Below are 144,179 nucleotides of genomic sequence, written 5' to 3' on the forward strand. Positions count from 1 at the left end.
AATTATTTATCCCTATAGTTATCATAGGGAAAGGAAAGGAAGAAGGGGCTTGGTTTAGAGAAATGCAAATGATATTGTGGAATTTTGTGGTGGTAAGGTGTGGAGGTGACCACTGGTTGAATCGTGTTGCTGCAATAACAAAAAAGCCTTCCCAAACAAAATTTAACTCTTCCTCTTAGTCTGTCCACTGTGGGAATAAAGGAGAAGGTGGAAGGTTGAATTTGCATTTTCTTAACCTGGACATAATTTCCTATTCTAGATTTCATCTGCTTGGATAAGTTTTTCTTGACAAAGGACTCTATTTTCATGCATGTGTGTGTGCCCAAAGTGTTGGACAAACCTGCTCCTATAGAAGAATGATTGCTAAGGACAAGGAAAGTTGTAATTACACATGCAGTTTCTTAATGATTTACTGACATGGAAGAATGGGGCTTTGAAGAATGTGGATATTTCCTTACTGAACAGGTTAAAAAAATATTTTATCATCAGAGAACAAATGCTAGGCATTTTCTTAGTAATATTTTGTTTGGTTATGAAACTTTAAATGTAGTTTAAATGCTGCTGTTTGTTTTCCTGTGAGTCTTCATATGCCTTGCTTTTTCAGTCTTAATTTTCAGCGTATTTAACTCAGCCTTTATTTTTATATTACTTACTCTTTCTTGTATTTTCTTTTTGCTTATGAGCATATCTGCTTCCTCCTTTAAGAGACGCTTTCTGCAAAATATGTAGATACCAGAGTTTTTGTGTCCTGGAGCTAGAGATGGATGGAGCTAGTGGATTACTGGAGCTAGTGTAAATCTGCAGTTGACAGTCTATGCTCTGCCCTGCACCCGTGCTAAAGAAGATCGGTGACATGCACAGGGGTCGTTCGGAGGAGAACTCAGTTAACAAGGGAAAATCTTTATGTAGCTGGCCAGCATCGCATAACCTTTGTTCATCTACGAAGGCGAGGGAAACCTCCTCTGGTCAGAAACACCAAACTCGGCGTTCTTTGGCTGCGTGTTGCGAGGCGAGAGATGGGGAGATTGCACCGCTCCGGCCCAGGCTGAGGCTTTAGCTTTTCGCGGGGAGGCCCGGAGGGGTGCGAGGCCTTCCCGCGGGGCGTGTCGCGGCGCAGAGAGCCCGCGGGTGGGCGCTGGCAGCGGGCGGTGCTGGCGGTGCTGTGCTGGGGCCGGTAGGGCGGTGCGAGGGGGGCCCGCCGCGCCCCCATGCGCAGGGCGCGGGGCGCCGGCCCGCTGGGCGGCTGCGGCCGGGAGCTGCTCGTCCTGGGGTGAGTGTGGCGGCGGGGCCGGGGGCTGCTCGTCCTGGGGTGAGTGTGGCGGCGGGGCCGGGGGCTGCTCGTTCCGGGGTGAGCGTGGCGTCGGGGCCGGGGGCTGCGGCCCGCCTGCCGTCCTGCCGGGGCGGCGGGAGCGCTGCCTTGGTGTTGTTGTCCCCGTGTAATGCCCGTCGCTGCGGAGCTTTCGGTGAGCAGCCGGGAGCTGCTCCAGCTTCTGGTGTTCGCCTGCTAGCGCAGGGGAAGTGATGCTACAGATGTGCCGGGAGGGTTTTTTTTCCTATAGTTTTATTTTATTGCAATGATTTACCGTCACATCTAATGGCGTGTCATCCAAGGAGTCAGGAGACTTAGGACAACAACATGCAGTGGAAAAATGTGGGAGAAACACTATTTTGCTTCACCTCACATCAAGACAAGAGGACACAGCCTGAAGTTGTGCCAGGGGAGGTTTAGCTTGGATATTAGTAAGGAGAAGGTAATAATAAGTGGTTTCCTCCTCCAGTAATGTTTCATGGGAATCCGACCTGGGCAGTTTGAGCAGGTAAAGAGCAGTGAAGTGTTAAACCTTGGTGGTGATATTAAGTTGTGGAAAAATACTAAGAACAAGGGTCAGCCATGAAAAAAATTGAAAGACCTTATAAGGCTCCCTGAGCAATAAATAACATGGCAAATGTTAGACAGAGAAGGATGTAGGGGAACCAAAGGAAACAGCATTCCATGTAGATGATAGACTGTGAGCTTACTGTTACTTCCTGGGAGATAGATTTTGGTGTTAGGACAGAATGAGACTCAAGTCATGGGACTGGACTTTATGAATATTCATAGAGCCTCCTGGTGCTTACTGGCCAAAAGCAGGTACCAAGGGAGGAGGTAGGATATGAAGTGCAAACACATGGAAATGCTTTCCACTGCTGTTTTACCAGCCTCAAGAATTTTAAATTTAAGGTCTTCCCTGATGAGAAGTTCAAGCTTATGGTAGGTTTTGCTGTTTTCTTAACCAAGACATAGCAATAGGATGTGTGATGTGGTCTATTTGAGTGGGGAGTTAGATTTTGACATATGTGTCTTTGTAATATGTATAATGGAAAGATAAATATCAGAAAGGATAGAAAGAAGACAGAGCAATCCTAACTGCTGCAGGGCCAATTTACAGTTCTTGTCTAAAGAAATGAAGAAAATTTTTGGAACTGTGAGCTGTTTTCTCATAGTTACTCATTCACAAATGTACTTTGATGCAGTCATGCTGCTGTGAGGGTTTTATGGCATGAAAATAAATGAAGCAATCAGTTGTTGTGAGTGCTTCCAAGGAGCACTTTCATAAATCTGTGTATGATCTGAAGAGGTGGGTTTAGCATATTAATGACCCAACTTCCTGCATCAAATGTAATATGTAATTATGAACAGTTGTGTAATTATAAACAATTTCCATCTAAATGAACAAACAAAAAAAACCCCAACCAAAAGCTCCACCCTCCCAAACAAAGGAAAAAACATTCCTCCATTAAACTGTTGTATGGGCAGTTACTGGTTTGTGTCTCCGCTGTGTTGCAGTAGTGAGGTGCTGATTCATTTGTGTGTGCTTCTTGCAAAGTTTGAAGTGCAAAATCCAAGGAGGATGCCAGTGGAGTAAAGCAAGTCTCAAAGTAAAAGTACATTTTTTAAAATATACTTTTGTAAGTAAGGCAAATAAAAGCCATTTGTTTGTTTCAAGCAAATGTCTTTGAAACAAACAAATTTGTTTGTTTCAAGTAAATGTCTTGATGGATAGGACTGAAAAAATGAAAAATTCAACAGAGTAGTTGTCTTCCTCCTCTTCTCCTTTCCCCTGCCCTCCTCACCCCCTGCTTCCAGTGGAGATGTGAATTAACTTTATTTAAAATTATGGAATGTTATGTTTCTGTGTTTATAGGAAGGGACTGTCCAGAGGTTCCCCAAATCGGTGTCTCTCTGGAAAAAGTGGAGTGTCTCTTCCATCAGTTTTTGCGAGAAATGTTCAAGAAGCCATTGACATTTATACCTGGTATACGTGTACTTCTGAAATAATACTTAATTCACTTACTTTTGACTTAAATATTTCTAGATTTGAGTTAATTTTCACTAATCATTTTCCAGTCATTCTCATGGATAATAACTACTGCACAATAAAAATTGACCTAACCTGCTGTTTAAAGGGTTTGAACTTTATTCCTGGTTTGTGATATGGATTTAAGTATTTTGAGACCATAGTAGAGGGCACTGATTAGGTCTGGAAGAGAAATCAGACTTCATTATTAAATTGAAGTCATGCTCACTGATGTTTCAAGTTAGTTAACTTTCAAGAAATTTTATTCCAGATGACACTGGTTAGGAGTTGCCTGCACATCCAATTATCACTGCTTTCCCTGCGTTCTGGGGTGGGTGGTAGCTGGCAGGGACCAGCTAGAACTTTGGGGACTTGAGTTGCCTTGGCTCAAATTTTAAAGTGCGCCAGTTTTAGCAACATAAAAAGCACTGAGTTACACTACATGTAACTCAGTGCTGTTTGAAACATCTGTAGAGATCTTGTGCTTAGTTTTGCAAAAGTTTTCTTGTGGAAGTTTCTAATATGAAAGAGGTAGAAAGAAAGCTTATGTTATCTTTCATCTGTTTTTCATGTGATCATTGGCTGACGTGGAGAAACCAAAATAATTGTTTGAGCTGGAATAGGTACATGCATATAATTATATTCAAATCCATACACACATTCATATGCATATTTTATGCAGTTGCAATGTTCTATATGCATGCAAAAACTTAATAGTGTAGAAGGAATTGCCTTTGAGGCAGTAAATAGTACTAATAGGAGTATGTATTCACTCTACTTTAAACTATCCGCTTGCAACATTTACTTGATTAGTTGCTTTATTTAAAAGGCGTTTATATAGAAAATACATGTGTTCCTCATTTTAATTTGTCTTTTTTTCAGTGAGACACTTTCATCACTTTCACCTAGTGGTTGCACAACACCCACGGAGCTGAATAATTCTTGGTCTGGAATAAACAGCTATACTACTAGTTTGTCTACTGAAAGAAGTTCGATTTACTCCTGGAGGGATGATGTATGTCACAGAAACTCTTACAGTACCCTTTCTCTAAATATTGTAGAAATACTAGTTTTTTAATGATGTTGGACATGCAGCACTTCATCCATAATAGCCTAATGAATAAGTTTATTAATTGAATATTTAAAAAATAGTTTTGGTTGCATGTTGGTATTGGTGCAGCTAATGTGTAACAAAGGAAAATGGAATAAAATGATAAATTGTGAAGGTTGGGGAAAACAAAGGGTTTTATTGAAGAAAGAAGGCTTAGGTTTGTAAGTCCAAGCGAATTATAAAACATGTCTTTTCAAACACCATATAGTGCAAATATAAATTGAACTGTTCTCAATATTATCAGTTATGAGGTACATTCATTAACATGCATATAAATTTCCTAGTCTTGGTAAATATTTAGCTCTTACATGAACTCAGTTATTTTTTGTAGATGATGCAGAGAGAGGTCCTACTGCTACAAAGGCTGCTCTCTGAGGCATAACTGGTGGTAGGCTGGAAGTTGCAGCATTGCAATGGCTGCAACTTTCATTTCAGAAAGCCTTCTGTGGCTGGTAGTGATAGTTCTGCCATTCTTTTTGCATAATGCCCTAACCTTTAGAGTAGTGACCTGATCTGTCGCTGCCAGCCCTTTAGGAGAAAGCCTGACTCTGGATATTACAGTAACCTGTGTGAGAGTTATTTTCAGTTATTTTCATTCCTTTCCAGTGTGATCCCTTCTGTAGCCCAAAGTGCTTTGAGGTATTCAGCTGGAAGTGAACAAGCATAATTTGGGCCTTGAGTTTTACCAGTTTTTTTAGTGTATCAGAGTATCTAATGTAAGTGGCAAATGTCATTACAAACAGTGCCCAGCTGAGGAACCCTAAGCCAAGTGCTTGTCTTAACATCACTGGATAAAATCAGGCATTTCTCTACTATTTTCCTTTGCCTTTGTGTTAACCTACTATCTAGTTGCACTGAGTTGTAGGTTCAGTGGAGAAGTATGGAATGGCATTTCCCACACTGACAGCAGTTTCCTAAGTCCTAGGCGAGGTCACTCAGGCATAAGGTGCTCCCTCTTTGCCCTCTCAGCTCTTGTACTTACAAAGAAGGAAGAAGAGCACTTCTTGAAAGAGCAGGTTGCCCTAGGTGCTGGAGATGCAGTGTGTGTGCTTCACATTGGCACAGGGAATAAGCTGGGAGTCTAAACAACTTATAACAGTTTGTTTTTTGGTGGGGTGTTTTTTTGGTGGTTTTTTTTTTTTTTTTTTTAAATATGGGTTAATTCTAGGCAGCTGTATGTTATATGTTAATGTCAAAGAAATACAGTCTTGTAGTTCCTTTTTGCTAAATCAACTTGTTCTGGCCAGTTATATGGGATTTTTTGGGTGGTTGTTTTTTGAGGTTTTTTTTTTGCATTGTGGTATATAAATTGTGTCCAGATATAGTCTGAACATGCATTTTGACACACTCAGCCAAGTCGATTCATGTTGTTCTGTTCTTTAAATATCACAGAAATTTTATTATACATGAATATTGGCTAACAGCTATTAACTTTATAATATATAGGAATTTGATAAAGCCAACACACAGAGAGTGCATCAGTTATTTTGGGAGATTGATGAAATGCTGTTTGAAGGAAAAGTTACCTCCCAAACAGAGAACCTGCAGGCAGAATGTGCAGATTGGGTTGAACAATTTCCTCATATAAGGTAAGGAAATTCTTGCTAATAGTAGTTTAAATCAGTTACCATTCTAATTTGAATTTTTGGGGTACCCTCTTATGGTTTGGTTATCAGCAACACTTGGGCATTCTGATCTGTATCTCTGGGACTGAGCTGTGCCATAGCTGTCAGTCAGTCTGGGCAGTGATGCTTTAGCAACTGATGCCCTTCATTTTGATTAATGAAATGTTTGCAAGTAAACTTGTACAGAAATTATTTTATTATATAATTTAGTGTAAATGTGTTAGAGTTGCTTTCACCTTTTTTCTCTTCCTCTCTACATTATGCATGTTGGAGTTCGTGCATTTTCTGAACTTTAACTACAGCCTTAACTTTCCACGTAAACATTTTTGATTAGCACTTTCACTCACATTGGTGGATACTAGAGATGGATAAGTGAAGTCACAGCAGATGTTATTTGTCTTCTGTATCTATTTTAAAATGTATCTTACAGAGTTTTTTCGTAAGAAAGGAAGTGTGTTTACTTTTGTCTGGCTTTAGAACAATCTAACAAGTTTTACTATTTACTCTTAAAATTTATAAACTAGAATCTCATCTTCTGTAAATCAGCTTAACTTTAATGACTTAAATAATAGGCAATATTAAGGTAATACACGAGGCTCTGGCCCCCTCAAAGCAGATTAAGTTGTGCTTTTGCATTGTTTGCAGGTGCTTGTATTCTGGATATTTGCATATGGCTGAGGTTTCCAAGTATGACCCTGCTTGTTCTCTCCTTTTTATTCAGGGTTCTAGGAAAGCAGCTCCTGGTGCCAAAGGATGAAGGCTTTCAGCATTTTCAGAGCAGAAATAATGCCCATGTAGATACTAAGTGTGTGCCTGGCCTCCTTGAATGTACTGGTCATACAAAAGAGTATGTTAAATTTTTAAAGTTTTTATTTTGATCTCCCCTCTGCAGAAACATGTACAAATATTACTTTTGTATTACTGAAACATGTCAGTATAATTAAATATGCACTTTCTACTTTCTTTGAATGTTTAATTCTCATTTTTTCTCATTTTCTTGATATTTTTTTCAGGCTGTGCATCTCAGGCTCTAAACTGATCCCAACAACTTCTCCAATACATACATCACTGCATTCAAGTTCCACTGGGATTTCTGCTTCAGACTCGGCCATGTATTCCTTCCTGGAAGAGGAAATTTACGATGAGGATGGAAAAATAGAGGAATATCTTGCCTTTGACAACAAGGAGCTGTAAATAACAGATATATGTATTTTTGAAGAATGTAATGAAAAATTATCAATGAAATGAGTCAGGGTTCCTAAACTGTATAGTTCTTTCTGTGCCTGTGTTCGGTAGCACAGTGGTCAGAACACTCACTGGGCATGTGGAGGATTAGGGATGTTGTCTTTCTAGTGGTTTAAAGCTCACATCTCCCATTTCAGAGGAATGTCTTAACCACTAGTTGTTTTGAGGTATTTGTTGCATGGAGATTCAATAAAATGAATATTTAATTTTGAGATGGGGTAGAATGAAGGCATCCCTTCTCCCCAAGTGAGTGCCTTGAGCATCAGGTTGTTTAGTGTCATTAAACTGTTTGTGCTGTCATTGTCTGCCCTAATGAGTCGTAAATTCTTTCTGTGCAGAGTACAACAGCTTTGTGAGGAGAGCTGCTGGTTACAGCCTGCCTTTAAGCACTCTTGTAAACGAGGAGTCATTCAGTCATCTTCTTGACAGTACAGCCTAGGTTTCCTGTGAGCCAGTTGAATGTTCCAGCAGTTAGGCTACTGGGTGGATGAAAGATCATCATGTGCTGTTTTCTAAAAGGTCTCTAAAAGGGGAAAGCTTTGGTAGGACTCCTTGAGCACAAAGCACAGCTTTTTGTGCTAAGGCCTTATGCATACTCAGAACAAAGACATGGTTGTTCTGAAAACCTGAGGATCCTTTCAGTCAGAGACCCTTTCAGTACTCTTTATGAAAAACAAGGCTGGGATTGCTGCCTTATTAGGAAGCATTTAGGTTTAAGAATGCTCTTAGGAGTTTTCTCTCTTTGTTTTAATAAGTAAGCAAACAATTTGGGAGGGAGACTTGTCTGAGAGTATGTTTCTCTCTTTCGTCTTCTTCATATGCTTCTTGTTTCCTTCAGTTCTGAAATACCTTGTTCTCCGTAACTAAAACATTAGGTGTTATAAAGCCTGACAGGAGAATAGCTTGGTCATTTTGTGAGTTGGACCAATCAGCCACATCTCACATACAGTTAAGAATTGTGCAGTGTGGCTTGAGGAAGAAGTGAAGAAGTCAAAGAAAAGAGAAAGGGAGGTAGTAGAAACCAGTAGGAATTTAGAAGCATCTTTTTGATCTCAAAAAAAATCCCCAAACCCCCCCAAACCCCCATTCCATAGGAGAAAATACAATGGCTTTAAAAAAAGAAAAAAGTTGAAATGTTCTTCCTGAGAGGGTGTATTAGAAGACCAAGTTAGGAGATGTTGCTAAAACATGTTTCCTTAGAAACAGAGGAAACAAGAAAAAAAAAAAGTGTAACCGTTCTTCCTGTAGTGCATAGGAAGAAGGTATGTGTAAGGCTATGGGCTCTACTATTCTTGTCATACTGCAGAAATCCCTTAAAGTTGTTTCATCTTTGATCAATAGTGGACAGTTGCAGATGTGTGGAGGTACACAGGGCATGCTGAGAAAGAAATTTTGATGTGAGAGTCCTCTTGATAAATACAACAGATGTTGTTGCCTATGTTATTGTAAAAATCACAGGGTTTAGTCTCAAATGACTATGTGCCACATATTAAACTTTTTCCTAGACCTGTAGATCTTTCTGTTGTAATGCCCTAATGGGATTTTTAAATTTTTCAATGGCAAGCAAATGAAAAAGAAATCAGTATATGTATTTGATAGGTTCTCTTCATTTAGGTGAATTTGAGTTTGAATTTTTTGGTTATCTCCACCTGACTGCCTTTTCTTCCATATGTATGTTTCTCTATTGAAGGAGGGGGCGGCGGGGAAGTCAATTCCCATGGGAATTCTTTTGAATTTGTTTCCTTTATTAGTGAGGATGAGATTTGGGAACAAAAGAAAATGCATCTTTCTGAGAAGAGGTGTAAGCGTGGCATTCCCCCTGTTTCTCCCAATGCCTGTATCAAAGATGCTGTGGCTTCTGAAGTGTTTGATCATATCTGGAGCAATGTCATTGGAATATTGGAGGAACTGATTAAAAAAAATTGGGAAACTAGTATCCCAGGTATTTGATATTTTCATTTGAAAATACAGTATTTGTTGAATCTAATTCAGAAAAGTCATCCGTCTCTATCTGCTTAAATGAAGCAAATATTCCAAGCTTTAGGTAAGATAACCAGTGCTGTAGAACTGTAATATATGTAACGCCTTGCCACGAGAATGTGTGCACACACATGCACCTAAAATAAAACTTTCTTCCTAATTTTCAGGGAGTTTTGTATGAGAGGTGTAAAAAAACCACTGACTGAAATAGCTTCATTGCATAAGACCATGTTTAAAAAAATAAAAGTATTAATCACTCGCTTGAAGATGCAAATTGATGATGTTAGTTATCATTAGTCAGGGGGTCACTGACAATGTGATCTGGAGCCTAGGAATCAGTCTCCTAGTCCTCATTGTTTAAGCTTTAGAAATAGAAAGAAATAGAAAGAACCTTTTGGTAGTCAGAATGTTAAAGTGAGGTAGACAGTCTTGCTGATGTGCAGGAGTTCATGACTTGACTATAGGATGAAGAAAAGGTGACACATGTAATTTTCTTGTATGTTTTCTTATTCTAACAGACTGTTGTGAGGAAAAGGAAAAACTAGGAAAAATAAGTAGAAGTGAAAATCTATTTAGTGTGCATGTGTTGTCTCTGGAGGCTGAGGGGAATTTCAGTTCTTTCAATGCATTTTAGAAGGACAGAAGTAACAGAAGCATACCTGTGGGTGGGTCTTGGAAGTTACCTCTAATGTAAGGTACACTCGACCTCAAATATAAGAATACAACAAAGTAAGAAATGGCAAAATTTCTCTGAATGCTTGCAGCATCAGATGAATTGAGATTAATAACATTTCAGGTTTTTATGTAATTCAAAAGTTCTTTTGACACCACAGGTGGATTGTTTAGCTCTCTGTATTTTAGTTTAGGGAGGATCATTTAGCAATATTATGATAGGTTTGCCCTTTTATGTTTATAAAGGTCAAATAGCTAGTATTTAAACTAGGAAGGAAAAGAATTTGGGTTTATAATAGAATAAGATGGTAGCATATACCCAAAATGAAACAGTCTATAGCTGCTGTCAGAGAAGACGAGGCTGGTATCAATAGACTTTTTATTTCATATAGATATAGATACAGATATATATATATGTATATTATACTACTTAGAAAGGAAAAGCTCTGGGGATTTTTAGACAGTATTTCAAAGATCTTAGCTGTATTATCTTAAATAACCGCCTCCAAATCTACCTGTATAGGCCAGCTTGTATGTCAGTGTCAGAGAAAGCATAGACAGATGGAAATGCTTTTCAAAAATGTTAGATTTTTAAATAGGATAGAAACATAAAGCTTTGTGCAAGTCTTTGCTTACTGTGTAATATTGTGTGAACCCCAAGAAATGATGGCTGGTAAACACAGAAAATACTTTTTATTCCCTTTACTTTTTTTGCTGTTGTGCAGCGTGTGACCAACAAATAGAAAAACTGAAAACTGTTACAGCAAAACTGCCGCATTTGCCAGTCATTCATATTACAGCAGATGCTGGGACCATTCCTCTTTCCAGAGTCTCTGAAGCACAAAGTGTATCTTTTGGGGCTCCTTCGGTTCCATCACAGGTAAAACTAAAACGAACCTTTCTGTCAAATGTTCTTTTTTTCTTCAAACCTTGGACAGTCTTGATCAAAACTTGAAAAGGCTCTTTTTCTTTATTTCCTCTTTTTTTTTTTTTTTTTCTTCTTCATACCAATAAGGAATACTTGAAGTCATCTGATTTAAAATGAGGTTTAATTCAATGTTCATTTTTTTGTTTATTGTCACTTGTTTTTCTTTGTTGTTTCTTACAGTTACAATTTATCAGTAAGGTACTGCTGCCATTGATTTGCAAAGTCTTGTTAAATTCTGTTTTGTCCTTAAAGATTAATTACACTTTTATTGTGATCCAGTAGTTTTTTCGTGGTAGAATTAAGAAGATAAACTGGGATGTGAAGTTACAACTTCAAGTGCTTTTCTCACAACACTGCGAGTTTCAGACTCTCCCATTCCTTCTCTTTTCTTTGCCTTTTGTGAAAGGGGGTTCTGCAGTACATCCACTAGCATGCTGGCACTACTCCTTACCTGTCTTTGTAGAAGCTCGTGCTTATATTGATAAAATGTCCTGTTTTGTCCTGCTTGCTGTCTCCTTCCTGTCTCCTGATTAGTGTATTGCACATTTGTTTCCTTTTTCAGCCTGCTTCTGTTTGTGTTTTTGTGCTCCTGTGTCTCACTACTGAGTTCAAGTGACTTAATTTTCTTCCATTGGCTCTTTTTCCATGATTACTAAACAGTGAGATAAGGAACACAGGCAAGATAGAACGGCAGTCTTGGTTCTGTCCATTGGTATGCTTTGTTCTGTAGCAGTCCCAGCAGCCAGGAGAAGTAAAATGCTTTGATAAATCATGCCCCTGTGCTGAGTGAAAATGGAAAGTTTGAAGAATCAATCTTTGGCTTCAACTGAAATTTATATTGCAAATCGAGTTGCAATTCAGTAACTAAACTATTATAAAAATATGTTAAAGATAAGCAAAAGAAAAAAACTTTTGTTTCCCCATTTACTCCTGAGAATCGTACTGAACCATCTAAAAAGGAACTTTGTGAAAATAAGTAAAATACCTCATAATTATGTGCTTTTTGAGATCTGCCTTCTAAAAAAGTAAAGGTTAACACATAGTTGTTGCTTTTAATAGGTTTACCGTTTCTCCAGCAACTTCTGTAGCGATCTGAGTGGTGTGATGACAATTCAAGCAAAACCACTCCAACAGAGGCATGCTGCCATGGCAGAAAAAAAACAGTAGGTGACACTGACATTTTAAAAATATGACATAGTTCACATTATGTAAAAACTTTTTTGCAATTAGAAAAAAAATGATTACAAAGGTAGTGATCTTGTGTGATCTTGTGATTACTGATATGATAGTAATTTGCAGAGGTAGAAATGATGCACTGTTAAACCCTTGTATTTCTTGATCCTAATACCTTATTTCTTTCTCTTTCCCTAGGAATGAGCAAGAAGACAAACAGCGTACCAGTGCTTCCAGCACTCCAAATTCAGCACATGCTAGGTTGGGGAGAATTTCTGATAACAGTGTTCTCTCACCATCTCCAGCTCTGCTGGCATCTTCTAGGAAAGTACCAAGGTTACCTTCTCTCACCTCTGACCAACCCTGCTCAGAAGTTCCTAATATGAACAATGATGAAATCCGTAAAGGGACAAAATTGTGAGTTTTTCATTTTATTCTTTTCTCAGAACTTAACTGAAATTTTACCACTGGATTTTCAAAAATACTTGAGAACTAACCCATGATTTATTATTAATTGTAGAATTCAGAGGGAAGAAGAAAGCAAGCAGAGCTATGATTTTTTTTTTGAGGAAAGGCATTTGTTCTACTTCTATATTGCTGTATTAGGTGCTGTTACTTTCTGTAGCTGAGCTTTATAAAGAAATGTACTACTTAATAATTTCATATTACTTCAATGAAGACGTCTGTAATGTGAATGCTCCTAAAAGAGGAACCCTTTTCTGTAATTCTGGGTTGGCAGCAGTTTATCTTCGGCTCGTGGGCCTGCAACCCGGAACAAGTTACCACCAATAAACTCCGAGGCTGTTGAGCAACGTGTTTCAGTACCTCGAATGCAGCAGAGCCCTGTAAGTTGTGTGCCTTATTTAACCAGTGAAGAACTTCAAGCTATTTAGAAATAAATTGCGCTATGTCACTTGTTGAAGTGAGTAATTTTACAGCTTGTGTTGGTCTGTATTTAATACATTGTTTTAACATGCTAATGTGTGTTACCTTGGGGTGCATTTACAGTGTGAGGGAAGGCAGTTCAAAACCTAAGGTCACAGACAGATCATAATGGAAAGACTTGTCTGACAACAGAAAAATCAGTTAAAAAAAAAAAAAAAGCTAAAAAGAACCAACCAACAAGATGACAAGATAGTAACCTTGCTCTTCTATACATTTGGATTTAAATAGCTCTTTTCAGTGTTTTATTCACTAATGTTAGATTATAAGAATTAGAATACTATGCTGACTGAAGTAGAAAAGGCTAACCAAGTTAAAAAATCAAGATCTTGTAGTGGCCAGTTTTGAACGTTGGGGATGTAATAAATCACCAGAATGAAAGTAAACTAGCATGTTGATATATCAACATGCCAACATAGAAACAGTCTTGCATCTGTTTAAAAAACAGGCAAACACTTAAATTGGTGCTTTTGGTTATTGAAAACATATTTTTATTATCTTCTTGTGAACTTTTGTATGTCAACAGAAAAATATTTTAACTTACTCAATTGCTGCATTCTCTTAATGCTCTTCTTAATTCTCTCAGCATCAAGAACGATATACTCACAGCAGAGTATCAAGTGCATTAGCTGGCAGGGCAGAGCAACAGCCACTCAGAGAAAGAACTGTTACTGTTGATCAATTTTCAAGACCCAACACAACTCATACGTTCAGGGTATGTTACAGTGTAAGCGACGTGGAGACATGGAAAAAGGGAGGAGGTTTTCTTTCAGCCTGCTGTTGGTTTACAGGTCTCATTTCTGGGTCTGAACTGACTTCTGATGTACAGAGATTCCTGCTACCTGTAGAGAGGAGGATGCTAGAAGTTTTGGGGAGGGAGTGGGAAGAATTTTTTTTCCAAGTTTTGAGGGGGTGGGTGTGCTAGAAGTGTGCAGTTTTAGTGCTGTTCTGAGCTTTGCACTTTGGTAGGATCCAGTCTGCTGGACTAGGTCATAAAACCATAATAAATCCCTTCCCGTAGATAAGTGTATCTTGGTAGCTAAGAGTATATCTCTCCTTTTTACAGAGAGAAACACCTCAGAAGAAGTCACTGACTCCCGTGGATTTTGGTAACCACAGAAGGACAGGTCAAGGGTTTTTGATAACAGGTAGGCAAAGGAGAATGACTTGAAAGGTAAAAGGCCAGCAAAACTTATTAATCCATCCTACTGTCAAAAAGTACATGCTTTTATGCTTAGGGAGAGCCATCTCAGCATAAAAGAACAACAGGTTTTTCTTGGCAGGATCTTTTGAGTTTGGTTTTGAAGTTTCTTCTCACTTGTTCTGAGGTATTCCTAACTCTTATGGGTAGGAATCCTGTGAATCTTCTTTTTCGTGGTATGACATAAAAAGGAAAAGGAAGATGAAAAGGATTCAGTTTCATCATCACATCTCATCTTTTTTTTTTTTTTTACATTTTGACATATTTACAACTATAGCAAAAGTATGTGGTGTACAGGCTAGATATTTTTGCAGCTGCTATGGTAGTTACACAGTTGCATGCTTGTGAACTGCTAATGACAAGTTTTGTTTTAGGTCTGAAATTAATAAACTTTTTTTGTGTAGAAAAAGTAGGTTTAAAAATGTGCATTTTAAACAAAAATATAAGGCTCTCATAAGAAACAAATTAATACTAATTTGCATCTCTGTCTTGAATTTACAACCCCAAAAAAGAGAGCAACCCTCTGTAGCTCATTTTGTTTTATTTTTAAAATAAAGCTGACTATCTAGGTTCCTGGTGTATTTGAGTTCTTCTAAGTAATCTTTACTTGTTTGGAAGTTCCTTGAGTTTAAAAAAATATATCATTGACAAAATTATATAACAGTTGATGTAATAATAAGAGCAGGTTAGCAAATATTGATTTGAGCACATTGGTGGAAGTAATTAATATATAATCTTGGAGTGTCTTTCAGAAACTACAACAATTAGCAACATGTTTTATTTTCCAGGTTCACAGAATTACTCCAGATCCTTTCAAAGAAACCCTCCAGCCTCAAAGAAGAGATTTCAGATTGCTTCTTAACCTGTTTCAGGGAGAAACAGAAACTGCACTGATTGAAAGACTGAAGCACTAAATTTGCCACTTAGTATCTTGTATAACAAAGAAGGTGTGCATATGCTGGTGTCTGCTGAGCCTTGCCATCCTCAGGATGCCTGCATTACCTTCTTTTTAAATTATTGGACCAGAGCTTAGATTAAAAATTATAGCAAAAGGAAATAAATGGTTGAGGTGTCTGCTCTGTTTGTAGTATCAAGAGACTGTGGCTGATCTTTCTTCATAGGCATTCCTCCTTTTTATGCCTTTCCTAGCAAATTGTTTTTCTGCCTATCAAATAAGATACATAAGGTGCTCTTCCCACTTTTTTTGTTTCCTTAAAGATGTTCTAGACTATCTAAATATTAGTCATATATAAAATTTATACTTTTAAACAGAAGTTTGCAGTACTTCCTCTTTAACTGCTATTTTAACATTTTTCCATTTTTTGGTGTGTCTGCTTATTATTATATTATTATAATATTTTATCTCTTACAAGTATTATCTGTACCAACCTTTTTTTCTTCCTTTAATTCTTTTGAAATCTCATTTTTTGCTGTTCTGATCATCAGTAACCATGGGAACTGCTGGGATAAACTTGTTTACATAAGTAATGTTTTCCCTGCCACACCGAGCATTTATAGATGCTGAACAATTGAACCACATGCTGACAAATCCGTAAGACCATTCCCACTTTTTGAGATTTCTTGCACAAATGAAGACAAGAGCAGAACAAGAAGCTTCTGTGGCTTAAAAAGAAAGATTTGCTAATTACTAGAGCAGCAATGGGTTGCTCTCAGGTGGCAAGAGAGAGGAAGAGGGATGTTTGCTATCTACCAGAAGTATTTTAACACTTCTCCCTTTTGGTCAGTCTTTGGGCACCTGATAATCACTGGTCATCCTACATCCTGATAATCATTATAGACTCTTTCCAGGTTGGAAGGGACCTCAAGGATCATCTGGTCCAATCTTTGCTGGTAAAAGCACAGTCTGGATAAGATTACCCATCACCCTGTCCAGCTGAATCTTAAATCTCCAATGCTGGGGAGTCCACCACTTGACACATAATGGAGAGATTATTCCAAAGGCTGATTATTCTCATTGTGAAAAGTTTTCTCTTGTGTCCAGTTGGAATCTTCCCAGGCGTAACTTGCACATCTCACTCCTCCCTTTTCCATAAGACTCCTTATGAAAAGGGAATCTCCATCTTCTTAGTAGACACCCTTTAAATACAGGAACATGGTGATAATGTGTGCCTAAGCTTATTTTCTCCCAGCCGAACAAATCCAGTTTTATCAGCCTTCCCTCACATGACAGGCTACCCAATAATTTGGTCATCTTTGTTGCCCTTTACTGTACCTTCTCCACCCTGTCCACATCTTTCTTGTATAGCAAGGACCAAAACTGAACACAATACTCAGATGTGTACAGTACAGAACTGAGTAGAATTGCATAGTTACTTTATCTCTCCTGGCATTGATGCAGCCAAGTCTTATATTGGCTTTCTTTGCTGCAGCAACAAACTGTTCACTCACACTGAGCTGCTTGTCCACCAGGACCCTCAGGTCCTTTTCCATAGAACTGTTCCCTAGCCAGATAGATCCCCAGCCTGTGCTGCTCTCCTGGTTTATATTTTTCTATATGTAGGACCTTATATTTGTCCTTTTTGAACTTCATAAGGCTCTTTTTAGATTAATTTTTCAGCCTGTCCAGGTTGTCCTGCAGGCTGGTTCTCCTTTCCAAAGTGTCCACTGCCTCACTCAGTTTGGTATCACTGACAAACTTAATCTGGGTACACTTGATCCTATAATCCCAACCCCTGATGAAGATACTGAACAGCCTTGGGCCTGGTATCAATCCCTGGGGGACTCCACTTGTGGCAGTTGCCAGAGTGAGAGGGAGCAATTTACCACCACCCTCCAGGTGTGGCTGGGCAGCCAATTCCCCACCCACCACATGGATCACACATCCACACCATCACATACACATTTCTGTAGGAGGAGGCCATGGGAAACCATATCAAAAACCTTGGAGATATCCAGGTAGACAAAATTCACTGCAGGCCCCACATCAGCCAAGCAGTTTCATTTGTTGTAAGAGGCAGTCAGGTTTGTCAAGCAAAATTTGTCCTTGGTCAATCTGTGCTGGCTTTTCCTAATCGTGGGCTCCATTTGGCTTGGAGCAGCACCCAGGAAAATTTGTTCCATAGGTTTTCCAGGGACTGAAGGAAGACAGATGGGCCTAAAGTTTCCTGGGTCCTCTCTGAAGTCATTCTTGTAGACAGGAGTGACATTAGTCTTCTTGGATGTCCCCCAAATTCCAAAACTTGAAAATTATGGAGAGTGGCCTCACAGCCATATTAGCCAGCTTTCCTTGGTTGGATACTGTCAGAGCACATCAATGTGTAGAGGTCAAGCTCCTGTAATAGTTTGCACACCCACCCTTCCTTCACAGATAGTGGGTCTGTGTTGGCACCAGCCAGGATTTTTTCCCAAGGCCTGGTGCTAATGGAAGGGCAAGGGTGAAGAAAGTACCTCTGAGTACCTCTGCCTTTTCAGCCTCGTTGGTGACTAACTCATCTCTCCTGTTAAACATCAGGAAAATACTTTCCTACTGCCTCCTCTTGTTTACATACCTGTCCTGGTTTCATTTGGCACAGAATTTATTTTTATCCTCATACCTGGTGCAATGCTGTGTTTTAAATTGGTATGAGAATAATGTTGATTACACCCTAATGTTTTAGTTCTTGGTAAGTTGTGTTTGCCCAACATCCAAGACTTTTCAGTGTTCCATGCTCTGCCAGTGAGAGGCTCCACAAAAAGCTGTGAGAGAGCATGGCCAGGACAGCTGACCCCAGCTGGTTAAAGGGATGTTCCATACCACAGAAGGCCCTGCTCAGTTCATGATCTGGCGTGGGAGATGGCTGAGAGGGACCTGTTGCTGCTTGTGGTGGACTGAGGTCAGTGGGTGGTAAGCAGTTGTTTTGTGTAATTCCTTGTGTTTCTTAGGTTTTGTTCCTCTCCCTGTTTTCATTTTACTTTATAATATTTCAATCATTAAACTTTTCTTATCTCAACTCATGGGTTTTATTTTTTTTCTGATACTCCTCTCTGTTCCACTGGGGTGGGGTGTATGCGTGGTACTTTGTCATGGTCTAAGCCATGATAGTACTTGAAGAACTCTTGTACTTTTTGACATCTGTGACAAATTTCCATTTGAGGTGGGGTTTTGCTTTCTAACTTCATCTAACTTCATCTCTGCACACCCTTGCAATGGCCTTTTGCTTACTTGGATGTAATCCTGAAACCCAGAAGAAGATTCACAGAGAACTGGACAAGGTGTTTGGTAAGTTTTCCATTCCTCCTTTATCAAGATTGAAGAAATTGAGATAGGAATGCACCATGTGGCCATTCTAGAGGTTGCTGGGATGGGTGCTGGAATATCTGCAGAAGAGAGTACTGATAAAGTTTTCCAGGTAAAGGGTAGTGTTCTTCTCTTTTTATTTTATGGTAAAGCACTTATAGATAGCCACCTATTTGCTGTTTTGATCCTTCTTCCTTTCTCTTTTCTCCTAGGTGAAGGATATCAAGTATTGAATGGTACAAATACTCCTGTTATAACTTGTGCCCTACCAAGATTTTCCCTGACCTGGAGTAGTTTAGTCCTGAGTGATTCTTGCCTGAACATTATAAGGAAAAGCACCTGTATGGTTTCCAAATATTTAATGTTGTTGACAGTTTTCATGCATCCATCAATTTGTAACTGACATTTCTGGTCTCACTAGGAGGTGATGGGAAGGATATTTCACCCCTATTTTCCCTTTCAGTCTTGTGATTGTTTCATGGTAGGCTTTTCAGCTGAGTGGAGACGGCATCATGTCAGTAGCAGGGCTGCTACTGGGGTAGCCTCTCTGAGAAAAGGCTAGAGAGAAGAGCACAGTTCCTGCTGGCTCCACTCTGAATCCACTGCAGGACACAGCTGAGCTAAGCAGCCAAACCAGTGGCACTTCAGTGAAAAAGTATTTAGAAGTGTACAAAAAAATGCTAAACAGACAGAGAAGTGTGGGGAGGGAAAAGAGAGTGAAACAGCAGTGCAAACACCAAGCTCTGAAGGAGGAGGAGGCAGTGCTCCAAGCTCCAGAACTGAGATTCCTCAGTAGCATGTGGAGAAACCATGCTGGAGCAGTTTAAAACAGTGAGGAGGGAGCAGCAGAAAGGAACTTTTGTCTTTGTTTTTAGCTTCCTCATAATCTGTTTTTAATTGCCTATAAATTAAATTGAATTTACAAATTTGGCTCTGTTTTGCCCACAATGGTAACCAATAAGCAGTCTTTCAGTCTATTTTGGCTCTTTTTTGGCTGTTTTTTGTGTCCTGTTGAGGGAGGGGAGTGAATGGGGGGTGTCTGACTGCTGGCCAAGGCTAACCCACCACAGCTTCTAAGAGGATGTACAGCTATGACTGTGTTATGTGCAGGTACATCAAATGTGGACAAAGAACTTCCTAGAACAAATCCCTATAACAGATCTTCCATGCTGCAAGAATGCAGGTAGCAGATTTGCAGTGCTATGCTTATGTGTCCCACAAGTTTTTCCTGGTTTTAAACTGCCCTGTTTATTCATTCTTCATGACTTCTGGCTCCCTTCATGTAGTGTGTTGCATGCTGCTAAATGCTTTCTTTAAACTTGCTGGAGTTTAGCAGGGAGGAGGCCCTGTGATCTAGCCAAATCACAGAGAAGTGGGCGGAATATTCACTTGTGACCTTGGAGGAGTTGTGATCATCCAGCTTGGGAGTGTGAACTTTCCCAGAAAAATTGATGAATAAACACAAGTATGATGCTTTGGTAACTACTTAGTGTTAATTGTCTATTAGTTATGCAAACATAACTGGCACCTTATCAGAATTGCTTTGAAACAGTAGTCTGTGTTCTGGGGCATGAGTGTTGGTCTCTGCTATTGTGAGTCACATTGTTTTCCTGGTAGGGAAGATTATGGTTTCTTAGGAGGCAGGCTTCTGTATTCCATTTGGGATAATTAATTCATGCAAAATGTCTTGTAGGGAAGGAACTAAACAGTTGCTGCTGTACAGTGAAGGCTAGGTTGCAGAAACCAAGCAAGGTGTGCTTGATGGAGGTGGCATCAAACTAATTGGGGTCTCTGAAAAACAGCTGTGGTCTCTGTCCCACAAATACTGTTAATGTCCTTTACCAGTGTGGGAAAGGGTCCACAGAAGGATTTGAAACTGGAGTCTTCCTCAGGATTTTTTCCTGGAAGCCTAGATTTTGGGTATGAAGTTTTAGTAGCCTTGTTTGGGCTACTAAATGAAATTTAGTATCAGGCCCTAAAATTCCTCTCTGAGGACTGGGGAGATCTCTGAACTCTCCACCTGTCCAGCTGATGACATATTTTGGAGAAATGGAGACGCACTGTGTTATTTTTTCTTTGTCTAGGTGATGGCTATGGTGGACTACAAATAGCCTGTTTATTTCAGAGTAGCTTTCTGCGTAAGGGTTAATCATATTGTAATGCTGTGTGTTTAGAAAGAGAGAAGCTCTTGCTAAGAAAGCCTTTCTTAAGAAAAAAACAGTTTTTCAGAATGAGTTGTGTACTTTTCTGTTGAGCTCAGCTATGTTCTGCAGTGGATCCAGAGTGGAGTCAGCAGGAACCCCCCTCTGTTGTATCAGATCTGCTTTAGACTTGCTTTGTTTTTGTTTTGTTTGTTTTGTTTTGTTTTGTTTTGTTTTGTTTCTTTCTTGCTGCTAATGATGATTTTATTAGTTTTTCTTTTTGAAGAATCCAGGCTTCGTTCTAGGGACCAGCAGAAGCCGGTGTTGTCATTGTGTTTCGTGGCTGACACAGCTGCCTAGCAGGTTGCTTGTCTTCTGGCAGTGCGGGTAGATAGGCTTCCACTTAGGCAAGAGGCTGAAGAAGAGCAGGTTTGCACTGTTACACACATTTATAAAAGGAAAAATTCACTAACCAGTGGAGTGCTCACAGAAATCCAACACTGAACAATAGCTCTCAGAGTAAAAAGGAAATGCTGTTCACAATCTGGTAGAAAACTCATTTCTACAGAACATCCTCCAAATTTTGTTATGATTCCAAGTCCTGGTGACATAATTAGACCTCAAAGATGCTAGGCCTCTCATTTCTTGTTTTTTGGGTATATATCATTTATGTCTCATTCCAGTGTTTCTGCTGCCTTTTATTAACTTCATCACCATTGCCAGCTACTGGCAGGGTGCTGCAATGTTTGCTTTGCAGTGTCCCCTACTGCTTTCCCAATGCCTTTCCATCTTCTCCTTGCTGTTTCACAGGGTTTTTTCAGTTTTTTGGTGTTTGGGTTTTTTGTTTTTTTCATGTAGAAGGAGTAATCAGCAGTTAGAAGTACAGATTTCTGACTCAGAAGCACAAATAATCACTTCATCTAATTATGGATGGCACCTTAATGGGTGGCATTAAGGCAACAAGCTGCTAGCCTTTTATAAATATGAGAGTATATATTCAGCTGATCTCCATGTTAAAAATACAAAAGGTGAGTCTCTGTCCTGTGTGCTTGCTTCTTTCCAAGGTTGTCACCTGAACTAAAGAGGGGACTGATGATTGTCTAACTTGCCCATGTTTGCAAGACTGGGTATATATCTGCTGCTCTCTGTCACAAACCATTAAAAATAACAGCAAGAGTAGCAAAGTTCATCTCCAGCTGTTTACTGTGCAGAAAGATATAACAGTCGGCATTTATGATAAAGTCTCTGCTGGGAGATTGCAAGAACAAAGTGCCAAAATTTACTCCCCTCTGATGCCAAGGGTCACAGAAACTTCTGATGTTTTGAGCTTTCTGTTTGTGTTTTTTTATCTTAGTTGTTTTGTTTATGCTATTTTTTAATTTGCTAAAAATGCTTTTGCAGTCATTTTTGGTACAAAGCAAAGAGGATAAATGTGACTATGGGCATAAGCACATACCATTTGTGCTTTGTTTGGGAGGTGAAATTTTGTGAATTGACTGTGAACCATGTTGCCTCTACCAAAATTCTGCTTGCCCAAAAAATTTCTGAGCACCCACTTTAAAAAAACGGATACTCAGTAGCCCTGCAGCAGTGAGAAGAGACCCTGGATCCTCCTGAGTCAGGAGGGGCAGCAGTGTATATGGTGGGTTTGGTACTGTGAGTACCCAGGCACTTTGCAAGCTGGGGCACAGGTGCTGGAGCTGCCAGTTGTTTTACAGGCACCCTTTAGCCTGTGCCTCAGCATTCAACAATGAGATCAGTAAAGGCCATTTGAGCTGAGAAGCATCAGTGTGCTTTGCAGTGCTGCTGTTGATCAGAGGTCTATATGGCCTTTGGTTTTTGTAACCCCTTGAAGCCATCAAACCAGCTGAAAAAGCATATTCTCCATCTGGCCCTTCAGTTATCGTGTTGCACAGCACTGGAGCAATTCTCTATGGCAAAATGGTGTGGAGTGCACCTGAGAACAGATTGAGAAAGAGGATATTGAGAAAACTCATCTATCCCAAATCAGCAAAAAGATGTTTATTTTCTTGATGGTGCTTTGTTTTTTTTTCCTTGTGAGGTATTGCATGGGCCTACAAAGAAGGTTCTCACTCCTCACTTAACTTGAACCAAGTGAGGGCAGTGACTATTCTCTCTGGCTTGCCTGCCACCAGGAAATGATAGAATGCAGCCTCTCCATAAGAGTGTTTTTCAACTCTGTTTATTTTCCTGGCAAGAAGCTACACCAGTGGCCTGTGTGGTGACTCCGCCTCCTGCTTTTCTGGCCAACTTTTATGCAGTGCCGGGTACAGGCAGCACCAGTTTCGCAGCAGGGATCAAGGCTCAGAGCAGGAGGCCGAGAGGTGATGATGGAGGTCGTGGAAGGACTCTCAGGGAGACCCCAGCTGCTGCCATGGGGAGCTGGGATCATTGCTCTGGTTGTGACAATAGTGACTGTGTGGTCCCTGCCCTCCCTGATGGAACACTGGAGGCAATGGTGGATAATGAAGCCGATCCCGGGTGTCAGCCCCTGCTATCCTGTGGTGGGAAATGCCCTGCTCTTCGAGCGGAAAGGAGAAGGTAATGCCAGCTCACACTATAGCCCAGCTGTGAGGTCCCTGCACTGCCTGGGGTTTGCTGGAGGAGCCAGTGCTGGGAGGTGCTTGTGTGGCTGAGCTGTGGAAGAGGAGAGGGGTATCAGAGGATGTGCTGTTGCCTTTAGGTCTTTCTCAGCAATCTGCAGAGGAGAACAGTGTGAGGAGTGGGCAGTGAAAAGGAAAAGGAGAGGAACTGTGTAAATGTGGCATTGTTATTGGTCTCAAAGACTAACTGGAGGTTAAATCTCACAGCAGCTGCTGCTGGGTGGCTCAGACAGTTAAGTTGTTGGTAGGGCAGAGCATGAATGCTGTGGAATGTGTTTTAGTGAAAGGGAGGGGTTCTTTGGGCTCTTGCAGGAAATGCTGCTTCACAAAGTTAAACACTATGTCCTCATGACTTTTTTGCTGTTATCCAAACAACGCTTGAAACAATTACCTTCCCCCAAGCAAGCATGCACAAGGGACTTTAGCATGCCAAGTTGTTTTTACCTGGGCTCACTTCCAGCATCATCTGTGACTCAGATTTATGTATTGACTGTGAAAGAACTTGCTGAGCATTTATAGTGCATCACTCAAAAGCAAGTCCTTTTGTTCTTGAACTGATTCATGTGACCTTCTTTTTGACAGGTGCATGAGAGAGCACTAATGTGCTAGGTGTTCCCTTTCCATTTGGTACTCATATTTTAACAGGAAGATATTTCTTAAGGAGTTTGTGGTATGATAGTGTTGCTGAGTCTGCTGCCAGTGGCCCACACTCCTCTGTGTGTGTTTGTGATGCCTGTGTATGCCAGTTCTGCTCTGTGCACGTGTTGCTGGCTGTGCTGCTGTGGACGCTGTCAGAAGAGAGACTAATGGGTCGTGGGAGCCTGGTGAAGTCAAGTGAGAGTACAGCACTGGAACACAAATTGCCCAGTGCTGACCCATGCTGAGACACGGTGCCTCTGTTCACAAGGCACACTGTCATCTCTTTCTTCTGGATCCAATCCCATATCTAAGGACAAATATGAGACATCTGTGGTGGATGTGAGGGCAGGCAGATTTCCACAAAGTTGACTTTGGGGAAGCACTAGGAGGATGATAGGATGTTTATATGAGCTGGACTGAGAGATTAATAATTTGGGTTTTTTTTCTTTCTTTTTTAAAAATCCAAACCAAACTGGAACATTGCTTCTATCTCCAGAAAGCAATCTGATGTGAACTCTGATGTTTTGTGTAGTCCCTAATCTCATTTGTTAGCAGGAATCACATAGCTCCCATGTTTTAATTAAGGAATCACATAGCCCCCATGTCCAGCCTTCTTTATTCTTGTTTATTTATGTAAAAATGTGTGAAGTTTGTGGTTTATAATATTTTTCATTAAAAATATAACAAAAAAACCCCACTTTTAAAGAGGTTAACGTTCTATAACAGGAATGAAAATAACTTTTCATATGATGAGGACTTTTTTTATTGGTATTGCTAGACAGTTGCTGGAAAATGTGCTATTTTAATCACAGCAATGTTAGGAAAAATATTTTTAAAATAGTGAAATAATCTGACACTGAATCATATTGAATAAGGTGTCATATTGAATGAGGTGTCATTAGAACTTTTTGTAAGTCTTGGGAAAGCTGTATTTGGACATCTAGTAGGAAATCACTTTTTATTTTTCTTTTTTTCTTTGCTTTGGGGACCTTTGAATTTTCAATTCTGCAGAGGTTTGTAAAGGTATCATTTGTTTAAGCCTGTTTCTGAAAGGGCAAGTAAGTATTTAATCCTGAAACATCCTGAGAATGGCCTCCACTCTAATATTGTGGAATGAACCTAATTGCCCTTTGTGATGAGATAGTATCAAAGACCTTTTTGAATTAAATCAAACACCATCTACTCTTCTTGCCCTGCCAACAGATTCAGCTACCTCCCATGCTTTCTGTATAGCTGGATTGACAAGATATGAACTGGATAACTGCAAAATAATGTGGGAGGGGTATTTGCTGGTTTTCTGAGCTCACTGGTGTGAAGTCCAACTGGCAGCTGGACAGCAGTGGTATCCCTCAAGTCGATCTGTGGCATAAATGGTGCTGTGAGTCTGTGCCTGAAGAGATTAGGACCCCTGAATTGTAAAATCCACAGGTTGCTAGGTCCCAGCAGCAGGTTAAAATCACAATTTCAGGGCTCGTGGTGCAAGAGTTCATTATAGAAGCCTTGCTTATTTTGTAAATCCCCCTTGTTGAAGCTCTACTCTGATTTTCTGTTCCAGATTTTTTTAAACAGCTACAGTTTTATACTGAAGAGTTCAGAAGTAAGCCATTGTTCAAATTTTGGATAGGACCAGTGCCTTTCCTGTTTTTGTATCACCCTGACAGTGTGGAGGTGAGTGTGCTGGTCTCCTGTCTATTCTACTGGGATACAGAGCAGTGCCCAACATGTTACTTTCTATTACCTCAATGTAAGTTTTGCTAAAAGGGGCTTGGACTGATTTGCTTTGGGATAGTCCTCGGAGTTAATGGTAAAAAAATGCATAAAGTAAAGGAATATAAAAATTCCCAGTCAGAGGGCTTTGGGGAAAATGCTGAAGATGACCTGTAAATGAAAGCATCAAAGAAGCATCTCCTTTAGCTTGGTTTTCACATGTGTGAAAGCTTCTGCTGCCATGATCAGAACAAACAAGCAGATAGCAGGGAATATGGGACCACTGAAATAAGGATGCAACATTATGAAATTCAGGTTGCAATGCTTGGGTCTCTTTGATAGACTTCTGCATTAAAACTTAGTGGGTCTGTTTTGATGCCATAAAACGTAGTCATAAGTTTTGCTGCCAACAGTGATTGTCCTTCATTTAGTAAGACAGTGTTGTTTCCCTGTTGGAGTGTTTATTGAAGAAATAGTGAAGAAATCTCTCTCCATCTAACAAGTAATATTTTTTCCTCACTGTTCATTTTTCTAACAGGTTATTCTGAACAATTCAAAACATATAGAAAAATCATATGTGTACAAATTCCTGCATCCATGGCTGGGCACTGGACTTCTGACAAGGTATAATGTATAATGAAATGAGGCGCCGTGCTGCCTTTATTAAATTTGCAGAGTATATGATAAGAAGAAGTCTTGGTGGTAGGAATGCTGTATGTATTTCTGAACAAAGAGATTGTGTGCATTGCTTATCTCAGCTGGTCATTTTGGAGACCAGTAGGCCTGAGGTTGGTGATGCTTTGGGGTAGGATCAGAGAGTATCTGTGTGCACCCTTTCCTTCATTTCATTCATGAAGTAGAGAATTATGAGAAATGAGCCTGGGTAGGAGTATGACTCAGGAGCGGAGAAAGGGAAGAGCAGTGGTATAAGAATTTGGTGTCCTCCAGTCTTGGAAGGGCAAAGGAAGGATTAGTGTGGATGATGCAGATATTCAAGAGTCAGAGCAAGGTAAGTGTAGAGTGTCTTTGGTACCTTTGAGCCTCTTCTGGGTTTTTGAAAAAAGGTCAAGGTCCCACTGTTAGTGGTTAACTTCATTGCTTGTTTGGAGCCCTTAGAGGTGGACTCCTCATCCTTTATGATGCGACCATGGTATTGTAAAAGCCAGCTGTGATCATGTAGTGTGGGAAGTATGAGTTCATGTGAGAGGACGAAATGTGTGTTTTATCTTGAGTTTTGTTCGTGACCTTTAAGAAGGCAGTAATTAATCAGTTGCAGTGTGCAAAGGTGAAGTCCATGAGCATCAGGCATGGTGTATCCTCACTGTTCTTCCTTACTGGTTGTTTTGTCTTCCATAGATGTACAAAGGTATTTTGACTTCTTTGTGCTTGTGTACAAAATGTTATGGAGGAGAATGTTCCAGTCTCTGCTGATTAGGGGCAGCAGTGGCAGACAGCAAGCCGATATGCTGGCCTGTGGAATGCCCTAATAGCAAGTTAACAGGGACAGTGGTGTGATAGTTTTACCCTGTAAGCAGAAGTGCCAGCTGGGGAATGTTATTTAGAAAAAGTGAACAAGGACCCCCAGGAAGCTGGTGACACTGTGGCTCCATGCTTGTCGCTGGCATGTGGGAAGTGATTGCCTGTCTCCAAGGAAGTAGATTGTAGCCATGCTTTGAGGCAGTAATTTTCATGATGTCTCTAGGCCCTTGTTCTCTGCAGACCTCATCTCATGATCAGTGGACGGGGGCAAGCACAACCACTGATTCAGAGAGGTGATGGGCTGGTTGAGGCCTTGATGCTGAATAGTTGTTTTGGCCTCCGGCTGGCTTCTGCTTGGTCCCTCTGGGCCGGTGTACTGACTAACAGGGATGTACTGTCTGGAGGCTTTTTGGCATCTCCATTAGTTGAGATCATGTGGAAAAATGGTGGCTTCTGCTTCCAAGAGACCTGAAGCAAGAAATATTTCCATTTGCTCCTTCTGTGGGGTGCTATGAACAACTTGAAGAGACATCTACAGTGTGTCCATCTCTTCCAGGCTGCAGTATTCACTGGGTACTTCCTGTGATGGTGAGGATATTGACTTTGGCTTGGACTTTTTTATCCTTCCTTCTCCCCATTAATTTTATAGCACTGGAGACAAGTGGCGGTCACGGAGGAAGATGATAACTCCCACATTCCACTTTTCAATCTTGAGTGACTTTCTAGAGGTCATGAATGAACAAGGAAATATTTTGGTGAAGAAACTTGAGAAGCATGTTGACAAGGAGCCATTTGATGTCTTTATGGACATCACTCTGTGTGCCCTTGATATTATTTGTGGTAAGTCTTGTTCAGTTATTGTGGTAGAATTGTGAATGATGCAGAAGATCATGAGTTTAGTTGTGCCAGTTTGTGTAAGATAATTGAAGAGCAATGTCCCTGCATATTTTCCAAGTACATTTCCATCATTTTCAGCCTTTTTCCCAGGGTTTACTACTTGCATCTGAGCAGCTGAGTTTTGGGACTGGCAGGACAGAGGTAGCAGTCTGAAGTGAGGTTTTCTTGAGGAGCAGGATTCCTGCGCATGGAAATACAAAGAAAGCTCATTCCCTGCAAAGGGATATGTGCATTCACTTGTCAAAGGGATGGTGATGATAGTCAGAAACTGGGAGTAGTAGTAATTCACTGTGTATGCTGCATTTCACTTTGTACTTGTGAAATGTTGATGTTTTCCTCCTAGAAACAGCAATGGGCAGGAATTTGGGTGCCCAGAATAATAAGGATTCTGACTATGTTTCTGCTGTCTACAGGTAAACACACATTTTTCTCAGTTATTTTTCAGTTGAGCTGGAATTAGTGCTGCTGGTGTCAGGAAGGAAGGCCAGGGAGTCAGAGAGGGAGGGGTGTAAAGCATTGGAACAGACTAACCCTGAGTCACTAAATACCCTGGAGGTATTTGATAAGAAATGTTCCCGTGGCATTTAGGGTCATGGTGTAGCAATGGACTGGGTTAACACTAGGTTAACAGTTGGACTCAATGATTGAAAAGGTCTTTTCCAACCTAAATGAATCTGTGATTCTATGATCTCACTCCTAACTTTTGATGGAGCTTGTTGAGACAGGTGTGATAAAAAACAGAAGTAGATCTGAAGGGTTTGATTATGATCGGTTCCTTGGCCTTTTCCAAATTGTAGCACAGGTGGGCTTGAAGTCGGTAATAATTACTCTGCAGCTAAAGCATGTGCAAGAGCTGAATAGCAATGACAATCAGCCCTTCCAAATGTACTCCACTTGTGTTGGAGCACACTTGAAGTCTCATATTTTTCATTTTAAATACATTTTAAGTCCTTTAATGTGCGGTCTGGGTGTTCAAGTAGGAATGCAATGATCTCAGAAACTGTTTGAGTTCTTGGAACAGGTATTTTGGGAGCCTGTCATGAGTAGTCTTTACAACACTGTCAATGCTTTGCTGAACTGGGATGTAATGGGATTGGATGACTTAATAGGACTGTTTCAAGAGGATTCAAGAATAAATGAGAACATGCTGTCCTTCTCAGAGATCCGTACTTAAAGAAATAAAACATGGTGATGCTGGGATAAATAACAGAAATTTTGAGATGATATAAAATAAAGACACAAATGAGAATGGCCTTCCTTTCAAATAATGGGTTTAAACCTACACAATATGTGAAGTTCTACTTCATTAGGGTACATAGAAGTTGGTGGGGTTTTTTTGTTTGCTTGTTCTTGAAATGGCTATAATTTGGTGTTTTTGTCAAGTAATGTTACATGATATAATTGTTTTGCCCCTAGGATGAGTGATCTAATCCAACGGCGACAGATGGGCCCTTGGCTTTGGCCTGACTTTTTGTATGTATTGTTCAAACAAGGAAGAGAGCACAAGAGGAAGCTCAACATCCTTCACAATTTTACAAATACGGTATAGAGTCTTTTAAAAAATATTATTTATAATGATAATTTTCATTGTTGGATTAAAGTTTTGCACTCAGATCTTCCAAACGGGGATAAGGTTCAGCCTCCTTGATATGCTGTTACTCTGTTGTAATGTTGAGGAATTCCCTGAAAAGAAGACAAGAGCTAACTTCCCTTTTAGGATCTCTGATGAATTTAAATAAGAAAGTAGACTACTCCAAGGGAGTGCCAGAACTTGCAGGTCCTTGACAACTGAAACAAACAACAGAAATTAATTGAACTCTTGTTCTGCCTGAAAAGCTCCACACCTGGATGACATCCAACGGCTCGCTGCCAAGTTTGGAGCAGTAAACATAGGGATCTGCATGATAGTTCCACTGGGTTCAGCCCTCAGAAACTGATGCCTGTATTCATTTTCCCCGATTCAGAACAGAACTGCTGAGAGGAGTAAACACATGCAGGTCCCCACATCAGCAGTAAGGCACTCTTATACAGAAATAATTAGGCATGCATTACTCACTTGGCATAATATAAAATGTCCTCTCACCTTGCTAGACTGTGGAAGTAACAGCCCTTTCTCTCATCAAATAATTCCTATGTTATTCTTGCCAAAGTTTGCCATCCCAATTCTACTATTAGAATGTTTTCAGAGACGCTCCTTTCCCTATGGATGTTCCCACGATGTCATTGTATCAATGTCTTTGACAAAGGAAATAATCTTTGATCTTTGGCTACATATAATGAGCCTCATTGCCTCTGAGTTGTTTTTTCTTTCTTCCTTTTATCGGAAATTTCAGCAGTGAGTCATGGGAGAGGCTCTTAACACTTGCACTCTTCCCATGCTGGGCTGGTGCACTGAAGAATTTGTGCAACCTAAGCATAGATGACAAAGGACCATAAATAATAATTGCACCTGTGTAGGTGCTGACAGCAAGCACTGAGGTGAAGGATGAGTGAATATGTAACACACATGCGTGTTCAGTGAGGAAAACAATGTGTGTGCGTGGAACAGTATTCTTTTTCTTCCATTCAGTGATTCTTCCAAACAGAAATGCATACTCTACACCCTTTTAAACCATTTTGTTGTTTTTAAGAGCAATGCCAGTTTATTGAAGGGTTCTGTTTTGACTTTGCAACAACAATGGCAACAAAAAGAAATTTATGTCTGTTACTTACTTTGACTTAAAAAAGGGAAATTCAGCCATTGCTCTCATACTGGAGAAAATTTGGGAAGCTTTAATATAGTGGGTTCAGCAATACTGTGTGTAGCTTTGACACATGGCTCTGGGATGCCCTGGCTTCTCTTCAGTTTCCTGAGTTTTTTGGAGGTTGGAAGTGAGATCTTTCCTTACTTCTCAGATGGGATAGAGAAGATGCTATTGGTGATTAATATGATCACATTGTGATGATTTTTTTGATATGTTGTTACCATTGTTGGCATTCATTATTGGTATGTTCCAGATACTCTGGATATGTTTACACTTCTTGATGGCCCCCAAGTTGTTTATGAAGTTTGGCTATCAATTTTCTTGATTGCACAAAGGCTGTTCAAGGTTTATTCTATTGCTTGGGGCAAGAAAGGCTGGTCATAATTCACTACTAATAAAAAGTCAGTTAAATTTCATGACCTAATGCTGACAGCTGTGCTAACTAGCTCATGTAGACTGCTACAGATGGATGTTATTTTGGTAAGTTAGGACAAAACTGTATGAGGCAGGCTTGTGCTGAATACATCACATCTGATGTAATGGTTCTAATCCCAGGTAATTGCAGAAAAAGCTGAAGAACTTAAAAACACTCAGCAAAAGAAACATGATAATGATGGTAACTCTGAAGAAAGTGGTTCCAAAAAGCGAAAAGCATTCCTGGACATGCTGCTGAACGCAACAGATGATGAAGGGAAAAAATTGAGCTACAGGGACATTCGTGAGGAAGTAGATACTTTCATGTTTGAGGTAACCAAGGAACTCATTGGTTTATTGTTCTTTTGTTGTTGTTGTTGTTTTGGAAGGTTTCATTTGCTGGGGTTTTTTGTTTGGTTTTTTCCTTCCAAACCCAAGATTCAGAATTAATTTTGTAGATACTGATAGTTCATGCAGCTCCTGAGAATCAGAAGAGAGGGATTTTGCTTGGGTTATTTCATACTTTCCCCTTTTGTCAGAACAATCATGGATCACCTTTTATCTTGATAGTAAGTGAGCTGAATAATTCACTCTTGATTCTTGTTTTTATCATGGTGATGGGACTAATAAGTCTCACTTTTCATACTAACTGCTCACCTAAGTATTTACAAAGCCCACTGGTACATGGCAATAGAGTTGAAATGAATGTCTTTGTAAATCTGGACCTGTAGGGCCATGATACAACAGCAGCTGCTATTAACTGGGTCTTGTACTTGCTCGGACATAATCCAGAAATTCAGAAGAAGGTTCACGGGGAATTGGACGAGGTGTTTGGTAAGTCTCCATTTCCCCTTCATTGGGGTTTTGCTGCATTTGTGAGTGGAAATGTGTTAAAAGCCTAGAAGTAGAAGGGGATTTAAGAGTATGCCTTGTGGCCCTTCTGGAGCTTTCAGGAGTTAGAAGTGCTTGGGATGGGTGTGGGAAGGTCTGTTGGGGTGTACAACCAAACTTATGTCTTTGGGGCAAGATATGCCTGTTTAATATATTTGTAACATTTTCTTGTATGTAGTCTTGGTGCATGATGAAAGTTTCTGGGGGGATCCAGGATGAGCTTGTTTAGCCAAAGATGGGAGTTTTGGTCTTGGTCATCCCTCTATTTGTTTTTGGACAGTCAATACTGAACGTCCTGTTACAACGGAGGATTTGAAGAATCTTCGATACCTTGAATGTGTTGTGAAAGAAGCTCTTCGTCTCTACCCTTCAGTTCCCATATTTGCCCGTACCTTGAGAGAGGATTGCTGCATTAGTAAGTGGTGTTCTGTGTTTGCCACTTTCTCTTGTGTTAGCATTTCTGCAGTGGAGATGTTTCCCAAGAGAAGGGCAGCATTGTTTAATTTTTCCTATTCTGTTGTGTACAGGAAATCACTTGTTTGTTGTTGTTTTGACTCTTCTTCTCCCTTTCTCTTTTCTCTTTAGGGGGATATCAGATACCAAGAGGTGCAAATGTCGTCATTTTAACTTATGCCCTGCATAGAGACCCTGAGGCCTTCCCTGACCCGGAGGAGTTTAGGCCTGAGCGATTCTTCCCTGAAAATTCTAAGGAAAGGCACCCATATTCTTATGTGCCCTTCTCAGCTGGTCCCAGGAACTGCATTGGTATGTATCTGGAGAGGAAGCCCTTGTAAGGCTCTGCTTTTGAATGTGGTATCTGAGACAGCAACGAGTACTGCTTGTATAGTGTTCTTCCTCATTCCCCACATCTGAATGTGGGCATTGTGTGTCCTGCAAGCCACACACTTCCATTAGGTAGACTCGAATTCTCTCAGAAGAGTTTAATTCATAGACTCATATTAATGCTGTTGAGCTGCCCCATTTGTTTTTTCCCAAGGGATTTCCTTTCTTTCTAGGGATGAGTGCCTATGATGTTGATGTTTCTTCCTCACTGCTGTGCAGCCTGGCAACATGTTATTTGGCTCCTGTCTTAGGACATGATTGCTTCCTAATTTCTGATTCTCAGTGTCAGCAACACAGAATGAGAGAAGACACATGTCCTGCACCTGTTCTGCTCTGGAAAGAGTTTATTTTTCTCTCTCAGTTTCTGAGCTGGATGTCCAAAGCATGCAATCTGCAACTGATGTATTCTTTCCCTAGTTCTGACACTGTAATTGGTTTGGTGTTTTCTTTTGTCATCCCAGAACTCGTTAGCACTTTCAGGTGCCACTGAGACTCTTGGCATTTTTCTGTGCTTCAAGTAGAGGCAGTGTTGTTTATATTGTAGAACATGCGAAAAGACTGTTCCCTGCGCTGATTTTAAGGGCAGATGGGCAACATCCAAAAGTTGTCATGTCATTTTGATAATGAGAAATATTACTTCTTTTGTTTTTTTGGTTTTGTTTGTTTGGTTAGGTTTCTGTTTTTGGAGGATGCGATTGGTTTGTTTTGATTTGTCTCATTGGTAGTCGGTGCCCTTTTCCGTGAGAGCAGTAAACTAGTTCTTTCCTTGTTCCAAAGAGAAATCTAATTTATTATAACGTCTAGGTAGTTCCTGAGTGTGCAGGAACATGTGCAGGAGAGGTGGTTCATTAGTATAATTGCAAAAGTGCATTGTGTGTATGTATGTATGGACTTCTCTGCATATAAAATCTGTGTGTATAATACAGAGGGGAGAACATGAAAAGTTCTCAGCCTCGCATTTTGTGTCCCATTTCTATTTTTTAATATTTGTGAATTGCCTTGTGGTTTGGTTTGGTTTCTGTGACGTTTCTCTGTTCTCATGTTTCCGCCTTCACTTATCTCTGAATTGTAATTTGAACTTTGCCCTCTGTGCTGCCAAATCATCAGTGTGTATGAGGCTTTATGATCACTGAGGGAAAGTCTGTCTGTCATTCCATTGCAGTTGCATCTCCTTTGCTCCTCTCCACATATATGGAACCATGAGATTTTTCTCTCACCACAGTCCCTGTGCTGCATCTTCTGCTCTGGTCCGCTACCCATCCCTTCTGCCTAGTCCTTTCAAGAGATGTGACAAGGCTGTGTTTTGTAGTAGTTCCATAGAAAGGATTGACTGTTTCCACGTTGCTGTTTGAGTTCTGTGTACTATGGGAAGGAGGACATACTGTGGATTATGCCAAGAAGGCCAGAGTATTCATGCAGAGAAAATTGCCAGTGTTATTTGTATCCGAAGACCTTGATTTTGGCCTAAAGCTGGTTCTGTTCCTAAGTCCTATGGGCATGCAAGTGCAGCAGGTGTTGATACAACCTGACAATAACTATTTTTTTTCCTGCCCTGTAACTCATAGGTCAGCGCTTTGCACAAATGGAGGAGAAAACTCTTCTAGCCCTCATCCTGCGGCGCTTTTGGGTGGAATCATGTCAAAAGCCAGAAGAGCTTGGTTTATGTGGAAACTTGATTCTTCGTCCAAATAAAGGCATCTGGATTAAACTGAAGAGGAGACCAAATGCTGGATCAAAATGAAAGGAATTTCAAGAGTTTACTTCCCAAAGTTTTCAATCTATTTAGGCTGAGACATATTTTAAAATTAAATATTTTGATGTCAGTCCAGCAATTTGTTAAAACTAGTTGCTATTGTTTTATTTGAAAAGATGTAGTAATAGCCCTAGTTGCTCTACTTTTATAGTGCTTGTGAACTTCACGTTAATCTTTGAAATGCAAGTCTTTAATCCTTAAATTTTAGTGCCTTATTGGCTCAGATTAAACTATTATATTGCCACAGTGCCAAAAAAACTAAGCAATGGTAATAACAACAGCAATGCCTGTGATGAAGTGATCAGCTTACATGCCATAGTATTTTCCAAGTAACTGGAAGTCTCAAGTGTTTGTAAGGTTTTCAGGATTCTTTGTTTCTGAAAAATACAAGTGATAATCCTTCTTCTTGGCACAATTTTTTTTTTGTTTTTTTGTTTTGGTGATGACTACCTCTGTAAAGACCATGCAAATATCTCTGATAATTTCATTCCTTCTTGGTAAGCGTTTAAAGTAGTTTGTAAGGATTAATCTCTGAATTATTTTTTAGCAAACTGTACCAAAAGCATTAATGTGTATAACCATAGCAGGAACTAGACTGTATGCAAATTACACACAGGATTTCATAATGACAAAAGCAATGTATTATTACAAACTTTGAGATAAACTCTTACTATGCCTCAGTGTGGACTGAAATTTTACCTGTTGAAATTGCATGCCTGTGTGCAGGTAAATTGCTGATGAATAATTGTTTCTTAGCATCAGTTCCTGTAGGGTGATCAATCATCTATATTTTACTGTGCTGGTCAAAGCTGAAATAATGAGCCAGTGTGCTCTTGCCTTCTAGTGCCCTGAAGGCAACATACAGAGTTTTTAGCTAATAGGTGTTGAAGAGGAATTACAGAGATGGAATGAAGTGCCTGTCAAAGTTTCTGATTGTACCTTCATGACAGGTCAAAGTCTGCTAGAGGCCATACAGCTGGAGAGCACACTCTCCATGATTTTTGCAAGCTCTGAAGAAAAAGCTGGTGCTAAACCAAGCTGATGTCCTCTAGCTGGTCTGGCTTCAGTTGTGCCCTGTGCTTTGGGGCTTCTTTTGACCGGTGTGTGTTGCTCCAGCACCATGCCTGGTGCCGTACGAGGAGGGGCGCCCACCCATAACCACACTTCTGCCTTTAGTTGTTCTTGCCACTTGGCACCGAGGGCTTTTGGTGTGTGGTTGCCTTTAGGTTGTTCTTGGGCTGTGGGCAGCCTGCAGAGGGGGACTGGATGAGAAGCTGGAGGTCAGAGCTGATAGGACTAATATGGACTGGTCCAGAAATGATAAAAATGTTAAAAAGTAGGAAAGGAGTAATCTGTTCTTACTCAATTTGCTGATATTTACAGATTTTTTTCTCTTGTCTGTTTTTGTGTTTCCTTTTAACACTTAGTCACTTAATACCTGGGATACTGCTGTACTTTGCAGAATATAATAATAATGACAAAATAATTTATATTTGTTCCAAATAAATTAGAGGTTTCCTTGAACCTGCCAAATTCTTTGTATTCTGATAAGCCTAGTTTTTATCATTTTCTGAGGATCTTCTAAAAAGAAAGTGTGTAACAATTAGTTTAAAAAAAATGAAATCACAAATCTTGACAAATAGTCTATAATCACTATCTTTTTTTTACCATTAAGACAAAAGAGCCTTTAGCAATAGTAACACTTGCCTTCTTCAGCCTTCTTTTTCAAATATAGGTCTCATTGCTGTATAATACCAAGAATTTCAGTTACCAGGGCTGAATCTAAACATTGTCTTCTTTATAATGAGAACTTTTGAGACCACCTCCATATGTTAATGTATATAATACACATGACACATGTTTTCCAAAGAGACTCTAAATTCAGGAATTATTTCATGGTTTTACATAATTGGCAGTGTGAATTTTCAAGGTAAATAAGATTAGCATCCAGAATATGTTTTCTCAGGACATTTGGCATGTAGCTGAAACCTGGAGAGGTACTTCATGTCTTAAGCTATGTACTTAAGTTAAGGAATTTCAAGATGAATGAAAACTAATATTACTTCCTTTTCTTCTGTCAGATCTGTTTTGTGGAAAATATTTGTAAGATAGACCAAATTATAACATTTTTTTCCATAAGATGATTCTTATGACTTCTATCTGCACTGACCAATATTTTTTCTTGCACTTTGCTTTTGTACCATGCTCTTCTCACATAATGTGTGTATATCTCCTATAATTTCTTTATACTCTCCAAAAGGGATGAGAAAATAATTGAGACAAAAACTGGAAAAAAACTATAAAAAGAAACTCATTATGAAAAGTGCATGGGCTCAAACACTGGCACGAGGATGCCAATGTGAAAAATCCCTGTTTAGTGATGCAAAAAGTGGCTTTGCCAAGATGAGCACTGATGTAATCCTATAATCTTTGTGTTCTGAGCTGTTATGAAATAGCAGTGATCTCTTATCTTCTGTTGTGAAAACTGGTTCTGAAGCAATCTGATGCTGCTAAGGGAATAAATATTGAGGAAAACAGTACTGACCATACAGCCAACTTCGTATCTAATGGGTAGATGTTAAATACCTTGCATTGTCTAGTGTGTTTTTATTAGGTTAAATCATGTGGTGTGTAGCTCTTGGTAGTGGTCAGCAGCAATGCTCTGGATGTGGGGGTTTGTTTTTTGGTTTCATGTGGGTTTTTTTGTTTGATTTGGAGTTTTATTGTGCGTGTGTGAGGTGGTTTTCCTGTAGGATTGCAGAATGCAGCACAGCATTGCCAGGTTTCCTGATAAAATAATGGGACAATAAAAGATTGTGTAATAAAATCTGCATGGTGCATAGTAGCTGTTTATGATCTTTTTCCAGAGTTCTAGGTATCTGCTGTGGTATTAAGGTAGGAGCTGATCTCTTAACCCAAAGATTACACTGCCTATAAAGATCCCTTTTGTGTGGTGTTAGAGAGGACATGACTTTCTACTGGGACAACAGAAATGGAATGTGTGAGTGTTTCTGGATCGTGGCTTGCAGCTGTTACGAGGAACACTGACAACAGACAAGGTGTGACCTCCCTCTGTTGGGAGGTTCTGCTTGAGAGCACCTGCAGGTGCCCTGAGGCACTAGAATTTCCCAGCCACCTTTACACAAACTGCTTTCCCGCCTCTGAAAGCTGCATGCAGGGGGTGAAATAGTGGTGCATACTAGATATCCACCTGCCTTCCTGAATTTAATCCTCATGCTGTAAAAGAAAAAAGCCTCATGTATAGATGTTAGTACACTGCTACAAAAATATCATTTTACTGTATTTGAGCTCACCTGTCATCTCCTCTTCCAGCAGCTAAAAGAGTCAGAGCCTTTGGAGAATCCTACCCCAGTTTTTTTCCTAAAAGAGTATTTGTGCCATGCCCTGACAAAACTTCCAGTATTAACCTCAGTTAATTTTCAGGTCATATTTAAAAGATGACCTTCATGGTCTGCATGGATTAAAAGATTAAAAACTAAACTAACTCACTTTCTAAACCAAAAAACTGCATACATCCGAGATTCTTCTGAAAATGAAAGTCTCTTAGTTATACTCTGCTGAGTATAACCCTATCTTTAGTTCAACAAATGGACTTTTCTGTTTGATGCCTGGAGTATAACTTGTGGAGATCTTAAGTGTTCATTGAAATTGCAAAATATTTTGATCAAAGAAAGGCAAAAGTTATCAGTTAGCAAAAGACTCAGCATTTGTTGCATGCCCAAATGATCTCATTCCAGGCTAGTAACTTGCCTAAGAACTGCTGTTTGGCAGTTTGCAGGCCTTGATCAAGATACTGGGACCCTTCAGTGTATTTTGAAACATTCTGTCTTCTTTAATATCTAACAATAACCAGTATCAGGTGCTTAGGTGCAAAAAGTAAGGCCTTGGGCAGTAATGTGATTCTCCATTTATTAAAAAAAATGGCAAATCCGATTATGAGAAAAAATCAAAGAGGACCTCTGAAATAACAAACCCAGTAGCTATTTGTTGTTTCATATTTGCAACTCTCTTCTATTTCTTTAATATGATCCTGAATTTGGTTTGCATTGATTTCTCATTTGACATCTGATTTGCTGTGTTTTCTGGGCTCTATTTTGAGGAAAACTATTGTTGACATGTAATTTCAGCATATGGAACTACTAAACCGGTTTTAATTTGATACAATACACAATGCTGCACCATTCACAAATCAGTAAATTTTTCTACCCATCTTTTTGCAGCCATATTAGGTGGTATCAATCAAACAGAAGGTTCTACCCTAGTGAGACAGTAGATTCTTTACTCAGATAGTGACATCCAGACTCAGATGAAAAGGCTCTAGATTGTTGATTGTAAGAAGATTGAGATTTAGATTTAGAGCTTGTTTTAGCAGCATTTGATATTTTATTTCTCTCTCTCTCCTTTGTCATATACATAATGATATTCATGAAGTTCTTCAGAATATTTTTTGGTTGGTTTTTTTTTTTACTGGAGCATCCACGTTCATGAAATTATTATAGTATCCTCATTCAAATGGAAAGGGTGTGCATAAATCAAAATGAGAATGTGGGTTGTTCCTACCATACTGGTGCCTTTCTTCCCTCATTTCCTCTGAGAAACTTCTCTTGCTCCACATCACAATCAGAAGGTGTTGTCTCATCACAGAGAGTAGATCCTGTTCCATGTTGAAGCTGTTTTTTGAATAGGACTGCCATAAGAAATGTGAGATTTGGTTCTGCCAGGCAGAATTAGACCTATATCAGGCTAGAATCCAGTAATTTATTTCCTGAGGTGAAACAGTTCAGTAATTCCTGCTGCATTTGCAAGAATGAGATTTGTGCATGGATCACAGTGGAAATCAGCAGAAAGCAGTATCAAGTGCACTGCCAGGCAGATGTCATCTTAACGAACTGGCTTAGGCTGAAGCACGTTTTGGTTTTTTAACTACCAAGTCAAAATGAAGCAGAGTCATACAGAAGTAAACGCTTAATTGCATTTTAGATTATTCAAATAAATTTGGACCTTTGATCATCAAAAATGTTTCCATTTATAGATATGTTTTGATGAGCTCTTTTATTTCTGCTATCTGAATTACTGAACCCTAAATCCAACATCCTGATTTAGCTAATAATTAGAATATGGACTGCTAAATTGATACAATGAGGAAATTAAGATCAGCAGTAAATTTATATGTTGAGCCCTTATAAGCCTAAGGAGTATTAGATGGTTTTGGCATTCTATGCACTTTAAATTTTTAACTCTTCTCCTAGTTTAAATCATATAATCTCTGGATATCAGAGAGGCTCAGGAAACTTATGCAGGCTGAGAATTTGTCTCAGAGTATTTTATAATTTGTCCTGTAATAAAAATATCCTATAATAGACAAAAACTCACTCATCGTTTAGAGTCCATAATACATTTTTTCTCTGTACAGAAATCTAACTTTGTTGGTTTGAGCAACAGCACAGCAGTGTAAATGGGAGCATGCCATGTGAGTAGCAGGCCCACTGAAAGAAAATGCATTTATTTTCCAAAGTGACCATGTTCATTATTATTCTCTAAGGCATTTCTGCCTTATTTCTGAGCTCCACCATCAAATCCAACTGATGCCCTTACAGATGTAATTAAAATGATTGATTTTAGAAAGACTGATACCTAAATTTGAGAACTTTAAGGAAATTTGAGAACTGCTTTAAGGAAATTTTTTTTCTTCCTTTTTTCTTTTTCCTCACTAGTTTGTTTCTGAAACAAATAGCCATCTGCAGAAGATTCCCCTTTATCAGACAAAATTCTAAAATATAGACAATGGATTATAAAAATGAAATCTTAAATAGAAAATTCTGATAAATGTGGGTATGACTACATTTTGCATGAATGACGTGCATGTTTTTGGTAAAATAAATTTATGGTCAATCAGCTCTGGTTTTCTGCTTTTTTCAATGGTATACCTTATTTTTCCAAAGGTGTATGATTGCAGATTTTTTTTTTTGTTTGTTTGGTTTCCTTGTTTGTTTTTTTTTGTTTGTTTGTTTTCTTGGTTTTTGCTTGTGTTTTTATTTAAACAGTAAGAAACTGGAATAACTGCCCAATATCTGAATAGGAAAGCCCAGACAAGAAGTGAAAAGTGAAGAAACTAAGTTCTTGGACAAAAGTTCTAACCCATTTGTGCCACCAATTGAAATGCACACATACACTCAAGGGCAAAATAATTATTTTAATTAAATACTGATATATTGCGGCTCTTCCCTGCAGCCATGGGAGCAAAGCAGTCCCGGCTAGCAGCTCCCCAAGCTTGGCTGGAGGAAGCCACAAGATTTGCCACCCCCAGGTTCCCTTAGAGGACCCCAGGTGGTGGTGCCGTCTGTGGCGTGGGTGGCACAGGCGAGGAGGAGACCACGAGGAGTCCAAGGCAAAGGAAAAAGAGAGGACACTTGTGTGGCTATCAAGGGGGCTTTATTCCTTAATGGTTCCCGAGGCAAGTGACAAAGGAGACACGCTCGGGGGGGAGGAGCTGATACAGGGAGTGGGCGTGGAAGGGGGGGGAGGCTCAAAGTAACCAATAAGAATAGGGCAGGGGAGGAACGAACAACACATCTGAACCAATAAAGATCATACATGGGAGGGGAAAAAGCCCCAGGGGCAAATCATACAGCACAGTAAGGGTGATTGACATGGAAAAATCTCGAACAAAAAGGGGGGGTGGTTACAGTGAGTGACAAGGGGAGTAGGTGGCACCACTGGGAGGGGAGAGGACTTATAAGGGCAGGGAGGGAGGAGGGAAGGATCACTGGGTTTGATGGGCAGGCAAGTGGCGGGAAAGGAAAGTAACAGACAACCTCGGACAAACCATCATGAGGGGAGAACATGGGGGGAACCAAGGACCAAACCATTTTCTTAACACAAAACAACTAACACAACTAATAATAACAAACCTTTAAAAACACGATGCCGCAATATATGTTGAGCAACACCAAAAAATGGTAAGTTCAGCTTTGTTTGTAAATAGTCAGATACAGGTAGATTTTGTGATTGCATCCAGGAACAATGAAAATTCTCTAATTTGATATAGAGGCGAAAATTTTTCCAGTTTAAACTATTATCATCATTTTATAGAGAAAAGAGAGACCATGTTGCATATGTGTGGTTATACAGGATGAATTACAGTGCAGTGTGGATGATAGATGTTCTGAAAATGTGTCCCAAGGTCAGTAACAATATTGACAAAAACAGTACCCGTTCAAAGTAAACATTAAAGATGAGTTGGCATTGCAGGTACTAATATTTAACACAAAGTGTTGACTTTTCTTTTATTTTTTTTTAGTAGAGTGCAAACCTGATCCATGCATCCAGACTTACTATATGTTCAGGTATGTAATTATTATTGCAATAATGCACTGGTATTCAGTGAAAGGTTTTCATACCAGCAAGACAGTGCAAGTTGGAGTTTTTATGGCTTGTATTTTGTGGTTAACTTATTTCACCGGTTAAGTTGTTGCATGTGAAATAAAGCTTAGAATTCTTATAGCATATGATGCAGTGAGTGTGAGTCATTAGTTTGCTACCTTGATTACTGTATCTACTAAACTATCTGGAGAGTCGGTATTAGTAATGTCATTTCAGTGGAATATTGTTCCCAGTCTAAGCAAGAATGAATATTCTGCTGGTAAAAGGTATGCCAAAACAGCTTGTCACAGCTGCAGTTGTAATTTTCAACGTAATTTTGAATTAATGGTGAAACAGTACAAGTGTGAATCAGTGTTAGGCTTAGCAGTGCTTTATAAAACTAATTACACAGCCTTTATTGAACATCTCCTAAAGAATGATTTTGTGGTTTTTAGGATGAATTGGATTTATCGGACTTTTTATTTCAATTTCTTACTTCCTTCCGTTTACAGTGGTAAGTTAATGTATAATTCCTGAGATTTACAAACAGCATAGAGAAACTCTTGTAGGAGGGGAGAAGATTAGTAACTGCAGTCTGCTCTGGAGAGAACTGTTTATTCTGCTGGGCTGAGTTTAGTTGAATGTGGGGAACTGGCATAACCCTATTGTCTGACGTGGAACTTTCTAGTGGGGCTTTGCTGACTCTGTCCTGCCACCCCCTCTGCTGTCACCTCCCCCAGCACACATGGGACCATGGCATGGGACTGTGACACTGGTGTGATGTCCGTGTTCTGTGCCCCGTAGCTATGTCAGTAGGAAGGAGGCCCTTTGGGGGTGTAGGAGGCAGAGTAATGTGTGTCTTTCATGATGGGTTAATGATTTACTTTGTTCCAGTAGCAAAAGTTAAACTACAAAAAACTGCATTGCGCTTCTCTGAAATTCCCTTTCCTGATAAATTATAACTAAGGACTAACACAGGTGTAAGTTCAGTACTGTATTAGCTGTTTTCTCAGAGAACAATTAGGTAACAGCTTTTTAGCAAAATATAATAGATAAATGAAATATCATTTAAGAAAATGTTTTACCTGGATTTAAGTCTCAGAAAAAAAAAAATATTGGAAAATTTCTGAGGCCTCGAAAACATTTTAATTAAATTAAAGTGTTCAGAACTGTCATAGTTTTACATGGTGCCTAGTTTTACAGCATAAATAATTTTTTTGTTGTTAATTTATGCTAGAAGAAGATAAATAGGACCCAAAATATCTGATACAGTAAATAATTGCAATATTCTTTTCTTTTAGCTTTAGAATTCACTTGATGTATTCTATGAATTGAAAATGTTTTTTTGTTAATGACAAGCTGGATAGAGAAATGCTACTGAGAATAATAAATTCCTTTTTTTTTTAGAGAAAGAGCTTGAAAGTATATATACCAGACAATTTGGATGTTTAAAAAGCTTAATTTTTTACTAAAAAGGACTTAACCTTTGAAAGATATTAACACATCTAGCAAATATGTATAATAATCCTTATTTATTCCTTTAAAAAAATATATCATACCTGTGTGCAGGAAGTACTGAATTGACAAAGCATAGTTTATAATCATATTGACAAATAAAATCCACTTGTAGTCTTTTAAAACTGTCAAATCCAACATGATATTACCTTTTGTTTTCATTTTAGATAGCACTTGATACAGTATGATCACTCTAAAGTAAGATTAAGCCACTAGATAAGATGTTTTCAGTTGGGTTTCCACCCAGTCATTAAAAGTACTTTCTTTTCTCATTATCTTTTATCCAAGAAAAAGTGCTTTGGTAGTTGCAGGTATAAAAATTGTCATGTTATTGGTTTGCTACTCCTTTTGGAGGGCAAATTCAAAAAGAGAGTGGTCTCCTGTGCAAAGGCAGATCTCTTGTGTGTTTTAATACAGAGATCTTAGAGCCCTTGGACAAACTACCCTGCTTTTGTACTACAGTGGATATTCAAGACCCCCAAGAGTCTGGAGACTGACAGGACCAGAGGGACTGGCCTGATGTTGTGTCAGGCGAGGTTGAGGTTGGATATTAGAAAAAGGTTCTTCACCCAAAGGGTGGTTGGGCACTGGAACAGGCTCCCCAGGGAAGTGGTCACAGCACCAAACCTGGCAGAATTGAACACTTTTTTTGAACACTTCAAAAAGTGTTTGAAAAATATCCTTGGGCACCTGGTGTAACTCTTGGGGTTGGTCCTGTGCAGGGCCAGGGGAGGGTCTCAATGATCCTTGTAGATCTCTTCCAACTCAGCATACTCTGTGATTCTGTGATCTTACAAGTGCCTTCATTTTGAAGGATGTGAGGGGGCTGCTGCTTGGGTATCTTTGCTGCAGAGCTCTGCAGCATGAGTGGTTGCCCTTACAGAGTTCAGTATGTCATTCAGAGTTAAGAAGTCCTGCAGATGCAAGATAGTAGTACAGCTCATTTTTATTCTAAAATGTTCCTGGGACATTATTCCTGTGACAGTATTTTCCTCATTTTGAAGAAGGCTTGGAGGTTTCTGGGTGGAGTGTGAGAGAGCTGGAGGTCTGTGAAATCCTGTGAGCCATTGAGGCTGTGCACAGTGGCACCGCCTGTGACTGACTTTAGAGGATCCTTAAAAAACAGGATTGTCTTTACATAAAGCTTTCTAACACCTTTTGGTGTCTGCACTATGAGGTTTTCCTCATAGTGATCTGTGTTGGCTTCTTTCAGGAGAGTCTTCTGCTGTTCCTGAGATTTGCCATGGGAAGGTACCTTCCCTCTCTACTATGCTGATCTGCCTTGTGGCCTATCCAGCTCCCTGAGTTTCTTTCTACCTGGGCTCAAGCTGCCCTGCTCCAGCATTGGTATGAGACAGGGAACAGAGGGAGACACCCTAAACTGTTTCTGCTGGAGGGAAAAGATGAGACTCAGAGGAACTGTGCTACTCACCCACCTTACCCACTTTTCCTGACCAAAGCCTGGTTTAAAAGCAAGGTCAATGATGAAGAGGAGAAGTGGCTTCCACCCTCTCCTGATGAATTGAATGTTCCTGTCTCTAATAATTGACAATTTTGTTGTTCCGTGTCAGAATGTGTGACTCAGCTCTACGAAAATACACTCTTCCAAGGAGGAGACCTCTCTACAGTTTTTACACCAAGTGCCAATTACTGCCAAATAGTGTGTACTTACCATCCTACCTGTCTGCTCTTCACCTACTTGCCAGCGACATGGACTAAAGATCCTGCAAAAAGGTAGAATGTTCATGTTCTTGCTGGTCTCCTGTGATAATTTAGAAACCTGGTAACAATTGACAGAACACAGGCATGCAGGGAAAGGTGCAGGGTTGCCATGGGAAAGCAATGTCAAGTATCTCTAAAACTGGTGATCTAAGAGTAATTGCTTGAATTCAAAAGGTTAAATTTGACAATGCCCAATTTTTCACACTCACACACCGGCCCTTTAAAGGAAAGAGAACTGACTCTGCACTCCCTCCTCTAGGCCCTGTATTTATAGTTGAGGGACAATGTGAATAATTTCACATCTCCAATGTAAAATAATTGAATTCTCCAATGTGAATAATTTCACATTTCCCCTGTACTGTTCTCCATCCTTTCTATTTAGTATATTTTTCTGTCAATTAAGAATTTCAGTAGCCTGAGAGAATGAGGCTGTCTTCTCTCTATGCCCAGTGCATTTCTGTCCTCCTGAACCTGGGCTCTGCTTCTCATTTTGTTGAGACCTCTTGGAGCTCCCACAAACAAAATATTCTTTTTCATCTGCCACAACTGCCAACAAAGCGTGTAAGGCTTGACCCTATTTTTCTTCCGATTACACTTGTCGAATTTTCATGTTGAGAGATATTGGACAGGCAGCCTTTCACCTTAGAAACAGTTATGAAAATCTGTGTTGTACTGCCAAAGCTGTGAATTGCTGCATTTTAAAACACAGGTTCTCCTGCTATTTAAAAGACAGTGATACAGAAATGCTGCCGAAAGTGGATATGGAAGGAGCTATCTCTGGACATTCCTTAAAACAGTGTAACCAAGTTAGTGGTAAGATAAGTTCATTCACATGCATGTATTTTATGCTCTGCATTGCATAGCAGCTGTTAAAAAATCAGCATTTTGGGAAGAGGAATAGAATCAGGGAGGCAGCCAAGCAGTGATTTGTGTGTTCTTTGCCAGACCACTTTCAAACACAGGTGACAAAATCTCCACTGGTTTTACTCTTCAGGCCCACCAATCCACCACCCAGGGTCCCCAGATGAGGTAACAGGGAAATCATGCTCCTGCAGTCACAGTTTCATTTGCTAGAGGCAGATGGCAGCCCATGCTTTAACTGCTGACTCCAGTTCTGAAGATTAATTTACTACTACAATTCCAGTCCAGAAAGTGGCTCATACAGCATGTGTGACCCTGCTTTAAAACTCTGAAGTGCAGATGCTCAGCAAAGCATAAGTGCATTGTCACAAAGTGATGCTAATACTTTTGTGTTTCTGTGTAATAATTTTTTTTATCAGTTGCATCTTTTAGGGTATATGTGCTTTACATGAAGACACAAGTCAGCATGCCATACCTGCAAATTATCACCAGGCATATTAAAAGCCTATTAAATGTGTTATTTTATGAATGTTTTAAATTTGCACTGCCATAGTGATGTCATTAAAAGAATATCAACTGAAGCATAGCATGGTACTTTTGAAAAACAGAATAAGGAGGAATATAGTTATTCACTTCCTGACTTGAGGACAAATGGTGCCTTATGGATGTAAGGCTAGTTCTTTAGTTGTATTGGTAGAGCATCTCAAGATGGCAGGACTTAATGGGTTTTTATGCAAGTTCTCCACTGTAGTTATTATCAATAAGTTGTGCTTTCTTTTGCTTGCCACCTGCCCTTCAGAGCAGTCAGCCCCCTTAAAAGCTCTTTCCTACCAACAACCCTTCATGTTTGTATTTCTGAGTATCTTGGAATAGAAAGAGGTTTCAGTGGGATATTATTCTTTATGCTATTTAGACTAATTAATATCACTGAATTACTCTAGAATCAGACTAAATGAAAATCTATGCATATATGTTTAAAAATGCCTCCAATCATTGGCTGACTCTTGTTCTGTGAAATGACCTTCATTTAAAACCCTACAGCTGTGGTCCTCTCTCTGTGAAGTGTAAATGTAATATTCTGACTCAAGTGGGAAATGTCTGTTGCTTATGAGGACAGAATATGCCATTTACCCTGCTCTATGAACTTGGAACTGGGAAAATATATTTTAATATTGATTCTGAGTTCTTGCTTTGGTGACTGTCATCCTGGTCTTAGTCAGCCACAGTGGTTAGAGCCCCTCTCTCATGCAGGCAAAGGCACTGTGAAAGTCTGCCAGTTTTTCCCCTTGCCACGAGGAACTACACTAGACCTACATTTCTGATTTGGTGCTAGATCTATGTATAAAGTATGATGCAACTGAAGTGAGCGTGGGATGTGGCATCTGGATTATGAGGGCTGCGTCATACAATCTGCTATCTTTTGGGCAATTTGGGGCAAGGGATGGGGAAAAGAATAGAAGTACATTTTCAGAACTTGGTCTCTCTTTCTTCACAGCTTGCAGCCCAGATGTCCATGTAGGACTGGAGATGGAAGGGAATATTTTCAATATTACTATGGCTGACAGCTATCAAGAGTGTCAAAAACGATGTACCAATGACAACCGTTGTCATTTTTTTACATATGCCTCTGAAACTTTTCACAATGCAAGCTTTTGGTAAATACAGATTGGATTAATTCCCCTGGACAGCCCTGTGCCTAAGTAGATTAAATCTCAGAGCATTCTAAGAATGCAAGAATTTACTCAAGAATATTCAATTTATTCTTCCTTGAAATGTTTGTTCACACTTACAGGTAGGAAAATATCAATTGTAAATTGGCTTTCATTTGTCCGTTGGTGAGAAAGACAAACTTCATTATTACAGCCTTGAAAAAATCCTAAAATTCTCTGAAGATACTGAAATGCAAATTATACTGATAGCTGTGCTGCATTTTTGCTCTGTTCACTCTTACTCTGCTTATTGTTCTGAAAATAGCATCATCAGAGTTTCCAGAGAAATAATTTCATTTTAATGAGACCTATTTTTGAGCTCTTAATCTGCTCAATTTTGGAAGTTAAGCATTGTTCAGCTAGCTCTGTTCATCATTTGAACTGTGTTCTGGAGGCTGGAGATTGTTCTGGCCCATGGCCAGACCATGCACAATGGTAGGAATTGTGGGTTCAGGAGGATGTTTTAGTCCAAGGTTTTTCTTACCACTTTCTTTACTCTTTGTCATTCAGTAAAAAATGCTTCTTGAAACATACCAGTGTAGGAACTCCAAGCAACATAAAGGTGCTGGATGAGGTTGTGTCTGGATTCTCTCTAAAGCCGTGCCAGCTTTCTGAATTAGGTAACTATTTAAAATCTCTGATTCTGATTAGTTTTAAGGGTCATGTATCCTGAAATGCAGTCTATCATTCACACGTAGAAATGTTTCATTATGTGGAATAATTCTAAAATAATCTTATTCTTAAAATACAGTTAGCACACTCAGGGACAAAGGAGGCTCATATCTTTTTAATTTTTTCATGTTATCATTTGTCTTGCAGAAAGAGTTCCCTTCTTTAGAGATCTAAAGAATTCTTTCATAATATTAGCTTATGAAATGGTATGTTATCTTTGTATCATGGATACAAAAATGAAAGATAAAAGCCCATCAGATTCAAAGATCAGTGGAAATATGGAGCTTTCTATATTGTGTTTGCATACTGTGTATGCACTTGAAAATTTTTATTGAAGATCTGCAGTTTTTAATATAGCTGGCTAATAGGAAAGGACGTAATGTGCATTTTGTGAGTGATTTGTGATGAAAGCAAAAAGTCTGTGCTTGTTCCTGCAATCATTACTCAGACAAAATTTTCAAGTGTCTAAAATCAAACAGTGTGTATCAAACCTTTTAATTCTCAATTGAAACATCTTTTACTTTTTTTTTTTTTCTTTTTCTTTTTAATTCTCTCTCCACTTTGTCTTACTGTGTGATATTTTCCCTTCTCAATGATGATGATGTTATTTTATTTCATATAGCCTTATTTTATCTCACAGATAATCTAGTTTTCCTGTATAAATCACATTTTATAGAGATGTGTATAAATATACTGCTTTCAAAAACCAGTGCTTGGGTTTACTGCTGGGCAGTACTGGCACAGCATCAGCACTCTCTCCCCAAAATTTCTCCCATCAATAGTCTGGGGGTGGGCAAGACCCTGTGAGTGAATACACCTGGGTCAGCTGACCCAAATTAGCCACGGGGACATTCCATGTCGTATGATGTCAGCTCAGCTATAAAATCAAAGGAAACGAGGAGAAAGGGCAGGCATTTATTATTTGTGGTGTTTGCCTTCTGGAGCAACTACTATGTGTGCTGAAGCCCTGCTTCCCAGGAAGACTTTCCCAGGAAGTGGTTGGATATCACTTGCTGATGGGAAGTAGAAAATAAAAGAATTGGGTTTGTCCTCATTGCTTGTGTGTGCGCAAACTTTTACTTTTGCTTTAGTAAACTGCCTTATTTCAATCTATGTGTAGTTTTCCATCTCATTTTCCCTCACCTGTCCAGTTAGGAAAGGGGAATGATAGAGTAAGCTGCTGGGCACCTGGCATCCAGACAAGGTCAACCCAGCACCTTTTTGGTGCCCAACATGGAGTCTTCCTAAGAAACAGTCTTTACCTGAAACCACAAGTTCTCTGGCTTTTACCCTTCTGATTCTCTCCTTGATCTTTCTGGTGGGGGAGTGAGTGAGTGACTGCCTGCATGGGGCTTGGGTGTTGGCTAGGATAAAAAACCATGACATCATGTGAAAATCAGTCTTGTTCCTGCCTGTCTTTCCCTACTTTCTGTGTCCTGTGAAAGAGGCAAGAGCAGGCAAGAGAGAGAAGAAATAAATTGTGTGATCATAGAAGCCTAGATAGCACTACTGCATCAAGAAGCCATCTAAGGAGGTCACCTGTCCTAATCTCAGACAGATCATCTATACCTGTCCAGACAGAGATTTGTAGAGTGTAGTCGTAAAACCTCAGTAATGTCTTCTGCCTTGTTGTTTTGTCAGCATCTGAAATGGGTTTATTTCAATATTTGTTTGAGGTTTTCTTCTGAATTTATTTAGTTTATTCCTTTCTATATGGCCTTTCATTTTCTGCCTTTGCCTCTCTGACTTTATTCTTATGCACACACACTACTATGCATGCATAGCAATTTGTCTGGTTTCTGCCCTTTGCAAAGTATCTTCCTGGGGATCACTGGATATTGAGCAAATGATCACTGAACATGGTCCATGAGATCATGGGTTAACTTCCCTGAAGTTTCAGATCCACATTTTTGCTTTAAATATAATTTCCTTTGAAGCTATATGTTCTTAAGGCTGTTTCCCTTTAACTTAGGATCTTAACTACTAATTGTGAGAGTTAATTGACTCTAATTTTCTACATTTCTGATTATATTTTTTACTGTTCTTATTGTGTAATTACTGCCCAGTATTATTGTCCTTTCTTGCTTTTGTTTTTTGAAAACCTCATCTAATTAACAGGATTCAGAGTAAGCTCTGCCTCTTCTTAGTTTCCCTTTCTGAAATAAGAGGTTCCCAATATGTTTCTATAACACACTGGGCAGTATTGACTTGGTTGCTGTGCTTTCTCAGCAGCTCAGGTTCTCTGCTGTCCCCAAATCCTGTCTTTTGGATCATTTCACTATTTTTACTCTCTCTACAACTTGATAGGTTCAAGAAACAGCTCCGTGCTGATGCTTCCAGTTTTTCTTTTAAATTCTTGCACTAGAATTCTAACTGGGAATTCAAGTATACCTTTGAAGAAGGATACTCTTTCATCTCTTTTAAAACACGGTAGTATTTCCTGCAACCTCTATATCCATTGTCTGGTTGTGTGAACTATCCTGCCAAGCCTCTGTTGTGTTTTGATATTTTGGCCACATCAGAGAGCAGCACTCGTACTTACTCTGCCTACTTTTCAAATAGTAGAAGAAGTGCTAAGAAGATCATCACCTTATTTTTTTTTTTCTAGTCTTCCCATGAACACAATATGCCCATTGAAAATTAATTTAATTTTTTCCCTATTAGATTAGCAAAACTCTATTATAATATGTAATTTCTCTTTTCCTCTATATGAACTCTATATCCCTGTAGTGCTCTCCATGACTTCACATATTCAAAAATATTCTTAAGAAATAGTTTTTGATTAAAATGTTGTGTTACCTTTCCAGCTAATCAATCACAGAAGGAAAATGGTGATAAGGATAGAAGTGAATAATTTGTAAATCTCAATATTCTGATGACATACTAAAGTTTTTTGAATTTTTATATTTTGTTTTATACAGATTGTCAAATGGACATTTTTGAAGACCAAGTGTTTTCAGGAATTAATGTGACGAGTTTTTTCACTCCTGATATTTCTGTCTGCCAAACTATGTGTACATATTTTCCAAAGTGCTTGTTCTTTACATTTTTTACCAGGAAATGGCAAATAGAATCTCAAAGGTGAATATGACAGTTAAATTATATTATCTATGTGTATTATTTAAACATTATTTTTTAAAAACAAAAAGTCTTTTTTTTAACACTAATTTCTTATACATATGTAATTTTATGTTGAAAGGCTATTTTCAGTAAAGCACAGCTTTTTATGGGTTTTGTTCATAAATTTGTAATTTCCTGTGGGCATTTCAACTCTTTTCCAAGGACTTTTGTATTGCAGTTGTGTATCTGGTCTTAATCTGAAAAGAATTATACATGTCAAAAGTACAGCGAGCCTCCAGATTGCTTTAAAGTCTTAAAGCTGAATTTTATGGCATTATCAAAAGAGCCATCTGGATTCCTGGCAGGGCGAACTTATTTACTTGAAAAGATTTTCCAATTAAGTTAATGGCTTTAAAAATATTTCTATTTGATTTTCTTCTTTCACACTTAGCAGTGAGAATAGTTAAAAATCAACATTCCACACAAATCAGAAGAATAAAGTTTCAAAGGAATTTCAGAGAGAAGCAAAGCTGAGATGGCATGCATCTTCTAAAGTGACCTCCTCTATATATGTATAAATACTGTACTACTTCTAGTAGTATACTTGTATGGCATTTCACAGCACAATTGATTGCCTCAATTTAGTGTGAACTTGTGAAATTAGTGCATTTTCATATGAAATACTTCTATAGATTGAGACTTGGGAGAAAAGAGTGTATTTAGGAAAGAACCTTCTTTTACCAGTACCTAAACAGCTATTTTTAGAATGAGACAACAAGTTTAGTTATTGTGAAAAATATTTCATTGTAGAAATCTTTGCCTTCTGAAGACATCAACAAGTGGAATTCCAGAGGAACTCATATCAGAAGAAAATGCTGTATCAGGCTTTAGCCTTCTAAATTGCAGAAGATCTTTTCCTGGTAAACAATAAATTACAAAAAAACACCACTAATTTTGAATTAATCTAAGTAATATCTTTCTGATGCTTTGAATGCAATCATTCTTACAGCCTGCAATTCTCGCACTTACATGCAGATGGATTTTTTGGGAGATGAGCTTACTGTCACTTATACTAAAGGACACAGAGCCTGTCAGCAGGTTTGCACAGACATGATCCGCTGCCAATTTTTTTCCTACTCTCTCCTCCAAGGTTCATGCAATGAAGAAGGGTGAGATATATTTTTTAAAATGTTCAAAGGTTGCGGAAATAATCATTCCAGACATGTGGTGAGCAAGTTAATGTATGTGTTGTTCAGTGAAAAAAAATACAAACTAAATGTTTTAATGTTTGTATTAACTCATTGGCAGAAAGTGTGAGTGTCACCTAAGAATGTCCTCAAATGGATCTCCAGTGAAAATAGTACACGGACCAGGAAGTATCTCTGGATACTCACTAAGATTATGCAAAGAAAAAGCCAGTACTGGTAAGTAAAACTTCTTTTATGAAAAATAGATGATGCTTCCCTCATTTCAGTGTAGGAGGCCAAACCATATTTTTTTTAAGTGGTTGCACTGGCCCAATGGGTGATCTTGTAAAGTTGGAGTGTGCTGAAAAAATGAAGTCAGTCAGGTCTTCACATAGTAAACACCGGAGCAGCATTGTGAATTTGATTTTAATAGACTTTACGACCTTAAACCATGAAAAATGTATCGTTTACCGCCTTCTTCACGTTAGGTGGTGCCTATTCAGTGATCAGCAGTAGCCTCATCTTCATTTTTAATTGGTGAATGCAAGTTGTAATTAAGCTCACTTTTAAATGACTTCTGTAGTGTGCATGCAGCATTCTGCAAGAACCATTAGGATCGTTGGTGGGACAGACTCCTCCCCTGGTGAATGGCCGTGGCAGGTCAGCCTGCACGCCAGGCTGTCCCGCCAGAGACACCTGTGCGGGGGCTCCATCATCAGCACCCAGTGGATCCTCACGGCCGCTCACTGTGTCGCCAGGTGAGGCCTGAATGCACAGGTACAAATAAGCCTCAAAGGTTAGCCCAGCATGCTAGGTAAATTGAGGCCTTCCTTTCAGGATAATAACAATGAGAACTAGAAACAGATGAACTGCCTTAATGTGGCCAAAAGGTGAATTTTTCAGGTAGACATTCAGTGTCTTAATGTAACTGGAACTCCATGCTTTGTCCCTTTGTGGCATAGTATTGTAGTGCTGATGATAAATTATTTTAATAAATCTAGAAGGTGAAATTCTAAAGCAGACAACAAATACCTACAGAACCCTAGACATTCTCATGAATCTCATTCTCATGAGATATGAGTTTTTTCTTACTGTTATACTGTATTAGGCTATTTAGTCATAGACTGACTGTTTGTCTTTCCCCCTCAGTCTAGAGAATCCCAACATTTGGCGTATTTATGCTGGTATTTTGAGACAATCAGAAATAAATGAGGATACACCCTTCTTCAAAGTGGAAGAGATTATTGTTCACTCTCAGTATAAATATGCGCATATTGGATATGACATTGCTTTAATGAGACTTGCTGAGCCCATGAATTTTACTGGTATGTAGCATATTGCAGAGGAATTGTGAAAATGTGCAGGAAGACACAGGGCTGGCATTGCTATGGAAGTGCATGACACCTGGGCTGGCTTCCTTTAATATGCAGTTACTGGGGTTTGAGGAGAATCGATTCTGTTGGCTTCAAAAAGAAAATGGGTGGCTTTAATTTACGTGCTAGAAGTCATACATAATGTCAGGGACAAAGCATACATGGAAGCTGTCATCAGAGGTCATGTGTGTGCCTGCAAAACCTTACTGTTGCAGTTGTCTCTGCTGGACAAACTAATATTTTCTCTTGTACTTTAGATCTTCAATTACCTATCTGCCTGCCTTCAAAAGAAGACACTAACATATTTTATACTGACTGTTGGGTAATTGGATGGGGTTACAGAAAAGAAAAAGGTACAGAGAAATATTTTTAAGCAGTGAATTTTTGTATTTTTAAAATCAAGGTTTTTGACAAAAAAACCCCTCCCCTTCTCTAAAAAAAAGAAAATTATTCTCTGTTCTTAGCTAACACTATTCCTTCTAGACAGTACTTTAATACAATTCTTTATTAGAAATGATTTCTATTAAGACACCATAAAACATAAATGAAAGTTGTATGAAATTATCATTAAATAGCTCCATGCTCTGACACAATAATTAATTTTATAAATTGGTTCAGGATTTTGAAATACTTGAGAATTCAATCCTCTACATACATCTAAATACATCTTCTAGAAGACTCAAATACCCTTCCTTAGATTCTAGTTTAATCTACTGACAAACCCCAGCACATATCTGGCAATAAATTTACCACTGGACTGTTTTAATTACAGTCTGCATGGTGTAAACTCACCCATGGTGAGTTTTTATGCGATTGTATTCATATGACTTTAGAAATTGGAGACGGAAGTATGTTGCTTTTCTTATTCTGAAGATTGATTCTAGACCATGCCAATGACTTGTGTTTTGATAGCAGATGAGATTTGAACTCCTCTGATTTTATATGGAGGTAGGCCAAAAAGCTCTTCATTAGCAAGCTGTGGTTTTACATCTATTTTTATATGTTTATATAGATGTATATACATCTCTTTAAAGAGAACCTTTTCCTTTGTACACGGGCCTATCTGAAATTATAGTTCAATATGAATTCTAACAAATTTAGGCAGTTACTGTAGAGACAAATTTCTTCTGTTTCTTACTAGAGAAAAAGCTAGTTTTAAATACTCTTGTTTAGACTGTGTGCAAATTTCTCCATCCTAGAAACTACTAGGACAGAGAGCAGCACAGATTTGGCAACTGGGAGATTCCAAACTTATTGCAACACTTTACTGGGAAATAATAGTTACTAACATGAAGCAATGCTAACAGCAATGCTCCAAGGGCCAATGTCCTGAGAACCATTCCAGGATGAGGATTTGCTTCACATTACAAGGGAGTTTTGAAGCTTTTCCTGTCCTGAGAAAGAAGACGGCAACATACAAGTATTTAAATTAGAAGACAATTCACATTGTTTGCTAACACAAAGGAAGGAAAATCAGTGTCATGAACATCTATTGACACTCCAGAAGCAGTGAACTCCCCACTTTGTAATATCAGTGTATGGGGATTTCTGGAGTTGAATTTAAATCTTTATTTTTCTAGAACCAAACATTTCTCATCTCATATTGCCTTCTACGTAGGTCGGGTACAAGATATTCTTCAAAAGGCTCCTGTTCCCTTCATGTCAAAAGAGGAATGCCAGGCAAGGTACCGGAAGCGCAGAATAGGTGACAAAGTGATCTGTGCTGGCTATGATGAAGGGGGAAGGGATGCTTGTAAGGTAATGACAAACAGTAGTGTATGGTTATATAATCCCACCATATGGTCAAATATGTAAATGAATAATACAATTATTTTTAATTGTTATCAGAAAAGTATGATTATCAATAGAGCTCTTGATTAACTTGTCACTTTTGGTTATCAAAAGCACTGAAAACCAAGGTATATGGAAAATATTTTTATATGACATTGAAATCTTTAGGGATAGATTCCATGGATAGGAAACTCTGAGTGTGGATATATAGATATCCATTTAGAGAATAAAACAGTGTTCCTTCAGGCTATCAGAAATCCAGAGAGCATAAGTGCAGTACCTTGAAGCATTTCTCCAACAAGAGCAGATTTCCTATGATGTTTCTTCTTTTTTTTTTTTTCCATTTCTTGGTAGGAAATACAGTACATAAAATCTTTTTTTAAAGCATCCACTGTGTATAAACCAGAAGGGAGGGTGTTAGTAATGCTATTAAAATGCATGAGGAATAGAAGGCTGAAAACAAACTGTGAAAACTGCTCTGTTCATAATCGGGGTTGAAATGTCTCAACAGCATGACTTCCATGAGCCAAAGTCTCTGCCCAAGAGTAAACTCATGCTCTTTCACCAGTTTAAATATTCTGAGTTAATTTCTGCAAGAAGAAAATAATCTGATTATTAATATGATATTCAGTCTGATTGTTAATATGAAATTCTCTACCAAATACAGTTTTCACTGCAAACATTTAACACTTAATAATTGTATGCTGGAATGTTACTATTGCTATGATTCGTTAGGAATAAAAATACTTGGAGCTGGGAAGTAATTTTTTTCTCTATGCCAATTAGGCTTCTTTTTAATCTGATACAGTGTAACAGAACATGGAGATACTGTTTTAAAAAATAACACACTTGCTGCTGTCCTAACAACTTGTAACAGCTTCTCTAAGAATCTTATGTTCAGAAAGGAATAGAAAAGGAAAACACAAAGGCGTTTTATTCTGAGTGGGACAGAGTCACTCAAGCAGGATAAGGCAAGCAGAGAACTGAGATACTAAAAACATGGTTATAAGAAAAAAATATTGCCAATACTGCATACAGTTTTAAATCACTGTATGTAGATAAGGCAATAATGATAATGAAAATAATATAAACCAGTAGTTTTGAACCTTCATGGAAAGAAGAATTTGTTTGCACTGACTATTTAGAAATCAATGTACTAAACAATCAGAACACCTGCTTCAGTCCTCTCTCAATTAGCTGTAAGTGAAAGTGACTGAAATCTAGGCTCTTATGCTGTTGGTAACATTGAATTGTGCTGATTTTATTCAAAGCTTTCTTTGTGATAGAAATACTGATGAGGCCTCTCCCTTGCCTGCTCTCTCTTTTTCTCCTGTGGCACAGGGAGATTCAGGAGGGCCCCTGTCCTGCAGGCACGAGGAGGTGTGGTATCTGGTGGGCATCACCAGCTGGGGCGAAGGCTGCGCTCGCCCCAGGCAGCCAGGAGTCTACACCAAAGTTGCTGACTATTCAGACTGGATTCTAGAAAAAACTACACAGTATGAGCATCACTGACTGACTCAAAGTGCTGCTGTGGGATAACAACCCTCAGAGCCATGGGATGAGCTGTATTAGTTCTTTTTCAATGGTGTTTTTTGTTAGCCTGGAGTGTAAAGTACTTGTTTTAAAATGCAGAAAAGCAGGAATGAATGAATTTTCCTATTACTAAATAAAAAGCAGTAATAACAATAAACTCTGTGATCACTGATTTGGCAGAAGGAAATATGGCTGAGCCACAGACTTCTGTTTTTGCTAGCATGAAAGGGGAGTGGATGAGGATGCAGGACATGTATGGACTTTAGAGCTGGGAACTACCTCTGTCTCAGGAGGTCACCACACAGCAAAAAGAAATTTCCCTCTCTTGTCTGAATGTCGTTAAAAGGGGCAAACCACTTACAAGCTTACTGGGCTGGGGGAAGGGAAGCTGAGGCATGGGAATGCCTACACAGTTGCATTCCCCTAGTTTCCTTGGGGAATTAGCCAAAAAAGTGTCAGTACTAACCGAGGAAACAAACCCAGAAGTCTTGGCAGAGGGACACACGTGGATGCAGACACTACCAAGCCCAGCTCATGCTGGAAAATCCCATCCTCTCAGCAGTCTGCCAAGGGTTTGCACAAGTGTGGTTTGCCATTGTGCTGTGTTCTCCACTGGGCTTTGATCTTCTCAGGACCAAGGCAGGGAGCTCGAGCCTGACCCTTAGGGTGCCTCCAAGTTACCAAACACCCATGTTATCCATACACAGATGTTCTGCAGGCACACAGAACACAAACAGTGGAAGGTATAAAATACTTTTTTTTTCTGCATTGCTACTCTCCAGACCTTTTGCATTCCCAGCTGCAAAGTCACTTACAAGCCCCACCAGTCTTCCACTTTTAACCCATTGCTCCCAATGAGCTGTCATCTACATTATTCTAATTTCTGTGGATAATTTTGTGATGAGAAGGATAATGAGGGTCTACTTCTCTTGATGAAGAATATCCAGAAAATCAATAAAAGGATCCCCTCCCCCAGTATATATTTTATTTTCCAAATACCTAACTCTGTGATTAAAGAAACAACTTTATCCTGTTCCTATATCTCCTTGTTTCCTTTTATAATTTTTTGTTACTTTGTGTCAGGTAGCAAACACATGTCATGGCTGAAATTAATACTAGTGTGAGAAACAGGAATCAAAAATTAATTACTTTCCCATAGTAAGAAGCAGCATTTCACACTGCCTCAGAAAGGAGAGTAGAGTACCAACACTCTCTTTGCCAAACTTTATGAGCTTGTTTCCTAATCATCTACATTACCATAATTGCTGAAAATATGTTCCAGAGTGCTACTCATAATTGCCTTACACCACACTGGGAGGTAAGCCGCAGGAGTGGCTCTGCAAGTAATTGAGGTCATGAAACTTAGGATATAAACATCAAATTTATGGGAGATAAGAATCAAGATGCTGAAAATTGCTTTTGTCTTTAATTTTTTATGCTTTATTTGTAAATAATACTGAGGTGAAAAAGTGTAATTCCATGCCACAAGTTTATAGTCCTATCTGTGTCTGGAGTCAGGGTGTGCAGTGCTAAGCTGACTGCAGTCAATGAACCTGAAATCCCAAAGCTGTATTCAAAGGCTGGGGAGGTGATTCACTTCATTTGTTTATTTTTAAAGTAGAATTCAGAGAAAGGATGAAAACAATCCAAACTTAACAGGAGAGGAGAGGGAGTGCTGCTGTTGCAGGCACATCTGGGGAACGAGGTGCTGCCTTGCCTCTGCCCTGTAGTGGGCTCCTGGTGACAGGGGCTTGAGTCACTGGGTGCACAGTGCCGAAGGTGACATGCCCTGGGGGTCCTGAGTGCAGGACATGGCTGTTCAGAGAGCCAACAGGAGAAGCCTGGTGTGCCCTGGGGGAATTGGATCAAGGGTGAGAGGGAAGGCACATGGCTGTGCTGGGATTTTTGCCAAGGCTGCAGAAGTTGGCAGAAGGGATATGGGTGGGGGCTGATGTCTCTTCATGCTCTGTTTAATCTGCGGCTGGTTTAAAATAACAGCAAGCCTCAGACATGCTGTCAAAAACCTAGAGACTTAAATAAGGGACTGAGAAGGAAAAAATAGAAAACAGGGAAAAAAAAAAAAAAGAAAGATTCTTGGCATTCAAGTGTGATTTTGTCCTCTTGGGGAAGGAATGAAGACAGCTGGAAAAGAATTGCTGATGGAAAAAAGGAATTGCTTCAGTAGGAAAACAGAGGCTGAAACTCTCTAAATAAGAATCATCAGGAGACCATTCAAAATACTTGTCTCAAACTGTGTAGGCTAAAGAGTATATGCAATGTCAATCTGACAACCTTTAATACCTTCTCATAATAATCCTGTCATCAGCTTTTCAAAATGCACAAAAAAATGTGTTATTCTTTTTTTTTATTTTTTCCTTCCCTCAGTTTTGTTTGTTTATTTTTATTTTGCTTGTTGTTTCTGCTGCAATTTTAGGGTTGTAAGTATTGCAGTTACAAAGAGGAATGGCAGTCAGCTGTGCTCTGTAGACCTCTGGAGATCCATGTTTTGTTTCTCAGAGGTACCCCAGGTTACAGCAATATGCCAAAGGAAACTCAGCTGTTCTTGTGGAAAGGACAACTGATCTCAATGACTGCAGACATCCTTCATGAGTAGCTGTTGACCAGACAAAATACCTTATTGCAATTTCACCTACAGCAGATATCCTTCAATGACAATTTGTATTATTTGTCAGTCCATCTGTAATAAATTCCTGATGGCTAAAAGTGAGTACCAGGAATATCTCCCAGATATGTGGAGAATGCAGGAGTTTGTGGTGGCTATATGATGTCCTTATGACTTTGTTTAAGATGAACTACATAAGGGAATGTCTGATCTTTTTGTGGGTTTATACACCAGCATGATATGTAATTCATTGAGACCTTTAGACTCATAGATAGAAGTATATTGGTGTTATTAAGTATTATAGTGCTTGGGCTTTCTGGTATCAATAGGTGACTTGCACTAAATGAGAGGCAGTTTATGAACTTTGTTTATTCTCCCTTCTAATCTACCTCCCTGGGGAAAAGTGATTTTTAAAAAGCTGACAACTAAAAAACCTATCTCAATCTCATTAAAGAAGAGACTGGTCTTATACTTTAAATCTTCCTCCGTTCATGTTGGAACAGAAGACAAACATTGGTGCTTTAGTTGTTATTCTGATTAATAGCAAGTGTCTCTGGTTGTCCTGAAAGCCAATAAATCTCATAAAGTTACTTAGAGATGTAGAAATTGTGGTAGGGACAAGTGCCATTGTTGATGTATTGAATGGCAGCATTAGTCTGGCCTGGTTTTTTAGTACAAACAAGATCCCTAATCCCAGAAATTTTCAAACTTGTTCAGGTACAGATGAAACATTTCATATGTGCTGTGAAAGTCTGGAGAACAATTAGTTAAGCATAAAGTAAAGGCATATTCTTTTGCTGCTCAAGTGGACTCAAATTTTAACTTGTAACAGCTTTCTCTGTAATTATTTAAATAGAATTGCAAAGCAAAAAATCCAGTTTCCCATTAAACTGGCAATGCAGTGTTTCCTGCCACTGCTGGTGCTTTGCCTAATGTCTGACTTCATGAAAGAGACCTGAGCTGTGAACAAGAAGACAAAAAGCCTCTCATTTCTTCTTGCTGGGAGAATTCAAAATCCTTGCAGTGAAGATCTAGAGAGATCACCTAGTAAGTCTGTTTCCTCTGCTTTTCCAGCGGAGGGGAGTGGAACAATTTGGTATAAGCTCCTGGGGTAAGTTTAATTTGTTCTGTGAAAAATTATTATTCTGCTGTAATGAAAAATGAGTTTCTGATGCTGGAAACCAGCAAACTGTATGGAATTAAAATAATTCACAATGGCACTCCTCATAGTAGGAGAACTGTGAATTCTAATTCTCTGCCTAATTTCCTGTATGTATGGAGGATTCTTTGAAAAATTATTGTTAAGTGCTTTTTTAAAAGGGAAATATCTGCATTTAAATACATTCAAATTGCATTTCTACTTCAAATAGGAGGCAACATTATTTTGCCTCTGAGCAATTATAGCACATATGCAATACTACATATTTATAGTGAAGGATTTCCTGGAGTAGTAAATTGGTTGTTTTTCCTGTGGTCTTTGTGTTTTAAATCACATTATAGATATGTATAGGATGTGTTAGAACTACTGTGGATTGTTGGAAGCTACAAGAAATTTTTTCATGTCTTATGCAGTGGAGTTTGGGGTTTCCTTGGTATTGTGATAGGTTTTGTTTTTGTTTTGTTTTTGTTTATTTGGTTGGGGTTTTTGTGTTTGTTTTTGTTCTTATTTAAAAAATAATTCTGCAGTTATTCCTCATGTTTCTAATACTCTTTTCCCATCATAATGTGATGTTAGAAAATACCGAGTCAGTTCCCATATTTTGTGCGCTGGTTTATTTGTGGGGGAACAATGATACCAAAGGAAGAGGACTGCATGCACAGGACATGCAAAAGTTTAAGAGGAGTTGATAGGAACTAAATCAAAGTTAAAGCGAGTTGGAACAAAAACCAAATATGCAACTTGAAGAAAGACCAGGCTAAACAATAGATATGCATCTGGGGGTGTGGAACTGAAAATATGATGGAACACTTAGACATCCTTTCCAGGTCCACCAAACTTTATCCCAGGACCTGAACATTAAATCATGCATGATACAGGAATTCTTTCTAAGATTTATGAAATCATCTGAAGTGCAGCATTGCCCTAGAATGATTGTACTGTGCTCCGACCTGAGCTGTGATTTGCTGCTCTACGTTCAGACACCAGATTCAATTGTCAGGCTCATATCTGTACTTTCACTCAATTTCCACTGGTAGGTTCAGTCTCCCAATAACTTTGCTTTTTTTTGTCCCCAAAGTCATTGCAGGAATTTGGAAAATGGTATAGTTTTAATTATTCCAAGAGATCGAAACAATCATCTGTTATGGGGTGTTATTGGATGATGAAGCCCTCCTGAAGTTTATCATGTTGCCCATCCCTAGTACAGCATCCTTTTTTGAATGATTCCTGTAGGCTGAGTGCTGCAAAGGGAAAGGTTCTTCCTGAGGAAACATCACCCATAACATATCTGAAACTTCTGTGTTTCTGTGCTGTGATTCCATTTTTCTGTTTATGGTTCACTATTGAAGAACTTTAAGCATGAGCATTTTGGTTTCGACTCTGTGCCCAACATGTTAGTAGGGAACAAGTCATACCTGAACTCCACATATACTCAGTGTCACTGGGGAAGGAGGGAGGAGCAGTGTCATCCTGCGGGGCACAAAGTGAAAGTGTACCAGGAGAAGGACAAAGGAGCTGCTCCTCTCTTTTGGGGATCCTGGGATTTGGCTGTTTTGGCAGATGGCTTGATGCCATAATATTGTCTGAATGCAATTAATTTTCTGAACTCTATTTGTTGGAAGAAACAGGATGGACAGTTAATAAAACATTTATACGATTAATGCTGAATGAGACCACACAAACCAAAACTTTGGACTTCAAAGATTCTAAAACTTTGTGATTGGCAGGATGGACTGGTGTGAGCAGTAGACTTACCGTAAACACCAAAAAAAAAAATGGGAAAAGAGCTTTTATATTTATTTCCAGTATATTTATTTTTCTTATTACCAGGAAGTTTTTTACAGCTCTCAGTAAACCTCTGATTTCTTTAACTTTCACTACAATTTCAGGGGAAAAGAGAAGCTTTTTTATGTATTCTAAAATAACTTTCAGTAGCTTGTCACTAGGTGGTGCTTTAGCTTTAATTTGTCTTGTGTTCAATTGCTATGATGAGAAAAAAGCCGTCTAAGAGGATATTTTTATTTCTATAGCTGAGAAAAACTAATAATAAACAATTAAATTTCCATCTTCATTTGTAGAATTTGTAGACTTCAAAGGCAGAAGATATGTTTAGCTCCACATTTCTTCATGGCACAGGAACGTTAAAAGACTCTAGGATATGAAGGCTGACCAAATCAAGTTAAACAAAAGCCTTTTTCCCACAGCTCCCTGCCTATGGAACCCCACTGTATTTCACATGTTAATAAGTAGGCATAAAGCCACTGAAACACACATCCAGGGCCCTGAGCACATCTGCTCTCTCTGGGGGACTTGGCTTGTGGCCAGCTTGGGCACAGAGCAGTTGTCTGGCCCTGAATCAGGGAGCTTGGGAGACAGAATTGGGGTAACAAGCTTGGGGAGCTATGTGTGAGCCTGGCCCTCACTACTGTGCCTTATATGCTTAAAACAAATTTAGCCTGTACTTTAATAATATATGAATGGTTGGTTCCTACAGCCAAAATCATACCCATCTGTTAAAAATTCCTTTGGGAGGTTTTCATATCTGGAAAAACCAGATACGATTAGCAAGATTGTCTGAAATAGATAAATTGCTCAGAATTGGGAAGAGATGGTAATCTGAATTATTAGTGTCCAGCATTACTTCTGAACACAACTGAAAGGAACCATGTGGAACAACGTCCCAGGTACTACAGGTTCCTGAGCAGAAGAATAAGTAGTATCTTTCTCTTCTACTACAGCTCTAACATTTGAAAGTGGCTGTTGATCTTAGTAAATCTTGGACCCCTCAGGCAGGAGGAAAGAGATGTTCTCTCTGTGCATCAGTGAACAAAACAAAGATTTAGAGTTATTATTGTGGATTAAAGAACATGTGACTTCAGGTTGTACCAAGAAGGATGCTGAAAAAAACTGTTTGGGGTAAAGAGAATTATAAGAGCCAAAATGAGGCATGTGGGTCTCCAAAAAGCAGTTTATTGTATCCAAGATATTACAGCATTCCAGGGTGGTGGGTGATAGAGCCTGTGCCTACAGCTGTCAGCTCTAGCTGCAGGCAGGCCTGGAGAGCCTTTGGTTTTGGTTACAATGCATTATATACTTTACTGAGTATCTTAATACAGTAGAACCAATCTATCCCTTAACTGTTCTCTATAGCCTATCATAACTACTCTAATTACCATATTCCTGTTGCTATTCTCCAGTCACTAAAAGTCAGTACATTGCAGTTTAAGCTAGAAGTTGTTATTCAGTTTTCTTGCAGTAGAAAATTCTGAAACCTTTTTTCTACTTGCCACATTGGCAGGCTTGTTTGCCTGTGCTATCTTCTTGCTTGGTAAAAACATCTTCTTGTTTGAGGTGGGTTTATCCTTTGCTCTAACTCATAAAACCCCCTTCTAACTAACATACCCTTTGCCTCCTTGGTTATCCAGTAAGACTGGCTCAGCAATTCTCTTCTTCTAGATCAAAACTTGCTTCCATCTCTATTCCTTCTTCAGATTCTACATTTAAAAATCTTTCTGCTAAGCAGACATATCTGTGAAACTTTCTTGTCAAACTTTCATCCTTCCCAACAGAGAATGAAGTAGTGGGTAGGGGGCAGCTGAGGGTGTTGTGGAAATTCCATCACTGGAAGTATTTAGGGCTAGGTGGTAACTGGCCATGGTATAACAGGCCCTGCCTTGCACTTGTGGTGGACTGGACCTTCCAGCTGCTGCCTGTGATCATGAACAGCAATGCAAAATAATGGGGTTTGGTTTTTTTTTTTCTACAATACATAAGTATTTTTGAATATTTTTCTATTTATTTTGCATGCCTGTTCTTTAACTGGTTCAGCACTTTCATTCCCCTGCCAAAAACCAGATTTTTTTATTATGGGCTTAGTTTTCTTTTGCTTCAAGAGAAGTTGTTTTTGTTTAGAAGACTCAAGGCCTATAAAATAGGTCTAAACATTGCTAATGTAAAGAAGTGAGTTGATTGTACTGTCCTGTTCAATGTGATTTTGCCACTAGCATGAGAAAACACCAGGCTTTCTGCTGACCTGGTTCTGCAAGGAGCCAGCACTTGTGCGTGCCTCAGCCTGAGCTGTGGGGACTTGGTTCAACCCTGTGAGGGGGTCAGGGACTGCTGCCTGACCTGGTTTTGGCTGGGGTGGTGGGAAAATGTGTGTGCTGAAGGCCAAGGAGAGCCATGGTGAAACAAACAGAATGCTGGGGTAACAGGGCTGGGGGAGCATTGCCCAAACTTGGCTGGGAAGCAAGGAGAAACACACCATGATAAAACACATAACAAGATAATTTCAACAGGATCTTTGGGATACCCAGCAACAACATCATACTTCTCTCAGTGAAGGACTGAGGATGTGATAGCTGCTGTATGTAAATATCCCTCCATCTAGCAGAAACCTCACAGGGAAGCCTGGAACCATTGACCTCTGGATGCAAGGGAACATAGGAAGGGCCAGCACACACCAGAGGAAAAGGGTATGTAGTTGGAAGGGCTATTTTCTTTCTAAAGCAATTTTTCCTGTATTATTAATGAAGGTTTTCTGTGTTAATTGGACAATATGGATTATTAAGCTATAAAAACATTAGCTATACTGGCAATAAATTTTGAACCTCCATGTGTGGTGCATTGCCTTTTGCCCAAATGCAGATTTTTTCAGTGGAACATAAAGCAAATGGAGATTTACTTCAGGTTATGGAGGCATTCAAGGGAAGAGTACAAGACCCTTGAAATTTTGAAAATCCCATCGAGCTCTTTCTTCAAATCCACATTGGCAAGTTTCCAGGATCACTTGAATGTTTATTTTTCTGTTTGCATCTGTAATCATAAAACCATAGAATGGTTTGGGTTGGAAGGGGCATTAAAGATCACCTTGTCCAATCCCCAATGTTCAGGGGCACCTTCCCCAGCTCACATTGCTCAAAACCTGATCCAGCCTGGCCTTGAACACTTCCAGGGATGGGGCATCCACAACTTCTCTGGGCAACCTGTGCTTCAGTACTCACTTTGTAAAGAATTTCTTCTTAATATCTAGTATTCATCTCTCCTCTATAAGTTTAAAATGGTTTCTCCTTGTGCTCTCACTATCTGCCCATGTAAAAAGTCACGTTCCCAGAAAGCTCAGGTGTGCATATCAGACACACTCAGGAGGCTTCTGAGCAGTAACAAGAAATCCTGCCTTTTCAATCACAGCATGTCTTATTGAAATGCCAAAAAAATTCTGGAGGCCATACCTTGAAGCAGCTAGCCATTGATGGGATTAGGCTGGCTGGTTATCTCACCCGAGGTACAGATGGTGACACTATGGGCAGCTGACTTGCACAAAAAGGAAAAACCTTCACACCACACTTGGGTGATGCATGTGGAAAGTCAGGTTCTAAGTGCAGCCATCAGGTCTCAATTTTTGATTTGGTGAATAGTATTCTTAAGCCACTGTGGTCTCTGATGGGTTCCCGTCACAATATATTGAATGCAGTTTTAAGAATACAAGCCTAAATACCCACATTATTAAATAGCCTTTCATTTTTGCCTGCTTTTATTTATCAGTACTTTCTCCTGGCACTAGCACCCTCACCTCAAAGACCATTTATTTTGGGTTTTCAAACCTGTTCTTAATATCAGAAGGGCTAAGTTGCTTTCCCCCTAGGGTGTAAGTGCACAAAGAAAGCAAACTTCACAGCAAAAATCTTTGTGTGAGATGATTCATTAAGTATCTACTGGAATAATTGTTTTTTGAAGATAAAATGGGAGGTCAGAAGATTTCTTTGGCATCAAAAAAGGGCTTAGAAGAAACTGGAGTATGTGCTGGTGTTAAGCAGTATAGGTACAAAGGCTGGACCTTCCATGGCAATTTTAAACCACAGAAAAAGACTCAGATTTACAACTCAGGGGAAGATTGATGAAAGACCTTATGCAAAAAAAAAAAAAAAAAAAAAAAAAAGGAGAGGTTACTGATGAGAAAAAATGGGGATGGCATGGGAGAGCTAAACACATTTTGGCAGTTGAAACATGCAAATATATAATAAAACAAGCAAGAGGAGAAAATTAAGTATTCTTAGCTTTTGGACTTTATTCCATAAACACAAAACCCCAAGAGTTTAAAAAATAGATTAAATACAAAGGGCCATTCTGGCCATCAGCACTATAAGGTAATATATAAAAATAAATAATGAAAGACTAGCAGTGAAAATTATAGTTTGCTGATTAACGTTCAAATTCCAAGGAAGCACAGTAAGGGTTACCACCATTTGTGGTTATTCTGGCACTTTTTTGAAAACTGCAGATACCAGCTCGACCTGTCCCAGCTTTATTTCAGCCAGGGTAACATTTACATTCTCCTCATCTACCTTTGACTTGCAGTTTCTTTGAAGAATTATCCTTTCCTTTCCTGTCTCAAAACCAGCCTTGCTATGTTGCAAAAATGAAATGGATGTCAGGGACTCTTGACCCTCAGGGTCAGAGCACTTCAGATGTAGCTGAGATGATCCATACACATTAAGCAAAAAATTCCATCTGGAGTGAACTCAGAGGTAAAGTCCTATGATTATAAAAGTAGCTGATGCTCAGTAGAACAGCTCAGGACTCACACCAAGGAAAGGGAAAGGCTGGCCCTGTTCAAGTTGCAGAGTAGTTCACCTCTCTCTTTTGTGAGGCCAGAGCTTCTCTCCGCAGGATATCTTCTCTAGTCTACCTCCAGGGCCATAAAGTGGTGTTAACAAAATGACTTATGAAAGCTCTGCTGGAGAGGGCTGAGAGCTGTGTTCCTGTAAGTGATCCCTGAGTGATCCCTGATCTGTATGAGCTGGCATGTCCAGGTGGAGCCATGGGCTGCCAAATGTGCTGCACAAGATCCAGTGGGGTCCAGAAGCAATTTAATGTTCTTCCAGAGTAAATAAGCTCTGCTCACAGCAAAGCTAACTAGCCTGGAATCGACATAGTCCTAATGCAAGTGTTCTTGCTCTGATTTGTTTCTGTGCTTGTTTGGCACTGGGGTGCTTATTCATGGTGCTAAATTGCCCTGTTCGGGTGCCTGCAAAGCAGAACATTCCCTACTACCTGCATAAGTAAGCAGGAACTTCTCTTGGTAAGGGTCTCTCGACGTTCCTCAGTGGTGTTATGAGTTGGTTTTGTCAGCACAGGAGCTTTTATCCTCGGTGGTGACTATTGTCTGAAGGTTGTTCTGGTAACTGACACTTAGAGCTTCAGCCCAGTGAAGCAACCAGTTATTTATAAGGCTTAGTCACTGTGTAAAACAGATGTAACTTATTATCCTGGGAAACATTCAGGATTCAAAGACATGCATGTTTCTCACGAAATGTGGAGGTTATGCCAGGTCTTCAGAACGGAGGGAAAAAAGACTTGATTTTTATTTTTGGAAAGTTAATCATGCATTAGGGTGACAACAGTAAAGCTGTATGAATAATTGTTTTTATTCCTTGGCAGATGAACCAAACTTAAAAGATTATTCAGGTCAAACTTCAAAGCAAGTCTATTTGGTGAATTAATATGTTTCATTTTCATGTTGACCATTTTTCACAAAATAAGGGAGCCAAAAAATAAGTTGCTGAGAGAAGCTGCTGACCTTTCACAGAACAGAGAGGAGCAGAGATCTGATCTTCTTGGAAGTGCTCCCATATCATTAGACAATTATCAGAGTATGGCTTTCTCTGTCACCTCAAGCATATGCTACATAAAAAAAGCATATTGCAGGGAAGAGCTGGAAAACTTGATTAAGGCTCTTGCTTGTGGTCTGACCTTCTAAGCATTTTACATTCTTGCCTCTGAGCTTGGATAGATAACAGCACTGCACTCAGATATTTTGTTACATCATTACCCCCCACTGGTTTTTATGCAAGTGTTCCATTATAATGAATCAAGCTTAGAGAGCTGTTGCCAATAACCAGGGGGGGAATGTAGGGTAAGATTTCTTTCATCTTATGATGTATATGGTGTTCCTGCTTGGTTTCAACCTCAGTATTAATAAACTCATTCCTGCTGGCATTTAGACACCTAAATCTCTAGAATTTATAAATTCTGATGAAACTGAGGGAACCTTGTTCTAACAGTCTCAAATAATTATTTTCAGTGTTTTCCTGAGGTGAAGGAAACATGGTGCCATTGTTTGCCAGCTTTATAAATGCATTCACCTTAAACTGTGTCATCTTCTTCAGATCTCTTTTATGATCAGTTTCAATTCCCTGGGAATCATGCACTCAATACAATAGCAAGTTTTGTAATCTGTGAAGTCTTTAGTTAATATTTGAACAGAAAGAAAGCATTTCATTTTTTAAGAAGAATTTTTGTTTTCTCCATGGGGAGAAAACCCCAACATCTTGCGTTAATTTGGAAAATCCTGATTCTGTTCATAGTCTGCTGAAAAGGCTTCAGATTTATTTCATACCTCACAGGCACTGAAGTGTTAAGAGCAGTGGAACTACCATTTTACTCATTTGGACTCAGCCTGTCTCAACTGCTACACTAGGGATGCAAAGTGGCTGCTCCTTGGACTGCCTTGTGTTGGGACTGAGTAAATAACACATTTTCTCAAGCACATGTAGCAGTGTGGATAAAGAACTGCTTTATTTTTGAGAGACACTTATAATACTAGTTTTATAGTAAAGCTTTTTTGGAGAGGAAAGTGAATGCTAAAACATTCATTGTGTCTTTGGTTGGATTTTAGATAGAGAACCAAATTCTGTCTCATTGCATGTTTAATTTTTCTCATGGCATAGCAAAAGAGAGGGAAAAGTGAATCTCACAGCTTTTGCTATAGCAGTCTTGGGATTTTAGGAAAAAGAGTCTGGAAATTTTAGGGAAAGTAAATATTAAGACTCTTAGCCACTCAGCCTAGCAAATCTAAAATTGTCTGGACTACCCTCACGCTTTTCAGCCCAGTTGCCTTCAGGATTGACCAGACAGTTCAGCTTCAAAGTGAATGCAGCTTTGACCTTTGGGAGTGGCAGAGCTCAAAGCACAAGGGTCTCTGACCTTTTCCTTATTGCATCAGATGCTTGTTCTCACCTACTCTCTGAGACTTGGGATTCAGAGGACTTCTGCTCTATTTTATTCCTTGCTACTACACTCTCACCTTTGAAATAGAGAGGAGAGAGCCCTAACCTTTGAGGGCCCTTTGTGCTACTGTGCCCTGTTAGAAAAATTTATGTTAAATAATGCAAAATTGCATATTGAATGCATCTGGATTGCTGTTCACTGACTGGGAATAATGTTACACAACAGGTAATAAAGGAAGTATGTTTGTACACAGTTTGAAGTATTAGGAAGGACTTGAAGACGTGGAACCATTGTTTGCAGGATTTCTTCTGTGACAAAGGAAAGATAATCATGCTGGAGGTGTGATCCTACCTTCTACCAGAGCTGGGATTTTGACTCAGGATTTTACCTGGGGAAAAGGAAGTCTTTTTGTTGGCTTATTCACTGTAACACCAGGTCAAATAGATCTGATTTCCAGCTGAATCGAGAGACGTGTGGATCAAAAGAAATGGAAGGATTTGCATCAAAATCTGATATAAAAAAGCTGGAAGGATTTGCATCAAAAGCTGATATAAAGCCAGGATCAAGAGAAACCTTAGTCTTGATGTTTTGAAATTCTTGTTTTATCTGACTATTTTTAAGCTTTGCACTGTCTAAAACCAGCTTTAGTTTACCTTCTGGAAAAAGAAGCTTCTTGATTTGATCCCTAGGTGGCCAGAGTGCTTCTTGCTGGATATTAGAGAGGAAACCAAAGGTGACATTTTGCTGTGAAGATAAAAGCATTTTCAGTATATGATCCAATGCTGAGAAGAACTGGCAGAATGCATTACTTTCTAGCCAGGACTTTTTCTGTCCCTTCACCAGAGAGAAAAAGAATGGAAAGAGTTATGGTGCTGCCTCTTTTTCCTGCATGAGAATTGACTGAAAACTCCTCCATGAAGAAGCATCATGCAGGTTTTTCAGTTATAGGCACAATGCATGAAGGCACAAAGGATTTGACAATGACACATTTAGCACTTCAGGTCATTTCTGCTATGAATACTCTGAAATTCATAAAGTACTGAGGAAGACTTTCCCTTAGTGCTAATTTGAACCGTCAATAAATGAAATATGCAAAATTTGTGTAACAACTAAGACTGTGCGTGTTGACTTGAATGATTAAAACCCTTAAAGCAACTATAATTAAAGTGTGTATATATATATATATATATATATATATATATATATATTTATAATTAAAGTGTATTGATACATAGTGCTCCATTCAAAACCTGTGTGCTTAAGGTTAAGCAGATGTCTGAATGATTGCTGCATCCAGTCCAAAGGATATGAGCTATTTGCTGCTGATTTTCAACATAAAATCGGCTATTGTTGCATGAAGAAAAAAAAAGGGGGATGATTTTTGCAACACTTTTCACTTCTCCAGCAGCTGGATTTTATTCAGTGCTAGTCACTTTCTAGCAAACTGTTCCCAGGAGAATTTTTGGAATTGTGATGCTCATGCTCTCTATCCTTATCAAAAGGTGGCAAGGCCAACCAAAGTTTAAATCAAAACAGAATCTGATCAGTTTATCCTAAAAGAGTAGAAGAAAAAAAGAAAAGAGAAAAGGCTGGGAAGAAGAAGAGGTAAGTATATAAAGAGAAGAAAATTGGGGGTGGGTTTTGTAGGTGCTTATTGAGGAAATAGAAAATCTTTTGTATTATCAAAAGTCAGTAGGAGATACTGCTTCTTTAAGCCTTTTTTTTTTCTTTTATGAATCTTCAATTTATTGTCTGTGTTTCTATGGATATAATCAGTGATAATTTTTGTTTTAAAGGTGAATAACAGATATTAATGTTGCAGATATTTTTCTTCTTTTCTGGAGAATTAAAAATGAGCACAGCTCTAAGAATTTAGATATTAAATACACATAACTCATGGTTCTGACCACAGAGGGGAAATTTTATTCTGTCTTCAAAGGAATACTTTTTTATCCAGTAAGATACAGATGATGAAAAAAGAAAAAAAATAATAATAGCCTTTGATTCTGGTGAATTAATAAGTGACAATATGTCCTACAAGTCAGAGGATGACAATAAAGTACATCTGCTGTGACTCCTGAGTGGATGGAGACACTTTGGTCCTCGGTAGCACTGTATAGTTCATTTTCTCTTTGTTCTAGTATTAAGTGCTAAAAATTAGCAACTGAATGCTATATAACTTTGGAATGGAAAACAGAAAAAATGGACCAATTTCTTTTGAGAGGAAATACATTTAAGTGCATTGCACTAGCTAAATGCTCAGTAGAACTGAGCTGGAATCACTGAATCAGATCTCTCTTTGAAAGTGCAATGAAGGTCAGCATCATAATGATGGGAAATGCAGCTGATTATTCCCTTGTATTTCACTTCTGGAACTTAGGGCTCTGTATCCTAGAAAGGCTGAAAGAAAAAGTCATTTGTAGAATGACTCATTGAAGAGTCACTTAGATGTTTCAAGTACATGTCACGTTCTGGTCTGTTCACAGGTTTTCAAAATGGAAAGAAACTTTAAGAAACAGGAGGTTGATTGTAAAGCCTCTGATGGTGCAAATGGAGTCAGTCCAATCCTTAAGAGTCTCCCTGCCCTTATTTTGAGTTGTAAATATTCACTACAAAATGAATCTTTCCAACAGCTCAGTTTTCTCAGTGGAATTTTATGGAGAGCAGGCTGTGTGTATGTGTAAGGGCTGCTTCACACACTGCTGTGTGTGAAGCAGTCAGTTTTCTCCCACATGATTAGCACAGATCTTAATTACCCCATTTTGTGTAAATCTGGCAGATGAGGTGGTTTAGTCCATTGTGTATGCATCAGAAAAATGTTGTTAGCTGGTCAATTTTTTGAGTTCTATTTTCGGTGTTATTTTACATATTTTTACAGTGTTTTGCCTTTCAGATGCTGTAGGAAGAGATATTGTACATTGTAGGTATCAATACACTTGTAACTCAAAATTCTGATGATTCCTAATTGAGGGAGTTTAAAGCATGCACCATTTGCCTGCTTACTGTGATTTTTAATAATTATTGAAAAACTGAATTGACTTTCAATAGCCACATTCTTCCTCCTTTCTAAGTACATATATATTCATACAATATATTTTTAGGCATGACTACATCTAGATGTATATAAATAAATACATGTATTAATTTTTTTAAGTGTATATGTTTATTTAATCTTTATGCTATTTTATTCAGGAGTTCAATATATAGTTCTCTGCATTTCTCCTCTTTAACAGATCAAAAGAGGATCCACTAAGGTAAAAGTGGCCACGCAGGACCTACAAGGAGATGAGGTGCATTAATGCTTCCAGGAAATATCATGGAGAATGGAATTAATGTAGAAGAAAAGCATAATTTTTCAATTGTTTCAGTGATGTAACAGGTAAAATATAGCATAGCTTTGGTTTTCTGATTTAGACCTGTATTGTTATAAAAGTATGAATTGTATAAAGGAGATATGTCAGCTGACCTTAGTCTCATCTTAATAAAAAATGCAATATAGATTCATTGAAGAGGTGACAGTTAAATACATGTAAATACACAACTTAATTCCACTCCAGATTTCATTGCCTCAATTATGCTAGAAAGAAGTTAATCTAAAGTAAACATATGAATTTTGAGCAACCTATCACAGCTTTGCCTAAGAGACAGGTATTTACATGTGATGTCTCCATTTGATACACTTTTTGGGGCAAAGAGTAGGATCTGGATTTTAGCTGAAGAAAACAGAAACCTGATAGTGAGAATTTATTCCTATTTAAAATGACTTGGTTTGCTCATGGCCTGAAGAGTGATGTTTTGTATTAGATAACAATAATTGGTTTTAACAGGTCATTTTTAAAAAATTTTTGTGCCAGACAAAACCATCTACCATATCAAAGTCTGACAGTAGATCTTAAAGCAAAGTGTGACCAAAATAACTTTTATGCTTTGAAAATCTATTTTATGGGAGGGATGCAAGGAAATTATTTTTTTCTCTTAGATGTAATTGCTCATACCTCTTGTCATAGAGAAATTGGCCCAAACATTAGGAATCAAAGTCACAGACAGGTTGGGAGTTTCACTGTGGTATCATTCACCCTATGCCATTGATTACAGAATTCAGCTTTTATGTTCAGATGTCTTCAAGAAACAGCCATGTGTTTTGAGAACTTGATGATACTGGATGTATTTTGAACTTGATTTGCTAACAAAAATGCAGAAGAGTGAGAATGGCAGCTGGGTAGGCGGTTGTAACCTCTGAAATAACTTGCAAATTTTGTCAGGGTTTTGATCTGTAGAAAGGGCTTCTCTTTAGAGCAGAAGTAATTTCAAATGTATTAACAACAGAGATTCAAAATGAGCAGTACCGAGATCCTAACCTGTGAATTCAAAGCACAAGTATATTTATTTGCAAGTTCCAGTCCTGGATGAAACAAATAAAAATAAATACAAAAATAATGACATGATATTTTAAACTTACAATACACGATTCATCAATATGTAAATGTAAAATATATAAACCCCAGAGTTTTGGAGAGAGCTTTTGAACCTAAGAAGTGGGGCTGTGTATTTTCTGTCAAGAATCAAGAAACAAACCCCTTCCAATCCTCACTGCCTTTGCTCTAAGAAGATTGAGAGTTTGCCAGAATGCTGAAATAACATTTTTATTTTTAGTTTTCAACATACATACAAGAGATGTATTCATAATTAACAACAGTAATATTTAATATGACACTTACAAATATGTGGCATTGTTTTGACTTCTATTGTTGCTCTTGTTCTTCTTAGACTGCAAATGTTATGTTCAGATCAGTATAGAATATCTTTTATGCTTTGGTGCTCCAGACATGAAACTGAAATTGTAGCTGTTTTCTCCCCTTCCCATCCCATTCTCCATTGCTTCTTCTTCTCCTCATGCCCCTGAAAAGAAAAATGAGGCAGAAACCTGGGTTTGTGATATTTCAGTCAGAATGTTTATATGGTACCATCTTGTCACCAGAATTAGATGTCAAACCTGCAACGAGCTACAGAATTTAACTCTTTTAACTTAGATTTTTTTGGAATAGGCTCTGTGGTTGGTGTTTGTCCATCTCTGTTCATGCCCGAACTCCCACTAATCCTCACCCTCACTGTTTCCTGGTGTAGGAATGCATTTGTACCCCAGTTAATTCTCCAGCCTTAAAAGCTATGGGAAAAGCAAGGGTCATTTACCATGTTACCATTACTACATTCTAGTAATCCTTACCCGGGTGCATTAAAGTTCTTAAGGGCATTTTTCTGTGACAGAAATTAAAACATACCATCTGGTAGGGCTGTGGAGAAATGTTGGCAAGAACTCTTCAGCAGTTTGGCTTTTGAAGACATTATTTTCTTTTAGTCATATGTGGGTTATGAATTTTCACATCACTTACAATTAGAAAATTGTAGTTGACCATAATAATTTCAGCAATGATTCATATGTAGTTCTAGATGTATATTGCAAAATACATTTGAAGGCTCACTTAGACCACAAAAATAGCTTTTTAAATGAAAAACACATTGAAAGTAGTTTTAATTCAGAACTGTAGAAATAAAACAGCGGACTGATGATGTATTTGATACATAAGAAAGAATGATGCAAAGTTGGATTGCAAGTAAATCTAAGGAAAGAGTCAGTCCAAAAGTCAGTTATGATCTTCTGCTGAAAAGTAATTTGATATTTTCTGGGGGAACCTGAAATGAATTCTCTGGTGTTTTTAAGAAAGAAAAAGCAAAATTATTTCTGAGATGCTGTTGGGCTTTTATTAATTTTAAGATACTTGCACACTGTGCAACTCCTGAAGTAATTTTTTTTTTCTAAAGCACAACATGCAAGAAGAAATATCAATTAATTTTGTTTCCCTCCTGCATATTTTTAGCAATGCAAGTCACTCTTGAGTAAAAAACCCTTAACTATAATGGCACATCATCCACAGACTCTGAATGAGCAGAGTATAATGAATGATTAATTGTGAGGGCTTGCTACTGTAGAGGGAAGTTCTGCAAACAAAAATATCAAAAAGTATCCTCTCATACTTGCAGACTTCTAATTAATAAATAAAAGCCATAAATGAAATATTTCTCCAGCACAAAAGGCCCTCTGCCGTTCTCGATAGGCAGGAGAAAAATAGAAGTCATGATTTCAAATTTATTTGAAGCCTGCACACCGGTGGGTAATGGGATAATGTTTGTACCTCCATCTGTCTTGAAGCTGATCTAACTATCTGCAGAAAACCTGGGGTACATGAAAGGCTCTGCCTCTGAGGGTCTTTGAAACCCAAAGAGACTTGGTGGTGAGCGTGTTACTGGCGAAGCAAGGAAACGCGCACAGAAGGAACTCTCGCGTGCACCTGCAGTTTCCAAAGAGAGCACGGCTTTGTGTTCCAAAGAGAACACGTGCTCTCCAAAGAGAACAAGCTGCTTGGGAAAACCATCAGGTGAGATCATTGCAAGGCGAGGCCTAAGAAAATTTTATGGGGAGATTTTACCGAACAGGTCATGTACCTTGTAGCTGAGGATACCTAGAACAGAGATCCAAGAGTCACGACCCTTCCCCTTCAATCTAAATTGCTAGCAATTATTCTACTTTACTCTGAATCAATTTATTTTTCTAAAATTTAATATTTAATGACTTTCAATGCTATTAAGTAATTTTTCTAATTCAAATGCAGAAAGAGATATGTGAGAAAATTTCCACTGTCATCCAAATATATCCTCTTTACTATAGCACCAAGGAAGGGCAAGGAACAAGAGCTTTATTACTTTTTGTTTCATCTGAATTGCTGTTATTATGATTGGATATCTTCTAGCCAGGGCCAGATATTTTTGTGTTTACACTGTGATATTTTTGATTGTTACCGAAGAGCATTTTTGGCATTTTTTACAGTGTGACATCTAGTCTGACACTTCAGACCTTATTTATAAACAGCAAGATTGTCTCTACAGTCCCAGGAATATTTTATACTTGAAAGTACTCAGATATTTTTTCTTTTGGCCATCTGTCTAGATCTGCTTACTCGAGTCAATGTAGCCAAGGTCATCTTACATTTCTTGTCTAAGGCTTGTCAAACTTATTTTCAGCCTTGTCAAGATCAGCCTTTGCTTTTTATCTTTGTGCTAAGGGGACATTTAGTGTAAGTGTGGTTCTGTTGGCATTTCTTTTTCAGTCCCCTTTTTGACATATTGCTTTTTGTGCCATTTATTGCTCTGTGACCATTCCTGGTTTATTTTAAAACACAAACTATTTTCTTTCTCTTCTTCGTTGTGTTTCTTACAACCTCCAATGCAACCTTAAGCCCCTTTCAGCAAAGCAAATAGTTACAGTATTTGGTTTGCTGTTATTGTTTCATATGAACTGAACTTAGAAATCTGATCAGAGTACCTTGAGAACCAAATTACATAGCTCTGGCTCAGAAGGTGGGAGCAGTTCTCAAATATCTCTGTTAAATATGCTTGTTTAATCTCTGATAATTCTTGTATTTTTGAACAACAATAAAAAGTCACTAAGAAAAAAATACTGTACTCTTAAGCATCATGGTTAGGCTATTTAAAAATGCTCTCCAAAGATGAGTTTTTGCATCATGATGTAAACATGTATAATTTGTCTGATTCACAACAGTCATGCTTGTATTATGCTATTTGTGCTCATTGCCTACAGAAAAACTAATCAAAGCTTATCTATAGTGCTGTGGAAGTGACTTACTGCAATTTTTTTCTCTCGATCTCTAGATTCAAAATAAGGTTGAGCCCAGGTGCCGTGTAGAACTACAGTGACTAGCACAGAGACTTGTGCAGTGCTTGGCTGCTCCTTGGGTAATGATTAAGGAAACCTGCTGGTTGCAGTAGTTCAGGCCATGCAACAAGTGACAAAGCAGAGAGGGTTTTTTTTCCTCCTTGCTTTGGGGAGTTTTTCAGGAACATCTTCTAGGATGCTATTTCACCCTGAAACTTTCGATTGGTGTGTTCAACTGAAAAGTACAGCATTTTGTACAGCCTATTAACCCCCTTGTTACAGATTTCAATAAAGAGTTTTGCCCTTGTTGACACAGAGTGAATTGTGCATATTCCTCCATCTTTCGTTTTCACTTTGTTTTCATAATATAATATTCTGGATCTTCGTCACTAACCTTGAATATATGGTTTTTCACTGAAGTGGTGTTTCTTTCTCCTCCAGGGAGCTTTTGTCACTACCTCAACAGACCATTCACGAGGTGAAAATATGGAGCTGTTTCAGCTGCTCTCTCTGTTATTTGCACTGCCAGCAAGGTCAGATATGACTTATTGCTGCTGGTGTTCCTACACAAGACCATGAAATGGGGAAGGGACACCCCGGCAGCAGAGTTTTAGGGATTTGAATGCACAGATTGTGTCCTCACCACACCAAAGGGCTTTGTCCCTGTTTCACCACCCTAGGTAGACCAACCCAACATGTCTGTGCTCCAGGGGACCTGCCATTCCATCCTACCCCACCCCCTCATGGAAATACTTTGATTTCCTACAACATTGGGAGACTGCCGAAGTGAGAGATGAAGAGCAGAGATGTACTGAGAGGGGGGCAAGGCAAGACAGTTACACTGTTCCCAAAGGCAAACAAATTGCAATGGATTGATCATGAGAACAGCTTGCAAATCCCTGAAGAGCAGAAGAGTGAAGGAAGGCATGAAAGGGATGAGTTTGAAACAAGTCTGGATTTTGCTTTCAGAGCCACTTGGGAGCCATCTCCTGGAGGTGGGCAGCCCCATGAGGCAGATATACAGCTGCACCACTTTGCTCAGCTGTGCCTCTCCTATGCCTCTCTTCCCCACCCTCTTATGCTGTCAGGGCAGAGATGGAAAGGCTGTGTGTGCAGCCTGGAGTACTCTCGTGGGGGTCGGCTTTGTGCGCTTAGAAACTGCCACCAAGGTGGGCTGGTGTGTTGGTGCTCTTGGGGACAATAGCCTCGTGCCTAATTCCGTCTTTGCTTGACAGAAGTGATGTCTTGTGTCTCATTTCCCGAAATAGTATTTTGAATGTTCGTGATTAAAGAACCAGGAGGAACAAAGTAGCCCATGTGGCTGACTCATCCAGACTGAAGAAGTCAGGGGACTTCCTGATGGGAAAAGTGACAGAAAATTGCCAGGGACAGGGACTACTGTGTTTTGCAACTGTGAAGAGCTTGAAGGTAATTGATCAGCTGTCCAGGCAGCAGAGCCTCAAGTTTGGGATTGCTTTCTGTCAGTCAAATGCCCTGAAAACTGGAATTCTGGGTCAGATTCACATTTCTCTTCCAAATGGCTTCTTGGTATTCTTTTTGGTGTAAAGAACAACCTCCTTTATTTGAATAATCTGTAAGGATTTGCTTATTTTTCTAAGAGAAGGTTTGATCAGAGATCCTGCCCAAGGCCAGGCGTTCCTTTGTACTTGTTGGTCTTTTTTTACCTTCCAGGGCTGCAGAATCTCCTGGCTGCTGTTCCAGGATGCAAAGACCATCTCAAGTTGACTTTCCAGTCACTAGGTGATAAGGACTTGGCTCTCTGGTTTTCTTTTTTTTTTTTTTTTTTTTTTTTTTTTTTTTTTTTTTTTTTTTTTTTTTTTTTTTTTTTTTTTTTTTTTTTTTTTGTTTTTTTGTTGTTTATTTTTTGTGAACTGGTGGCTGCTATAGGATGTGAGTTTTGCAGTTCTTTTGCTTGTCGTGATTGTCTCCTGAGAGACAGTCTTAGTCCTCTGGGACTTGACCTGTAGGGAAGACTGGATTTTTATATCAAGGCATGTAAGTTTTGTAACTAAGTGTGTGGAGGGACTGTTGCTTAGCCCTGCAGGTAATTAGCACTAGTTTTTCTCTCTGCTTCAAAGCAGGATAGCCGAGTCCAAATTGGGTGTTGGTAAGAACCACCAGATCTGCTTTTCTTTGAACCATGCCCAAGCATTTTCACGGACCAAAATTATTCCAAAGAGTATGTTAACAATTAAATAATGTGGGCAATTGTGGCCAAAAGTCTTGATGCCGTTTAATATACTAGTACAAAATACTGCTATCAATGTGACTTTGTGTTTGAGCTATTTGACTGGTATTTATTGCTCCTGCTTAGGTCCCCTGTAATGAAGAACAGCATGGATTTTGGGAAAGAAACCCAGCAGGACAGCTTCTAGGCAAATTGAAATAAAAATATTTTCAAATCACATGCCTTATTTTTGAGAATAGGCAAATATTACCTTAGAAGAGCTGGAAGCACATCTATTCTTTCAAGAGGTGTTTCTGAAACTGCAAGAGGAGTTTGAAGGCAGGGGCAGTAAAGCAAACAGAATTGAAAACTTGGTGCTCTTTTGTTAATGCAAAAATGGACTTAGTGGTTTTGTGTCTTTTAATTCAGTTACTTTAAAATTAATTAAACTGTGAAAGTTTTAAGATATTTCCACCTAGTTAATCCCATAATTAAGGTGAATTTAAAACTTAATTACTTAAGTTTTATCTGTGTACACTCACTGATCAAAAGCTAATGATCTCTTTCATAAGGTAGAGCATTTTGGGGCTTACTACCTGCGGTTAAACACCTCAATCATTTTAGCAGAATAAGCCTGTAAAAGTCAGAAGGCCATGGAATAGCACATCAACAAAACTAAATGGAAATTTTAGCAATTTGCTCCAAAAATTCAGTGGTGACTGTCAACCTGCATAAAGCTGCTAAAACTCTGTCCTCTTGGTAATTTCCTTTTTTAACTAAAGAATGTGTGCAGGCAATGCTAATTCATTCTGAAATTGCTCTCTGCTGAACTGAAATGGGATCCAAAGCTGGGGAATTGTATCTAAAACACATCCTTGTTTTTGTTGTGAATTCTATGTGTCTGCAGCACAGCTTGAAGATTGCCACCTGGTTAATTTAAAGCAACACAGGATTTATTTAAATTATAAACAAACTAAGGTATTCTTCTTGTTAATGTCACATCCACTGGATATACTGATTATAATAATCATTTTGCTTCACCATTGTAAAGAACTTCCTTTCCTTCTATTTATATATAACATCCAAAAATTGATCTAGAGGGTAAAATTGCATAGTCTAATGCTTGCTTGTTTCTGTGGAGATGTACTGATTTTTCACGTATGCTTTGGAAAGCACTGAGCCCACCTGTGGCATTTAAATTACTTGATGAATGTAGTGTTAATGAGTGAAACATTATTCACTTACGTTTCTGCCAGACAGTGTCTCAAATCTTCAAAATTTGGAGTAATTTCTGTTAGAGCTGATATCTTTGTAGATCTGCTACTTCGGTCATCCTTTAGACGTCTGTATGTTTCTCAGGTATGTGAAAAGCAGTCTCAAAAATAAGAGGTCATAGATCATCTATGAGCAGAATTTGCAGCTGTCTTCAAACTGTGTTCCTGGAGCAGATGGATCAAGAACCAAATTCTAGATGGTGATTTATTTAATGCCTTTGTCAAAGGTAATATTCTGGAGCCTGGGCAAATTTTTTTGAATGCAATCTTGAAATTCATAGATACAAGTGAGATTAGTTTTCAGACATCTTTCAGTATAATTAACAATTGAACACATCATTCAGAGATATCCTGAGTATTTATTGTTCTCCCTGGAATTGCTGTTTTTCCAAAAAGCCATTTCCACCACAATTGCATGCTGGTAGTGTGTTCTTTATTTTCAGCATGTAATGAAATGTGTAAATAACCCAAATCTGCAGTGACAAATAAAAGTCACTTCTCGGAGATGCTTATGATCAAGTCAGACACCTTTCCTCTTTTCAAAAATATTGCTATGGAGACTTTTAATAAATAGGCTTTCATTAGAGGAGTAGGAAATGTGCCCCTTCTGCAAATGAATGAACATCTGGTTGAGAACATTTATAGATTTGATTTTTACATACTGTCATCAAATTCTTTCTCCATTCCCACTTCATTCTGCAGTTCTGAAAGATCTGCCAATAATTCCCAAGTCATTACCTTAAAACTTCTTGTAGTGAGAGCCTGCCAAATTGATGGGCCTTCAGAAGCCTGTCCTCATGTGTTTGCCTTGAGAAGGAAGGTGTTTTCACACTGTTCTCTTATCCCTGATTGCTCCATATTTGCTGAATCTCCCTGGAGACTCAGGCAGTCATTTTGTAGTTTTTCAAAGTTGACAGCTGACCTTTCTTTCTTAACTATGGAAAAGAGATTCATTATTCCACAGGAGATAAGGATGCATGTCCAGATCTGCATGTTCGTGGTGTTATGTCACTCCCATATTTCTACTTGTTCAAGGCTCAGAACTTTCCGATTGTTTTGAGCAGTTTATTTCCGGGAGTTCAAGCCAAAATTGTACAAGACCTGGTTGTTGCTGTTCATGACATGTTTTCATATACCTGGAAAAATGTGTTTAGTGAGGATGCACTAGATGATCAAGATGACAAGATTATGTCGAAAGGGAACTGCAATAATTTCCCTAACCCCTGTGCAACTGACAGAGAGGGGTAGAGATGTTTGACTTGGGAAGAAGGAAGAGGTAGGGGGAAGAGTTGTTAGGATTTGGGTTTGCTTATCATTATTCTACTCTGATTTGATTGGTAATGAAGTCTGTTTTTCCTATGACCATAATCAGTGGGTAATCCCTCCCTGCCCTTATACTGACCCATGAACCTTTTGTTATATTTTCTCTCCTCTGCCCAGATGAGGAGGGGACTGACCAAACAGCTTTGGTGGGCACCTGGCATGCCTCTTTGAAATTTCTTTTAGCAGAGTTTTGTTCAGAGCACTGCAATGGCTCAAAGAGATAATAGTGAAGCTAATAGTTTGCTTTCTTCCCTCCAAAATGTAGATTACAGGGATTAGGAATCCTTCAAGGGATGCCATAAATAATTGGTTAATACATAAACTGCTCCTCACTCAGCACATGCATGAATACTTTGCTCTGTAAAATGATATTTTGGTTTTCTAGTACTGAGAGCAAAACTTACTGAAACACATCTAGTGCCCCAAAATGGCACAGACAATTTATAATGGCAAAGTTGTAGAAATAAATAATTCAATATCAAGGGATTACCAAAACATGTGAACATAAAATATTTGACACTTGAAAAACTGAATATTAGTCTAAGACTAGAATTGTTCCAGGTAAGTTGATAGTTTATATACTAACACAATGCTCAGAGTGTTGATATTATTGACATGTTACAAATGCACGCTGGGCCATTACCTGTTGCCCTGGTAACCATATGTATTATGTTGGTAGCATAGCAACATAAGTGACCATGCATGGCTTTGAAGAATCTAAAGCAAACATTTAAGTGAGTGGAGGGAGTCAAGTCTGAAGGAAACAAAATTTTTTGGTGCATCAACAAGAACTGAGTATTGTACCTTCAGGAACCATTTCAGAAAGAGTTGATTTTTTTTCTCTATGTTAATGTCCTCTATATTGATCTCATAGCTGGAATCACAAATTTGAAATACAATTATTATGTCATTCATATCTTTCCCCTCTTCCTTCTAGGACAGAAATGCATCATCAAAAGGTAAAATTTTCTGTATGCTTTCTAAAGAAACACTGTGGAAAAATAATTGAAACATAATAGTCAAGCCATGTTTGGAGCAGTTTTGTCTATGGTTTCTTGTTTCTAGTAGTCAAACTGCAGTATCAGCACTTTGAAAGAGAACTATATGAGAAGGGGGTGGTCTGTAGAAGGTTAACTTCACAAAGCTTTGAAAAGTTCAGTCAGTTTTAGGTACTGGTGATAAAATAGTAAGAAGAAAATAAATTCCTCCTATGGAATATGAACCTGTATTTTTACAATTCTGTGCACTTGAACTTTGTGGTTTGAGCAGTGCGTGACTTAGGTATGGACAGACTTCTGTGAGCTGTTTGTTACTTTAGAGACTTGGGACTAGAGCTGGGAAATCATCTCTGCTTAGGCCCACATAAATTCAATTTGGCAAATTCAGTATTACTCAAGCATGTGCTTAAAGCTAAGTGCATTCTTAAATGCTGATCAGAATGATTTAGAATAAAAGGATGTCACCTCCTGAACCAAGGACAAAGACATCCAAATCCTCTCTTCTGCAGTGCACTTGTTCTCATTGGCGTATGTCCTGTCCATGTGAGGCTGTCTAAATGAGAAAGATCAGAAGATTGTGAATAGCATGCAAAAGAGTAAGGAATGGTAAAATATCTATACCAGCCCACTGCTTATGCAAATTTTTATTGCTCAGTATTTTAGGGAATTAATTCCTGTACACGTAAATCACAGTGTGTTTCTTTTGTTCCTCATGAGATCACTGCTATGGAGATGTTCTTTATAAAACTTCAGCAAATTTCCATCTGTGTAAAATTACATATTCAAGTAGGTGTGAATTCCAAAGGAAATCACTTACTATTACTTCAGTCCCCTTTTGACACAATGTTCTCATTTAATTCTCTTCACTCTATTTTCATTCTTGATGCTGAGTGGGGTTATATGTGTGGTAGAGACAATATGTGAAACTTGTTATCTGGGTAGGTGTGAAAAGTATTTATGTAGCTCCATCCAATTTTTACTTTACTAGGAGAAGACTGTATGTGACTTAAAAATCCTCACTACATCTAGATTCACCATGTGATGATGTGTACCCATCTGAATAAAACTTTCCATACAAATTTTAATTCAGTGTTAGTACTCTCAATTATTAGTGTTGTTTGTTGAATCTTTGTTTCATACATATAAACATTTTGTCTCTGAGATATCATAGAAAGTTGTCAGCTTCTCTCCCTATAATAAGTTTGAGGTTGGTATGATTTCTTATGACTGGCTATAATTGCCAGAGAAATAAAAGACAAGCAGTTTGTGATACCCAGACACTTTCTCACTGTATGCCCATTGTTTATACGTTAATGCCAACAACCAAATTTCAGTCTTTGCTCATCCCCCTCCCTGACCTCAGTTCATGTGCCATGCGTTCTTGATGAGTACAAATCTCTACAGCTTTGTTGGCTGGGGGAATTTTCACCTTAGTGGAGGCAGAACCAGGAGTCAGGAACATGCCAATACTACCGTATGTTCAAGTACATCCACTCCTGAGAAGAGGGGGAAATGAGTTTCTGACCTTTGCAGAACATTTCAAAAGCTCACATTGTTCAGTGACTTTTGCTTAAAAGTTCTCTTGTTTCAGGAATTGCCATTGCCAGAAATGTAAGCAAAGTGTATTTTGATAAGGAATCTCAGCCCAAATTTTTTGGAAGACCTTGTAGCCCATCCTGGCTTATAAAAGCTAATGATGACTTATCCTGTGTAAGAGGACCCGTTACCTGTGCAGACTTCACACAATGATGTGAAGTCAGCTGCCTCTTAGAGATGTGTTGAAGTTTGAACTACTCAAAAACCTTTGTCTTACACCAAAGAGCATCACTCAGGATGCTGGACTCAATACCTCATTTTTAGAAAAGCAAGTGGTATTATGTTTGTGTAACACCAGGGGCAGCATCCATTACAAGATTACTCTCATGTCTTCCTGTATTGTAGTGATTGACAAGGAACAGAGGTAACAGGCTAGAGCAATGCGAATTTTGAGTGGTGTCCTTCAATATCCTTCAAGCTGTGTCTTCTGTCACCATGATTCTTCCATATACACCAGAGATTTCCAATATAAGCCTTAAGTAAAACTAAGTTTATTTTAGTTATATGAGGAGACAACAGTCCCCATTAAATCATGGAGGTCCAACCAGTCAAAACATTATCAAATGGCTTGGGTTGGAAGGGACCTTAAAGCTCATCTCATTCCAACTCCTCTTCCATGGTCAGGAACACCTTCCACTAGACCAGATTGCTGAGAGCCCCATCCAACCTGGCCTTGAATACTTCTGGGCATGGGGCATCCACAACCCCCCTGGGCAAACTCTTTCAGTGCCCCATCACCCTCACAGTAAATAATTTCTTCCTGATATGTAAGATAAACTTTCTCTCAGTTTGAAGCCATTCTCCCTTGTTCTGTTACTACATGTTTACATTAGTTTTACTACCAGAATGGTATTCAACTAGAGGAAGGAAACAAAGTGGGAAATTTTCAAAAGGTGATAACTAGCCCCTCTGAGCAGCAGGGGTGTCATCAGTGGAAGATGAATAGTGATGTCACAACTGTTAAGTTCATTTAATGATACATGGTTTAATAAGATTTGAAAGAGGTGGGTTCAGTTCATCCTTTCTGTGTGACTTTGGACAAGCTGTTTATGCTGTTGCCTAGTAGAGAAAGCGAGGCTTATCTGCATACCTCTTTCAATATAATTACAGGGAGCTGTTTTCCAAAACAAGTTAGTTAATAAGGGCAGGTAGAGCTTCATGTGGAGAGAATTCTTTCTTTCAGCCAGTCCGGCTGTTTTTAGGCTTATCTCTTGATGTGCATATCCTGCAGTGCTGCATCCTGTAATCCCAATGCTCTGAATGGCTCACCCTCATTTCGTCTGATATCTTTGGAGAAAAAACAGTTGTGTCAGAATTGTACTTAGATTTTCTTTCAGTAAAACAAGGGCATTCCAGAGCTTTCTCTAGACCTATGAAGGCCATCAGCATGGAGCTTCTTTCCCCTGGCCATATGTTCCACGTGGGGTTTCTTTTATACCTTTCCTTACACAGTTTTCTTTCTTGTTGCTCCCCAGCTGATGTTTGAGAGTTGCCCCTAGCCTCTCCCAGCTGTGTTGCCCCAGATGAGTGTTGCTCATTGCACACTGGTTCCCTGGGGCTCTCAGGTCTTTAAAACATATGGTTTCCCATCACTCAGACAAGAACAGCTTGGGCAGTGGCCATTGGCCCTGGTACAGCTGCTCCAAGAAGCCTCAGCCAGCTCAGACTGAGTCCCAGTGTGCTGGGTGCTTTCTTCTTCCAATGCCAAAGATCAAGTTTGCAGTCTACATGGTTCTGATACTGACCTGGGACTGCTCCTGGTCAGAGGTTCAGCTCTGATCAGAAACTGGAAAATGTTCTCAGCTGTTGTAGGTTGCCTGTAGCCTCTCTGCTAACCTTTCCTCTGCTGCATAGCTCTGCTGCAGTGATAACAGCAGGCACATATGAAAACTAAGTGGATGTGTCTTACTTGCAGTAAGTTAAAAGGCAAATGTTCAAAGACTCAAATTTTTTAAATTGCATTTAGCTGATCATTGCTAAAAATTCATAAGTGTCTATCTACCAAAGTCTGCAGTAACTAGCTATAATTTATCTGCTAGATACACTGGATCATTTCTGATATACTGAACATTAAACATCAAGTACTGGACTTCTCTGGCCAGATAGTGCTCTACCAAGGAACTTATGACAATTTAAGATATTTCAGGTCCGATGGATGTCACTATAATAATGTATGTCAACACCCATACACAAATAAATTACCCTGAATTAGTAAAATTGCTAGGGATTGGATTCTGCTATTGTATTATGTGGTGTATGATTTCTATAATTATTTTTTTGCTTTTGTAAGAGTTCTTGTAGATGTCAAGGTATTTAAAATAGCAAAATTTATCTAAAAATTGATTGCAAGATGACTTGCTCTCTTTTTTTAATCTGACACAGTTAACATAAGGGAACAGTTCTTATCATTAATAAATGGACTCTTTTTTTCAAGTTTTATTACATGTCAAATTTTCATTTATTTCTGAAGAGCAGCCAAGAGAAATCTGTTTAATATTGCAGTGTTGTAAAGCAGAACTCCTAGCCTGTGCCCAGACAATCCACTGACTCATGCTCATGATGGCTGAAGCAGGTCAGATCCGAGGCTGCAATAAATTAGAATCAGAATACTGTGATCTGTGTGAGTATCTCATTGAATTGCTGGGATCATAACCTGTGCATTTGTTACTCTTAAACTCAGACATTCCAAATGTCTAGGCACCACTTGAACTAATTTCCATAGATTAATTTCATTTTCACATGAGTCCCAGTATATATGTGGCTCTTAGTCACATCCCAAAGCCCTACACCTGACACACAGCTGTGCTTCTCTCAGAAGGGAAAATGTGTGATTTCATACTTAGATGGTACAAAAGATGTAATCAGCTTCAAGATAAAGAAAACCTTCCAGATATGTTCTATAATAATATTATAAATGGAAAATAAAATTGAATCTAAAATAAACAGCCCTTCAGATACCTCATGCTAATCTACCACTGAAATGCATAGTGTTAATAACATTTCATTATGAGCACAGTATTGGACTTGTCATTCTACTGACAGTGTTAGAAGGAGGTCCTGGAAGGTGCCTAAAGGAAACAGGATCATGTCAATCTCTTTTAACTCCATTTAATAAAACAAAATTATCTAGTGTTTCAGGCACCAAAGATGCATCAATACAGATGCCACTACAGAATGAGCTGTCACTGATTATCACTGCTTTTAATCTATTTTGTTAATGAAATCATTAGTTATTTTCATGTCAGCTAAGACAGAGCTATGGCAACCTTTATTATTTGACATTGATCAAGTGAGTGTTCATGTTCCAGAAATCGATGAGTAATGAGGTGTCTCTTAAAAACCCTGGGTAGCACAAAAAGAAACAAGGTATATCAAATTCTTAATAGGCACTTGTAATGCCTGGGCAAAAAAAAAAGAAAAGGAAGTAAAAAGTACAGAGAAGTTTGGAATAAGTTGTCATTTCCCACTGTACTTTATATTTTTTGCTATAAATATTCATGTATTCAATTATTAAACTAGGAATTCTTAAGCCCAAATGTACCATGACTTGTGAATCCCTCAGTCTGAACAACTATTCACTCCCTATTGGAGAAAGTTAGTAAAAGAGCTCATGCCTGAAGAGTTGGAGCAGCAAACTGGTTACATGTCTTTACTACTAGCTGTTCTTCTGTAAAATAGAATAAAGAATCTCCAAAGCCACATCACTTAAAAATATTATTGTTTCTTAGCACATGTCAACTGTGATGACCTCTACAGATGTACTGCTCTCTCAGTAGGTAGATTTTTTATGTGCCATTGACATATAATCCATTTCATGGCATGCTCTGTATTCCCATTTTCCAGGAAAAAGAAAAGCCTTTTCTTTGCTCTGCTTAACTTGATTTGGAAAAAGCCAGTCAACCAGGCAAAAAAAACCCTCTGGTATCTTCCCTACAAGAGTCAAACTAGTGTCCCAATCCTAGAATTACATGATTAGTTTTGTGGCCTGAGGTAAAAACTAACCCACACAAATATTGAAGTGTATTCATGTTATTTATAGGTTACTCTTTCAAATACCAAGTGAAAAAGCTTTAGTTTTCAAAATATTTCAAATTATGTAAATTGTGTAATTTTTTTTTCATTCTAAACAAGCATCAAAACATAGAAAAATTAGTATGCTTTTTCATTTATTTTCAGATCTAACTGTCAATTTCTTTAATTTTCTCAATTCATTGACTGGTACCTCTGGACAGTAAAATGGCACACAATTATGATTATCTGTTTATGGGACAATATTAACAAAGCTGTTCTCTTTTGTGGGTCTCTAACTATTAGCTCAATTAAGGCAAAGCAGAAAATATCACCTTGTTTGACAGTTTACTCTCTCTTGCCTGTGAATTCATTCGTAGGACCATAGAAACATACCATTATTTGGGTTGGAAAAGGCATTAAGTTCATTGATTCCAGGCAAGTCCACCAGTAATCCAAGGACTTAAGGTTCCACATCCACATGTGCTGGAAAAAGTAGAAGTCTAGCATGTGAATTTTGGAAGAGCAAATATAATTTATATTCTAGATGGGAGTTATGCCTCTTTATTTAATGAAGGCTCTTAACAGAGGATTAGGGAATCTCCTGTTGCAGAGCTAAATGCAACTTCAAACTTTTCTTAGGTTATATACCCAAGGCTTCTGCAGTCTGGAACACAGATGAAATAATTCATGTACTGAGGAACCAGAGAAAGCTGGAAATGTTTCCAGTGTTTTGATTTCCCACTCTGCCATTGACTACTGAAATTTGTATTTCTGCACGTTAGGGGCCCAAACAGACCATTGGCGTTACGTAACCCAAGGGACAAAAGATGGCCCTGAGTTCCACCCAGCAGTCCTTCTCGAGCCTGGTGGTGAGCCTGGCCAATCCCTTGGTTCTCCCTTGCTCAGGGGTTTCTCTGATGCCACCAGCAGTAACCAGTGACTGGATGTGTTGTCCCAGCTGTGCCCTGCCCAGTTCATAAGCAGTGAAGAAGACAAGAGCAGAGGTCATGCCTGTGCCCTGCCTTGCTCCTCGCTCAAGCTGGGAATATTGCGTAGGAATCAAGAGCTCTCTTGGGCCTGTTACTCCTCTGCAAGCAAAGTGCCTGGTCTTGCCTGGAAGCAGGTAGAGTAAAACACTTTAAATGCATGTCACAGACAAGGCTTAGAAAAAGGCTAGAAAAGTCAATGCTGCTATAATTATTTTAGTAACAGTCTCAGCGGTGGAGGCAGACACAGACGTTGAAAGTGCAATTATGGCAGCTACTGTGGTGATAACAAAAGCAGTGCAACAGCAGGCACCCACTTGTCTTTTTCCTTCCTTTTAAACTGAGGCATCAAAAGAAAGAAATGGCAATATTTCTGAGCTGAATAAAAGTATTTTGATTTTAATCACACATCCCCTTGCCTTTCCCCTTTCTTAATATGCAGCACTAGGCACAAAATGGTCAGAAAACTAGAGAGGCTCTGTCATCATAGGTAATGCTGCATATAGAAAATTCCAGAGAAATCAGTAGTGTGAAGAAATACAGAAACCTTTATTTGGCTAACTCAGTTGTACCTTTTTCTTTTAAGGTGTTTCCATGCTCCGTCATTTCAGTGTCTAGATGAGGGTGAGACAAACACATGGAATGCTGCAGTCTTCATCCACTAATATATTGGATTTGCATTTGTGGCTACCTCACTTTGGGATTTTTCTTGAAGGCCTTTCTCTAGCTTTCTCCTTACTGTTTTGGAATTGTGGGATCCAGAATCAGTTATTCCTCGGAGGGCAAACAAACCTAAGGAAGAGGAATGCTTAAAGTCCAAAAGCTCAAAGAAGGAATAGGAAAATATATAAATTTCCTATGTTCATCTTGTGGAATTACTCAGGAGAAGAAGTGATATCAAAATGATGCCATTATGATGTGATATCATTATGATGCCATAATCAGCCTCAGTAGAATACCACAGACCTAATCCTGCTTTAAATGCAACATTAGGAGCAAGAACAAATTTCAGTGTGTACTGTATTTTTTGTAGAAACTCTTTACTCTTACTAAGGGCTTGGTGCTTTGAGGCAGCTACTTTTACACTTTGGAAGGAGGTTAAATTATAATTAGAATTTGATTTTTCCAGGAAATGTGTTTTAGGAGCTGGGAGATTGCTTACTCCCTTTTTTTTTTTTTTTTTTTTTTTTTGCCTTTTAGCTGAAGAACTGCTTTCTATGTACATGAAAGAGGTAAGAGTCTGATTGTCTGATTGATTTTCATTAACTATCGAAGAACTTGCAGCTTCCTTAAGGAGAAAAGAGAGAAGCTGTAGCTATAAATAACAGCTGAAATTCAAGGCCCTGACAAGCTGTGGAGAAGGAAAGGAAATGTAGCAACCCATCTGGGGCAGGACGTGGCCATTGTCACTGCAGCTTTTAGAGAAATCTGAGTGAGATTGATTATTTTGAAGTATTTGACATGCAAGTTTAATGAGTGATGTTTGTGACTGCTTGATGAAATACCTTAGCACCTTGATGGAAAGAGTTCAACATGACTTGTTGGTTTGGAGGATTAAAATTGTAGCTGTGCTAATGATGGGCCTCCAGATATTGATCTCTGTGGGTTTTGCAAAGTCTGTTTGGCAGATTTCTGTGTTTTGTGGCTAAAATATAGGGTCTTAAGAATCCTGCAACCCTGCAGTTTGTCCTTTTTGGGATGTCTGCAAGTCTTCATGGGTACGACCAGCATTTAGAAGTGGATGGTTCTAACAGAAATTTGGTTACAAATGTAGTCTGAATTACTTTTAGAATTTTCTTTTTCCACCAAAGAAAATTTACAGCTACGTTGCAATTCAGAATACTAAAGGATGTGTTTTTCAGAAGTTAAGACTATTAATCATGTGATTATTTTTTTCCATTTAGGAACATAAATCTCTATTAAGATATCCATGCAGATGGATTAATTTCTATGATCCTGTTTTTAACAGGGAACACTTTTATCATAGATTTTAAGGGGAACCTGAGAAATAATGTGCAGTATAGGTAAGAGCAGAATAAGTTGATTTTAATTTCTGATACTTTTTAAACTAGTAAAATAGTTTAAGTCTTGCATTTTTATCCCAGGAATTGTCTGTGTTGCCTGTGGTGGGATTTTTGTTTGTCTGTGTTTGTCTGTTTGGTTGTTTTTATTCATTTGTTTGTTTTTTAATTTATTTGTTTTTACTATTATTATGACAGGGAAATCTAATTTAAAATATCACTTGGCTAGAAGAAGGGGATGAAAATATATAATGCTCATTGTTTTTATAATTATCTGTTTTTAATAGCACAACAGATAAACTGGCAGAAATAGGAGGAAAACAGACAACAAATTTTAAAGAAAACTAATGCAAATAAGGTGAAAAAATTTAAATCTATTGTTAACGGCTCCCCCCATGAAAGTCATATGTGATTGAAACAAAATCCTGTTTCAGCAACAGAGGCTAATCAAGTAAGGATTGTACTTACTGGCATCTTTCAGTGGCTGGGTAGATCACTAAAACTGTGATTAATTCACAAAGGATACTATAAGTAGTAAATATTTAAGTGCTACAATTCCTTGCCATTTATCACATGTTACTTTGAAATTGATAGCAAAAGCAGCAGGTTCAACAAATTGTCATTTTTTTGTATCAAATAGTAACATCTAACCCAAGATTGCAGTACTTCAACTAGTGTCATACCATTTAAATGTATAAACAAGTGCCCATAAAATTTTATTTTAAAATCAGTGATCTTTATTCACCGCACTCATTCTACTGAAGGGACTCTGCTGCATCTCTTCTTGTGAATTTTAGCACTAGCCCTGGCCTACAATAGATCTAAGGTAGATCTAATACTGAGATACCTGGTATTTGGCCTGTTCAGTCTCACCTCTACCACTTCCTGGTATTTTAGAACCTTGATATGCAGTGCCAATATGCAACTTCATTCCTATCTTCATTTATCCTAACATGAAATCTGTAGTATGAAATTCCAGGGATCAACATCTAGATGAAATGTATGAAAGCACATTCTTTTGAAAGTAATAAGTCACATACTTCCCCAAAAAAGGTGCCAGAATTCTAGAAACCCCTGAGTTCAGTGGGCTAGGGTGCCATAAGCTCAGTTACTACTCCAAAATTACCTGTGAAAAGGGCCATGAGGTATGGCATAAGGAGACCAGCAGCGTATGATGCCCAAAGCTGGAGCTTGGCTGTGATGATTTTGGGATTAGGCAGTCATCCCATCACCCCAGAGGAGGTAAGCAGTGGCCTGGGCTTTGGAAGAGCTACCTGGAGAGGTCTGTGTAGGCAGAAACTGGTCTCACAGGAATAATCCAGACAGTCATGCAGAAGGACCAGCTTAGTGTGGAATTAAATGTTTTAAGTTTTTGCTCACATCTTTTGCTTTCTTAAATGAATGAAATTTATAGAGAGGGGCATTCATCTGAGTTCCTGTAGGGAAAGTAGAGGATAAGGTGTCTTCTTAAATTCCTTGTCAGTTAAAAAAACCTTAATCCAGTAACAAACCATATCTTCTTGTTAGGGGATCAGTCAAGATATTCAGGCACAGATTTTATCTAAGGGCCAGGTCTGAAAGTAGGTTTATGTGACTGTACCTGGGCACCAGAGGCAATAATTTCCAAATGAACTTTTTAGCAGGATTTAATTGCTCACTTCTCCTTATTGCAGAGATGCTGCCTTGAAAGCAGATTATGAATGACATAGCAAATGAAGGAGAAGGATAGAAGCCTGTCGATTTTGCTCTGTTCATGGGAGTCTGCCTTGTGTAGCCAGGGCTACTATATACCAAATAAACAGCATGCTTCTAGAAGTGAGAGATAACAGCAGGGAGCTTTATCAGCCAGCTATATCTGAGTCACAGGGCTTTACATGGCTTTCTTAGGGTGACAGAGCAAAGCATAGGACCACAGGGATAAATATAGAACAGAGTTATTAGCCTTGGGCCTTTTCTTGCATGGTGTGTGCTATGCAAGCTTTGGGGCATAGTCTGTAGAGGGATGTCTTTTTGCTTTGATAACTAGCACAGGGAGCTGCTCTAACCCCTCAGATGCTGTTGCAGTAGTGAAATGAGTCTGTTGCCAATCCATGCTGTGCAAATGAAGCAAATTTTCTCTCTCAGAGACTGCCTGCATGCCCACTCAGGCAGAATGCTTAAAGGGTGATTTTGGCTTTTGGATACAAACAAAGTAGGAGCTGATTATATATTTCTTTTCTCCACATCATTTGCCTTTCCCTTTCTTTTCCTGCTCTTCCTCGTAATATTTTCCTTTTCCTTTTCCTTTTCCTTTTCCTTTTCCTTTTCCTTTTCCTTTTCCTTTTCCTTTTCCTTTTCCTTTTCCTTTTCCTTTTCCTTTTCCTTTTCCTTTTTTCCCCAAGGAAATACTTATTTCAAACATTTCTCTGTGCCCTAATGGTCTTTCTGGAGCTCTGCTAAAGAGATGAGTGGATGCTAAAGAAATTGATCAATATTTCTAAATGGCAGAAGGGAGTAAAAAGCAAAGATGTGAGTAAATTATAACTTACACAGAAATCTCTAAATACCATCTTCAGGGAATTAAATTAAAAATTCCATTGAAATAAAATTTTGCTGTACAAAAGTTAGTAGATAGATTTCTGAGCATATAATGTTTGAGCCGTGGATCAAAAGTCTTCTAGTGTTATTGGTTAGACGTAGAAAAAGCCACACTTTTGGAGAAAAATGCATAAAATCCCATTATATTAAAGGCTTTGTGTCTTGAGTGGTACTTGTGCTTATGTTTTGCTGTGGGTAAAGGTTGTATTGTAGATGCTGCTCTGAATATTGAATATTCACTGTCCATGCCCCCAGTAAAAGAGAGGTATTCCTTTTCAGGAAGGCTTATTGCTGACCTCAAATGACATTTGTGACAATCATCTACAGTCTGTCTAAACCAAGAAGTTCCCTGCAGGGAACTTCTTTTAGGTTCTGAAATTATTGCCTGTTTTCAGAATACTATACTTGGCTCCAAAGGAGCAGCTCTTTTGTTTTTTTTTTTTTTCCCTTTTAAATAGAAATCATGTTATTAATTCAATTCATGTACTCCTTTTTTTCTTTTTCCTCACACTCCTATGTCTCCTTTTTGCTGACTGCAGAGCTGCAGAATACTGAATTCTTTCAGTGCCTTCTTGGCACAGTGTCACTGATTTCCAAAGAAAGGAATCTGGTCCAAGCATTACTGAAAAAGGGAGCCTAGATGAGATTATCTAGCATTCTGTCCAGTCATGTCTTGAAAACCTTCAGTGATGGGGACTCCAATAGGTCCCCAGGGAGGTTGTTCCAGTGGTCAATTTTTCTTATTATGGAAAACATTTTTCTCATATCAAGATAAATCTGCTTCTGATGCAGCTTGCACCCTTTGCCCCTTAACCTCTTTGTGTGGCTCTGTTCTTTTTGTAGCCACCCAGTTAGTAATGGAATATTGTGATGAGCCCTTCCTTGAGTTTTCTTTTCTGCAGAAAGACAAGATCTTACTCTTTCAGTCTTTCCTCGCCAGGCAAGTTCTCCAGAACTTGGAGAGGTTTTGGTTATTTTTATGGCCCTTCTCTAGACCCCCTCTATGTCTTTTTTGAATGGTAGGGACCAGAACAGGAAACAGAGCTCCAGGTGCAGCCTGACAAGCTCTGAGGAGAGCGGAATGATCATGGCTTTGTTATTACTGCTTGTAATGCCCCTGTGGCTGCAGTCTGGGATCTGATTTGCCTTCATTGCTGCAGTGCTGCTCAGTTGGCTCCTGTTCCATCAGGATCCCTGGGTCCCTTTCAGCAAGGCTGAGCCTCAGCCCACAGACCTTAGCCTATACTGGGCTCTTTGATTATTTGTGCCAGGTGCAGGACCTTGCACTTTTTGGTGTTAAACTTCATGCTGTTCCTTACATCCCACCCTTCCAGACTGTCCAGGTCTCCATATGAGATGCACATCCTACTTGCACAAATGCACTAACATATCTTTCAGTGTGCTGGAGGTCTGTTCTGGGTTTTTTTGGAATCCAGAAACTTCCTTCACCACTTGAAAATTGACGGTAACAGAGTTTTGGGATTTATAAGTTTTATTCACCAGTGGCAAATGATTAATTATTGTTGTAGAGTTAATTTATGTACCTCTTCTGATCACTAGATGGAGATAGGCAACCACAATGAGGGCAGCTTTCCCTAAGCTTTGTATTATGAAAGGAAAGCGATATATTCTGTGCTGATTTGGACAGCAGGGAGTGTATTTTATCATTAGAAATACTATTCTTGTACAAGGTTGCTTGAGGATAGGATGACATTTGCACTTGCCAATCTGTAGATTTCCATCAAAGCAAACTTTTTCACTGGAATCTATTTTAAATGAAAACTAGTCCGGGTATTATTTAATCTGATACATTTTATTATCAGTGATCCACCTCTGAATTTAGATAAGCATGAACATTGTTTAGATCATGCATAGATGGGTTTCTGTGCAGAAATTACTTTGCTGCATGACCTAAGGAAAAAAGAGAAACACAATAATATAAATTTAATGTCTACTATACCCCAAACTAAATAGCTAATATATTATGTACGTCCTTGTATTAGCAGCTATCAAATGCAAAGCTGTAAGTTTTACATTGTGTTTGTGTATTCCCAGCATACAAGGAATTAAAATATAAACAGCCTTTTCACTAACAGCTTCCAGATCTTGCTCACTTATGGTCACTTACATTTTTGGGATCTTTTCAATAAGATCTCCCTTCATCTTTACAGCTTAAGCTTGTAAGCGTCTTGTTGCTTAGTTTCTAAAAAAAACTATTAATTTATAGGGACATATTGGAAACAGTGAGAGAAGGAAAAAATCTGTTCCTTCAGCTACTGAAGACAGCCACAAACCTGTCTTTTAGCCTCAGAGTGCTCTGTGTAGACGTGCACAGCTGTGACAATGAAGTAAAGCCTGATGTCAGAGCTGATCTAGTGTTACCTGTCAGACATAGGAGAGCTACAGTGTTGCACACTGAACTCCTCTGGAATTACTAGATTTTACTTTTCTAATTTTGAAGATGAAACTAGTCTATATGTCACTCTCCTCCATGTCATGCTGAAATGATGAGTTAATAAACATTCTGACCTTGCAGAAATAGTGGTGAATTAACTCTGGGGGTGCAGGTTTATATGATTACCATCTGTTTTCTACAGAGTTAAGCAGGGCTGTGCATTTGCTGCAAGATTATTTAGAATGGGGTTTGATGAACTGATCATCAGTGCTTTCAAATTCAACGCTGGCATCTTCATGTTGTACCTTTCCCATCACTGGCTCCCCCTTGGGGAAGTGTCCCTCCACAGAGACTCAAACCTGGCTGGTACAGCTAGAGCTGAAGGGAAGTGTGTGTAAGTGGGAGAGGGCAGGAGACAGTGGCATACAAAGGATTGTTGTACTGTGGTTACCAATTGTTGTAGTGCTGTCAGGGTCCCCAGGACTAGGTGAGAGATGAGAATTGACTCCAAGTTCTTAGAAGGCTGATTTATTACATGATGATATTATAATATATTAAAAGAAAATTATATACCAAAACTATACTAAACAAAGAGAAAGGAGACATCAGAAGGCTAAAAAAGAATGAGTAATAAAAACTCATGATTGACCAGAGAGTCCTGACACAGCTGGACTGGGATTGGTCATGAAGTAAAAACAATTCACATGCTGGGTAAACAATTCTCCAAATCACATTCCAGAGGTGCAAAACATGGAGAAGCTGAAGCTTCCCATCTTCTCAGGAGAAAAACCCTGAGGAAGGCATTTTTCAGAAAATATCATGGTGACATTGTACTAGATAAAAACATTGATCAGCCAGGTAGCTTGTCTCTGCTCTGCATGTGCTTGTGTGCCCAACAATGGGTCCTTTGGACAAGATTACAGCAGTTCACCTTGTGATCTGTCCTCTGACCATCTGTGAGAGTCATGATTGTGAGGCTGTACACACAAGTATGTTTTGTTCTTACAGGATTTCTCTTCCCTTGATTTCAGCATTGGGTTTGGGGTGTGTTTTTTTGAGCCTTTAATAAATTCTTTTAACCCTCTCAGCATCCTGTGGCAATGAGGTCCATTTATTGCTGTATGTAGAAATGCAGCTTTCATCTGATTATTTGCAGTTCTCACAGTGTAAGAAATATTAAAGTTTTTCCCCATTCACCTCCTTCATGTTAGAGATGATTGGAATATAGGAAATGAAGAGAGATGGAGAAAGCATCATCAGTGGAGTTCCCTTATAAATTTTGGAAAAGGGATTCAATTGAAATTGCTCTGCTTGGCCACTGGAGATGTGTTTGCCATTGTAGAAGCTTGCATTCTGTATTCTCAAGGACATTAAGTTGCTTTCTGACTTCTCATGGGTATAGAACACTCTGTATTTAGGCAATTTCTGTAGATATTAGTGATGTATTGCTGCTCAAATTATTGAGAAATGTTTTTCTTATCCAAGATAGATGCCTATATTTAGTGGCCTGTGGGGCGCTGCTGCAGAGTAGAACTGTCTGCACAGATTTTTTATGAACTATTATAGAGAAGACTTGCCTGCTCTTTCTCCTGCACATGCTGCTCCTTTCAAAGCCTCATATGGTTTCACAAAGCTACAGATGTTTCTTACCAAATTTTCCACCTTCAGTGCCAGCAACATGAACTCACCTGGCAGTGAATGAGACTTACCACCTCCTTCTGCTCCCTTGTTGCCAGGACATCTGAAGAATTTCTCTCAGAAGCCAGCACTATCTGCTTAAGGTCTTTTTAGGTGTATTGGAGGTTGTAATTTTTTTTTCTCTTTGGGTTTCTTATTTCTTTCTTGTGTGTGTGTGTAGTTTGTTTCTTGTCTGCTCATTTGTTTCTTTGTTTTTGTTTGGTTTGGTTTGGTCTAGACTCTGCATTTATTCTGACACAGAGAAGTGTACACTTTAGACTCAAGTTACAGTTTTTTATTTGGATACGGAGAAATGTGGAATCACAGGTGTCCTGTTTCAAAATAAATAACTTGTACTCAAGGGGCTGTTATAAGGAACTTTCTTCTTTCTTTTCTCCTCCAGCTTTTCTTTGACTTCTCTCTGACTGCTGCCTTTCCATTTTTGTTCTGTCTGCACCCCTGCCTTTGCCTTCTCTCAGGTAGGTGGGGTGGGTTATTTCCATCCACACAGCTGAGCATGTGCTCACAGGGATCATGTGTCTTCAGCCTGGTGTCTTGCAGAAGTTCCTGTTTGTTAAGAGCAACACTGGGCTACAGCAAAGTTGTGTTTATTCTGCTGGGAGGGCTATTGCACTGTAGAAGATGTGAGGGGAGGGACTGAGGACCACACTTGGTGCAAAAGGAATTTGACTTTCAGGTGTTTTATTAATTACAATATATGTACAAGGCTTCATTCACAACATGTAAACAATACAATGTTGGAACAATGCACATTTGTCTAGTTTTTGGGAACTGGAGTCTAACCAGGTATTACTCAAAAACATTGACTTATTTTTTTTTAACTGAAAAAAAGAAGTTTTTCTCACAAGTAAGTGGGAGGACAGGACATTTTCAATAGGACTTTGTTTTCTGTGAAGAAAGTAATACTACAAATTGTCAACAGCTACAATCATGATAACTCCACTGAAATGGAAATGAGCTCATCATTAATCTCTGTGAGCTTTGGATTTAAGTTTTAATGACAAAAATAGCCATTACGAGCGTATAAGTAGAATGCATTCTGTAATTGCTTTAATTAACCCAGTCCCCCTCTGCAGAGCTAACTGTGGCCTGACTGGCACAGAGAAAAGTCCTGCAAAAAGCTGTTAGAACCTGGAAAGTGTATCTAGTGAATTATGTATGCTGGAAGACTCTCTGCCAGAATGTGTTTTTGTTGCTACCTATGGCTTCTAGACTAATGCAAGAAAGGACTTCAAAGAGGAAAGTCTTTGGAGGCTTTACCTGAGGGGCTTAATCATCAGCAGAATTCAGCTAAGTGTGTTGATTCCAGTGGCTTCGTGCAGACTTTGTAGCAAGGCTGGCCTTTCTTGTTCCAAAACAGCATTGGATTAGAGAGGCAGTGTAAATAACGTAGCTGTGTGCTGTTATGACCTCTTTTAAATTCTGCCCTTGTAATCCTCCTATGGTCCATTGGTCTATGCAGACCCTCTTGCCATTTTCAATTTCAGTATTGAAGTGGTAGAGGTGTTTTCCTTAAGTAGGACGGAAGTCATGCAGTGTTGGTGGTACTTCCCTCAGCTGTGAGTGCCTGAGTCTGCTGTTTGCTCCTGTGAGTGTGTGTGCACGTGTGTGAGTCAGGAACGGGCAGGTCACATCGCGCAACACGGGCTGGGACAATGGATCCTTTCCAGCTTTAACTTGTCCTCTTAAATGCCACGCTTTCATTCTGAATTATTAAACGAAGTAAGAACCTGGCTGGGTCAAAGACCCCTCTGACCTGCTTTTCTTAAAAGCACAGCCTGAAGTCCTGCTCTGTGGGCAATATCCAGGGTGATCAGTGCTCAGCACTTTGATGCTGAGGCCAGTGTGTGTGGTGGCCAGGGCTTCATCTTTGAGCTAGTCCCTGCAAGGGGCAGGGGGGAGTAGTTGCCCTCCTGTGCTGAAGCTGCCATTCTCATCATAGTCTGGAAACTATTAACAGCAGCTTGTACAGTCACTTTTCATTTAGGATGCCTTGGTTGTTTTTTTTGTTCAGGACTTCAATATTGGAACCGTCAGAAAACTTTCCTTTTAAATATGCTGTAACAATATTTTGAAACAGAATTGACTTGGTCTGGCTAAAATACTTCAGTCTTTAGCACCTTCTACAACAGTTGTTGGGGTTTGATTTACTGCTGTCATAAATCCTTCCTTATTGTCTTGAAATCTGTGACAAAATATTTGCAAGCCTTCTGCTGTTCCATCATTAAAACCTTTAAAAAAATCTATTGAGTGGAGTCAACCAGGGTAGAACTTAGGACTCCTTTTGAAAAACTTCATCCACTCTGATGATAAATTAGGTTTAACGGTCCTCCAAAATTTTTTGTTGTTCAGCTGTGAATTTAAAAAAAACCTATGATTTTTTCTGTTCATTGTAATTTTAACTTAATTAAGAAACTATAATCTGGAATTATGTAAAAAACCCCATAGCTAATACCAGCATATATCCTGTTCACTCCTTACTACTTACCCAACAGGCTGCTCTGTTTCCCTTAAGATTCAGTTTTTTACCCTAAGTTTTAGGTTCAGACCTGAAAAATTAACACCTAGTTTAATGAACAACTTTCACAAATTGTAATTTGTTGTTAAAAGTGTTGATTTTGCTCTGTTTTATCATGATCTAAGTGTATCTTTAAGAAGTAAGAATATGCCACTTTTTCTTTATTAACCTTTTTGTTGTCAGTAATGTTAATTTTTTTCTCCTTTCCTTTTTTATTTGCCTATCCCATATCTTTTTACCCAAAGGATGTGTCTTGGATGAAGGGAGACCATAGAAAACGTTGAGGAGAGGAAAAAATACTGAAAATTTCAAAAAAACACCCTTGTTTTTTATTGAAACACCATGAGAGGAGAAAAAAAAAAGCTTCCACTGGCAAATGTTTAAAATTAAATTCTATTTAAATTAAATTTTAAATAGTCTTTTTGGCATACTGAGCCATTGCTGCTTTACAGGAGTGTTTCTCTCTTGCCAAGACCCAGAACTTTCCATCCAAATTACCTCAGTTCCAACCTCTTCTCCTGCTGCTTTTCTTTGTATCTCAGTAGTTATTCCTAGTCATCTCTGGCTGGCAGTTTGCCTACATATTAGGATTTCAGTTTCACCTGTGCTTGAAGTATCAAAGGGCTCTTTACCCTGCTCAGACCACTTTGCAACTTTTGTGTATAGCACTGTGTGTATTTTCTATGTCAGAATATTTGAGAATATTTTGTCATGTGGTTTGGTGTTTCTTAAATGTTATAGACATTCTCTTAGACAGGAGGTTAAAACATTTTTGAGGTGATGCATTAAATGCCAGCACCTGCATACTTATATTTTGTTCCTTATTGTCTGATGCTTTTACCAAACAGCCAGAATCAGTCCTCACACAAGCAGCAGTGCTGGAGCATCTTATTTATGTCTGTTTGGATATATTTTAGTTTTGCTTTTTGTATTTTCTGTAAAACTTAACTTACTGTTTATCTTTTGATATTTATGTGTGGGTATTTCTTCTCCTTTAGGGCCCAATTAACATTTTTAGTTGAACTATAGGTTAGCTTATGAATATTGCCTTATCTATTTTTTTAAAAAAATTTCCTTTTTTTTATTAACATATCTGAAAGCATTGGAGACCTGTTTGGTCCCTAAACCAGAAGTCTTATACTCTAAATTCAAAATGCACTTTAATGACAGCACACTGTGTGTACCTAGAGCAGGGTGTCTCTTGTGTCTGCATTAGACCTCAGAGCTCTTGAATTCCAGATTCTTTATTTTCTACTGGAAAAATATATGAGCTAAGGCAGATACTATTTTTTCTCTGCCTCATTTCCTCAATATGCAAAATTTGGGCAAAGGAGCTACTGTTTCCATTTAAATCCAATGTGTCCAGAAAATATTCTAAACAAAATATTCTAAAGTAGTACTATTTTCTTAGCTATAGAAAACCAAATTTTTTAATGTGTTTTTTTTGAGTTCCTGTCTCCCACAATAAACATTTACTCTCTAGAATGCATGGGCTCTGGTGACCATTGCCCTGATTTTTAAGTTCATTTCTTCTTGTTGCAGTTTGGGGTTTTGAAACATCTTGTAAATATTGAGACCTCAAGCATGATCAGCCTTCAAAATCAGAATTTTTTTCTCACTTTAATTCCATTTTTTGCATCTATGCATCTAATCTACCTTCAAAATGCTAACATTCAAAAATATCATTGCATGATTTTTTCAGTTTACATTAGATTTCCTTGTACTGTAAGCTATGTCCAACATGGAAGAAGCATTGGATTAGAAAAAAAAAAACCTGAAAGAAATTAATTTTTGTTCACCAAATTGAAGTTCTTTTTTCTGCAGCTTAATTCAGAATTATAATATATCATGCATTATATATTCTGATAGGATCTAGGAAATTCTGGCATTGTGAGGTGTACATTTTTGTCAATAAAACATGAACCACAGAACATACATCTTGTTGAATATTTAATCACACTTTACTGATAGTTAAGGGGAGAACCATGTTTCAAGGAAAAAATAGATAAAATTAGAAAGACAATGGGATTTAAGATAATAAAATGTAATAAAGAAGGAGAGGTAAACAAAAAGTATGCAACAGATAAGCCAGCAGTGTTTAAAGCCTGTGCATCTGTGACCTACCTCAGATCTGAACCATTTTCATCCTTGGCAGCCAAGTGCCAAACCCTCCACTGCTTCCACTGAGAAATGCCTGATCTCATGTTTATTGACATGCAGAGAGGAGATCTCCACACTCATTTGTAAATGTTGTTTCATCTTCTTATTTATTTATAGAACTTTGAAGTTTGTGCAGTAGGAAAAATACATTTCTACATTGGAAGGAAAATAGGATTTTTATGCAGGATGGTACCTTTATTTGAAAAAACTGAAGCTTCTATACATTAGAGCATAAACAATAAATACATGCACAGAGCATATTATCAGTGCATATTGAGAAGAGTTGGGAGTTCTTGAGAGAGTAATTACTTTGCAATATCCTATGGAGTGCTATCCAATTTACCAGCATTAATAATTCTCCTTATGAGTCATTTTATACTTATCACCTCTCAGCTATTCATACAATACAAAACCACTGCATAAAAAGTCAAAAGATAAATTATTACATTGCTGGTTTAATAAAACAAATGGCAGTCAGAGAACTTTTGTCTCAACACCATAATCAACATTATAACCAATATTAGCTCATTTCTTTATGTGGTCTTTAAAAATATAGTTTCTGAAGGAGTGATAAAACCTCAGAGTGAATAATGTCATTGTCTGTCACATTATTAATAATTTTTCAATGGTAAAAATGTTCCAATTAACTTCAGGTTTTAGTTTTGAGAATGATACTTTATCTTTTCTATTTGAGTCTGTGTGCATGTACACAAGCCTGTGTAGTCATGGAAGTGATGGGAAGCACTTTTTTTTTGCTCCAGGGATTAAGTTTTTCTCCAGAATTTTGCTGTTGTCAGTGTTTGAGAGGAGAGAGAGGACACAACAGAGGAAGTTTCAGACAGAGCTTCTGTCGTCTTCAGGAATTCTTGCACTTTGCAGAACTGGTCATTGAGACTTAGCATCAAACATAAACTTCTGAAGCTTTTTCCTTACTACAAATGATTCACACAGGGACTTAGTGCAATACAAATATAAATTTCCCTTTGAATAAATGATTCAAATCTGTCTTGGAACAATGGTTTTTAACTATATGTTTCAGACACAGAAATTCATACCGTTTATTAGTTTATGAATGAATAAACTGTGTGTGCTTTGTAGTTAGAGTATTTTAAGGCTTTTTCTACAACACATAAATTTGTAAGCATGGATTTAAAATGCCTTTTTAGACAGTTTTATCTGCCAGACTTTTATCAATCCTTTTATGGGCTAGACACACAATAAATCTCTTATTTCGTTCCTTATTAGTCACACTCAAATACCACATACTTTTGATGGAAAATTGAAATATTTAGACTTTCCATTTTTCATGTTTGCTTAGTTTAGCTGTAATTACAATTACCAGTGTCAATGTTTATGATAGCAGTGTCCTGGTTTCAACTGGGCTGGAGTTAATTTGTTTCCTGGTAGCTGGAGTGGTGCTGTGTTTTGGATTCAGTGTGAGAATGATGTTGATAACACACTGATGTTTGGTTGGTGCCAAGCAGTGCTCACCTCGAGTCAAGGACTTTTCAGTGTCCCAGGCTCTGGAACAACTCATCCCAGTGATGAGGTGCATAAGAAGCTGTGAGGGAGCTGTGAGGAGAGCTGACCTGAACTGGCCAAAGGGACATTCCACACCATGGAATGTCATGCTCAGGACATAAACTGGGGGGTATTGGGTGGGTGATGCCAGTGGTGGCTCAGAACTGGCTGGGCATTGGTCAGTGAGTGGGGAGCAATTGTACTGTGCATTACTTGTCTTTTTTGGGTTTCATTCCTCTTTCTCTTTGTTGTATCTCATTTAATTCTATAACAACAACAACAACAACAACAACAACAACAACAATAATAATAATAATAATTAAAATTATTTTTGTTGTTATTGTTATAATTATTATCCTTATTATTATAATTATAATTAATATTTTATTTCAATTATTAAACTATTCTTATCTCAATCCAGAGATAAAATTTTTCCTTTTTTTTTTTTTTCTTCAATTCTTCTCTCCATCCTAACAGAATGAGGGTGGGATCAGTGAGCAGATGTGTGGGACTTAGGTGCCAGCTGGAGTTAAACCATGACAAGCAGTAGAACAACACCAGACTACTTTTTATAGTTCTGGTCACCCACATAAATGGCCTTTATTTAGAACAATGTTTAGCTAGTTTCTAAGACCAGACAGAACATAGCAAGTTCACCTTATGAAAACAGAGCAAAAAAGTCTTCACCTTTTTGTTACACAGACCAAATTAGGAAAGGGCAATAATTATTATACCTGTCTTGCTTGCAGAGGGTATAAACACAGTGCAGGTATTTTTAAAAACTTCACAGCTAAATTTCAATAGAAATACACTGGGAGTGTTTGGCAGTGACCTAATTCCACTGTAGAAAATCAATTTCTTGGTTAACTAATGTTTGCTAGCATGACAAATATAACTCATTAAAGTAAAAAGATTGAATTTTATTATCTTGGCAATAGTGTACTAAGATAAGAAAAATCAACATTTATTTCAATTAAAATAAGCTTGGTTATTTAAAAATATATTTTATTTTCTAATAATGAAAAATATTTAATATTTCCAGCATGTATTTTTCCATTTTTACTAGCGATTCAGCAAAACAAAATTAAATATGAATTACTTTATACTTTAACTGACATCCAATGGAAGCTCTGGTGATGTATCAAGAATAAAAAAATGTTGTTCTCCCACACTGAAATTTGAGCCAAATTTTGCATTCTCCTGTAACTTTTAAAGTAGCTTTATCTTCCTATGTTTCACTAGAAAAACAAACAGGGTGCTTAAGGCTATGCCAGAAATATGGGAGGACCCAGGATCTGAGTGCATGCCTTGGTTACACCCTAATCCTATGCTGGGATGAAGATCAGTGTGACACACCAGTGATCTTCCATGCCCAGTTTTATGTGGGAGGGAAAACTGGGTCAAAGTGTACTCTGAGAAAGGTTTCAGTAAGGATTGAGTTGCTCAGTGTCAGCAGGCTCCAAGGCAATGTCCAGCCATGCAGCTGTGACTGGAGGAATTTCATGGGCAGCTGCCTTTGACCTAGGCTAGATGAAAAGTTAGGGTGAGATTCACTCTGCAGGAAGAGCTCTGAGAAAAAAAAAAAAAAAACACAACCAAAAAAACTAGTCTAGAAAGCTGGGGTGTTGTAGGTTCATATTTGTGTTCAATCAGTGGAAGGACTAGATCATAGACTGATTTATGGGAGGCAGTACAGGCAGACATGCCAGATAATTGGAATCTGAGGGATGATGGTCTATTTTGAGAGGATTGAATTCTGCTTTATCTTCTACTTGGTTTCCCCAGCCAAGCTGAAATTGGTTGGATGACTGATTTCAGATTATAGTCATGTGTTTGGATCTTGATTGTGGCAGTTCAAAAGCAGACACCTTGCTCTTTCTGCTGTCTCTGCTTTGGGAATGGGAACCTTCATAAACAGGCTAGAACCTGAAACTGAAGGCAGCATCAATTTTAGCTGTTCTATCTAAATGTGTTCCCGTGCTTGAGTCAGCACTGGTAGAGAGGTTTCCTGGACAGCCTGATGTTGAAGACATGGAGGAAGCCTTTCCTTGTGAATGTGCAAATTACACCTCTCTCTCCCCAGTCTTTCTTTCTCTTCACAGAGTTTTTAGCTGAAAACTACTGAAATACTGGACAAATAATACTTTAGCCTATTTTAGGGTGGTTTTAAAGTGGTTTTAACTGGACTTCTATATAGTTTTGTCTTTAATCCTTGTCCTACATCCTGATAACTTGATTAATGAATTTCTATAATATACACGTCTAGTCACATATGACAAGAAGAATATCTGAATTTTGGTTTTCTTGGTCTTCTAGTTTAAGATTATCTGCACTGTATGTCTTTCCTCCTGGTGAGCAGACTTAGGCAAATATCATGCTCTAAACTTTTCTGAGTGGCCTTAATATGCTTTCATTGGAAAAACAGTTATGGAATCTCTCTGAAGTGAAATCATAACCTTAAAACTTCCTGGGAATTTTCTGCCTTGTGCAGGGCTGCAGGAGCTTGTGGGCATCCTCCAAAAGTGGTGGATTTCCAAAAAGACAAGACAGGCGAGTATTCTGAAAATTGTAGCATACCTGTTCTCTTTTTTTATAGCTGAGCCACTCAGGACCTGAGGCAATTCAGGCAGAGATCTTCTGGACTCAAGGGGTGATACTAAACTAGATTTTATAGTCTTCCCTCTGAAAAATCTTTTCTGCAGACTTCCTCCAAGTTTCTTTCACATTTTCATGTATTCCTTTGCGACCAAATAATCTTTCTCTTGTTTTCCTTTTTTCCATGACTCCATCTCCTTTCCCTCATCAGACCTTGTCTCATTAGCTAATAAATTCCTGACACAGATCCATACATTTAAATATCATTTTTTGCATGAACAGCTAGGTTCTCCCTGGAACTAATTTGAAGCTTAGCAGACAATATTCTTCTCAGTATGTTCCTGTGTTACATCCTTGTACCTCAGAGTTTCCCAGGTTACTGAGCTCTTGTATCAGCATCAGAGGCTGTGATACTTTCTGTGCCTCTGCTCTTCAGAAAGGTGAATAATTGAACCAAGCAGTTTCTGCATCCCCTGGGCACAGGAGTCAGTGGTAGTTCTTGATAACTGTATGAATGGCGGAAGCGCATTTTGGACTTCATGCATTCCTCATAACAGCTGGGTACAATGTAACTCTTAATTTCATCTACCTGATGTGCTGTAGTTAATTAGAATGTGTGCCCTTGATTTGAGCTATGGCTTTTATATTTTACTGCAAATTCATTCAGTCATAGTCATCAGCATGTCCAGGTGACAAAATGGAAATGTCAGTGTACTCTTAACTTCCTTGTATGGACTTTTTCAACTTCCTTTTTTCCTTCCATTTTAATTTAATTTCCTTTCATTTAATTAATTAAACAAAAATTAATATTTTTTAAAAAATAGTGTGGCACAATTCCATAATGTATTTTCTTATACACATAGCTCTCTTTGTCTTTTCCAGGGATTTTGATCTCTGACTTTGCAACCTCAGAGTTTTTAATATTTATGTATAATGTGACTACAGTTTTTATGTGGTGGTTGTATTAACACAATGCTAGGATTGCACTCAGAAGCAATAAGATCAAGGAAACCAAGACCTGACTTGTTGTATGAACTGTATTTCAATCTGATTATACACATGCATAAAAGTTCAGTCTTTTACTGCGTTGAGTAATACTATTAAGGGGGCAAAATATGAGCAGTGCAGCCTTGTTCAATTTCATAATAAATTATTTCTGATAGGAGTGCAGCAGGTCAAGAATAATATTTTTTTGTTGAAAACAAAATGAAGAATGTGTCTAACTTTTCATTTGTGCTTTAAGTAAAAGTCTTGGTACGGATTAGAAATGGACTAAACCATAAAATAATATCCAGGATCTTATATTGGATTTTGAAATTATCTGTGTGTTGTTGATTTTCTTGTATTCAGCCCATGTATATTTACCATACAAGTTGTGCTACCCACTGCAAGCATAAATTAGTTCTGGTTTCTTTCACATCCTCTATGAAGTATGTCAAATTGTAAAGGCAAGATCTTTTATGCTTTGACCCTTTTATAAAAAAAAAACCAAACCAGTATTTAAATGTTATTTATTTATTTTTTTATTACATTCAAATAGTATTGTGCTTTTTTCTAGTGGAACAATAAATAGGGGAATGATATGAAGACTAGAGAGCTGTCAAAACATGTCATTGGAGATGGAACCTAAATTTCTCATCTTTTATGACAAGGTAACCCACCAGTTGATCAAGGGAAGCCAGTTATTTAATCCTTTTGGATTTCAGTAAAGCTTTCAATACTGTCTCTGGCAGGATTCTTCTGGACAGAATGTGCAGCACACAGCTAAACACATCATGCAGAGTGTGAGGGATGGCTCTCAGGTCAGGCACAAAGGGTTGCAGTGAATGGGGTGACATCAGACAGGGGACCTGTGACTACTGGGGCTCCACAGGGAGCCCAGGTCTCTTCAGCAGCTTCATTAAGACTTGGACACAGGGCTGGAAGGGACACAGAGCAAGTTCACAGATGGTGATACAAGAGTGGGAGGAGCTGTTGACTCCCTCAAAGACAGGGATGCCCTGCAGAGAGATTTTGTAAATTAGAGGATTGGGTAATCACCAGCCAAATGAAGGCTCGCAAGGCAAAGTGCTGGATTCTGCCCCTGGGATGGGGCAATCCTGGATGTACAGACAGACTGGGGAGTGAAATTCTAGAGAGCAGCACTGTGAAAAGGGGCCTGGGGCTCCTGATGAGTGGTACATGGATCATGGATCAGCAGTGCCCTGGCAGCCAGGAGGGCCAGGCTTGTCCTGGGATGCATCAGGCACAGCATGGCCAGCGGGACATGGAGTGGATTGTTCTGCTCTGCTCTGAACTGGGGCAGCCTCACCTCGAGTGCTGGGGGCAGTTTTGGTCACAGCAATATAAAAAAGATATTTAATGACTAGAGAGTGTCCAAAGGTGGGCTATGAGGGTAATGAAAGGCCTTGAGGCAAAGCTGTATGAGGAGCAGCTGAGGTCACTTGGTCTGCTCAGCCGGGAGAAGGGGAGGCAGAGGGGAGACCTCACTGCTGCCTCAACTTCCTCGTGGGGAGAAGTGGAGGCACTGGGGCAGGCACTGGTCTCTGTGGTGACCAGGGACAGGACCTGAGGGAATGGCCTGAAGCTTTATCAGGGGAGGTTTAGCTCAGGTATTAGAAAAATGTTTTTCACCCAGAGGGTGGATGGGCCCTGGAAGAGGTTCCCCAGTGAGGGGGTCACAGCACCAACCCTGGAAGAGCTCAAGAAGCATTTGAACAACACTCTTGGGCATATGGTATGGCTCTTGGGAACAGGGCTGTGCAGGGCCAGGAGTTGGACCCAGTGATTCTTGTGGATCCCTTCCAGCTTAGAATATTCTGCAATTCTGTGTTTCAGTATTTCTCTGAATCTATGTGGACTATTCAAAAAGATGAACACTGTCCCATGGAAGAGACAAACAAAGACCTGAATTAGTATTCATTAAATCCTTCAGTATTCAGCTATGGCCATGCTGTGATGTGCCTGCTTCTAATCAAATTACATTTGATTTTAGATGAAGTATTTTTCTTTCTTAACCTCAGTTGACTAGTGGGATTCAGTCTGGCAAAGTCCCTGGTGTTAATTTTATTATTTCCTTGCAGGCTGACACCTTAATATGGATTTTGTACGAAAACAATGCCATCTTAAAGCAGTTATATTTAACTTTATCAAAGAATTGCAGAATTATTGGATCAACGATTTTATCTTTTTTATAAATCCAAGCTTGTGGATAATTCCTATACAATGGAAAATTAATATTCCTTTCTTAATTAATCCAAAGGGAGTATATTGATAATGTATTGAAATACATTAATGGCATGTTAGATGACTTGATACCTTCTATATATTAATATTGCAAAAAAGGAAATTGTAAATTCAAGGCTGGTCTAAGAAAATAACATCAAATAAATAGATAGAAAGTTTAGCTGATCTACTGGGTCAGACCAGAGATACTTTTTCATTTTCAAAGGGAATATAACCAGGGCAAAGGTGGAATAGTTTTCAAGCAACAGAAAATGTATGTTGTATAAATAGGAGTTAGATTTCATAGAAAGTATTTACACCAGGTCTATAAAATACCTACTTTTTTGTTGTTTTTTTTGAAAAGTATGATGATTATACCATGCTCTTTTTGACCAAAAGTATTGAGAACCATGTTTATATCATTCCTGCTAAATCTTTTAGCCCAGATTTACTTAATGGATAAAAATGTGTGATGCTTGGAGCCTGTCTCTTGGCACAGGCATGCATGTGTAATGTAGGTTAGATGAATACAATCTTCAGGCAATAACTAAGCAAATCTATTTCAGTCCTATCTTCACTGCTGCATATGGTACTGGTGAGACTTAGGAACATTTGCAATATCTGGTATTTTGTCTTATTCTTAGAAGAATGAAACCCAAAACTTATTATTACCTACCAGAATGATTGGCACCCAGTGGCACCCAGTAGAGGAGCCACCTGGACTAAGCTGGTGGGGAATTTGAAGGTGAAAGAGTTGTAAAGAGAATTCACATGTTTGGCTCAAGTTTGCAGGGTTTGGTGTCTGGCACAGTGTAACCAGATCTCTTTCTTCAGAGAAAATTAATGTTTTTCAGAGATTGTCCAAAGGAGCAGCATACAGGCATGCTTTTCTTTAAAGGCACATTCCTCCTAAACGTGTGAGGTCTCTGCTCTGCTTTCTCCACCTGAGGAGGCTTAAACCACTGTGCTTCTCTGCAGAACATCTGATGCTATGTGAAACTGGAGCGACCGGAATAACTGACTGCCTTCCCTGCTGAAGCAGCGCACTCTACAAAGACTTCTCTGGGCTCAGAGGAGAGTCAGAGTCAGCCTGGTTGAAAGCAGTAGGGAAACCTGAAACCTCATGACTGCTTCACAGGCTTATTGTATTTTATACAATGATATTTCCTTCTAAGTTCACAGTTAATAGACACTGAAGTTAAAGCTCTGGATACCACAGACAGGGCTGACACTGCTTCTTTCCTTTCTCCCTTTCTCCCCTGTTCTACCTTGTAAATTAGAACATCTGAAATTTCCCATTTTATGACCCTGTTTAACAAGCTCTTAATTCTGTCAGACTTCAAGTATGTGGATTGAATTTCTTCACACAGTCAGCCTTTTGTGTCGGGAAAGGGATTTACCTCTTCCTGTGCAAGCATTTAAAAAATTTGCTTTCAAATTGCCATGGTTTGTATATAATCTGCAGTGGATTTAGTAGCTGGTATCTCTGAAGAGCCATTCCTCAGTGTCTGTGCTAGGTCATCACTATCCTGTATGCCTCTTGAGCATCAGACATGGGCCAGCTTTGAAGAGAGACTGAGCATGCTACAATCCAAGGGCTGTGCTGCAGTGGAACCTCACAGGACGGAAAACAGACACAGAGAAGGCAGAGAGGATCTGCCTGACTGTAGGTCAGAGAAGACCAAAGCTGGTGTGAAGTTCTTTGGAAGAAAAACAGGCAGGAAATTTATTGGTAAAAACATGGAAAAAAACAGGATAAAACACTCCCATGGTCTAGGGTTGCCTGTGTAGGAAAGAGGGATATGCAATGGCCATGTACATGGGGGTGTAGGGAGGTACTAACCCAAAAATCTCCTGGATAGAGTTAGGAATACCATTAAAGGGAAGGCTGGGACAGGCTGGAAAAAATGTCACAGGTGGGGACTGCAAAAGAGTTTACTTCAGTTTGAAGCAGAAAACCAACTCATGGTCCCAGAGTGGCTGAGACTAGATGAAAGGAGATGAGATGACCCCTGGGGAGAAAGAAAATCTGACTTCATGCAAGAAAACTCTTGAGGGAAGAGGCAGCCATCCAAATGGGCAGGTATGAGAAAGAAATGCCAGAAATACATGGAAGAGTGGGACCTGGGAAATTAAGTCTTGCGTTTTCATCCATGTCCTTCAGGAAGGAGTGAGGCAAGTCAGGTGAGACTGGGAACAGATATTTCCACTCTCCCTTGGTGCCATGGCTAGAAACAGCCAGTGCTTTACTTCTACCTCCTTTTCTATCTCCTCTCTTCTCCCAGCAGACTAAGTCATGTATCAGACTCCTTTTAGCTTTTCTGTATCTTGTAATGCCTTAAAGGATTGTTATTTCCTGCCTGAGCAGGGTCTTATGTTTTTTGTAAGCCCAGTACCATCACAGATGGCAAGTCTGACTCCAGGGATGCCAGAATTATGCCAATATGATCCTTTCAAATCAAATACCTTGTCAGGGTGAAATATAGCTTCTTTTCATATTTATATCAGGTACTTGTTCCCTCATGAATGCCTTCTTACTCTTAAATGTTATTATTTGAATTTTGTCAACTCAGGAGAAGGTCCCATCAAATGAGACTGTGTCCTCTTCAGTTCTACTAACTGATCATGGAAAAGTCAATGGAGGAAAAATGGATTATATCTATCAGAAAACTGATAGGAGGATCATGACAAAAGTGACAAACATGGAGTTTTCAAAGAGCAGTGAGCCATAGGCTAGGCAGTATTGCTGGGATCACAGATGTCAAATCTTTCTCACTCAGCTAATTTTTTTATGGTGTGTAGACTTCTTAAACCTACACATGAAAAAAGAACCTAGATTTGTCTTTCTGTCGCAAAGATCATCTCACTTTACAGTTTTCAAACTTACCTGTGTTTCATACACTAAAAATATTTTGTAAAACTCAGCAAGCCAATATATTTTTTAATTAGTTTTTTCAACTATAGCATAAAACTTGGGGAACAATGTGTAAGACTCGGCAAAAATATGTTCCTATGTGGCAATAGATGTATTCATGTTGCTTTACCTGTATAATTGTCTGTTTCAGTTCAAAGTATGAAATAATGATTATTATTGCCCCTAGACAAGGAAAACCCAAAAACAAGCCCAAACCCAAAGTATTTTTAATCAGTTTCAATGAATCATAGAATTATACTATCATAGAATGCCCAGGTTGAAGGGACCTCATTTAACATCTGGTCCAACCTTTGTTGGCAAAAGTACAGTATAAGCAAAATGACCCAGCAGCCTGTCCAGCTGAATCTTAAAAGTGGCCAACTTAGGGGAATCTACTCCCTACAATGACTATTTCCTCTCATTGTGAAAGTTTTCCTTATGTTCAATCACAATCTCCTCAGGAGGAACTTGTACCCATCACCCATTGCCTTTTCCATATGACTTCTTGAAAAAACAAGTCTCCATCTTTGTAGACACACTTTGCATGCTGGAGCATGGTGAGGTGTCCTTTAATCTTCTTCTCTCCAAGGTGGACAAACTCAGTTCTCTCATCCTTTCCTCACATTGGCAGGCTTCCCAGTAATTTGGTCATCTTTTTTGCCCTTTACTGCACTTTCTCCACCCTGTCTACATCTTTCTTATGTATATCTGGAATCAAAACTGAACCCAGCATTCAAGGTGTGACCTGAACAGCTCTGTGTAGAATGCAATAGTGATTTCTTTATCACTGTTGGTGACCCTTGCTGATGCAACCCAGCATTTGTGTTGGCTTATTTTGCTGCAGCAACAAACTGTTCACTCACACTGAGCTGCTTGTCCACCAGCACTTCCAAGTCCCTTTCCATAGAGCTGTTCCCTAGCCAGGTAGATCCCCAGCCTGTGCTGCTCTCCTGGAATATGTTTTTCCATGTGCAGGACCTTATATTTGTCCTTTTTGAACTTCATAAGGCTCTTGTTAGCTTAATTTTTCAGCCTGTCCAGATCGTCCTGCAGGCTGGTTCTCCCTTCCAAAGTGTCCACTGCCTCACTCAGTTTGGTATCACTGACAATCTGGGTACACTTGATCCTATAATCCCAACCCCTGATGAAGATACTGAACAGCCTTGGGCCTGGTATCAATCCCTGGGGGACTCCACTTGTGGCAGTTGCCAGAGTGAGAGGGAGCAATTTACCACCACCCTCCAGGTGTGGCTGGGCAGCCAATTCCCCACCCACCACATGGATCACACATCCACACCATCACATACACATTTCTGTAGGAGGAGGCCATGGGAAACCATATCAAAAACCTTGGAGATATCCAGGCAGACAACGTTCAAGCAGTTTCATTTGTTGTAGGAGGCAACCAGATTTGTCAAGCAAAATTTGTCCTTGGTCAATCTGTGCTGGCTTTTCCTAATCGTGGGCTCCATTTGACAGATGTGCCTATAATTTCCTTGTGGATAGCCTGCTTCCAGTCTTTTGGGATTTCTCCCTGATCTTCATAACTTTTGGAAGACAAAATACCATATTCATTTAAATGACCACTGACAGTGAATTATTCTCAAATCTGACTGCTTTGCATATGAAATTTTTGTGTTGTTTTCACAACCCCCTACAATTTTCTTTAAAGAAAATGTTTTGGGAAAATAATCCCCATTTGATCAATTTTAACATTAATATCACAGCAAGAACATTTTAAAAGTGTGAGCAACCATTCTTGAAAATATTCTAAGTGATTAATGGGGTGAATGATGTGACTAGACAAATTTCAAAGGAAAAAGTAACATCACTCCTGTAAATGAAGTGCCCTGGACATTGTATTTCAATTTCAAATTGCAACATGTCTATGTCTCATCATAGTTTTGGTGTAGTAATGGAACACCAACAAATGTTCAGTAAATCAGCTCATTATCTTTGTAATATATTACTGCTCAGTAATCAAAATACTTTATAAAGTGCACTTTTATATGCCTTTATATTTTTCAAATGTCTTTGCATCAGACCTTCCTTATTTAAGTAATGTTTGAAGTTGCCTCTAGCCTCTGGGACTTGAGTCAACAACCTGCCTCTAGTTAAGGAGGACAAAATAAAGGTAAATTATTCTAGTTCTAATTTCTCTTTCTGAACCCTAGAGATAATTTTTTTTTCTTGTTGAAATGCCTAAGAAGTCCCGTGTTACCACAACAAAGAGATGGAAACTTCTTTTTCTCTATAAGTATGACACAGAAGTAGATTTTTTTTTTACTCAGCCTAGGAGCCTATCACAAGTCAGACAAGAGTAATCCCAGTGTTTTAGAACCCTGTTTTGAAGTTCAACATAAGATTAGGTGCAGCAGAGTTCAAGACATATTGGCCATTCTTGAAATGTGTCACTGAACGACTGCTTAGTGTTCTGGCATTCATTTTGCATTGGTTCTCTATCTTTCTAGATGCATATAGCAAAAAAATTGAATTATGCAAGCAATAATTTACTACTTTTTAATCAATATTTCAAAATTTTCTGCTACTACCTCATAAAATGACATTTATCTTAAGTTACTTAAAAAATGAACAGCTGTGTTCACACCTTAACAGGTTTTGTAGCAAGTGGATAAGATGAGGTGAATTTTACTTTGGAGTTGCCTGTCTTCCCTTATGGCAGCAGAGGGAATCCTAGCAACTAGATTAGTTTTGTGCAAACTAAAACTTTTGGATAGCTGAAGTTTTGTGAACAAATCCATGTATCTTCCCTTGCACATATTCACTAACTGCTTTTGTAATTTGAATAAAAATTGACTTTTATCCTGAGCCAATCCAGTGAATCTGAGCCCTGTTGAGCTAATGCAAATGTCCCTTAAATTCTGAACTTTAGGCCAGTCATGTCTCATACTGTGTCTTCTGCTTTCTTTCTATTAATTTTGTTTACTTTTTCTCTTTGTAAAATAAATGGGGGGCATCTCTTTTGCTACACTGGTAGCTAATATTAATTATATGTGACACTATATTCAAATGAAAAGATTTTACTATTGCTTATTGGAAGATCACACACATTGAGCCCCCAGATCATTGTTGCCAAGGCAGAATTTGTAGCTCTACAACTTAACTGGCAGTTAAACACATTGTAAGTCCAACACTGTCCCTTTGTACTTCTTTTTGTCCTATATCTCAGTAGGTTTTTATATGATTTTGTGGGCACATTTATCAGCTGAACTTTTTTAGTGACAAATTCTATTTTCATTTGACTCCATTGCTAAGACATATTTCTAGGATGCACATGTAATAATTTGAGGAATTTGAGGCTGGTGAGCCAATCTATATATTTCTGTGTTGTGATGTAATTTTAGTTTTATTATATTTAGCTTCTATTGTATGATGATTGGAAGTAAATTTATGGGAAACATAAAAGTATTTTAGAATGAAAGACTTTCATAATCAATGTATTCCTATATATACCTATGCATTTTCTGCTTGCAAAGTCTGGGTTTTAATTGAGGCAGGAGTCAAATGACACTCAGATTTACATGGTAAAGTGTTATATCTCAGAAAAAAATTTATCTTGAGAGAATACTAACATGAAAACATTAAAATTTGTGGCTTTAGAATAGCAGTCTTCTTGTAGGTTCACAGAGCTGTCTCACACTGAGTATTTATTTAAGATTCCAATAACCACTTAAAAATATTAAAAGGACTTTTAATTATCCTTGTTGTTTTGGTACTATTTAAATATTTAATTAAATTAAAGGACATCATTATTTTATTCATTGTTTTTCATGTTAGTATTTGCTAGCTTTAGAAATGCAATTGTTAGATCAAAACAGGGTGAAGACTTGGGAGTCTTATACAGAAGTAATTAAAATGTGATGGTCAGAATTCCTCTTCTTCAGAAAACCAAATTAATGCAGTTCAGTATTTCTTCTGAAGAAAAGACAATACCTAGATGCAAAAAATCAGGTATTAACTGATAAAATACATTGTTATTATGGCTGGATTTGAATTAACCACTCTTGGATGTGTATTTGAGTAGAAAACACTCAATTACTCTGATGACTCTGAAAGTGTGGAAATGTCATGAAAAGAGAAGGTTTCCTCAGAAATTTTAGTACTGCTCTTAATATTTGATAAGATCATTCATTAGATCATTTATTAGATTACTACATATTTTTAAAAGAAACCAAGTTTTCTATAGAAGGCTGGAGACATCATCAGATCCAAGTACATGGCTTTTCAAACCTGGCATTTAACAGTAATGATATCTTTACTATCACCTGCATTCTCTACTCCTTCCTTTCCTTTGAACAAAAGCTGACTAGGCAAATTAGTTAAGTGAACACTACACCTGCTGCTTTGATAAGAGAAAATTGTGTTGAATGTGATTAATAAAGAAATAACTCATCTCATGTTTGGTATGCCAAGTTGCATTTTAAGAACAAAAATTTGTCAGAGACATAGCTGTTACCTAACAAGAAAAGTTTGAAGTATTTCAGCACTTTTCACTTACATTTTAGACAAACTTAGAAGTCTGTATTCTGTAGAATCATCCTCTGTAAGACCATTCTCCTAAGAAAAAGATTTTAATATTTTGTAGACACCATTCCGCCCCACCCTTGTTTAAACTTCTACACATTTCATGAACCTGGTGTATTATATGCATCTTGGCCCAAGGGTCTGTATCATGGACTTTTTATTATGATCTAGGAGGAAAAACACAGAATAGGGGGAGAGTTTTGTTTGTTTGTGAAACCTTTTTGGTCTTGCAACTGGGTCTTATCTACTTATCATTATGCCAATTTAAAGGATATTAGTGAATTAGAATGACCTTTCTGCTCTACTGACAGAATAGAGATGTCCTTATCCTTTTGTACCCAATCTCCTCTCTTCTGCAGATGCATCTAAAAGTGCATGAAATGAAGGAATTGTTTCTGTCTTTATAAATGTTTAAGCTGGGAACTGACCTTCCTGATTCTCTGATTCTAACATTCTTTAGAGCAAGAGTCATGAAATTTTGTCCAGTAACCCTTCCCTAGAGCCACCCAGAGTCTTGATAGCAACAGGTAGCAGATGTCTGGATGTTCAGGCAAGTAAAGAAGTTCCCTGGGCTGTCATTAAAATTGCATAATTTACTTTGTGTCTAGCTATATAAGAAATAGTGCACCATTTCAGCAGCTCCTGTAAAGCATGCAGTTAAGATATATTTATACAATTTTTAGAACTGACATATCAAGCAAATTTATAGCTGGTTCAAAGTTAAGAATAAAAATTTGCTGTTATTTCTTTGGAGGGAAAAAAATCCCCGAAGATTGTGTTATAATTACAAGAAACTAAAGTGAACATGTAGGCCAGATCAATGAACTATGAAAAGTTTAATTAATCAATGCTGCAAAATGCTTCCCTAAAACTAAGTTAAACCTCACCATAAGACCTAAACATCAGATTTGTTGGCCAATGTAATTTTAGCAAAACTGCCAAAGTCATTGTTTTAGGTGTGATTGATACAGGAATATTTTATTTTATTTAAGTCCTTTGATTTAGATATGCCATAAATCCAAGTGTGAAAAATGTATTTTGGGTAATTTTATTGTCTTCAGGTCCACAGGAGCTTTGGTTGTGCCACCTTCTTTTCATGTCATGTTCTCTCCTCTCTGATTGCTCCAGTGTGAACACAAGAATATACTGCAGAAAAAGAAAAACTCCAATGTGTCTAAATGGGTTTTATTTCCATACAAATCTTGAAACTGGAAAATAAGGTACCTGATAGCAAGTCCCCAAAGCCATGGATTAAGTCCTTGTTAAGCAGGGTACAATGAGAAATAAGAAATACAGATGTAAATGGTGATGTATTTTGTTACCAGTTCTTGCTATTTACATTTTATTCCCTCAGATATTTCCTGAGTGCTTAGGCACAGAAGGGAATATTTAATTTTATCAAGACTAGCTTGTAATAGTAAAGTCAATGAATGTGACAGAGATAAATGTTTTAAACTCTGTATTTTTTTATAATAATTTTCTTAAAGTAGCTGACAAGAGAACTACTTTGGTACTTGTATTTCAGCTGAAATAAGTTGCATCTTCTATTCTGTTTCATGTCTCAAACAGCCCAGAAAATCAATACTCCAGATGCTCAGTTTGATAAATTTTATGGGTTAGACAGTAGAAAAACCAAAAGATCTGAAAACAACTGTTAGATAATGCTCTGAAAAATACATAATTATTTGAATTGGGTAGGAGAAAGAGAGGTAAGGGTTCTTAGGTATATTCAAAGAGATCATTTTCCTGTGGGAGTTGAATTTTTTTTTAATAACTTCTGAAGTTCTTCCTTCTGTGTAATTTATTGTGCTAGTCAAGTTTGTGAATTCATTAGGTCAGGTAAAACTGACCTGCTCACAAATAATTTCCTTAATGAAGTTTTTTTAAAAGGTGAGAAGTAAATCTCTTGTTTCTGTACAGCTGTTTTAAGCAAGTTGAAAACTTGAAAAAAAACCTTTCAACAAACTTGAAAAAACCCTCCTGATACAGCATAATTTTGTGAAAGACATATAATCACTCAATAAACTTTTAAATATAAAAGTAGTCCAGTAATTTTTACATTCTCTTTTGATGTGTGATTCACAATATCAAATATTTAATAAGTATTCATGAGAATACAAATGCACAAAGACTAAGCTGATTAATCTTCACTACATGGAAAAAAGAGAAATCCTAAATTAATATGCAATCTGTTCAGGTTTTCTTTTCCCTTGCTTCTGCTTTAATGATATGAAGGCAGTATCATTTTGTCATCTGAGGAATGAACTGGAAATGGAACCAGCATTCTATCTGAATTATTTTAGATTATCTGTCTAAAGCAGAATATTTGTCACAGGTACCACTGTATCTTTATAACAGCATGCTGGTTGTCGTGAGAGGTACCAAGATGTTTTGAGTCATGAGCCTCAGGATTTTCAGAGTCAGGAAATCCTGTCAGTGCCTGAGGATTTTCTGAATGTGTCATGGGCACAAGTACTGCTCAGCAGCAGTCAAAATGCCAGTGTGTTACCAACACTCTCCATTCACAGACCCAAACCATAGAACCACACAAGATTCCATTAAGAAAATTGTCTTCATCTGAGGCAGACCCAGTACAGTATATTTTTGTATTAATTTTACTGTGAGGTGAGAGCCTTGGTTTATTTTTGATTTTGAGCACCATGAAAGAAAAAAAGCTTCTGGAAGTAGGAAGACATGGTTTTTGGAAATGACCTTCTTCAACATTCAGATAGTGTTTTTTCTTACTATGTAACAGTCTTATATGAAGGACACAAGATAGTAAATTAACTCTTTGTATGTAAAAGTAGGATATTGAACTTCAGTTCTCAATCCTGTGCTGGGAAAAGAGTGAAACTTTGGACAGATTATTATTAGAGAAAGGGTTGAAGAGTCCTGCATGACTAAACTGCCTAGTGTATATTCAGGTTCTCATCTGTTTCCATGCAGCATCAACCAGCCAACTTGATCATCTTTCTGTTGTCTGACTATCCTCACCCTGAAGAGAGTCACAGGCGTGTGTCGGATGTGGTTCACCATTTCTTGTCAATTCAGAAACATCCAGTGTGTAGATTGTTACACAGAAGTAATGTTCAAGGATATTGGAGTTAGAAGTTTATTTTTCTACATCTACTACTATTTCAAATGCATTTTTGTAAAGGTTTTGGCATTTCTAATGTAATAATAACCATTGTAAAGAAATACTGTATTTTTTCCTATAGTAATCTGGATGGTAAAGTGCACAAAGATGGAAGTTGTAATTGACCTGCATCTGTAGTTACTGCATTAATTCCATCAGACTGATTCACTTTCTGCTTGGTAATATAAAATAAAAATATCAATAATTTCTTTAAAAACATTCAGATATTTTCTTTAATTATTATTTTTTACCAAAAATGTACAGTGTAAACAAGTACAGCAATAAGAGTCACGTAAGTAGTTTGCATTGACATCAGAGCATAGAGTAAATGTAATGTAAACCAGAAAATTTCTAAATGTTTTAGATGAGATTACAGTAATTGAAAGTTTGATATAAAAAATCCCAACATATGTGGTTCAGATTATGTTTATATTTTCTTTCATTTCTGAATTGCATGAAAGACTAGAACAGCGCTTAGTAGTACAAGGTATTCATTGAGACAGAGAGTCTTCAGGAAATAAGTTTTTCTTTTTCTTACAAGAGAAGCCTTAAATAGTTCACTTCCTTTCCCCAGACAACAAGCCTCTCAGGAATGACCCAAATCTCTTCCTTCAGAATCTAATAAAAACTGTTCTTTTTCAGACAGAAAGGTCCCTATTAAGGTACTGTTTCTCCAGCAGCAGAACCCCAGAGAGATTAAGCCTGTGTGCTTCCTGGCAAAGAATTTCTCAGGCATTTTTTAGAGCCAAGAGACATTATTCCCAGCAAGCATTGTCAATAATGGATTTTTTTGCTGCTTTGGGGATAACTCAATAGAGAGTTACTTGCAGATCTTTGGAGTTTTTCTCAATTTATTATTTCTGTTACTGATTCAAACAAGACTACTGTGCTGTTCTGTTCCTGATCCAAGTATAGTTTTGTGTATTTTTATCTGCAGCAGAATCCAAACTTTATAATGCAGGTTGCTGTGATACTTCATAATTATTGTTTCTTTTAGCTGAATATCTATTGGAATTTCTGTTGAATCAACCAATTTGTTGTAAATTAGATCATATCCCAAGGCACTGAATTCATCAGCATGAGTTTGATCTACCATTTACCACTGTTGTAAAATAGCTGAATTTCAGATACACTGTATAAAGTATAGCTTCTATAGTATGAAATGAGATGTCAATCAGTGAACTGGCATGTCTGCTCAAGCTGTTTCCATGTATTGTCATGACTTCATATGCCTTCTTTGTTTAGCTAAAATTATAATGCATACAGTAGAAGTTAACAATTGAAATTCAAATTAAAATTTCATGTCTTTCATTCTTCAATCACTTTAATTTACCCCATGTAATTTCTTAACAGAAAGCATTGATTACATTTTTCACATTATTCCTCTCTTAAAACTGAGTTTTGTCTCCCTTCCTGGGGAAAAATGGAAAAACCCTGTCTTTTTTTTTGTGATCCTTGAAGTTTCTGAACATTATGTATTTGTTGTTTATTTATTTTATGAACAGGAATGCAGATAGCTGTAAACCTCAAAAAAAAAAAAAAAAAAAAAAAAAAAAAAAAAAAAAAAAAAAAAAAAAAAGAAAAGAAAAAAAAAAAAAAAAAAAAAAGTAAATATGTGCAGACCAGAGCTCTATGGTGTCTATCTTCAAAATCAGCATGCAGACTGGGACTTCAGTGAGATGTGGTGGTGAGTTTGTGCCTATCCTCTTTGAGTGAAGGCACAGAGGGATAATAGTCAGAAATACAGAGAAGTGTTTGAAAGGGGAAAGTCTGTGTTTTGGGAAATGTAGGTAGCTTGTTAAAGGAAACAAAACTTGTGTATCTCCTCAAAAGCACAGCCCACAAAGGTACTTCCCTGAAGAAGTAGTTTTCAAGAGCCAGCAGTGGAACAGCAAGAAGTGCTCAGGATACAAAATATTCAAGATCATGGTAACAGTCTTAAATGACTTACTTTTCTTACTCAACTGGATTTGGCAAAGAGCTGGAAGATGTACCCATTGTTATAACCTTGGACAGATAACTAGATAGGTACTGGCTGTTTACTGGATTTCTCTTGATCCCTTCTCAAAAAAGTGCTCTGCAGTGTTCAAGCACTAGAAATATGAAGGTTCATATACTTCTGGTTTTTTAGATTTCATTTTACATGGATGTAGTTTTACAGTGTCAATCTAATCTATGTGCAGCAAATCCAAATGGGTGCTTCTGGGACATCAGCCGTGACATCTACTAGGGATGCTCTTGCAGCCTTCAAAGCCTTTCTCCCCAAAGGGTGGCACAGCCCCCTCCTGCATTCAGTGAAGTGGTCTTGCTGTGAATGGGAGGAGACAGTGCTCCTGAGATAAGCCACTTATTTTTGGAAAGCATTCTGACAGGATTGTAGGCTTGCAGGAAGGAATTAATCCTGTGTGTGGATTCTGTTTGCTCTTTGCCTGAGAGACAACCTAAAGTTGTATGAGGATGTCCTGCAGGCAGGTATTTGGCAGTTTGCAAATTGGTTCACAGAGTGGGGAACACACAGGGGTGTCCAGGGGTGCTGCTGGGACATCTCTTTGCTCTTGGCACCCCCTGCAGCAACCAGAGCTGATGCAAATCTTGAGGTTGTATTCACTAATAAGGAAGAACCTGTTGGAGATGTGTTAATCAGGGGTAGTCTTGGCTGTATTGAACATGAAATAGTGGAGTAAAAGATCCTGAGGTGAATGAGGTAGAAGGGTAGCAGAATACTTTCCCTGGATTTCAGGAGAACAGACTTTATCCTAATCAGGAAAATGGAGTTAGGATCTTCCTTTACTGAATCAAGTGCTCAGAGAGTTTGTGCTGTCTCCGTTCCTGGAGATTTTAAAGACCAGACCAGATAAAGCCCAGAGCATCCTAACTCAATCCCATATCCTAACTCAATCCCATAGCTGTCCCTGCCTTGAGGAAGTTGTTGAGCTACAGACCTCTTGTGGTTACTTCCAGCCTGTGATATCTCACGATTGTATGGTTTTCCTTTAAGTCAAAACAGAACAAATGAAGAGCAGAGCAACAGAGAAGGGCAAGAACTGTTTTAGTCATATTCTTTAATAGTACATACAAATTTGTACGAGTCCTGAATATAAGAACAGAAAGAAGGATGGATGCACTCATCTCTGTAGCAGACATGATGTTGTAGGACATATTTATGAAGTAAAAAATCATTTAAGGTTTAAATTTTTACATAAAACTATTGGTAAAAAATCATTATAGGCCAAACCACTATGCTTACTGTCTTTAGGAGATTTTTTTCTGAGGCTATTGGTATCTAAAGCACGTTCTCCCTGTCTTTCATTGAAAAAAAAATCTTCAAACTTCTTTTAACATTTTTACATTTTTGCATAGGTAGAAATTTTTGTAGTAGAAATTTTGAAATATCTAGGCAAGCACTAATTAACATCCTCCCCTTAGGAGGAAAATAACTCTTACAATGAGCTATGCCATGCTCTGGTTCTAGCTCTTTTGATAGTGAAAATTTTTGTCTTATATGTGTTTTTTGTCTGTGATGTCACACCACAGGAGCTTTTAAGCTGCTCTCTGATCCTAGGTTGTATTTGCAGTTTCAGCTTAGTGCTGCTTTGAAATCTGGGACCAATATATCAGTGAGTAGATGGTAAATAACTTGGATCCTACAATACAAGCTCAGATTCTGCCTGGAACAATCCTGGCATGCTGGGAAAAATTCTCAGCAGATGCTGTGTTAATTCAGCTTTTATTTGTGAATGTTGGTGCACATCTGGCTGACTATCTTGTATAAATACTTACCATATGCTCTATGTAATAGAATAATTGTTACCAAGATGAATATTCAGTCATTTGACTGGAAGAGTACTGATGTTTTGTTGATGTTGCAAACCCTCAAGGAATCCTGTTGTATAAAAGATAGCGTTATCCAATGTTTTTGCTTATTCCTGGAATGTTACAAGCCCTTAGTTTGATTGTTTTTTGGTGTGCTTTCTTCTTCTTTTCTACTTAATTCCTGATAGAAAGACACAAATAAGCAATATCTGTATCCTCTGATAGACTTGTTAAACCTCAAAGAAGCAAAGAATATGGGCAAGTACTTTACAGAATGGTAGGGATGTTTCTGAATGTGGAAAAATTTATACATAGCTTTTGCATCTTTGTAAATCCTTCATGTTGAGGACTGGATAATTTTGTGAACATGATGGGGATTGAATTAGTAGTTATATTTTATCTGGTGGCATATTAGCACTGCTACAATCACCAGAGGTTCTTAGATTAATGACTACTTTATGTATTAAAGCTTATGTTGATTAAAACTTTTAACTTTTTTTTTTTTAAATGTTACACAAAAAGGCTAATGAGAACAGAAGGAAATATTTATTTGTCCAGCTGACTTTCTGAAGAGAACTGGATAGTCTGGAAAAATTTGTAACTTACAGAGTCCTCTGCAAAAGTGGTAGCTGCTACACACAAACTTCATAAATTGGATGTGGATAAACCTACTTATCTTCAGGTGTCCAAAAATGTCCAGACAGTTCAGTTCTTTGTGAAATAATTATATAATATGCTCTAACCTTTTATAAATAGTGAAATGGCAAGGTGAAGTTTTCATCTGTGAGGACGCCCCAATGTCACTTTAAAAATTGTGTGACATAAGTTCTGGATAGCAACTAGACTGGGTAGCAATTCTTAGAGTGAAAACTTCTAAGCTGATTTCTCAAAAAAGGATCACTTTTATGAATGTAGAAACAAAATAGTTGGTGCAGTGTTCTTTGTCTTTCATCCTGTCACATATTTTCTTTTGTTTTTCAATGGGAGAAGAAAAAGAGAAAAGGTGCTTTCATGTGCTTTTGAGAATAGAAGAATGAGGGAAAATATAGGGTCTTTTGGGGAAAAAAGTAGGGATTTTTGTCTGTACCTCAAACAGAATTGCTGTAAAACTAATTAAATTAATTAAATATTTTCTTATTTTTTTAACAGAAGTACAAGGTCTGTAATTTTAAAATAACTGAACATCTTTTCATTTTCAAACAACCATACCTACTTGGCTCTTTCAACTTTAGACATGAAAGGCTGCTAGGACAAACACAGTCAAGAGTACAAGAAGTCCTGGTTTATGTAAGCTGGAATGGGTGCACCTCTGCAGAGCAGTGCAGAGAAGGCTTATTTCATGCTGTGCAGCTACACTAAGAAGGGAAAATAATTCCTCCTGGAGATGAGCAGAAATACCAACATATGCTGTGTGCCTATTGAATGACTTGAAAAATCCTTTTGCTTCAAATGCTGCACCTTGGCCAAAGTCAGTGGGATTTCAGGGGTATGTGAGTGAAGAACTTGCATAGGACATTCCTTGACCCATACATGGTATTCAACACTCTGCAGAGATCAGAGACTGTCTTGACAAAAACAATGGCTGCTTTTCTGGAAAAATGTAAAGGAAAAACTTGGAAGTCTTTTCCTTGACTCCTCTCTGCCCTTCCCCTCAGTGATGAAAGTGTGCCTGAGGAAAAGAATTTGAAGTGCTGGATTACAAGAGGGAGTCTAAACTGTTCCAGACTGAACTTCTTTTAACTCTGCTGTTCTGGAATGTGTCATGGAGATGAAATCACTGAGGACAATTTTGCTGACATCCTTAGCTATGATCTTCTTAATGCTCTAGAAGTTTAGCTTAAAATTTTATTATTCTTGTTTCCCTTTGATTCTGAAAAAATAATTAATTTGATAAATAAGACTTATTATTCATTTTCTAAACTATAATTCCTGGTGTTCGCCATTTTTTGGGGGTGGACCCCTGTAAAAAAGATTTTAAAAAATAAGATTTTTTCCAAAAAATTCCTTTTAAAAGCAATTTTTCTTTAATAGGGGAATGTAGTCTGAATTGTACTTCCTTACAGGCTGTTTTCTGTCTTTGTCTCTAGGCTTGCAACTGTATCTGTTCTTATAAGAGGGTGTGTTTTCTCATGAGGTAAAACGTTTTGATTCTTTATCAGGTGAGAATAGTAAGGAGTGGACCTGTGAGCTACCCTGACCAAGGCTCTTAGCAAGAAGTAAGCAACATTTCTTTTAGAGAAAAGCTGCTCCTGTTGACATCCTGGTTTTGGTAGTCAAGCAGAAATTCCTTACTGGAATCAGGGGACTTAATTAAGGTTAATGAACATTAGAGTTTTCCTATGAAACTTCTGTCCTGGGAAACTGGCAGTTTTCTAGGAGAAGGTCTTGATATTGAAATGTCTCAGTAAATGCTCTTCATTAATGTTTCCCATGCTTATTTTCCAGCTGGTCTGTGATAGTTTGCTTTTAATGGGTCTTAAATTTTTATATCCTCTTATTGCATTTAATTTTAACAATGAATGCTTCTGGTCTACATTGATGGCAAAGAGTGCTAGATGTTTAGAGACTACACGCATTTGTTCTGTTGTGTAGATGGTGGAAGTGCAAGAAGCAGGACTGTATTTTTTTCCAAAACTCAGAGCTAAAAATGAAGAAATAAAAATTACCCTTCATTAATTACAATCTATTTTAAAAATCTGATTATTTTTCTGGTCTGTCCAAAACTTTTTTCTCTGTTTTCAGGATGAGGAGAATGGCTATGAACTAAAATACAAGGAGTTTCACCTCAGCATGAGGAAGAACTTTACATTGATGGCAGATGGCAGGATGGCAGAGCACTGGAACAGGCTGCCCAGGGAGGTTGTGGAGTCTCCCTCTCTGAGAAATTCAAAACCCACCTAGATGCATTCTTCTGTCACCTGCTTTAAGGGACCTTGCTGTAGCAGGGTAGGTTGGACCAGATGTTCTCCAGAGATCCCTTCCAACACAAATGATTCTGTGAATTGTGAAGAACACAGTATTATTTAATGCTTTTTTTTTTCCCTCACAAAACCAATTTTTTTTACACTCTTTAAAAATAGTTGAATTTAGAATTTGTTTCTGTAGAAATAATAACTGAGTCTGAGTTTTTTCCTATGGAAAAAACTCTGGGCTTAGTGCTCTGCATCATGAGGCAAAAAATCAATCCTTCTCCTGGAATTCTCTTCCTTACTCCACACACACTTCACCATCAGAACATCAGGTCTTGTTATATGAGTATATTTAACTCAAAACAAGAGTATTTGTTACTTGCAGAATTCTTCTGTCACCAAGTTCAGGCATAACATATGCTCCTGAGCTTGTGCAGATGCTTCACTTCTAGTAGATAGCTTGATTATGTTCTTGTGAGAGCTCTGGTCTCTGGTGAAAACTCTCCAGAAGTGACAATTAAAAGGAAAATATTCCAGCTCATGCTGATAAAGTCGAAAGTAACTTTTTTTAGTTTTAGCACTTTTGTTATTTTATAAAATATTCAGGCTTCAATTCCTCTGGTCTTGGATTAGTGAGCAATCATCAATCCCTTTAATGTTTAAAAGAGATGAACAAATTTAAGTTTTGATTTATCACAATGTGCTGTTTGATATTTGTGGTTACTCTTTATTTTTCTTTTCCATCTAGAGACATGTAGAGAGCTTTCAAAAGAACTAACTGAGAGGCTGTGGGCTAGAGCCACTGAAGCCAGTGTGATACAAAACTCCTGCAGATATTCTTTCCCATGGACATGGTAGAATCAAAAGTGTCCAAGTCCTAAATGACTAAGTTCCCTGCTGCCTATTGAACTACTCCTAACATTTTTTTTTTTTTGCATAAATGTTTATTAGAAATACAAACCTGGAAACTAAGGACTACTGTGGCAATAGTGCCTTGAACATGTAGCAAAAACCTTAATAATTCCTTGTAGTGGAAAAAACTATTCTATCCAAAACAGACATCCCTACACATATCCCAGTTGCTGGATGCCTATGTCAGTCAGTTATGGAAGTCCAGTAGGACAGACTGAGGATGGTTTGGATTAACTGATTGTTTCAGCTGCAGCATATTCAATTCTAGCATTTGCTTTAGCAGTGGCATTCATTGTGCAAGAGAGCAAAATGGCCTGAACATGTGCAGGTGTCACAGACCCTTTGTGATCTGGGCTTCTGCAAACCAGAGAACTCTTATTCAAAGCAAAAGATGACATGTATTGAATAAAAGCAATTGTTTACTGGAGAAATCTATTGAGTTATCAGGTCTGATTAAGTGTCTTTTTTTTCTGGATTACTCCAATCTCAACAAAATAGGGTCACATATTTATAAAGATGATGAACATCTTCAGAATGGTCAATGTATTACTCATTTGTAAATGACTAATTTTGATAAGGAAAGTGAATATTATTTTTTCCTGGTTTTAGATCTATAGTGGAGTAAATGAATATTAATTTAAACAAATTAAAAACAAAATAATTCATGCCTGATGCAGACAATGTGTTTTTTCAGCATAATAAAGAGCTCAAGTGCAGCAATATGCAGCACTTGATCTAGAGGAACAACTAATACACCCAGGAGCTTTTCTGTATGCAAAGGCAGTGCTGTTTCTTAGCTCCATACTTTGACACAATGGAAATAGATAGAATAGTCAATTATGCTTGTAATGGAAAAGAATGCAGAGCTGAGGCTCTGCTTCCAGTTACCCATGTGAACAAAGGTTGAATTTGTCCTTAATGAATGAAAAAGAATTCTATTCTCCCATTTACTCCTCGCAGATCATTGTCTGTACACTTTTTAGAAAGCAAATGCATGCATTCCTAGGTGATATAATTCTATTCACAGGAGGATGGTCAGTGGCTTTTTACTAGTGCCACTTTCAATTTTTTTTGGCAATTCTCTTAATTTGTTGTCTGAGATTCCTTCGTGGGAGTGTTGGAGTCTTTCTGTCATTTTAAAATGATACATTTATATGGTTCAGTTGGGAAAATGATGGTCATTTTTAATTGTGACTTCCACTTTGGCATGACAGCCTGCTGTTCAGGGAGTAGAGTTAAACATCTGCATGTAGGCATTCGCATGTTGGAAAAAAATTGCATAGTTCAATTTACATCCTGCAAATACCAACAATGGTATGGTATGCCGAAAATGAAGAGAAATAAGAAAGCAACTCACAAAATATAATGATGTGAGTCTCTTTGTGTTTCAGCTTACTTGATTAACTTATATTTGTGTAAATGAGAATCAAGTCTCTACTTACAATTGTTTTTACTTTGAGTCTGTAGTGCTTCTGGCATGCATGACAGAACATATTTTAATTAAGCTAGCCACAGATTTTCAATTAAAAAATGTTTTTGAGCAGGTAATAAATGTCCAAAAAAAAACCCAAAAGAAGAACAGTTCTGGAAGCACTACAGAAAACAATATAGAAAAAGTTTAAGTCCATTGTAATTGTGAAGATTAGGCAGATATAAACTGGAATATGCCCTTATGAATTCTGAAGCAGAAGTGGTCTGTCATGAAAATACCATAATGCAATTAGCAGCTGTAGTGACAAACCCATGAGGTTAGACAAACAAGGCAAACAGATGGTGCTCACAGTTCTGCATATTCAATCAACATTTTTTTTATTGTATTCATAAACTTTATTCTCTGGAGTGAAGGGTCATATACTCTAGTCTTGACAAGCCTTGTCTTAGTATGCATTGTAAGGAGCTATGGTTGTATCTCATATGCACTCTTATTAAACAAAATGCCAATATCACATGCCTACTAAATGCAAAGTGCAAGTGATGAGCAATCTCTACTAAAAAGAGAGGAATAGAAAGAGTTAATATTCCTTTCTTTACATTTTTATTAACTGTGGGAAATCAATAGACACTGTTGAACAGAGGCCTAAAATCTCTACTGGAGGTGACTGTGAATAGGAAGGGTCCATTGGTGCAGATATTCAACGGGTTGCTTTCTTCCATTAGCTCAGGATCTCAGGAATTTTTAACTTCAAAGCAGCCAATGTTTACTATCCTCTCTTGCTCTTTATTATGCATTCCTCATCCTTATATCACTGTTCCTCTGTAATAATGGTAGTTTGAAATGCTTCACCATGTCACCAGCTGTGCTATTTTCAGACTGGATAACATTTTTTTTTTTGCTTAACCCAACTTAATTCAAATAGATGTATTGAGACATTATCATTCTACATATAGAAACCATAAAAGTGTTTAATTTTAAAATTTTCCATCATTACTTTTGGTTTTTTGCAGACATTATATGCCAGATTTCTTTCTCGGGGTACTGGTGGGCAGCCACAGCTTCTTTTCCTAAACACAAAAAAGGACACATGTAAATATGCAAGCATTCAAGTGCAAATGTTGAGTTCAAAAGTCTGTAATGAAGTGAAATTCATATAGCTATTGATTCAGCTTTAAAGATGACATTTGAGTACAAGTACCAGAGACATCTGCATGTAAGATTGAAATATCCATTGTCTCCAGTGCTTCCTTTGCATCTAAAGGAAGTACAAGTATACTTTCAGAGTTTACAGATGTGACTGACTGCAAAAAACTGCTTCTACAGGCTGCCAGGAGCTCCTTTTGTCATGTGTAAAGGGCAATTAACAATCCTAACTTGAACCATTGAAAGAAGAGAGGCAATGGAGTCATTAGGCATTTAAGCATGTGATTGAGGGTGATCCAGTTGATAAGTCATTCCAAAGAGCTTTGGCAAAGGCTATGAAAATAATTTTCAAAGAAATTAAAACTGTCAAGAAATAACAGAGTTTGATTTCTCTCTGGCTACCAAAAATAAAGATAAGGATTGAATGTCCAGTTTTCACAATGGAGGGGTTTTACTTGAGGAATGGCACAGATCTAAGGTGAGGTCTGCATCATACAATAGTTTTGAAATCAATCAATTGCAAAATTTCAGGTAAGACTGCGTAATTTCTGGATAACAGAAAGTTATTCAGGGTACTAGCAGCTGCAAAGCAGTCTCAATAGAAAAAAGCTTTTGCAAAAATCTGAATTGAATGAATGGGAAATTTGCTTAAATTTAAAAATGGCAAATGCCCAGGAGGTTGGGTTGAACAAGACCTTGGAGTCTTTGTGGGGAGCTGTCTGAGGATATCAACTTGGTGTGAACCAGCCATCCAGAGAGCACATGGGAATTACCTGGAAAGAACAGGATACAAAACAGGGCATCAGTATGCTGCTGTGAATTCATAATGGTTTTGCAGCTTAAATGCTGGATGGTTTGTAGGACATTGTTTCTCAAAAAGGATGCAGAAGGAGTGTCAGGTACAGAGCTTTTTAAGAAGGGGGCTCAGAAACAGAAACATTTCCATCCACGTCAGGAAAGCTGAACTAAGACACACAATGTTCAAAGGGAATGCATGCAGAAGGAGGACAATGAAGGTTTACATAATTTTGTACCATGTGAAGAAATCTGAAGGGAATTTTTCTCCTTGTAGCACAGGACCTTGGAGTTGGCAAAAAGTAGGAGGTTTAAAAGGTAAAGCAGCAGTTTTTCATATAATGCAGGAATGAAACCTTGCTGTTAAGTCGTTTCCCAGTTCATATGGGTCAAAATTATAAAAAAGAGAAGAAATAGAAGTGTCAGCAGGGAGAATGGCTTGAAAAGTACCTGAGGTGTGATTGCCACAATGGAGGGAAGACGGAAAATATGGAAGAATCTCAGTGCATCTCCTGTTTCTAATACTATTTTAGGAAACCTTCTGCTGTTCCTACCTTTCAGAGGTAGCACACAAGGTTAGGTATTAGTCTGGGGGCTCAGATTGATGCTTTCTGCATAGATGGGTCATTGAAATTCTCAAAATCAAATCTCTTTGCCTGAAGCTCCTCAGTGACTTCAACTGCATGTAGTAAAAATATGTGCAAATACCTTGGGTGTTTAAACACATACTTTTTTTTTCCTTAGGAGTAAACAAATTGTAACATCAGACCTAGGAGAAGTATTCTGTTACTTCTTGCATTGCTCAAGGAGCAGGGTTATATTGAGGAATAAGTATGATTTAAACACAGCTCCTCTATCTTTCTGTCTACCCTTACTCAGAAAGAACACGCCCATCAATTGGTTCAGTCTTGCCGTGTCCTTGAACAACCCCTTTTCAAATATTAATTTTTCCAAGAGAATGGTATTTAGCACACATAATGGTAGAAATTTTTTTTTTTAAAACATCCCCACATATTAATGTGGTGGTCAAGAATTAAACTAGCTTGCCAGTTAATCAGCCTCCTTCAGGCTTATCCAAAAGTTTAGGATGAGTTTTGTGGTCAAAATTATTTGCATGTACAACTACATTTTTTCATTGAGTTGTCTTTGTTGTGGTCACAGGTTCCTGAAGCAGAGTACCCACAAATACTTACTTCATCTTTGGCAAGTGAATTTGTAAAACTTCTCCCCAAGGATCTGGCAATATTTTTCCCCATGTTCTTCCACCTCCAGAATAACTGAAGGGGATAGAATTTCAGAGGAGATTCATATGTTCTGCTGTGCTCTCAGATTAGATGGAGACTGCAGAAGCTCATGCTGAATGGATTTTTACTGCTAGGTTAATATCAGAGTTGTTTTTCTGAATTTTGATAGATTATAATCAATGATACTGAGCCATCTCAGTTAAAAACTCCTGAATATATTATTCTCTCTTGAGATTCCAGTCTGTTTTATTATGCCAACTTAACACTCTTTTGTAGAGCATCCAGTCAGGGTACCAAACAAGCTTGGTGACAACCCATTCCATGATCCTGGGTAAATGACAACTACCATAAAACACAACCACCTTCTTAAATGTATCAGATATTTGCTTTACATGCACAAGCCAAACCTTTCAGCATATTATCTTTCCTTTTCACCTTTACATTTGATAATTAAAATTCCATTGGCCAAGGGGAGGAGAAAAACATCTCCATCACTCTTTATCCTAATGCTTAGCTACAAAGAGGAAAAGCAGGGGCAACCATGGATAGGATGCCATAGTCTCTGGCTCATTTAGATGAATATGTCAGTGAAATGTCAAGTTATTGGCGCTTTTGAACGTGGTGACTTTTTGGTTTTAAATGTATTAACTGGGAGCTTTTTGCCCACACAGGCAAACTATCACTGGAATTACACTACTCAGTGAAGGGCTAATTCAGCTTAAGGAGAATTCACAGCTCTTGGGGGATAGGTCAGAGGTTTGTAGACAAATGTAGGACTTTTAACAAGCAGTCCTGGAGACTGGAAATGCATTAGTTCCCTTTCTTATCCAGGTCTACCCATGATGTCCTGTTATTGTTATTTTAACAAATGAATGTGCATTCCTGGGTAGCTGGGAACCTTTTGATAGCAGAAAGGAAAATCCACATTTGAAAATCCATGTGTCAATCCATTATTGTGCCTGCAGCTGTGATATCCAAGTAGATAGATAGATATAGATATAGATATAGATATAGATATAGATATAGATATAGATATAGATATAGATATAGATATAGATATAGATGATAAAGATATAGATGTGGGGCATATTCTCTTTTATTTAAATGTATTAGAAAAGGACTTATATAAGCAAAATTTTGAATTAAGTTTTATTAAAAAAATGTGTAACAGGAGATATGATCTTATAGTATAGGCATAGTGCAGAGAATTATCTCTGAATGTGTGCATGGTTCTTAGCATCTATAAATTATGTGAAGGGCAAGTGGCAATTTTGAAGATCTATTCATGAGCCATAGAATGGCAGGGGGGAATAAAAAGAATGAATTTTGCAAAGATGATAGTTTCATTTGAATGTGAATTATTTGAAAGATTCTTGTTTGCAACATTTTCAATTGTAGTTTTATCCTCTTTTCTCTATTGGAAATGTAACCCATACAAAACACAGATATACTCTGCTCTCAAAGTTTGCCTTATTAACAGTGCAAAAGTTGCTTAGCTGAAGAATTACAGGAGATAAAGTTTTCTTTGGAAGCAGTACACAGCAGACCATGGTGTATATTCAGATTTTTGCTCTTTCTGAGGTGATTTTCTGATATTGTTACAAAGAAAAACTGTTTACATAAGATGGTGAAGTAAATTACCTGAATTGAGACTGCAATTCTGGAAAGAGAAAATACAAAATAACCCCACCCTGAGCAGTTGTGTGCAGTTAGGTTAGTGTAATCACAGTAAAGGAGAATTTAAACTTAACAAATCCATCTTATGAAAATAAATTCAAAATTCTCAACATACTTCAATTTCTGCAATCCATCTGTAATGGCACTGAGAAAATCTGAATAATAAGATCCAACATATTAATAATGCTTTCAGGTGATCTTTTTAGGCTCTTAGATTTGGAATAATGGTAAGACTACCTTACTTCAAAGAGTACTGTATAAGAAAATTTATGTCAGGAGGTGATAAACATATTTATTTATAAATAATAGCGTAAAAGAAAGGGCAATGTATTCTGATGAGCCATAAAAATGAACATACCAAACCCATGGTAAGAATGATAATGTGTTCTATTGGACCATATTCCATATTAATAAACCCTTTTGTGCTTTTGATTTCTTGCCCTAATTTATGAGATACCATCACATAGGAGAGCAATAATTTCTTTATTTTCCTAATGTTTTTCTGTTCAGAAGATAAATAAGAACAGACAAGTCAGTAAGATAAACTCTCACAACTAGTTCAGGCTGATCATGCTGCTCCATGTTCATGATGAGTCCTTGGAGGACAAACTTGTCTCATCACTTCTACAAGCTGACCCTAGCAGAGGCCATTTACTGGATCACTGTTACTTGCAGGCAAATGGACCAGGTGTCATGTCAGTGCAAATTGGTGCTGCAGGAGTCCTACTCTTTGCCCTCTCCCAGAAATCAGCCTATTGGACTGCATTATACACTGCAATCAGTGAGATATCAAAGTCTGAATCTGCACTTTGACACTTACAGAGAGGCAGAGACTACAGAGAGGCAGATCTAACACCCATTATTAAGGCAGGGTTTATTAGTTTTCCTTTTATTTTCCTAGCCCTTTTATAATTTCTGTTCAGTTTCTAAATAGTTGAACCCAAATTTTCCTTCAGATTAATCAGAATTTAATCTTGGCATTTAGTTTGTGGACTATTCCTAATTTCTTTAGTGGTTGCTTGTTAATTTGAAATGTTTATAGGAAAACTACTTATTACTAAAATTTATCCAATGTTGCTGTTAGTTCAACATTCCTTGTGCAAATGTATTTCACTGGAGTTATCAAGTGCAACCAAATATTCCACACTGCCATGAAGGCCTACGCTGCAATCAGTTGAATTTGACTACTGGTTTTACAATAAAATAGAAACATGGGAGAAACTGCAATATCAAATCTGACAGTTATAGCTTTAAAATAAACCATTCAGACAGAAAGATACCTGCCTGAGCTGAGGTTAGATTTCTTTTAGAACTATGAATCTGTATACTGTAATTGGTTTGCAATCCTTTGTTTAAAAGTAGAACAAGCTTGTTTAAGTAAGTCTTACAAGAATTCTCATAGTAAGCACTTATTACATTTTTGAAAGATTAGTGATCTTATGAAATATAGACTGAGGTCAACCAAATAGAAGGACTTGCATAAAAATAATAGGGAAGAAAATCAGTCCCCCACAGTGTTCCAAAATTGATTCTGTCTTTAAAGGTGGCATAAATTTATATTTTCTCTTTCAAAATGACATCTCTACTTTTAATTTATTCACATTATGCCCAAATGCATAGCCAAGAGTGTAGAATTTCTAGAATGGTCTGTGCTCTCCTTGTTCTGATCTTGCAGTTCCTTTGAGGAAAAGACCTACTTAGAAATTTTGCAATATCCATGGAAAAAAGAGTATTTTTAACAGTTTAGAAATAGATCAAATGCTGCACGCCATGAAACTGACTGTTCTCACTTTCCAAGTCATTGAAAGTCCACCCACACCTCTCTTGGAAAGAAAGTGACATTGTTAATTCACAAAGAATTCATGTTTTGAGCTCTAGGCTATACTGAAAACTTGACAGTGCCCACAGCACCAGACCTTATTTTTACACCTAAAGCCACTTGGAAGTTTCAAAATGGAGTGCTATTGTTGATGCATGTACTTCTACACTTCTGTTTTACATTTGCCATTCTTATGACTAATTTTATAAAATACCTGGCACTCATTGACGAGGAGGCTCTTATCTCTCTCTTCATTTTGGACCACTCCCTCAACAAGTAAGTGTGCTGAACAAAATACTTGGTCTTCTTTCTACCCCTGGGCTATAAAGAGAATTGCTGACTCTGAATTAATAAATAACAAGCAGTCCCCAGTTTGTACCTTTGCCATTGCTGTCTAATTGCTAGAATGTAGACCTAAATTGCACCTTAGACTTATCAGATTATATTTAGGACATGAATTGCAGGTTTAATGAATAGGATAATGGGGGCTAATCAGGTTAGAAGTAAAATGGCTTTAAGAGCTTTTGCAAATTAGAAACTTTAAACCCTCCTGTGTGAAGCTGCTCACTGCAGCTGTGCTTAAGAGAAGATTTGATGCCATTAAGGTCCTGCTATTAAACTTTGAGACCATCCCTGACATGGTCCTTCATCTCAGTGATCTTTTCAAGCAGAAAACTACTAGGGTAATTTCAAAGCTGTCTTCTCAGTGTCCAGTAGACCCTAAGTGTAGATAATACTTTTCCAGGTCTTGCATTTTCATCACGCTATTCTAGCTGATAAACTTATCCAACAGAGGTTCAGGTTCTCACTTCAGGTTCTCAAAGACCATTTCTGGTCTTTAAGACACACACACACACACACACACACACACACACACACACACACACACACACACACACACTCCTATCCTCTGTCATTCTGGAATAGTGTCCTTATCCTCCACTAATGATAAAATGTTTAACTGAAGACCTGTTTCTCTGTGCCTGTAGAATAATCCCATTCCTCTTCCCCAGAGCCCTGCTAGGCAAAGTGGTTTGCTAAATTGGTAACTTCTCTTTTTAATGCCCCCAAACTTATGGGACCTCTCTCATCTACTGTGGGAATTTCTCTGGCATCATTAACCCCACCAGGGGTATCTGCAAAGACACATGCCAATATTTTGGGAACTCCCAGTCTGCCAGAGCACGAGCTGGCTCTTGCTGAACCTCTGCCTTACATCCATGCTGTTTGGTCTTCTTTAAAGGTAGCATAGGTTTTTATAGCAAAGATGTACAAAGCCAGTACTGACATTTTGTCCAGCTGAGCCAGCTCCACCAAGTGAATAAGAAGGGTCAATGTCATGTACCCCACTGTGGCAAAGGCAGCTCTGGAACAACTGCATCGAGGAGAGCTGGCACATAACTAAACCCAGGGGTGGGAAGGTGAATCTGAAACACTACTCAGTTTTCCACTGACCAAACCCACATCTTACAGCAGCTGGTTTTTGTGTACATGCAGCTAGGCATGTACACAGTGCTGGGAAAGATTGTATAGCCACTAACTAGCAAGAGCATTTTCAACATTTAAAAAATACTAAATACCAAGCGGTGATTTATTTTTTCTGCTAGGTATGTACTATAAGAGATGTGTACAGAAAATAGGTATTAATGGCTTTACATTTAGTAAACTGATCTATAGCTGTTCATGCAGATGCAGCCTAATGTTCATATGGCATTATACAAGTTTACTAATAAATTTATTATTATTTATAATAATATATTAGTTAAGTATTTGTATTAGCAGAACACTGTTGTATGTGAGGATTTCAGCTCTGTTCCTTTTTCTTGTGGGATGAAAATAAGGGGTGGATCCTTTAAGATCCACTGGAAGGAGCAGAGCATATTCTCTGAAATGCCAGTTGTGTGCTGGGGACTCAACAGCCCAGTCCTTGGGAACAGAACAAAACAGTTAATGTGGTCTCCACAGATACTGTCTACAAGAGGAGATTTCTAATTTTTTAATTTTTTTTTTAACTTTAGACCTTATTGCCTCCACTTTTTTTTACATGCCCAGTGAAAATTGAAAATTCAGTTTGTTCTGTACATTTTCTTGAGCTCTATTAATTTAGACCATGCCTTCTTCAGTGCTCAGTTGGTGAGCTATTCGAGAACAGTAATTTATCAGAGTATATTTCTTGCTGTTTTATGGATCATATCTTTCAAAACAAGTACCTCTGCAAAATAGGTACTTGTTTTGAAAGATAGGTTCAAAGATCCTTCCTCCTGTACTAAAACATCTTAGATTTAGCCAACTAAAAATAAAAGAAAAAAAATAGAACTATGGCCTGTACACACAATATCTGCAGGGGAAAGCATCACACATTGCAGGAAATACAAAGCTGAGTAAAAAGTTGGGAATATTTTAAATGTGATTTTTTTTTTTTAGATCAAACACAGATATGTTTGGTTTGATATTAAATGTGCTTTTCATGAAGCTTAGTGTTGTGTCTACAATGATATAATAATTCTTCAACCTGAGTGATATAACCGCTATTTGTTTACAGTGAGTTATGCTGAAATATTCATGGACAGAGAGAAAGTAATGAGGTTTAATTGACATGTCTATCTCCTGGTTACACAGATAAAATTTCAAGTAGAAGAATCTCTTGTTATGGCTATTGCTGTTATTGCCACCCTTAGGAGTAATTGAAATACACACTCTGACAGTGTCTTTACAGCTGCCTTGGGCATTGGGGAAAGGGGGTATGGCTTTGTTGACATAGCAAATACTGTATTCATGTAAATAGTCTTTGAAGAAGCATTGAAAGAAAATGCTGTTATTGAATGATAAAGCATAAACCCATGATTCGGAAACTGGAAGCATCTAATCTTTCCATTTTGTTTTATTCCTGGAAGAGAAGTAAGCAGTAGAAGCTCCTTTCTCATCTTGGTTAGAGACTATGACACATCTCAGAATTACAAAGTCTTCTGGGAATACTGCTTTGATTTCTTTAAGTCCTAATAAAATCTGATTTTGTGCAACATATTTCACAGCATGATCTCTATATCCACGCAGGCCTTGCAGGAGCAGTACAGTGCAAAGAGAGATGGCTTCAGGAGAGGAACTGGAGCTGAGCAGGGTTTTGTAGGAATGCCACAGGTTAACAGTACCACCAGAAACCATATTTTCTCTGGCCCTTATTTCTTTATAAGTATAGTTTTTAAAATTATTAATACAATCTTTCATCCTCTCCTTCTGCATTTTGAAGGCTTCTCTAATGCATTCTATGTACTTGCCTTTTGCTGTGCAGCCTGTATTGTAAAGGGTGATGATAATCAGCAAAAAGCAGCAAAAACTAGTCAAGAAAATCTGGGGCACATCCTGTAGTCTGTTAAAAACCCATACATACAGTGGTGCAGTTGTATCTTCAGCCCTTTTGAATATCAAATGATGGCCACCTCTGAGTGAACATATATATACATGTCTTCAGCTGACAGTGCCTAGTAACAGCTGGCTGTGCCTCTTTCAGCAGTGATGTGCAGTGAACAACTAAACAGCAGACTTCTGCACAATAAATCAGAGACAGCAGAGGAGGGCAAAGTGAGAAATTTAGAAAAAAAAAAGGCTGCAGGCTGTTTTGTGGTGTGGTGTTTTTAATTTGTGGTGTTTTTTTCCTTTTTTTTTTAAACAGAATCTAATTAAAGGAGCAGGAGGCTTGTGTGCCTTATAAGCATTGAAGAGATAGTGAAGAGGACAAGTATTCATTAGAGACAAGAATGTTTGCTAAAACAGCAGATCATACTTGAACATAACAGGTTTGACTGGAGCATGGATTACAGTTCAGAAAGAAACTACAAAGACAAAATGAAGATCAAAGAGAAGACTCTGAAGAACAAAACTAGACACAAGCAGTTCCAATACTGTTGGGTAGTAATATTTTGCATGTTTTAAAAGACTGTTTGGTATACATCTGGTTAAATGCTAACATCTGAAAAACATGAACATTTTTTGACTGTTTTAATTTCCCTCCAGTACAACCTTTCACCCCAATGCCTAGTCTCATCCAGATATGAACTACAAGCAGACTTTGACAAAATATGGCCAGGTCATGGAAGCAAGAAATTTCTGGCATTTCTGTAAGAAAATTCTCTGCACTTTCCTGTGCTTTCAGTGGGTAGCTGTAATAGCAGCTCTCAGCTGTGTGAGAGGTACAAATTGCCTCCTCATCAGGGCTGGAGTTGTTCTTGTAGTGGATCCCACTATGGAAAGGCATATCCAGCAATAAATGTTTAGGCCTCCCTAAAAATGCCTGATGATCTCACAATTAACTGTAGAAGTAGATTTTATAGAAAGTACCTATGGCTGGGGAGTTTTGTATGTTTGCAGAATCTAAATGAAATGCTTCAGACCCTTAACAACTGTGTGCTTCCTAGGGGAAAAGCTTGTTAAATGCTGGCCATGTTTTGCTGCATCTCCAAGCTGATCACAGGTGAGATTGTATTCAAGTTTGGAAGCAACATTCTCCCTGAGTCTGCTGATTTTTTAATGCCACAGATAACCTGAAGAGTTCTCTAGAGTGTTGGATAAACTGGGCCCACAAATTTGAATTAGAAAGTGAGACTTATGACTTCTATTTTTTTCAATGCTTATAATGCAGACAAAGACTGTATGTGGACTTTTTATTTTCTGATAAACTGTGGATCAGCCTGGGCAAGAATTTTTTCTGCACTTGTGCAGTAAAGTTGAATAGCTATTTGATACGTATCTTTATTAAAATTTTCCTGTCTAGATTTCTTAACTAAACAGTTAATCAATTGCCAGTTTAAAGACATCTCTGTATGACTGTGCTTTATCTGTCACTGAAATTCAGGTTTGCATCTAAATTATTTTGTTTCTCATAAAGCATAAAGTCTGATGGAGACTCATATCTTATTATTAAACATTCTAATTATTTTCTACCTTGTTTATCTATCATCAGATAATTTGAGGGGCACTTACTCTTTCAAAACACAAACAGTTAGGACACAGAAAAGCACAGATATTTTGTTTATAACTTCCAGGAGAAATTATTTGTGACCTGTAATAGTGGTAAAACTGAAATGATTCAAATTAACCTTAGATTTGAGAAGCCTCAAAGACATTTATAATGCAGTACCATAATAATTGTGGAAAAATAATAAAGATAATTTTTAGCTAAAGCTATGAAAAGCAAATATATTTTAATGGAACTCTTCAATTTTTTCTGGACACCTATAATATCAAATTCTATGATGCATTTAATAAATTTAAGTACTTAAATAGAGGGAGACTATTTCATCAATAGGTCAATTAAAATTTATTTGTGTGGTGTGCAATCTTCCAAAGCCCATTAGAAAAGACATTTCATACTGAACTTGATTTTTTTCTCTACTTTAAGTTACCTACTTGGATAAATATAACAGAGGAATATTAAATTCATGTCTCCTGTTCAACAATACTTGTAAAATTTCAAATCGCTAGTGAGGTACGTTTATTTTGGCTGAATAAATGCAACAACTGTTGGCCCTGAGTCATTACAATCACAGAATTGTAGAACTTGATTTTTATTTTTTTTAATTTCCAGTTTCTATTATTAAAAATTATATTTGTAACCTATATAATTTTATCAATTAAAGTGTGAAATTTGATTGGATTGCAGCACTCATAAAGAACCACAGAGAACATCATTAAAAACATCAGGATTTACAAGGGTAAAGGGAAGGAGAATTTCTGCCCTGCAAGAATCTGTCTATGCCTAAAATTTTACAGAGAAGGGCAATGAGACAGACATGCATCTGAGCCAAAGGAGAATAGTGAACCAATCAATTCATTCTCAACGACTTGAATGTTTTAAAACTCCTGAACTGTAGAAAGAAAGATGACACCAAGTCAAAACAACCTGAGGACAAATGCTTTCCAAACTTTGAGGATGTCTGATGCCCTGCAGCACATCTTTTCAAATACTTCAGGCTCTTATCTACGGATAAACACTGAAAACATTGAGATGTGAAATTCAGAGAAACAATGCATTTTACTAAGAACTGAGACTGACTTGTAATTGTGTCTGGTACTACAGACCTCAAAAGATGAGTTTTTTTTAGCATTCCTTGATTATAAGAAATTGGAAACTCATCCTTCTGTGCAAAATAATATTTTGAGTATCTTGAAGATCAGTAGCAAGAATATTTATACTTTTTGACTAGTTAATGTCAAAGCACTGTCCACAAAGAGAAGGTCTGTGGCAGTATGACATAGATGAAATAGCTTTTTTCCTAGTTTTTCTTTCATGCATATATTATTAAATGATAACCGTAGGTAGATTTGGGAGACTTGTTGAAAATATTTTGGGCAGGGAGTTTTATGCTTTGAGGCTAGTCATTGGTATTCTCCATTGTAATGCAGGACTTAATGTCTATAGTAGGCAAGACTTTTCAAAACCACTATTGTAATTGGTTCACAGCATCTAGTATTTGTAATTGACTATTTATTTGTACTGCAAATAATTCTACTTTGTCATGTACTTTGTCTCTGCAAAATAAGGATTTTTGGCATACTCTGACAAGCTTTGAAACAATGGTCGAGAGAAGACTTTTCTATTAGAGCACTGTTGCCTCCTAGGTATATGAGAAAAACACTGAAGAATAAAACAGAAGCTCCCAAACCTACAGGATTACAGGTATATTCTAGCTTGGCTCTCAAAAGCCCATCAGGCCTTTGTGTCTGCTCCAGGCACTTCAGCTTAAGGGCATCCTAAATTCAAGCCACAATATCTGTGCAAACCCAAACTGAGACTTCAAATCATTTGAATAGATGACATAGGATTTTTTTATATTCTCATCAATAT

The 144,179-nt window shown here is 38.2% G+C and overlaps 3 protein-coding genes and 1 long non-coding RNA gene across 14 annotated transcripts; all 4 read left to right on the forward strand.

The window, feature by feature from the left end:
* Nucleotides 1–1,202: 1,202 nt before the first annotated feature.
* FAM149A (family with sequence similarity 149 member A) lies at nt 1,203–15,305 on the forward strand. Of its 6 annotated transcripts, none has more exons than XM_050973810.1 (14): nt 1,203–1,270; nt 3,186–3,296; nt 4,221–4,353; nt 5,896–6,038; nt 6,796–6,921; nt 7,088–7,264; nt 9,071–9,261; nt 10,697–10,851; nt 11,959–12,062; nt 12,271–12,489; nt 12,812–12,917; nt 13,601–13,729; nt 14,081–14,162; nt 15,004–15,305. In XM_050973810.1, the coding sequence occupies exons 1-14, from the start codon at nt 1,209–1,211 to the stop codon at nt 15,075–15,077; spliced, it is 1,812 nt and encodes a 603-aa protein (XP_050829767.1). In that variant the 5' UTR covers nt 1,203–1,208; the 3' UTR covers nt 15,078–15,305. The 6 variants fall into 6 exon arrangements, with proteins under 6 accessions (XP_050829767.1, XP_050829768.1, XP_050829770.1 ...); XM_050973811.1 differs by having other exon boundaries at nt 12,815–12,917; XM_050973815.1 differs by lacking the exon at nt 1,203–1,270 and adding an exon at nt 1,296–1,309.
* Nucleotides 15,306–22,812: 7,507 nt separating this feature from the next.
* LOC103825461 (cytochrome P450 4V2) lies at nt 22,813–37,429 on the forward strand. Its single transcript, XM_009100726.4, has 11 exons — nt 22,813–23,155; nt 25,412–25,524; nt 26,102–26,187; nt 27,692–27,882; nt 28,283–28,352; nt 29,356–29,482; nt 31,239–31,430; nt 31,829–31,931; nt 32,269–32,403; nt 32,574–32,753; nt 34,397–37,429. Exons 1-11 carry the CDS (start codon nt 22,870–22,872, stop codon nt 34,570–34,572), a joined length of 1,659 nt encoding a protein of 552 aa, XP_009098974.2. The 5' UTR covers nt 22,813–22,869; the 3' UTR covers nt 34,573–37,429.
* A 3,919-nt stretch (nt 37,430–41,348) lies between these two features.
* On the forward strand, nt 41,349–57,547 carry LOC103826205 (coagulation factor XI-like). 5 transcript variants are annotated; one of them, XM_018926536.3, is made up of 16 exons: nt 41,351–41,564; nt 41,909–41,951; nt 42,423–42,481; nt 45,054–45,216; nt 45,914–46,017; nt 47,561–47,720; nt 48,285–48,394; nt 51,368–51,527; nt 52,317–52,426; nt 52,516–52,675; nt 52,815–52,930; nt 53,277–53,451; nt 53,843–54,018; nt 54,324–54,419; nt 55,685–55,824; nt 57,199–57,547. In XM_018926536.3, the coding sequence occupies exons 2-16, from the start codon at nt 41,944–41,946 to the stop codon at nt 57,367–57,369; spliced, it is 1,908 nt and encodes a 635-aa protein (XP_018782081.2). In that variant the 5' UTR covers nt 41,351–41,564; nt 41,909–41,943; the 3' UTR covers nt 57,370–57,547. The 5 variants fall into 5 exon arrangements, with proteins under 5 accessions (XP_018782083.2, XP_018782082.2, XP_018782081.2 ...); XM_009101492.4 differs by having other exon boundaries at nt 41,352–41,564; nt 41,906–41,951; XM_018926538.3 differs by lacking the exon at nt 54,324–54,419 and having other exon boundaries at nt 41,349–41,564; nt 41,906–41,951.
* Nucleotides 57,548–71,507: 13,960 nt separating this feature from the next.
* Nucleotides 71,508–78,227, forward strand: LOC115485354 (uncharacterized). Of its 2 annotated transcripts, none has more exons than XR_003946109.2 (2): nt 71,508–73,560; nt 76,390–78,227. It is a non-coding gene; the product is annotated as an uncharacterized LOC115485354 (long non-coding RNA). The 2 variants fall into 2 exon arrangements; XR_003946110.2 differs by having other exon boundaries at nt 76,409–78,227.
* Nucleotides 78,228–144,179: the final 65,952 nt, after the last annotated feature.

The sequence above is a fragment of the Serinus canaria genome, chromosome 4 (assembly GCF_022539315.1).
Source record: "Serinus canaria isolate serCan28SL12 chromosome 4, serCan2020, whole genome shotgun sequence".
NCBI classification, from domain to species: Eukaryota; Metazoa; Chordata; class Aves; order Passeriformes; family Fringillidae; genus Serinus; species Serinus canaria.

What these genes read in the sequence shown, in the direction of transcription:
- FAM149A (XM_050973810.1), top strand. Translation starts at nt 1,209, where the DNA reads ATGCGCAGGGCGCGGGGCGCCGGCCCGCTGGGCGGCTGCGGCCGGGAG. An exon ending in GCCATGGCAGAAAAAAAACA is followed by an intron (nt 12,063 to 12,270) that starts GTAGGTGACACT and finishes CTCTTTCCCTAG; the next exon opens with GAATGAGCAAGAAGACAAAC. An exon ending in CTCGAATGCAGCAGAGCCCT is followed by an intron (nt 12,918 to 13,600) that starts GTAAGTTGTGTG and finishes TAATTCTCTCAG; the next exon opens with CATCAAGAACGATATACTCA.
- LOC103825461 (XM_009100726.4), top strand. Translation starts at nt 22,870, where the DNA reads ATGCAGTGCCGGGTACAGGCAGCACCAGTTTCGCAGCAGGGATCAAGG. An exon ending in TTCACAATTTTACAAATACG is followed by an intron (nt 29,483 to 31,238) that starts GTATAGAGTCTT and finishes TTCTAATCCCAG; the next exon opens with GTAATTGCAGAAAAAGCTGA. An exon ending in TGGTCCCAGGAACTGCATTG is followed by an intron (nt 32,754 to 34,396) that starts GTATGTATCTGG and finishes TGTAACTCATAG; the next exon opens with GTCAGCGCTTTGCACAAATG.
- LOC103826205 (XM_018926536.3), top strand. An exon ending in ACTTCCTTCCGTTTACAGTG is followed by an intron (nt 42,482 to 45,053) that starts GTAAGTTAATGT and finishes GTTCCGTGTCAG; the next exon opens with AATGTGTGACTCAGCTCTAC. An exon ending in TTTCACAATGCAAGCTTTTG is followed by an intron (nt 47,721 to 48,284) that starts GTAAATACAGAT and finishes TTTGTCATTCAG; the next exon opens with TAAAAAATGCTTCTTGAAAC.